Source organism: Cyprinus carpio, chromosome B5 (genome assembly GCF_018340385.1).
Source record: "Cyprinus carpio isolate SPL01 chromosome B5, ASM1834038v1, whole genome shotgun sequence".
Taxonomy (NCBI): Eukaryota; Metazoa; Chordata; class Actinopteri; order Cypriniformes; family Cyprinidae; genus Cyprinus; species Cyprinus carpio.
The window spans coordinates 31,501,969-31,615,897 of record NC_056601.1 but is presented as its reverse complement, the minus strand read 5'-3'; the positions used below and the strand labels follow the sequence as shown (position 1 = coordinate 31,615,897).

Sequence of the window (113,929 nt, the reverse complement as noted above, 5' to 3'; positions counted from 1 at the left end):
CAGTGTGAAACATGGAACAAGAAAAGTCAGGATCTGTTAAAAAAGACTCTTGCATAGTGGAAAAGCCATGCATATCTAAATGAATACATTGCAAATCCTTTGCTAGTGCAGTCAGAATTACTCATATTTCAAGACATTTTCTCTACCGTGGAAGGTATTGCACGTGGAAAGTGTGTGCATGTGTGGTGATTGCGTGACATTCACTTTTCGGCCGTGTCTCGAAGTGATTAAAAGTCAATCTTTTTATGTTCAGCATTCTTAGATAGAGGGCTGTAGGCAGGTATGGGCTTTGTAATTGGGATCCAAAATGATTTGTGGTGGTAACCAGGCTTCTGTCTCTCACACACATATACACACAAGGGTGAAATCAAGATCAACCTGCCAATCACAGCGGAGGAAACAAACCCAAACAACAAGCAAGCAAAAACAGCAGCACACACCACAAACACATGGCAGAGAAAGTTAATGCAGTTTTATATGCTTCAGTAAAACACAATTTAAATAGTTCCATGCTGAAACAAGCAGCCAGATTACTGTAAATATGATTTGATGGTCCTCTTCACAAATGCTTCTTCCTCAAGGCTATAAGTGAAGCATTACGGATAACATTCATTTTAAGAAAGTTATTTTGCAGTTTGTTGTCCTGTTTGTTTCATTTTGAAACTCAAAGTGATTCCTCTTTTAAAAAACTGCAAGTTAATGGCAATATTTTTGGGGTAATGCTGATTAGCAACAATAATAAATAATCTTCCTTCATCCCTCAAATGACAAATATCGCAAGACACTGAAAATGTCATTATAGCCAGAAATAACCATTAAAATCCACACTGGTTCAAAAATACAGGCACAATACTTAACAAAAGACTATGATATGATAGATTATTATAATAGAAACACATCTGACCTTGTCTGTGTGAAAGCACTGTATATACAATCTTTTATCTTCATTGTCATGGTGACATAAAGCTGCTAAATCATGTAACTTTTTATTCACAAGTTCACCAGAAATCAGTGTGACGTAAAACACTGTTTATATAGAGCAAACTCTCTGTAACGTGACCAGAAGTTCATCCTCTGAGAAAGTAGTGCCAAATCAAAAGCATCAACTGCATTATTATTATTGCATTGCATTATTAATTGTTGACCGTTCTCTGAATATCTGATCCTGAGGACCATCAGAATTATTTTCTATATTACAAAATATTGTCAGTATTTGTATTGAATTGATCCTTTACCTTTTTTTTTAGAAATGTTTTATAAAAAGACATGAATTATACATTATAAAATTGAATTAAACAAAATACAAAAAGCAATATTTTACACAATTTTTTAAGTGCCACAACAGCTAAACATACAGTAAATTTCACTGCCATGTAATGTTATTGCAATTTAAAATAATAAAAATTTAATTAATTCCTGTTATGCAAAGCTGTATTTTCAGCAGCCATTACTCCATTTGTCGTTGTTGTTAAATTTATTGTCATATCAGCTTCACGTCACATACCTGTATACTGTACATTAAAAATTCAACAATATAATAAATACAATATAATAAAAACAAACATTCAAAAAATTGCACTTAGACAAAAAAGACAAGATCTTGTACATATAATTCTTTAAAAGATTATTTAAATGTACTGGTGAAAAAAACAAGTTTGTCCATTACTTCAATCTTCAGTGTCATGTGATCCTTCAGAAATCATTGCTGCACTTTCTTATTATTATCAATGTGGAAAACAGTTCTGTTGATTAATATTTTGTGAAAAATGTGAAATTTATTTTCAGGACTCTTTGATGAATAGACAGCTCAAAAGAACAGCATTTATTTGAAATAGAACTATTTTGAAATATTATAAACATCTTCACTGTCACTTTTCATCAGTTTAGTGCATCCTTGCTGAATATGTCTTATTTCAGTGTAGTGTGACACTAAAATGTGATTCTGAGATGGCTGAATAATGAGAATAGTGCACATTTTCTGAAGCTCTCTTAAAGCAAGTTCACTTTTCCCACTACTTGTCTGCATCCAGTTTTTGCGTACTGTCTTCCAGCTGCTGTGTGATAGGCCAGTTCATCTGCCAGTCTCTCTACATGACTGAGCTCAGGGTAAAACCCTTCGAGGGTCATTTCCTCTAGAAAGCACTGTATGACATGTTCCCGCTCCAGCAGGGAAAGAGGGATGAGTTCGACCGCGGGCTCCATCCATAGAGGATGGATGAGAGACAGGGCCCGTCGGAGTGGTTTATGGGCCCCGGCGGTGGAGGCATTTTGAAGAACATGAGCTGTGATCTCTCTTTGCCCCAGACTGCTGAGAAAAACATAAACCACGTTCAGAAACTCATTGGTCTGATTGGACTGAAGAAACATCTGCAAGATGTCCAGCAGCGGAGGTGGCATCAGTTCCACCTCATCCAGGATGAAGAAGGGAATCTGCTCCTCTTCCTCGGCTCGAGTCACTACCTCTGATATACGCTGAGCTAGTTTGGAGGCGCAGTGCTGCGCCGCGTCCTGTAGGGGGCAGTGGTGTTTGGATAAATAATGCACCACTAGCTTGTCGTCGACCACAGAGCGGAAGTGGCGCGCCAGCAGGCGACCCAGGTGGCTCTTCCCGACGCCGGACGCCCCGTGCAAAGACAGGGCGAGGGGTTGCTGGTGGGCGTAAGTGGACAGGTAATCGTTCAGATGCTCCATCAGCTCCTCTAGCGCCTCCAGCTGGCCAAACACTTCCCTGTGCAGCGACCTTTCCAAACCTTCGAGATCATACTTCAACACATGGTCGTCCAGATTCTCAATAGCGTTGTAGACCTGGGAGAACAGAATATTTTTAATAAAAAGTATATATATATATGTATATATATATATATATATATATGGAATTACTTTTTTATGTTTTATATTTAAAATTTTAGCATATGTTTTAGAAATAGTTTTATGTAAAATATGTTTTTCTCATTTTTTATTAGTAATTATTAATTTTCTTTTCTTCCTATTTAACTTTAATTTATTTTTATTTTGGTTTTTATTTTAGTAATTTTAGTTATTATTTCTGTGAAATTTCTAAAGTTTCTAAAATTTGTAAGTTTAGGTTTTTATTATTCTAATATTTATGTTTTACTTAATTAACAAAAACAAACACTCATATATATATATATAATAGTAAAATAATATTCATATAATGAATTCATATATACAGTGTATATCAGCACACACACACACACACACACACACACACACACACACACACACACACATATATATATATATATATATATATATATATATATATATATATATATATATGATATATCTGGTAAAAAAAGGATGAACCAATAGTAGATGGGAGGAAACCTCTTTAAAAACAATCAGTTCTGGAACAGGAATGACAGGAAAGAAAAGATCAGGCAGAATTACCTGGAAGAAGACGATCACGCTGAAAAGCAGCAGGAAAGGTTTCGCCCCGCTGCGCTCTTTCTTTGGCTTGAATATCAAAGTGTCATTTGGGAACAGCACACGGGACTTCCTGCGCTTGGACTTCCTGGTCTGGGGACTCTTAGGGTGCAAACTCCCATCAGACTCAGCCGAGTTAGTGCTTGACCTGACTGAATTAGATCTCTTTAGGTACTTCTTCTTGATCCGGATCATGGCTTTTAGCTGTGGAGAGAGGATAGACTTGCTTTGCCCACCTTCCTTCTCCTCATCTCCTCTCTCCTTTTCCACCTGAGCATCCATTGGAACCTCTTCACAGTCCACCATCGGCCTGGGAAACTGAGAGAAGCAAACAAAAGTCTATGTATGTTATATAAGTGCTTTCACACTAGCACTTTTGGTGCGCACCCGGGTTTGATTGACGTCAGAGTTCGGTTCGGGTGCGCTTAAAAAGGGTGATCTGGGGTACGGTTCATGTGAACTCCGGTACGGTTCGCTGCTGATGTGAACGCAATCGTACCAAACTGTGGAAGGTGAACCGCTATTAATGACGTATTATTTGTAGGGCTGTCAAATTATTAATCACGATTAATCACATCCAAAATAAAAGTTTTGTTTACATAATATATGTATGTGTACAGGGTATATTTATTATGTATATATAAATACAGACACATAAATTATATATTTAGAAAATATTTACATGTACATACATTTATATATTTATATTCTTATATTTTATATTATATATAAATATATTTAATATATAAACATAACATATTCTTCTTAAATATATAAATGCATGTGTGTGTATTTATATATACATAATAAATATACACAGTATACACACATATATTATGTAAACAAAACTTTTATTTTGGATGTGATTAATCGTGATTAATCATTTGACAGCCCTAATTATTTGATAAAAATGTGTGTTTATGTGTGTGTTTCACTCACTTTCCTGACAAGCGTGACTGACGTGCTGCAAATAGAAAGCTGTATATCTCATTTCTGTTCGCCTTCAGTGTTCTTCAGATTATATTTCGGTTCAAAAACGTAAATATATAAAAGTGCAGAGAGCAATGTTATGCATTTGCCGCCTTCTCCTTCGCCGCCGTTACTAAGCAACAGGATAAAAAGCTGCTGGATTGATGTCGCGAACGAACCGCGGTTCGGAACCAAATAGCATAAGATGAACGCAGTCCAGCGGGGGTAGGGGGGAGCAATCGAACTTGGGTTCAGACCAGGCAAGTGAATCAAGTGTGAAAACATCCTAAAAGCGCACAGTTTTTCACATTAGGTGTGTTTTATAGCATACAGCTCCTCAAAGGTCATGCAGTTCTGCTAGAGGTCACGGTAGGTAGCGTGACTTGCTTTAAACATCTAGTGCAAGACATACAGTGTCTTGCATTTTGCTGTATCTTGGCAAATGCTTGATAATTAGAGGTAATTAAGAGCTGGATTTAGACGTGTGTGTATAGAGGGTGGATGTAGAGCATGATCCTGAGGCAAGAAAAGTATAAAGAAAAGAGCTAGCATTATGGTCCTAAATCAACCTAATTGCACTTTTAAAGTCTAAATAGTGGCTCATAAATGGTTTTCACCTTTCAAGGCATTTTAAGGTCATTGAGAAATTTCTAATATTAAATTATGCTCACATTAAAAGCAAATTTTTGATACAGGCTATAATTTGATACCGATTGCTGTAATTCCAGAGAGTCTATTGACAGAAATCGACAAAAAACAAAAAAAACAAACAAACAAATGTTTGGTTATAAATCGCCAAACTAAACATAAAATAATTATTTTATTTCTATGTTTTGATTAGTTGAAGTACTAAAACTATTCAATCTAAAACTGAAATAAGTCAACGAAAACTATGATAAATACAAAAAAAATTACAAAAACAACAAAATTACTAAATAAAAATGGAAAATCTAAAAATAAGTTACAAATATTACTACAGGAATAATAGTATACTAAACAACAATGTATCAATTATTAATTTGTTCATAATTATAATTTTTAAGCATCTGACATAAAAACATCTTGCCTGGCAGATGAAAAACTGGTGAAAATATATTATTACACTTTATTATTTTATGACATTATTAGACTTACATCAAAGAAGAGACCTAAGCCATAGCTACAGATTATATGGCGTCATGATGACCTAAAACACATCAGCATAATTGTGCCATCTTTTGCATGATCAAACACAACTCATATTTTCTTCAGAAAACATAGTAATCTAGGTACTATTTACTCAAGATCCACACGTACAGTATACATGTAGGGAAAGTCCAAACAAATTTCTCACTAAATGTTTCGACACGTTCTCTCTGTGTATTACTTCCTAGTCATATTATCTGAAGAGTATTTCCTCGTCTTCCACGAGTCTGGGCAGAAAGAGAGGGGGCTATGTTCTCATACAGTATGGGAGTGTGTGATGAGTTTACTGTTTTGCATTACTCACATTGCCGTTTTGCATCACAACAAATTCAAAGGAAGGAAACAACAGGAAGCTGATTTATAACATACTATGACATTGAAAATTACAATGTAAATTAGTGTGATTATTGTGAAATTTGCAGATTTTTGAGAAAATCTTTACTCTATTTTATTGTATTTTATCTTTTTGCATATGTAGAGTTAAATGATAAAATATATCTCAAAAGGCTGTTTTCTAAAATTATTATTTTTCTCCACTTCAGCAATACTTATACAAAAAACTTTACAGTTTTATTTACATCTATGTTCTGAAGGTTTTTACAGTGGTTTGTTCATATAACATTTGCCTGATTTCGTATGAACATGGTGAAAATGTTTTTTTTTTTTAGTGCCCATTGACTGTATTTTCTGAATAATGAAATAATAAACAACATTATCCAAAATTCCCTCTGTATTTGCATATTTTGAAACATAACATTTCATAAAACTTGTAATACAGAAAACTTAAGCAAAGTATGGCAATATCTAGATAATTTTATCTGTATTGACCAGTGGTGTCTTGCCTTAAATATAAATGCCTTGTTTATTTAATGCAATGACATTTAGACAGTTTTAAGTGCGCCTTAAGTGTAAAAAAGACACTGTAGATGCATATATGAAAACATGACTGTATATTTCATCTTTGGAGTGATGGTTGGAGGTGTTTGTTTGCACACAGCTCTGTGAGGTCAGTTATGCAAACTTTCCCATGCAAATGGTTCTGCTGCACAGCAGCAGCAATATAAAACACGAATATTCGCTCTTAAAAATAAAAGTTCTTTATTGGCATCTGGTTCAGTGAAGAACCTTTAACATCTATGCAATGTTAAATATATAGATTCCAAAACAGAATTTTGGCAGAGATGCCATTTTTGGTTCCCAAAGAACTTTTCAGTCAGTCTTAGTGTGTAGAACATTTTAAAAACCTAAAGAACCACTATAAAGAACCTTTTGTCCAATAGAAAGGTTCTAAGAATGTTAATGGTTCTTCATTGAATGACTAAAGAACCTTTCTTTTTTAAAAGTGTACATCCACCCAGGTTTCTAAATAGTGGAAATGATTTTTTAAATGTGCTTTACACTATAAGAAGAAATGGTTATTTTAGGAACTGTTCACTCAAAGGTTCTTTGGGCAACCAAAAATGGTTCTTATATAGCATAACCTTAATTTTTAAGAGTGTAAAGACAAAAAAAAAAAAAAAAAAAAAAAAAAGATTTGTTTTTGTCCACATCACTGACAGATGCCTGAACTTGTCTGATTATATGGATATGCAATATAACATGGACCTTTACCTTGGATGGATCAGTCCGGTATAAGATGTGATGATATCATGCGATGAAGAGAAATATGTGAGTCATCAAGATATCAACGAAAGCAAGAAGCAGAGTCTGTTACCTACAAAGCTGCACGAGGCGTCTACTTGCTTCCTCCTCCTTGAGTCTTGGTTCTGTTCTTTAAGGTGGTGATTTTGATAATTGATAGTTGATGAGATTCCCTCTTCCAAACGCACCAGTCCCGTCCACCTGTCGGATACCTGCTCACTCCTACTGCATTCACTCCATCTCTGTGTTTGAGCTCCACCCTTTCACTGCTTGTTGTCATTTCCTCTTCCTATGATATGGAATGAACCGCAAACAAGTAGCCTGTATTAGGGTTACTGTAAAACTGCAGCTGCATGTTCAGATGGAAAAAGTCCCAATGCAAATCATTTAGAAAACTTTGCATGCTTTAAAGAACCTTTTAGACTAATTTGGGATAGTATAAATCATCCTATTATCAATATTTATGGTTTTAGGTTAATTCTATTAGAGCATGGCCTGCTGTCTTAAGGTTTTATGATCAAAGCTCTGTAGTTTCAAATTATATAATGCAATGCAATAAATGATCAGTGAGTGATGAACAATTAAACAGAAGCCTGATGATCACATTTGATAATCACATTTTAACATGATTTTTCTAAAAAATGTATCAATTAAACTTAAGTTGCTTCAGTACAGTAATGTTTACCTTGAAATATTACTAACAAATATAAAAGTTATTCTTACATGTACTCTATAAAATCAATAAAGATTTCACAGCAAAAAGACACAGCAGGAGGACATTTGTACAATTATAAAGGCCTTTTATTTGTTAAAAAAGGATAAATTATCGCCATTGACAACGAGCTTGCCAGCCAATAGTGTTTTTCCATTCCTACAACTGTTTAGCATAATCTTATACAGTCATTTATTAATGCAACACAATATACTGAGTTTAATTTTTGAATGAATGAATGAATGAATCAGTCTGAATGACCCATCTTTGCATCACTGACATATCTCTACATTGTTCACAAATTGTCTAAATGACATTTACATAACCGCTCTGTGGGTGGAACAGAAAACACATTTATTTTGCGTTATTTACAGTCTATTTCACTTATTATTCAATTAGGGTAATTTTGCTGGAGGAACAGGATTTCTAACAGAATAATGAACAGTAGTAATTCTAAGTCCAAGTGTCCAGACAGAAACACACCATGAATTTATCCATGAAAGTTCATGTCCTTAAATTTCCACCTGACAGACATTTGTCACAAAGTTCGTCATCTGTATCTTTGTTTGTACACAAAACTGAACGACCGCTTGAGTCACGATCTTGAGTGGACATTGAGTTTATGTTTTCATGGCAACATAACATGGCAACACTTTTGTGATTTGCAAATTACATATATTTTATACAGTAGGGGAAACACACTTTGTAATTTAACCCAGAAATTTTTTTGTAAAACTACAACAATAAAAACATAACTTGCACTTTGAACGAATAAACAATATAACAACAATAAAAATAATAATAAAAAATTAAAGAATGTAATTATGTATTATATTATATTTTCTATTTAAAATTTATTATGTTTTTTTTTTATTTTTAATTATTATTATTTGTTTTTGGTATTTGTTATTTTTTATTTATTATTAGTGTTAATAATTATTATAATTAATAATATAAATAATTATAATAATATAATAATTAATAATAAAATAAATAAAATAAAATGTATGTGAATAATTTAATCAAAATAATACCATTGATTTTTTCTATTTTATTTGGATATGGTTAAATTATTATTTATTATAATAATATTTACTTTAATAATAATTAGCATTAAATGATTGTTACTAAATTATTATTATTGATTTATTATTGCTGTTAATAAATTAAAATGATCACTTTAAAATATCATTGGTATTAGTCTAACTGATTACATGTCATCTGGAGTACGTAATCAGTTTCCAAAAATTAATGACTTATTATTAAATAAAATTTTATTCAAGATTCTATTAAATAATAATTATTATTAAGATTATATTAAATTTTAAAATGCTCATAATCAGACTACAGTTACTTGTTTATTGATATAATGATTTATTGTTTATTGATTGACGTGATTACTTATTATTCACACAATAGCAATAAATTATTCATAATATATTTATTCTGCCTTTTACTTCTTTTTCATCTTTTACATTTTTTCTGTCTAAATTGATCTACTGCTTATATACATATATCTGTCACTGTGATGTCACTGAGACTGTGGCCACTCTTTTCATGAGATGTGTGATATGTATATAATAAAGAGAGGATATATACAGTATATAATATGTATAAAGGGAGAGTGTTTCCTGTTCTTCAGATAGAAAGGTGACTGATTACTCATCCACTGGGAGAAAGCCATCAGGAAAACCCACTGTATGTGGGAGTGATGTGAGTAACGCTGCTTGTTTGTTTGTGGTGAATTGTTTTGGCCTTTACCTCAGAGACACAAGAGCCACTCGCTCATCTGCCTGAAAGAGGGGAGAAATTTAGTGGGGTGGGAGGAAGCTTGTTTTGTTTGGCATTTTCATGCACTTCATAAGATTACTTTTTTTTTGTCCCTGTTGTTCTGTAAAGCGTAACAGTGACTATTTCAGCAGATTCTGGCATTTCATTTTCTCAATAGGGATGAATGTTTCAAAAGCCTTCAATAATACAATTTCAATTTCAAATCTTACATTTAAGTCTTACATTTTAGAAAATGTTGTGTCTGCTCAATTGTGCTCCTTCCTGCAAAAATTTATCCCTATGAAGAATTTCAGTCAGGTTTCCGGCCCCATTTTAGCACAGAAACTGCTTTTGTAAAAATTACAAATGACTTGCTTCTTGCGTCAGACCAAGGCTGCATCTCATTGCTAGTTTTACTTGATCTTAGTGCTGTGTTCGACACCATAGGTCACGACATACTCATTGATCGATTACAAAACTATACAGGTATTCAAGGGCAGGCAGGAAGATGGTTTAGATCCTACCTGTCCGATCGCTACCACTTTGTTTATTTAAATGGGGAGTCATCTCATTTATCACCTGAAAAACATGGTGTGCCACAAGGATCTGTCTTAGGTCCTCCACTATTTTCAACATACATGTTGCCCCTTGGTAATATTTTTAGAAAATATGGGATTAGTTTCCACTGTTATGCTGACGATACTCAACTATATATCTCAACGAGACCTGATGAAACTTCTAAATTATCTAAGCTAACAGTGTGTTAAAAATTTAAAAGATTGGATGACCAACAATTCTCTCCTATTAAATTTGGATAAGACAGAGATATTACTTATTGGACAAAAAAACAGTACACAGAATCTTGTAGATTATTATAGACTATTGTAATGCACTGGGTAAACCACTAGGTGGTTGACCTGCATCTTCGATAAACAAGCTGCAGGTAGTCCAAAATGCAGCGGCTAGAGTACTTACCAGGTCAAGAAAATATGATCATATTACCCCAATTTTACAGTCTCTGCACTGGCTAACTATTAAGTTCTGTATCAGTTACAAAATATTATTGCTAACCTATAAGGCCCTTAATGGTTTAGCTCCTGCGTACCTAACTAGTCTTCTACCACGCTACAATCCATCACGCTCCCTAAGGTCACAAAACGCTGGACTTTTGATAGTACCTAGGATAGCAAAGTCCACTTAAGGAGGTAGAGCTTTTTCACATTTGGCTCCCAAACTCTGGAATAGCCTTCCTGAAAATGTTCGGGGTTCAGACACTCTCTGTTTAAATCTAGATTAAAAACACATCTCTTTGGCCAAGCATTCAAATAATGCATCTCATAATCTTGGACTGCAGTTATATCTGATCAAATGCACATTATTATTCTTCAGCTTGGGTTAAACAAATCAATTTTACTTAGTTGGAACAGCAGCTACGCTAATTATGTCTCTATTTGTTTCTCTGTTTTGTAACTAGGATTTACACAAGCTTCAGTCTGGATCCAGAACACCTGAGAAGAGATGATGCCAACCCCTCAGAGGACCTCAGATGATGCTAACCCAGAGACAACATACAGAACTACCAAATTTTGCTGTAAGTTTGATTGCATCATATAAAAATTGCTTGATTATGTCTTTAATTGATTTCTGCCATATGTACATAAACTGACAGTCACCAGTGATAAGCTACTACTAAATATTGTAGAAACATAATTTTCTGTAAAGTTGCTTTGCAACGATTTGTATCGTAAAAAGCGCTATACAAATAAACTTGAATTGAATTGAAAACATTGTAAAAATTGACCAAACTTGACAGCTCTGAGGTTCATAGAAATTTTAAAATTTTAGAAAAAATGTTTTTTTTATGATTATTAAAGAGCAGAGAGAGAAAAAATTTTTTGTACAGTATAAAACTTTTGTTATTAGTTCTAGTTTTAATTGAAAATAAGTAAAAACTATTGCAGTAAAATCTTTGGAGTCAGTAAAATTTTAATTCAAAAAAAAATATATATTTTTTTTTCTAAAGTGACAGTAAAGACTAATTCATTGTTATAAAAATGTTACAATAAATGCTGTTCTTCTAAACTTTTAAAGAATCCTCATAAAAAAATAACACGGTTTTCACAAAAATATTAAGCAGCACAACTGTTTTCAACTCTGATAATAAAAAAAAAAAATTATTGAACATCAAATATGCATACTAGAATAATTTCTGAAGGATCATGTGACATCGAAGATTGGAGTAATGATGCTGAAGATTCCACTTTTCCATCACAAGAATATATTACATTTTAAAATATATTCAAATAAAAATTTTAAATTGTTGTTATTCGAATATTGCAGAGCACAAGAGATTTCTTTAAAAAACTTTCTCAAAAAATCTTACTGAATATATACTCCCTAGTACTCATAATCTGGATAGTAATCTTTTTTCTTTTCTTTTTTTTAATAAAGTTGAAATCACACTGACTTTATATTTTATATCATTATGTAATCTCAGGGTTTATTGCAGATCTGTCTTTTATATGTTAGCCTATCTGAGAGGTTTATACATTATCAGTACAAACCAGTTTCTCAACAGAGAAAATAAAGGGTTTTGTCTTACTTATGGAGACTGCGCTGTTGTAAGGAAAAAAACACTTGCAAACATTAAGACAGTAATAACTGTGGTAATAGGTAAATGGGTTATGTCCTCATAAGTCACCCTCTCCTTGTAATACCTGTGTCATACCCATGTCATTATACAAAGTTGTGCCCTGATATGTCACAAAAACACGCACGCACACACACACACATACATACACACACACACACACACACACACACACACAAACAAAGTTACACACACACACACACACACACACACACACACAAACAAACACACAGAGAGACTCATAATGCAAAACAAATCTGACCTCCGAATTATAAGAGAAAAGGAAAAGAGGAGAGTTTTGACATTTAATATGAATGTGACATATGAAAAGACAAAGATACTTACTGAAGTGGACAGACATTCATAAACACACACACACTTTACATTCTTTCAATGAAGTCTCTTTCTACATCAGTAACACATTCAAAGCAAAAGCACAATAATTGTGCACTGTAGTTCACATGCTGTGCACAAGCAGATTATTAACACAAACAGACTGCTGTAATCCGGTCTGCTCAGTCTTTGTGTTGGCTTAGACATCATCTGACGTACATTAGTATTAGCTGCGACAATACGAAGGCAGAAATGTATGATGCTTTATGACATCACCGGCTGGAAGAATCACTGGTGATCAGTCTAACCCAGTGTTTACCTCACTACTGTACATAAAAAAATCATCTCTACAGTACAATCAAACGGTCTGTCTGTGGATATCTGATCCAAATCCACACAGAAATAACCAGTGTACATTGGACATTTATTTTTGAGACCAGATGTTTCTGAAACACTTTGCAAAAAGGTCTCATTTTAAACATCAGTTAAAGGAATAGTTCATCCAAAATTAAAATATGCTAAACATTTACTCAGCTCAGACCATCCGAGATGAAGATGAGTTTGTTTCTTCTTTCATCGGAACAGATGTGGAGATGTTAGCATTAGCCTACATCACTTGCTCACAGTGAATGGGTGCCGTCAGATCCAAACAGCTGATTAAAACATCACAAAAATCCACAAATAATCCACATGACAGTCTATCAGTTAACATTGTGTGGAAAGCTGCTTGTTTGTAATGAACAAATCCACCATTAAGATGTTTTAACTTTAAACTAGCTATTAGAAATTTGAGTCCTCTATTCATAATATTGTTTTCTCCAGTCTCATCTAAATCAGGAGTGCAAATATGAACAGATCAAGCACTGCTTACATGCCAAAACAGTTCTAAACAAAGGATTTTGATGTGAGAGAACAACGAAGGATGGATTTTTTCAAAGAAGGAAGCATTGTTGTGGTTTATGGATTTGTATTTTAACAGCCAGTTCAGGGAAAATTACTACTTTACTTCCTTCATTTTTTCCACACATCCTCTTATCTGTAGTCACTTAAGTTACACAGAAAGTAGTTTCCCCATTTCTGAGGTTTCAGATGGCTCACATATTTTTACTGGTTTGTCTGGTTTTGTCAGCCATCCCGGGCAAGAGATCGGGAGGGGGCAGCTTCAGAGCTCTGGTACTTTTCCATTGCGAAGGCAGCAGCGCCTTACTGAAGCTCCGTGAACGAACTCCGGCGAGAGGACGCCATCTGGTGCACGCGAGGGGCAACGCATCTGCGCTCTTTCTGCCGTTTCTACACGGCTCTGACAAACTTTGTTAATGCTATCGCTATGTAATCGCTTTGTGCTGGTAATAAAAACAGAAATAATTCATCAACGTAGTGAAAATGCATGCATAATAAAACAAATCATTACCCTACTGTATATAATAGGCCTAATAAAAATTAGCCTATTTATATTTGTAAATGTTACCAATACTTTCCCTTAAGGAAGTTAACCATAGTTTTACTACAAAAAAACAAACAAAAAAAAAACAAACACCTGGTTACTTAGGCTACTATAAACTATGGTAACCACAAATATGGTTTTGCTACATCAACCTTATGGTTTAACCACAGCATTTGTAGTAAAACTGTGGTTATAAAAATGGTAGTTAGTACGTCAAAAAATCATGGTTACAACATTTTTACTATAATAAAACCATGATTAATTTTCGTAAGGGTTGGCAATAAAGCCTCAGTCTTTTACCATGCAAATAAAGCTAACTGAATAGGAATTTAATTCAGGATAGGAGTTTAGTTCAATGAAATGGAACTACAAAAAAATTTAATTCTATCTAATTCTATTAATAGACATGAATTTAACGTGGATGAAAACGAGGCTGTGAGGGAAAGAATTGCAGTGAGTTTAATGCATTGGACTGCAGTTTAACAATTTACCAGAGAGAAAAAAAAAAAACTCTTTCCAAAAAACAAAACAAAAACAAGCAAACAAACAAATAACCCTTTAGTATACAAAAACTTTTGAAAGTTGTGAGTTCATCTGTTAAAATTAAATATGGCATCTAACCTGATTTGCAGTGGTTCTCAACAATAATTGAACTTAGCTGAATTGCTAAAAACATACAATAAAGAGGTAAACTGAAATGATTTTTTAACAAATATTCTGGAATCACAAAAAGTATTGTGGTTAATTTTTAACACTAGTTTCTGTAGGGGGAGCTTTGTCATAGTTACAGCTGAAATACCTTATAGGGAGCCTTCGAATATCATGTTGGATAATGGTTTATAAAACAAAACAACACCTCTTTACTGTGCTAAAGACATTGTATTGCACAACCTACTGTATATCATTTTTATAATCTACAGCTGTATATAATCTATTTAATTAATATTTTGGAGATTTAGTACTACTGACTATTATCAGTGTACTATAGTCCTCTTACACTTTGTGAAGTTACTATACAGTTATGATTGCCCCCTGGAAGAATTTAGAGCCAGAACATACCAAAGAGTACCATAGTATGTTTAAAGTACCATAGAATCATCCCATACCACCAGATTATTGTCTGTAAGGAACACAAAACAAAGGTTTAGTACCACATAAACACCATGGTACCATTACAGTACTTTTTTTGTAACCACTATCCTCCTCAGTTGTTAAACATAGCAGTAGACTTCATGACAAGGGAAATTCTGATTTGTCTAGGATGGAAAAATTCAAAAATGTGTCATGTTTGTTTTTATGCTGTCATTTGACCTTTTGACACGGATGCAGTCAGTGCCAGTAATAATAAAGCCTGAAGTATACTCTGCACAATCGAACACTCAGCCTTTCAAAGCCATTAAGAGTGCAAGCACACATGCGTTCAACGCATGCGCGATATTGATCCCAGTGCCTGCATTTTTCCTCTCCAAACGTTCTGAGCGATAAAAATGTCTTTGTATTTGTTAGTCGCTGGTGTATTTTAATCCCCTCAGACAATCGCTTGTCAATGCAGAAGCCTATATTGTTTTTGTCGTCGTAGTTTGTTACTGTTCTCGTTCCATTTCTTTTCTGACTATGAAACAACGGTCCGAAACAGTGTCGCCACCTTGTGGACAACCTATTTAGTGCAAAAGAAAAAAATTCAAAGGGCATGTGCAAGCTGTGCATACATTGTACACTGCATTGGAAAAATCGAGCTGTGCGAGATGTTCGTGTTACGCCACTGTCACATGCTCTAGTGTACATGTAAAAACCAAAGTATTCGGGCTTACTTCCTGTAGATGATGATAACAATGGTTAGAATGACGATCAATATTGCCACCATGCTCATAATAAAAGCTTTGCACAGTGGTGTTCTTAGTATGGTCATCAGTAGGGACCTCTCTCTACCACCGTCTCTGGTCTGCTGACCCTCCAAGCCTGCTGGGTTCCCGACGTCCAGAGTCTGGCTGACGGTCTGCGTTAGGGCCGGGGCAGAGCTGGGCACTCTCTTCACCTGCAGTTTGCCTTTGTTGCGGTTGAAGCGGATGCTATAGACGTGCTGCATGGCAGCCGGAAGGTAAGACAGCACCGTGGAGTCATTTGCTAGCTTGGGAAGACCCAAGTCGGGTAACGGGGTGTATGCGCGGCACAGAGGGCACTGAACGGTGTCGGGTTGGGTGGACTTCACGTTCATCCGCGCAAGACACTCCAGGCAGAAGGTGTGCTTGCAGTGGAGTACCTTAGGGGTGTTGAAGACATTGTTGAACTGGGAGAAACAGATGGCGCACTCCAGATCGGGGGGCTCAATGTTGTCATCCACAGGTTTGTAGGGGTCACGGAGGGAGTTCGGGTCAGACTCCATGACAAAGGAAGGAGGTGAGTGAGAGGGAAGTCAACGGGCATCTTCCAGATCCATGGAGATGTGGCAAGTCTGAAGAAGTACAAGAACAGTTCAGTTTCATGAGTTTTTTTCTATCACCACCAATAGAAAAAAACTCTCATTACACAATGAATATTGTTGGCTTTGTGACAAATTTCTTATGCTCCTCTATTGTAAGTCATCCTTGGAATTGGATAAAATAAAATAAAATAATTTATTTATTTATAATAATAAATATAATATATAAACATAATAAATTATCTAAAAAATACTAAAACCTGGCTTAGTACACAATACATTGCTGATCTTTTTGCTTATGTTCCTTTATTGCTAGATGCTTTGGATTAAAAGTGTCTGCTAAATGTATTTAAAAAAATAAATAAATTAAAACACCTGACATTGATAAAATAAAATAAAATAAAATAAAATAAAATAAAATAAAATAAAATAAAATAAAATAAAACCTGGCTTTATACAAAATTAATATTGTTGTCTTTGGATAAAAGCATCAGCTAAATACATGAAAAATTAAATAAAATAAATCTGTAAACCTGTGATGGTCCGGCCATTCGTTGAGAGAGTTTCTCTACCTTCGACAAATTTCTTTTGGAGAATGGATGGATGGATGCATGGATGAAAAATAAAATCAAAAGAAAAAGAATTTCACATATCCTACTGTGGATAAAAGTATCTGCTAAATGCATGAATGGAAATGTCAAAACAATACAATAAAATAACATTTTGAGACTTATGTGCCCTGTATATGGTCATCATGTGTTTTGGATGTTGGTGTGCACCAATATTTGTAACTAGCTTGACTTGCAAGACTTGCTTGTTCTAGAAGCAAATTTCTCAACAAGATTCTCGACTTCAGGTTGCTCTGGATGGACTGTCCTTATCCCCTCACTAAAACTTAGCTATCAGTTGTAGAGAATGAAGTACGACTAGTGAACAGACTTGTTTGTCGTTCTGCCCACGCACTAGACCTGTTCGCAACAACAGATTTGCCTTGGAAATGCTTACAGGTTTCCATCAAAGAACGGCCCAAAACTATGCAAAGCAGCAGAAGGGTGTCCCATTACTGATGCCAATGATGCAGATAGAAATGATTCGGTTGCTTCATTAGAGATCCATCAGATGACCTTTGGCTTGGCCTCAACTGATCATAGTTTACTTTTATGATGGCAGTATAGTCAAATATGGCTGTATATGGCAGTATAGTCAAATATGGTTGTATATGGCTGTATAGTCAAATGCATGTAATGGCTTCAACATTTAACTGCAATGTTTCTTAGTCTACTAACATCTGTAATTGTATTGTTTCTTTTTTTTTTATGGATTTGAGTTGCTTCACAGTGTAAAATGCAAATGGGACGCTGAGAATTTATTACCTTACATGTACCAACATCCAATTTTTCAAGTGCTGAACATCTGATAACCTGAAGGTTTTGACTGAGAGATGCATAACACATTTACGTTTTTTCAAACCCATCTTGGTCTCTAAGCCTTTTTCTTTTAATGGCATTATCCCATTTAACCACATCGGTTTTCAACTGGAGATTAATAAACTATTGGATTTGTGCTGTATATTTTGCTCGAATATAATCAAGTCAAGCAAACTATCCCATTTAAGTCATTCTTGTTCTAATTCACTCTTCCACTTCTACTTGGTATAATGACAGCAGACATAAAAATAGAGTCATATAATGTATAGATCCACAGTTACTCACTCATCTCAAGACGTCTCTTCTCTTACCCCGTCAGATGAGGCAGGTGTCCTGGCCGTTGAGGCTGTTGCTTGCGCCTTTGTTGCCTTTTGAAGAGATTGAGATGTGTTAGTGTCTTTTCTCAGTGCTGTCTCTCTCTCTCTTTGTACATCTACCACGCTTTTCCTGACATGTTTTACATAGCAAAACAAAAACACCAAGAGTCACTCCACCACTTTCTTTCTTTTTAGTTTCTCTCTACCTCTGTGTTGTAAAGAATGGCAGCATTTGAATACTGGAGCAGCAGGCAGGAGGAAATGCACAGTGAGTAGTCAAATACAGCTGCCAGGCATATCAGCAGTGTAAACTCTACAGTCCTGACCTGAAAGAGAGAGAACCAAAGAGGGAATAGAGAATACATACCTGAGCAGAAGAGAAGACTGTGAGCCAAAAGCCTTTACTTCACCAAGTTACTGTGACAGTACCATGCTGATATTTACATATATAAACATTAAGTTTGCCATCTAGAAATTCTGCTTAAAATAAAGTTATAAATTTTGCAACATTGGAAGTTTTGGTACAGTTTTGTTAATATAAACAAGTTCTTATCATTTGAAGGTATTATTAAAAAAAGAAAAAGAAAAAAAAAGAAAACTTTTGGTTTTGTTCATGCAAACGTTCTTCATACTCTTATTCATAAACAGCAAAGATCAAGCTGCACATATTATTCCAGAGATGTTTCCATTTCCTGCTGTGACTGTATGCAAAAAGAGCCAAAAAAGGTGTTGACTTCACTGAACTGAAATAATTTATTCACGCAGCGTGCACATATAAACATTTCCTTCAAATTGATAACTCCACACCTCAGCATTTAAATAATAGTCAAATAAGCACATCATTGTAACCTTCACATCTTTCTGTACCATTAAAACAACATAACATAATACATGTATGTCCTTGCTGGGTTTGTTCATCAATATTCTGTTAATGTTAAATAGTGGCAGCAAAAAGTATTTCAACACTTTAATATGCATGTCTTGTCATTGCATTACAGAGCAAAATGTAGTATCAAAGCAAGCTGTTGACAAATGCTAAATACAGTATCATGTTGATAGTCAATCTGATTAACTAGACCTGTATAAATGTGAGGAGAACTGGCTTCAGACATTCAAATGACCAAAACAGCAGCTGATTCAAAGACACTAAGCAAAAATAATAAAATAAAATGATTCAATACAATATTATTTTAGAATACATTAAATTAAATGTAAACAAAATCAAATCCATACAATAAAAACATGAATAAATATAATAAAACATAAACAATTAAAATACATAATGCAAAAAAATTAAATGAAATGCAGTTTGTATTGAGAAAAAGCACTAGCAGCATTTGCTTGATATTTTGTAGTCTAATGCAATGACATTCAGGCAGTTTTAAGCATGACTTTTGAGTGTACAATTACTTTTTTGAAGATTTATGCAGAAATAAAAGACATAAAACAAACACTCTTTGGTTGGTATATTTGTGAAAGAAAACATTAAATGTTCTCATTACATGTCAAATCAACATTGCCATGTTGGCAAGACAGTATTTTCAGAAAAAAAGCTGTAATGTTCTTTTTTATTCTAATACTACAGTCCTAATAATAAAGAAAAAAAATATTAAAAACAACAATGACAGAAAACACATTGCATCACTGACTTCACATTCTCCATCGTCTGATCATCTGTTTGAGGGAAAATATTGAGACCTGCTATTTTTGTATTGAATTCTTGAAAGTGCCACATCATCTCATAAGCACCCTCTCCCTCTCCTCAGGGTCTCTCTGTGTGTGAAATACAAGACCAGGCTGTTTACAGAAATGTTTGAATGTGTTTGTGTGTGTCTGTAAACTCTAGCAGCTTTTGTGTGAAAAATGATTCAGCTTCCCATGTTGCCAAACCCTGAGTCTGTGTGAATGTAACTGTCAGTGTATGTGTGTGTGTACAGGGAGAGAAAGAGACTGAGATTTCACATCTATGCACTTTCTGCATGAATGATTTTGGCAGTGAATCATTTTGACCCATTAGCAATTACTTAATGAAGAGTGCAAATAAAAGGTCTCCAACAGGAGTGTAAAAAGTACAGGGAAATTATACTCAAGGTAGAGTACAATGTTTTTTTCCTCTAAATTTTACTCAGTTATAAGTCAAAGTCTCCAGCTGAAAAAATACTTATGGGAATGTATAAAAAAGGAGTCCACATTTAATTGTAATTAAGCATTAAATAGCAAAAATAAACAATATCCGTTAGCTAAAGAAATAGATGAGAGGAACAAGATCGTCCCTTTAAATTAACATTAATATTCGATGCACAAATTTGTTAAAAGTTTACTCACAGTTTTTCCATTGTAATTACTTAAGACAAATGCTCAAGACATATTAAAGTTAGCCCAAACTTTTTATCTAAAGTCATATATATATAAATAATACACACACATACGCACACACTATATTAAGATAATATATATATATATATACCAAGCAGAAGTTGAGTGGCATTTAGTTGTCTATATCAGCTTCCACAGTAACACACACACACACAGAAAAAAACAGCACCCATCTTATCTCTGATTGTTTTTGAACCCTGAATTAAGCTATATTTGGAAAATGCCATATTGTAAATATTTTCTGCAGGCAGGGAGTTTCATAGCCACTCAGTCTCACTGCTTTAGGTAAGTTAATTATGTTTTTACACCCTTTAATGGTTTGTGTATTCAGACGATCATACACTACATGGTCAAATATATGTGGACAATGTTGGAACATTTAGACACATTTAGACAATTTATGCTCCTATTAGTAATAGGCCAACCTGTTAAAGAAATAGTTCACCCAAAAATGAAAATCTGCTGAAACTTTACCCCCTCCTCAGGCCATCCAAGATGTAGATGAGTTTGTTTCTTCATCAGAACAGATTTAAAGAAATTCAGAATTATGTCTGGATTACAATGGATCCTCTGCAGTGAATGGGTGCCATCCAAACATCTGATAAAAACAAACACACAGCTTTTTACTTCCCAAGACATTAACGGATGGTCTGGAGTGGTTTTTATGAGCTGTTTGGATTCTCATTTTGACGGCACCCATTCACTGCAGAGGATCCATTGGTGAGAGTTCCCATGAAAAAAAAAATAATTTTTTACATCTTGGATGTCTTTGCAGAGGATCCATTGGTGAAAGGTCATTTCTGGATGACCTATCTCTTTAAAAGGTTTAAAAAGGTGTCCACATACAGTACTTTGGAAATGCAGTGTGCATTCCAGGAGTTCCAGTTATTAAATGTTAACTCATCAGTTTGATTTTCCAGGCGGTCCAGATGGACGTCAGAAGCGAGCCACTTCAGTGAGGCTGGGCACTGCTCCCTGATCTAGATGCAGCTGGTGCAGTCCTGTGTTAAAACTGGCACACAGGAGACTGCTGGAGTCACACGGAGCCAGAGACACCAAAGGCCCTGAACCGTCCAGCGTTAACGTGTACAAACATGCTGAAGAGAGAATATGGAGGAGACCAGAGTCAGTGAATACCATGAATATCTTAACCAGATCTGACTCTTTTTTCCATGATTATACTAGCTTGACATGTTTAGCAAAAGATGTTTGTTTCAGAAAGCATGTCACGCGTGAAAGAAAATGTGAAAGAGTGTCAAGTGTTGCTTATGACATTGTTATTTAAAGGAGAATTGTGTCATTTGCATTTAAATTCAACATATCATCAAAACCTGGCAAAAATTTATTTAGTTTCAAAGTAAATCACAGCTCTTAAATAATGGTTATCTAAATATGTTGGAATTTAAAAACACTTTTAATAATACTCACTGAAAAAAAAAAAAAACTTTGTGGGAAATTTATGTAGTCTTTATGCACATTGAATGAAATAAATTTAATTTCAAATATTTAATGAAAAATACTGTAGTAACAGTAATATTATTATTTTAAATAAGGTGTTTTCTGTTTTTTATATATTTTGAAATATAATTTATTCCTGTGATGCACAGCTGAATTTTTAGCCTCATTACTCCAGTCATCAGTGTCACGTGATCATTCTAATCTGCTGATTCGCTGCTCAACAATATCTCATTATCATCACTGTTGAAAACATTTATGCCACTTATATTTTTTGTGGAATTTTTCAGGATTCTTTTATTTGAAATCTAAATCTTTTGTAACATAAAAATGTCTATACTGTCATTTATGATCAATGCAATGTATCATTGCTTAAGAAAAGTATTAATTTCCTTCATAAATAACTTGCTTACTTGATCAGTTTAAATGTATATTCAATTAAAAATATGTCAGCTAGAGGAGTAAGCTTCCCCAGCTGACTTTGGTTCCTCACAAAGTTTCTTTTTCTCTTAGTTCCTAAACATCTTAGAGTTTTCTGACTTGACTTCCATAAACAGGAAGCTGGCCCATAAACCCATGAGCCAGCTGGCCAGTTCACTTGTTTACATTTGGAAACATAATACAAGTGTATGTGTGTGTGTGTTACCTGCAGTGTTCTGATCCCATATTTTTACTGAGCTGTCATACGACGATGACGCCACGAGGGCAGGACATCCAGGACGGGGGGGCACAAACACGCAGCATGCCGTGGTCTGCAGGTGTCCTCTGTATTCAGCCACCTTACAGCCGGGCTGCCTGAGGTCCCACAGCTACACCAAACATAAACACACACTTTAAACGTTTGAATTCATGCACATGGAGAACTGTGTCCTGGCAGTATCACACTCACCGTGGCTTCACAACCCTGACCACCAAAGCCATTGCTGGACGACAGCAGGTGGTAACAGTTGGAGCTGATGTCACAGTGTGTCTGAATATACTGCTTTGCCGGAAATGTGTTAGTGACCTGCCAGGTACGGCTATCCCACACTCTGAGACAGATATACACACCAACACACAAATCAAAAACATTCATATAGCACTTTTAATAAAATGAATCGTGATTAATCGCATCCAAAATAAAAGTTTTTGTTTACATAATATTTGAGTCCATACTGTGTAAATGTATTATGTATATATGAATACAAACACATGCATGTATATATTTAAGAAAAATATGTTATGTTTATATATTAAATATATTTATATATAATATAATAATATAAATATATATACACATGTAAACATTTTCAAAATATATACTGTATGTGTGTGTATTTATATATACATCATAAATAAACACAGTACACATACATATATTATGTAAACAAAAACTTTCATTTTGGATGCGATTAATCGTGATTAATCGTTTGACAGCACTAAATAAAATGCTCTGTTTCAAGGCAGCTTTACAGAAATAATAATGTAAACAATGCTTTCATTATCTTAACATTTTCATGCCTTACAGTCACATTTAGCAAATGGGCATCACTTGCTCACCAATGGATCCTCTGCAGTGAATGGGTGCCGTCAGAATGGGAGTACAAACAGCTGATAAAAACATCACAATAATCCACACCACTCCAGTCCATCAGTAAACATCTTGTGAAGTGAAAAACCGTATGTTTGTAAGAAACAAGATGTTTTTAACTTCATATCACTGTTTTCGTCTAAAATACGAGTCTCGACTGAATCAGGAGAGAAATATGCACTGATCAAGCACTATTTACAAGTGAAAACAGTCCAAAATAGATTTTGATGTGAGAGGAAAACAGAACAGGGGATGGACTTTTTTCTACTGGAGGAAGCATTATTATGGATTATGGAGTATTTTGGCTGGAAGCAGTGACATAAAGTAAAATTTCTTAATTTTCTTACGATTTTTTCTAATAAACATGCAGTTTTTTGTTTCACAAGATGTTAACTGATGGACTGGAGTGGTGTGGAATGGATTACTTGTTGATTATTGGTATTGTCATTCTGACGGTGACGGTGAAGGATCCATTGGTGAGCAAGTGATGTTACATTTTTCCAACTCTGTTCTAAGAAACAAACATGATGGATTGAGGGTGGGTACATTTTCAGCAAATTATAATTTTTGGGTTAACTATTCCTTTAAATATTATTTAATGGACCTAAGCTGGCATGAACTTACAATAAACAGTTATATTTGAATAACCAACCTTAACAAAGATTAAAAAAAGTACTGTAACAAATGAATTGCTTACTGGTTTATGCATTAACTAACATTAACTAATGGGACCTTATTGTGAAACAACAAAGAAATACTATATATGTAACTTTGTGGTGATATAGCTTACACAATCATGTAGCTTATTTGTTTAACAAATATTTCCTGAGAAAGGCATCTCTGCAAACAATAATTGTTCACCAACACAACAGACCATATGTCATATCAGAGATCTGACCTGATAGTTTTGTCTTCTGATGTTTGGACAATAGATGTGCATCCTGGTACCCAGCAGAGATGAGTTACCTGAAACAGGACAGCACATGTTCATATTCAGGGACTATTAACACATACACAAGAATCTCAGAAGTCAATTTCTGAAGATGGCCTTTCTAACCAGGTTACGTGAGATGGTGTTTTTCTGCAGACATTCTCCGGATTCAATGTCCCAGAGGCGCATGGAGTTATCACGAGAACCCGTGCACAGCTTTGAGCCATCTACAAAATGAATAAAACCACATGACAGGACGGCGTTTGAGATTTAGTGCTCATAGCATTTTATTGTTTGAGGGTTTGGTCACCTGGGCCTACCGCTACCCCGTTAACTACGAGCTCATGGCCACAAAACTCCTGGACGGGTTCTGTATCTCGACCCAAATCCCACATCAGCACCGTCTTATCACGGGACGCACTGAAGATCAAGGAACTTCCTTTAAAACAGCATAGCTAAAGAAAACCAGAGAGATTTATATGCATACAGTACATAAAACACACTTATTCATTGAGGCATCTCTATGTTTACAGAATAATTAAGCAGTACTTGTTCTATACATTTTTTCTCCATCAATAAAATTGTTTCAAAATAAATCCAAGCTTTGCCTTTACCTTTGTAATCTCTCTGCTGTGGCCCTGGAATGATTTACACCGTTTTCCAGCTCTCCAGTCATAGACAACAACAGCCTGTGACACAAATCATATTAAAATGCACTTAATGTCAATCAATGAAAAATATATTATAACTATCATTGCCTGTTGATTTAAAGCCTTAAATGTGGAATGTGTAATTTCTGTGCCAATAGTGGCAACAATCTGAAATACAAAATTAAACAGATTTTTACATGCTTTTTAATGTTACACAAGCATTGCTATGCAATTGCTAAGTGGTTTTAGCGTGTGCTGTTGCTATGGGTTTCTGGGTGGTTGCTACAGTCAAACAGTCATCAATATACAGGTGCTGGTCATATAATTAGAATATCATCAAAAAGTTGATTTATTTCACTAATTCCATTCAAAAAGTGAAACTTGTATATTATATTCATTCATTACACACAGACTGAAATATTTCCAATGTTTATTTCTTTTAATTTTGATGATTATAACTGACAACTAAGGAAAATCCAAATTAATACAAAATTTATATTTTGAATAAACACTGTTCTTTTGAACTTTTGATTTATCAAAAAATCCTGAAAAATGTATGACAGGTCCCAAAAAATATTAAGCAGCACAACAGTTTCAAGACTGATAATAAATCAGCATATTAGAATGAATTCTGAAGGATCACGTGACACTGAAGACTGGAGTACTGATGCTGAAAATTCAGCTTTGATCACCAGGAATAAAAGACATTCTAAAGTATTTTAAAATAGAAAATAAACTTAATGTTCACATTTCCAACAATTATTTTTTTTTTGTATTTTTGATCAGGGAAAATGCAGCCTGATGAGCAAATAAAAAAAAAACTACTTTCAAAAACATTAAAAATCTTTACTGATCCCACCCTTTGAACAGCCATGTAAAAACAAAACATTTTCTAAAAACATTTACAGTCCTTCTCACAAAAATTAGCATATTGTGAAAAAAAGTCATTATTTTTCAATGAATGATAAAAAATTAAACTTTGCATATATTTTAGATTCATTGCACACCAACTGAAATATTTTCAAGTCTTTTTTGTTTTAATAACAGAGATTTGGCATACAGCTCACTGAAAACCCAAATTCCTATCTGCAAAAAGTAGTCCAATCAGAAAGGTTCTCTGGATTGAACGTAAATTTAACCTAATCATTCTGAATCAACTAATTAACTCTAAACACCTGCAGGAAGAGGGAGGAGAGGCTTTTAAAAACTCCCAGCCTGTCATTACTCAAAACCGCAATCATGGGTAAGACTGCCGACCTGTCGTGCTGGCCAGCAGGCCATCATTGACACCCTCAAGCGGAGGGTAAGACACAGAAAGAAATTTCTGAACGACATAGGCTGTTCCCAGAGTGAAGTGTTCAAGGCACCTCATGTGGGAAGTCTGCTGACCCAAGGAAAAAGTGTGGCAAAAAACGCTGCCCAATAGAAGAGGTGCACCGGACCCTGAGCTACGATTGTGGAGAAGGACCGATTCCATGACCTAAATTGGCCCTGCTAAAACTCTCCTGGACTGAGTTCTGGAGTAGAAACATCTTATGAGCCACCGTGCAGAGGCGTGTGCTTTTTGAACCAGAAACAGCGCAGAAGCGCCTGACCTGGGCTACAGAGAAGCGCACTGGACTCTCATGTGCTCTGAGTGGTCCACAGACTGATTCGAATTCAGGTTTTTCGGATGAAAGCAAATATTGCATGTCCTTCGGAAATCATAGGTGCCAGAGTCTGGAGGAAGACTGGGGAGTTGAAATGCCAAAATGCCTGAAGTCCAGTGTCAAGTACCCACCAGTCAGTGATGGTCTGGGGTGCCATGTCAGATGCTGAATGTTGGTCCACTGTGTTTTTAGTCAAGGGCAGGTATCCATGCAGCAGCTATCAGGAGATTTTTGGAGCACTTCATGCTTCCATCTGCTGAAAAGAATTTATGGACGATACAAGATTTCGTTTTTGAATGGCACGACCTGGCACCTGCAACTGTGCCAGTGATACACTGGTAAATGGTTTACTGACCTGGTACTTCACTGTGCTCAATTAAAAGCCTGCCAATCTCCTGACCTGAAACCCATAGAGAAGTCTTGGGATATTGTGAAGATAAAGTTGATAGACGCAAGACCCAACACTCTGGATGAGCTTTAAGGCCGCTAAAATCGAAGCAAAATGGGCCTCCAAAAACACCTCAGCAGTGCCACAGGCTCAAGATTGCCTCCATGCCCACGCCGCACTGAAAGAATGTCATTTCTGCAAAAGGATCACCCGACACAAGGATTGAGTGCATAACTGAAAATTAGCTTTATTGAAGGTAAATGACTTTTTTTTGTATTAAAATACACTTTCTTTTTTTTGTTTCGGAGAAATATCTAATTTTTTGAGATAGGAATTTTGGGTTTTCATGATAGCTGTATGCCAAAATCGTTTTTATTAAAACATCAACTAAAGGAACCTGAAATATTTCATTGGTTAAGCAATGAATTTAAAATATGATGAAAGTTTTTACTGATCCCATTATGGAAATTTGAACATGAGACTTTTTCACAATATGCTAATTTTTTGAGAAGGACCTGTATATATTACTTACTGAATTAGTCTGTATTTCCATATTTTTACATTTTTCATTTTATAATTTTAGTTTAAATTTTAGTAATTTGATATGCTTTGTAATTTTCGTTACTTTGTTGATATACTGTATACACACACATTTTATTTCATTTTATTTTATTTTATTTTTTATCATTGTATATATTTATACACACACTATTTACAGTATATTGTTTTGGTTTAATTATAGTACTTCAGCTTCAATGTATTTGAGTTATTTCAGGAAACAATTTTCAATTTACATTGTTTTTCATCAAGTTTTTCAACTAATATTTATACTTTATTTTAACTAACAAAAGTGACTTTAGATAGTTTTAGTTAACAATGTATGGTTCACCTGAATGTTTCGCTGCACAGTTTTCTAACGTTACTGGTAACACCAATTTCTTTAAAGAAAAACAAATGATAAAATGCTGTGCAATGCCACAATTCAATCAGCTTTACCCACTTTATGAATTAGTTGTCATAACGTAGGTATGTTCATAAAACACTTTTTATGAAAAGTGCTCATAAAACACTTAATGAATTTATGAACACAGTAACCAGGGTGGGTAGAGCTTAGCAAAGGGACAATTATTTGTGCAATTCCATTAGATGCTGAAGCAATTTTACACTTAACCTTTGACATCCAACACCCCCAACACTAATTAATCTCCAAACCTCCCTCCTATGCAATGCTTCTCCAGCTCACCTGGTCATGCCCTCCTGACACACACAGGTCAGAGGTCAGGCTGACGACACAGTTGATGGCATCTGTGTGAGCGGGTTCATACTGCACTACCTGGTGCACAGGTGCGAGCTCCGCCCCCTCTTTGGCCCTGTCAAAAATACAGCCTCAATAATCATAAATCCACCACAACCAAAACATCACTACTCATTATATCTCACTTGTAAAGGTCCGAGCGCCGCCGAAACTTGCTCTGTAGTTTCCCCATGCCTGTATGGGCGTCTAATCACCCGATATCAGGAGGTCTCACTCATCTCTCCACAGCACAGGCCATCTTTAAACTCTTTTGGGATCTGTAAGAATTACACAGTTTTTTACACGGTGATGAAGACGTCAAGTCTCTGGCAACCTCACAAGGGAGCTATTACCTGCCAAGAACAGATGCTGATGTTGTGTCTCTAGCATAAGCTGGTAATCACTTATGTATTGGATTCAGTTATGTATGGACACAGCTTGCTTCTGAGAGCTACAGGAAGACAGGGAGGGCGACCTGAATCCTATTAAGTGCATTAGTGCCTCATCGCATTAGGTAACAAGTAAGATGCAATGTGGCAATATTTGGCCAAACCAATATCTCCATCTCCTGCAATAAACCTTCAGATATATAAAAAAACTATTCAGAGAGAGAGAGAGAGAACCTGTGCAAAATGCATTGCTCTGTTGAAAGTAAATCAGCAAGAACTGCATGACAAGCATGCAGCATCGCTTTTAATCCATGCATCTGCTATTAAACTACATGAGACACTTCTAGACGCGCATTAAATGCAGTAAAGTTCGCGACACCAAAACAAACCTTACCGTCCCAAGCCTTAAGACGCTTAGCCGGTTATCGCTGTCAGTGTGTCAGTGTTATTGTGAAGGGCTCGCATGTGTGCGTGTTATGTCGGAGCTTGTTGAAAGTAGGCGAACGAAGGATTTATCGCGCATCGTGATCCGTTTCGGCGTTAAATCTTCCGCAGCTCCTCCAGTTCATCATCTCCATGAGAGACGCTTTCGCTGTTACCAGGCGCACGGAGGTCACGTGAGCGCAGGAGGCGGGGCGTCAGGTCACGTGGATTTTCTGAACAACATACAAATAAATTTAGCAAAGCAACCAAAAAATAAACAGTAACGAAACTAAACTTAGCTAAACAAATTAAATTAAATTATATAATTTAAATCCAAATTATTTACATTTCAGTTTATGCATAGGTTAATAATAATCGAATAGGAATTAGGGCTGTCAAATGATTAATCACGATTAATCACATCCAAAATAAAAGTTTTGTTTACATAATATATGTATGTGTACAGGGTATATTTATTATGTATATATAAATACACACACATAAATTATATATTTAGAAAATATTTACATGTATATACATTTATATATTTATATTCTTATATTTTATATTATATATAAATATATTTAATATATAAACATAACATATTCTTCTTAAATATATACATGCATGTGTGTGTATTTATATATACATAATAAATATACACAGTATACACACATATATTATGTAAACAAAACTTTTATTTTGGATGTGATTAATCGTGATTAATCATTTGACAGCCCTAATAGGAATATCTTAATCTTACATCAAAAATAGTCAAATAATTTCTTTATAGAAATTAAAGAATAAAAATTATTTAAGGCCGTTGAAAATAGTGTGAAAGTTATTTCAAATTAAGCTAAAGAAATTATGCTTAGAATGGGAAAAATGTGTTTAGGGATAAAACATATGTAAATGTCGTGGTAAAAAGTAAGCACGTGCCCTCTATTCAGCAATAATTAATAATTTAAAAAAATAAACAAAAACTCCCATATCTGCACGGTGCAATATTGTTGTGCATTGTAATTAAAGTTTTTAAATATAGGCCATTTATGTCCATACTAGTACCAAGTAAAACTGCATTTAACAATGTCTTGAAAATTTACTTCAATCCTTAAAACAAAGTGGAGTTAAGCATTGAACTAACTACTTTAATTAACATAATTGTATAATTTGCTTGTTTTTATAGTTAGCAATAATTGTATATTATATTATATTATATTATGATTATTTGTATTAGTAGTTTTTTTCTGTCAATGCTGTTTGAAACTAATGTGGCTAATAGTTACTTTTTTTAAGTTGATACAAAAATTTTGTTTTCCAGACTAATTTCTATTTGAAGATCTGCCCTCTTGTGGTCAATGAAGGCATGGCTACTCTCACTGAACAGTTCATATCTAAACTAGGCCAGTGGTTTAGGCATTACAGAACATCTGAGTTTGGTGAAGCACCACAAGATGTCCTTCTGTCTCAAGCATTTGAGATAATCATAGATATAGCATGAGCCTACCGTTCACCATACTTTAGACTTTTTTATTTTTATTTATTTTTATATAAAATGATGATACTGGTGTGGTCAGACACTTCCAAACTGGTCGAGTTCCCTATGAATCAGAAAGAGGCTTATGGGCTCTGCAGGTCACTTGACTGAAACAGCAACAATGTGCTCTTTGTGATCAAAGGCCAACCAACACAACGTCTGATATAGTTGAATAAATATTTCTACTCACAAAGAACAGCCAATTAGCATTAAGTATTTCATTAGCCATCATTATAAATAACTGTTAGAGGACAATTCAACCGTAATCTTATATGCACAATTCTGAATTTGTGCCTAAAGTAATTGTAAAGTAGTGTTCAACTGGAGCTTATGATTACATTAATGACTGCACACAGACCTACCACCCTTCAAAGTTAATCTTTGTAGTGAGACCTAGAAAGCATGATGGAATAACTCAGTTCTTTATCCCTCTGAACTTTAAATGCTCTAAATGAATGAACTTAAAATGAATGGCCAAGAAGAGTCTCCGACTTTGAAAAGAAAGGTAAGCTTTCATTTGACTTTTGAATTTACAGTCCATAACAGAGGCTCTCCATAGCATTATCCACAGGACTGAACGTGGAAAAGCAATTGACATGCATGTGTTAAAAGACAAAAATATCCTAAAGACACCCTACAGAGCTTCTCAGTGGCTCTAAAGGGAATTGCATCATGAATTAACTCTTTGAACCCATGCAGTTTTCACTGCTCATGCTATGAACAACAGATTGTATTTCTGCTGGTATATCTGTTATGCACCTTATCTAGAGGACTAAGAGCAGTTCTGTCCTAGGATGAGTTCACATTTCAGAGACAGTCTGAATCCGTGATTAAGAGGTGTTTGGAATATTAAGTAAAATTGTTCAAATATTTTCAGCGGGTTATAAAAATGGGCAAAGACAGTGGAGAGCTTAAGGAATATCAACCTTTACTTAAAGACTTCAAAGAACCAGCTCAACAAATAAAGGTAGGATAAAATATATATATCTATTTTTAATTAAATATATTTTTAAAAATACTATTAATTATTATCACTGTTACCAAATTATTTAATTGTGTTTTATTATTATTTTTTAAATACATTATATTTATTACTAGTAGGTTATAATGTACTATTCAGCATAGCAATAATAATGAACAGTGATGGATAGGACATGAAGTTGACTGTAATATTCATGTTCTATTTTCGAAGTAATTTTTTTGGCAGATTTATTGTACTTTATGTTTGCATGTACTGTATATTACATATTTTCTCAACTCAAAGTGTTGTTACCCTCACTTTAATACTCCTCGCTTAGATCCTCTAAATATAAGCAGTTAACGATGAGCTGAAATCAGAATCTCTTTTGAACATGCCTCTTGTACTCTGTTAACTGCAGGTTCCCAGTAAGTCTCTTCTTCTGGCTGTCTGGGCAGCTGGGATCGGTGGAACGTTTCAATGTGGGTACAATACCTCTATCATAAACGCACCTACCAAGGTAAGAACTGTGTGCATTAATGAGTTTACATCTACAGGAACATGCATTAGTCACATGGAGTTCAGTACAGCATGCATGTGTGTGATGTATGAGTTGTTATTGCAGTAGCTCACCAGACTAAAAGTCACATGAAATTTGTAGTTAATATATCACATGGATTTGGATTTTGGTTCCTTGCACATTTTTGATTTTTGAATGTGACAAATAGTGCATTTTAACTACTGTAAGAGGTATCACTAATACATTAAGACAATTGTTTTGTATCACAATTTGTCTGAAATGTTAAGTTTAAATAACACTTTAAAGTCTGTCAACAGATGCAAATAGATAAGACAAATACTAAATGTGTATTTTGGATGTTTTCTTTCCAGTAGTCAACATTATGCATGCAAAACTGACCAGTGCATGAAAAAACACACTGGTTTTGGCTCTAGTGTCTGTTTTGCCTAAATTGTTAACCCAGGTATACCTTGTTTCTCAATCTTCAAGCTTTTTCTTAGATTAGTAGCTGACTGTGGGATATAATAGAAGATCATTTGTGTCTCAGTGTTCTATTTGTGTTATTATTCATCAAGTTAAAGCACCCTTTCCTTTAATGCCAGGCAGTATTTATTCTCTTTACTCACGTGTTCCTCTCAGGCTGCACAGAGCTTCATTAATCAGACATGGACTGAGCGCTACAACACTGAAATCTCCAGCCAGGTGCTCACACTCCTCTGGTCCACCATAGTGTCCATATTCACTCTCGGTGGACTTGTGGGAGCGTCTGTGGGGGGAACTCTGGCCATTAGATTTGGAAGGTGAATTCCAGCCAAAAATATTGTACAGAACATATTTGAATGAAGTGGGCAAATGTGCAAGACATATCAAATGTGAAGGTTTTAGGGATGTTACAGCCCTGTTTAAATGAATTTCTAATCCTTTTTTTTTTTCAGGAAAGGGACACTACTGTTCAACAACACCTTTGCTCTGTTGGCTGCTTTCTTCATGGGCTTGAGTTATCCCTCCAGCACTTTTGAGCTTTTAATTGTTGGACGCTTCCTGACGGGGGTAAATGCAGGTATCTCAAGTTTTGAAGCACATAAAGTAGTAATGGTTGATCAGTTTTGTATTAGTATTTAATAAACATTGCAGAAATATTCAAAAGTTTTTTTTGTAAGAAATTAGTTCATTTTATTCAGCAAGAATGCTTTAAAGTGATCAAAAAAACTTTCTACTCACTATTCTATTCAAAGAATCCTGAAGAAGAATCCACAGTTAAAAAAAAAACTATCTTGAACATTAATAATAATGTATAATAAGAAATGTTTCTTGAGCAGCAAGTTAGCATATTCAATATGATATATTAGAATGATTTCTGAAGGATCATGTGACTGAAGACTGGAGTAATTCAGCTTTGCATCACAGGAGAAATACATTAAAATAGAAGACAGCTATTTTAAATTGTAATACTATTTCACAATATTACTGTTTTACTGTATTTTAACCAAATAAAGGTTATAAAAGTTATAAAGAAATGACCAACCCCAAACTTTTGAATGGTGGTGATATTAAACATAATACAGCTAGGTATAAAACTACTTTTGAGGCATAAAAAGGAATAAAAATAAGGTCAATATATATAAACATCTAAAACAAAGGTACAAAAAGCACATATATTTAAACTAATAATTTACCATGCTCACAAATACAGATTTTGTTTAATTTGTTACATTTTTTCTTGCTTCACTCTGTTAAACCTTAAAATATTTTTTTAAAATATAATGTATTATTATTATTATTATTATTATTATTTGGATAATCAGTGAAGAAAATAAAAAATCCCACAAAAGTGAAAAAACCTGCACCTGAAACAAATAAATGTAAAGTAGTTTCATGGTAGTTACTGCATTTTTGAATTTCTGTAATGGATAGAATTAGTTGATGCCTTTATGATAAATGGCATGTGCTTTTCCTCAATTGTGTGTATCTGCTAAATCTGAGCAAACATAAATGAGAAGCCTTCTGAATTAAGTAACAAAACATTATGAGTGTATGTTTGTGGTCCCATAACTGACATCTTATTTAAAATAACAGGTATCGCAATATGTGTGCAGCCCATGTATATTGGTGAGATCGCACCTAGAGCTCTGCGTGGTGCCATGGCGATGGGAACTTCCATTTTCATCACCGGAGGGATCCTAACAGGACAAGTGATTGGCCTCAAGTAAGAAAAAAAGGCAGTTATTCTCCATATAAAGTATATGAGAAGGGACAAAACTTGTTCAAGCTCAACACAGTGAAAAGCATGTAGAATAAAATAAATTCCTCTTATGGCATGTCTGATGACATTTATAAAGATGTCAGTAAAGATGTTAAGACTTACTGTATGTTTTGTGTGTTTGTGTTTGTGTGTGTGTGTTAGTGAGTTGTTAGGTAAGGAGGAGTACTGGCCCATCCTCTTGTCCACCGTCTGTATTCCAGCCATAATGCAGCTGCTGACTCTTCCCTGGTTCCCCGAAAGTCCTCGCTACCTGCTCATCGACCGCGGAGATGACGTCGCCTGCAAAAAGGGTACAGGATGGTTTTATGACTATGTTGCACAATATTGTTTAAAAAAATTATTTTTTAATGTAAGGCTAGTGGGATGTGGTTGGATAATACACATTTTTAAAGGTAATGATAAAGCTTAGAGTTTGACTGTCCTGAATCATATTTGTCTCTCTGCTGTCCTTTAAATTTAATATTATTTTATTTATTTATTTATTAATTTAATTTAATTTAATTTAATTTAATTTAATTTAATTTAATTTAATTTAATTTAATTTAATTTATTTTGGATTGCTGAGGTCAGTTAAAATACACTATCGTTCAAACATTTGGGGTTAGCAAGAAATTTGAATGTTTTAGTCTCATATGCTCACCATGGCTCCATTTATTTGATCAAAATTACATTGTAAAATATTATGACAATTTAAAATAACTGTTTTGTACTTGAATTTATCTTAAAATGTAATGTATTCCCGTGACACAAAGCTGAATTTTCAGCATCATTACTCCAGTCTTCAGTATCACATGATCCTTCAGAAATCATTCTGATATGATGATTTGCAGCTCATTTCTTCTTATTATTAATGTTAAAGACAGTTTTGTGGAAACTGTAATACAATTTTTTTTTTTTTTCAGGATTTCCTGAATAGAAGAGTGAATACAAAGCTTAAAAAAAACAGCATTGATGTCTTACTACAATCTATGTTAAAAATACGTATATTTAATATTTTGTGAAACATGAAGTTCAAAAGAACAGCAGCATCTATAATAATTTTTTTGAAATTTATTTTTTTGTAATTATATTTATATAAGATATGCAATTTTTTGTAACAGTATATATGTCTTTCCTGTCTGTGTTTAATTTTTTAATTGTTTGTTTGTTCTGTTAAAAAAATATACATTTATTTGAAAGAAAATCTTACTAATTAATTACACAAACTAAATCAAGTTGGAAACATACAAATTTATGCATTAAGGCTATTTTAATTTTACTGTTAAAGTTAAGTGATGAATATATAATAGTCTACGGAAAACAGCAGATTGAAATATCAACTGTCCATGTGAAATTTCTGCACATTTTCTACAAACTTTTCCAATATGCCTTATGTGATAATTCAGAAATTGAAAAAAAAAGTTTTATATTTTAATAAATAAATCGATGAAGATAAAATAATCAACAACCCAACAAACCTCCATGAAAATTATAGGCACAAAAGTTCATTGTTTCCTGCTTGATTTTCTGGCAAGTATAAGGTCACGAGTCACATTTAAACTCATGATTCCATTGAAAGAAAGATGGTGTTGTCATCTCAGCTGTATATAACCACAAAATCAGAATGTTTAAAGCCTGAAGCTTAAAATCTCATTGAAATGATCACACCTGACTGATGTCATGATGTGAGCACCCTGTAGGGAGCTAAATCCAACACACTGAGCCGTAACTAGCAACAGAAGTGAGGAGAAGAGAATCTCGTGAGTAAAGGAATGTTATGCCCTTTGCCACTTTTTTCCAGCTCTAATGTGGTTCCATGGCCCGGATAAGTACCACGGAGAAAAGGAGGACATAGAGAGAGAGAGGGTCAGCGCGGGTGGTATTAAACCCAAAAAGCCCTGGGAGCTTTTTACAGACACTAGTCTTCGCTGGCAGCTCCTGACCCTCGTCGTGATCCACATGTCCCAGCAACTCAATGGCATTAATGCGGTGTGTATCTCACCCAGATAGCAGGAAACAACAACATCACATCAGTGGCTTGGATTAACCTTGACTGCTGATGAGTGCACTATTAAAACCAAAAAACACCCCCTCCCTTCAAAATGGCATGTGATCAGCGTGCTGTGGTTTAAATCCTGATCTTTTCACAGAGCAAATTATTATTAGAAAACAAAACAAAACAAAACATGTAATTGTTCAGATTTTAGCTTTGAGGCTGTGACATTTACTTGAGCTCCTATAAAGGGCATGAAAGTGATTTTGCACTCATGCTTAAAAGCTTTTATATAGTGCCATGTGAGATACAATAGTACATTAGAACTGCAAAGCTAGTGGTGAACCATGTTAAGTATAGGAGCAAACATTATTTAGATACTTTAGTAACAAACAGACAATGAATGTAATTGCATTAAATAAAACATCAAACCATTAGATAGGCCAAACGTACATTTCTGAAAAATGTTTGTTGTAATTTGTTGATTAAATTAAATTCAAACTTTAGTTTATATCAAAGATTAATTCTCACACAGTATGATTAACCTGTTCCCAACTTGGCTGATTTTCCATATATTTAAATATATTACGCATATTTTCTTCGTAGATATACTGGGAACGTTTAACTTTCTATTCGATGTAACTTTATCCTCCATATTGTTCACTACAAGGTTTACCAGTGTCAACTACATCGCCCATTCTTGCGTCATCAAAGTTACATACATTTTAGGTTCTAAACTGTAACTAAAGGCACAATATGTAATTTTTCACCACTAGAGGGCAGGTATTCAAAATAAACAAATACCAAGTAGCGTAGTTTGATGACTCCCTGACTGAGTGTGGAATTTTGGGAGTTGTCGTCTTCATCCCCACAGCTGATGCAATCCGACGGGACTCGGCCAGAAATCATGTTCATGGGTGAGCTAATGATTTATTAACGTAGTAGAATGAAGTAGGGTGAGGGTGAAAACTGTTGAAGCACAACGAGGCCGTTGAACGAGCATGACACACGGCTCGAAAGCAGCAGATCTTTTATTATGCCACAGTTGACCGCTTCCGCTCTATCTGCGGCTCACCCACGCCCGCCACCATCCGCAGCTTATCCACGATTGATATGGCAAGCCCAATGAACATTAATATGTCTAGTCCAACGAACATTAATGTGGCAAGCCTGCCAGCCCCAAAGCGCCCTCCAGTGCCTGCTACTCATAAATGCCTTTCAAAATTAGCTCCAGTTTCGACTGAGGCCCCACAGTTTGCTTCAGTGTTGGCCCAGACCACGCCTTTTCCTCCCAATCCAAAAGAGGAAACTAGGGGTGAGGAGAAGGGTGTCAGCCAAGGCCTCAGAGTTCGCTCCAGTGTTGGCACAGCCCCCGATCCCCAGTCAAGCCCAGGATGGCCTCCTGTTCCCAAGTTAAGCCCAGGATGGGCTCCTAATCCCCAGTTCAGACCAGGAGGGGCTCTTGTTCCCGAATATAGCCCACAGAGGGCTCCCGATCCCGAGTTCAGCCCAGGAGGGGCTCCTGTTCCCGAGTTAAGCCCCGGATGGGCTCCTGTTCCCGTGTATAGCCCACGGAGGGCTCCTGATTTCCCAGTTTAGCCCAGGGAGGGCCCCAGATCCCCAGTTCCACCCAGGAAGGGAAACTGATCTCCAGTTAGCTCCAGTGTCAGCCCCAGTGTTGGCCCCAGCTCCAGAGCTCGCTCATGTGCCCGCTCCTCCAGAGCGCCCTCAAGTGTCTGCTCCATCAAGATGCCACTGTTTTAGTGGTTTTTGGATATTTTAATAAAAACATCGTACATATTGTGCCTTTAAGGGTATTCATGCAATTTTTTTTTTTTTTGCCAAAGATATTACACCGAAATGTCACTAATGTGACTGCACCTAAGAAAAGGTTTTAAAACGTTGTGTTTGCAATTCTTTTTGCTAATAAGTGACTAATTCTGAAAACTTTTTTTTTTGTCACTGTTATTTGTTAGCCTACTATCTATAGCCAGTAGCTATTGAAATAAAGACAGAAATAAATATATATTTATTTATAAAAAATTTTGGTTTGACATGGTACCCTACAGTTTTGCAAAGAGAACCATTTGGTCCAATGATGGAAAAGAGTCTTTGTGTTAAGTTTTATTGACACTGTGCAAATTCTACACAAATTTCAGATCTAATGTACACCAATGCCAATATATGAACAATTCATTTGCAAAAACAGATAACTATTTATCATTTAACAATTTTCAAAAATCATGTTTTTTTTTTTTTCATTGTGCATTCCAATGAATCTCAATCCAACTGCAGTTGAGTTATTTTGATTAGGTAAAAAATAACAACAAAAAAATACAGCTAACTAACACAATAAAACACAAAAACATGATTTTTGAAAATTAAAAAAATCTGAGTTATCTGTTTTTGCAAATAAACTCTTCATATGTATGTCTCTTCCCCCCTTAGATTTATTTCTATGCAGACTATGTGTTCACCCAGGCTGGGATTCCAGCTGCCAAGATTCCGTACGCTACAGTGGGAACTGGAGCTTGTGAGTGCATCACCGCACTGACATGTGTAAGTCTGGAATTGTCAATAAACCTGCACAAAATCGTTTATCTCAGAATGCATGATACAGAGCATAGAAATAAAGCAAACATTATAACGTAGGTCAATGCAATAATTGGTGGGCTTTTGGTATTGTAGATCAGGCATGGGCAAACTCAGTCCTGGAGAGCAACATTATGTCAATGCCTGTTGATGATAAAGAATCATGTCCCACTTGGCTAAATCACACCCAGTTTTTGAAAGGTCAAAAAGTATCATTATTCAGCTTCAGTCAGTTCACAGTTGATTATTCAGCTTCAGTCAGTTCACAGTTGATTCAAACTGATGTCTGTGTGTTTCAGGGTCTTCTGATCGAATCTCTGGGAAGAAGAGCTCTGATTATAGGTGGATACTTTCTCATGAGCGTGTGCTGTGTCTGTTTCACCATCGCCCTCACTTTTCAGGTCTAGTGAAACATGGTCTACAGTTTGTGATATTAATTTTCAAACTTTTGAATGCATGCAGATTTATTGATGTTTGTTTGGTGTTTCTGCTCACAGGAGTCCAGTCCTTGGGTTCCTTACCTTAGTATGATGTGTGTTTTTGCCTTCATTCTCAGTTTTGGCCTTGGACCAGGTGAATGAATGAGTAAAAAAAAGAAGAAAGCAAAGAAGGAAGATTACAGTGCATGAATGTTTTAACATTAAAAGAATAGATCACTCAAAAATGAAAATAGGTTGAAAATGTGCTCACGCTCAAGCCAGCCAAGATGAGTTTGTTTCTTCATCAGAACAGATTTGGAGAAATTTAGCATTACATCACTTGCACACCAGTGGATCCTCTGCAGTGAATGGGTGCCATCAGAATGAGAGTCCAAACAGCTTATAAAAACATCACAATAATCCACACCACTCCAGTCCATCAATTAACATCTTGTGAAGCAAAAAGCTGCACATTTGTAATAAACAAAATAAAATAATAAAAACATTTTTAACTTGTAAAATGTAATAAGTCTTTATCCAAAATATTGCTTTTTCCAGTGAAAACGTCACATGAATCAGGAGAGAAATATTCACAGATCAAGCAGTTTAATCAATTAAAATTCCTTAATGATAGATTTGTTTCTTAAAAAACAAGCAGTTGTGGATTAGGTTTTTTTTTTCAGTTGTTTGGACTCTCATTCTGACGGCACCCATTCACTGCAGATGGTGCACTGGTGAGCAAGTGATGTAATGTTACATTTCTCCAAATCTGTTTTGATGAAGAAACACATTTTTGGGTGAACTATTCCTTTGATAAAAACTCATCTCTATCCACATTATTGTTATATTGGTACACACTGGTAAAGTTTGATCAGTAATATCAATGTGCTTTGTGCTGTAGGTGGTGTGACAAACATTTTAACAACAGAGCTGTTTACCCAAACCAATCGGCCTGCTGCATACATGATCGGTGGATCTATCAACTGGATCGCTTTCTTCTTCATTGGCATGATCTTTCCCTTTATTGTGGTATATGAGCCACTTCCTTCCCTTTTATTGAGATATGGTTACTCATTTTTTTATTATTTAGAATTTCACAAAGCAGTTGTATTTCTCCAAGATACAGGATTTTATTTACCATGCAGATTCTGTAAAAACATTCCAATGATGATATTTGTTAATTACTTTTTGATGAGAGTTATTAAAAACAAAGTGGAATTTAAATGTTTTGTTTTTAACAAACTTCTCTTTCTCAATTTCTCTCAGAATGGACTAAAGCAGTACTGCTTCCTTGTTTTCCTCGTTGTCTGTTGCTTGGTGGCCACTTACATCTTCTTTGTGGTCCCTGAGACCAAGAACAAGACCTTTCTGGAGATTCAGAGTGAGTTTCAGTCTAGAAAGAAGCTCATTGCTGCCAATGGTACCGAGGGCCCTCTACTGTCCACACCGATGTAAAACACACGGTACATTTACAAAAGGGCTTTATTATGTCTGTGTACTTATGTATGAATGTGCTAAAAATACCTGGAAATGTAAATCCAGAAAATATCTATAATGTCTCATTTATGACACAGACACTGAACTACATCATGTGCCTTCAAAATGAATACTGCCTTTTACATCAAGGAAAGTCACATGATGGCAGGGACTTTCAATAGCCTAGTATTACATCTTGGATGTGTTTATACAAATGAATATGGCTAAAACTACTATGCAGAAATACTACAAAGTACTATTTTGTATCAGTGTACTTAGGCTATATGAAACTGGTTTCTGTAATTACTTTTTTTTATCTTTAATTCTGTAAAATGGATCCATATTATAATCTTAAGCAAGAAAGATCTCATGAAATCATACAATTAATCATACTTGAATTTATTTTAATGTCAGTAACAGTTCTGGCAATAAAGGAAATGTTTGCAGAACACAATTGTTTGTATCTTTCACACACAGTCAGGTATTTTTTTATTCTTAACATTCTCAAAGTTTGCAGATACTTTACAAGTACTAATCCAGTGCGTGAATCAAGCTTGAATTCACTTCGTTTTAAAGTCAACAAACATTTTGAGAAAATTATGACAATAAACATTTTTTTTCACAGTGTATAATGTTAGTTTTTCACAGTTCTTTTCACAGCATCTTTATTCTTAATATCCTTAACATATCTGAAAAGTTTCTCTCTCTCTCTCTCTCTATATATATATAATAACGATTCATTTACGTTCCACAGTGTCATTATTCAGACGTAAATTATTACGCAGTACTATCATTCAAGGGGCAGCTGAAGTCACGTGCAACACGTTTTCACATGGTATGTGTTGTTTTTCTCAACGCTGATACGTATCGACCAATCACTGATGTTTTTTTTTTTTCAAATATATCGTCTAATAGAGATTACAGAAACGCAATACCTATTGTTTTCCAGTTATAAATCATTGAAAATCATATATTTAAAGTAACATTTTATCTAGTGTTCACGTGCCTCAGGACAAACATTTTTTTTTCGTGTTTCGCGCTTGTGAGCCACTATCCGCCCGCTGCAGGAAGAAACCTTTGTGACAGCTTGTGATTGGACTGTCACTGTCCACCAGTGACACTTGTCAAAGCAGAAATACAAGTAGTTTCTGTCTACTGTTACCGTTGACTATGGCTGGCAGACAGGCGGTGAAAGCGTACTTGGATCTCTTGTCGCAGCCATGCAGGGCTGTACTAATATTCCTTAAACACAACAAAATACCACATACGGTGGAGCTCGTTGCGTTACGAAAAGGTGAGCAACGTTGTTGTGAGTGTGTTGTTCAGATGAGGCAGTGCAGTGTGTACATGTAAAGTCCAAAGACTGTACAAAGGTTACATAGCCCTAGCTGTCTGTATTTATTTCAGAACGTTGTATGCTTTTAATTATTTTAACATCTTACTTGCATTAACCTTCACAACTTGAATGCCCTTGAACATGAAACTGTAGGGCAGCATAAAACACCTGAGTTCTCCAAACTCAACCCCATGCAAAAAGTGCCAGTGCTGGACGACAATGGATTCGTGCTTACTGAGAGGTATGGAAAGATTGTAGCTGTAAAAAAAAAGAGGAAACCTTTGGTTAAAAGAGCATTTGGAAGACTGTCATTTTAAAAACTAAAATTATTATTGCTATTAGTAGTATTTTAATATGTGTTATTTGAATTGTTCTTTCTATTTTTTACCATCCTCTGTGACAGTGATGCCATATTGAAGTATCTGGCGACAACCTACAACGTCCCTGATCACTGGTACCCCAAACTGTCAGAGAAGAGAGCCCGAGTGGATGAGTACACGGCCTGGCATCATGTGAACACACGTATGCATGCTGCCACAGTCTTCCTGCAAGAGGTAGGGATTGATATGTGGCTAGTTGACATGACATTTCAAGCAGTGACATTATTCTTCATCGATTACCATTTTTAAAAATGTTTTCCTGTACAGGTTATATTTCCAAATATGGGACAGCCAACAAATCCTGCAAAGTTTAAAAAAGCGCTGACAGACCTGGATGGCACACTAGACATGCTGGAAAACATGTTTTTGAAGAGAAAGCCCTTCCTGTGTGGTGATGACATCTCATTGGCTGACCTTTTAGCAGTATGTGAGCTCATGCAGGTAAGAACTTAGAGCTGCTAAACATGCTGTGAAGTTTATTGCATTTAGAGGCCATTATGCATCATTTATTAGGACGAAACTGAATATTTATGCACAATTCTGCATGTAAAAATATAAATAGAACTCATTTGATTGTCTCTTTCAGCCCATGTGCAGCGGGAGGGACGTTCTGAAGGACAGACCCAAACTGCAGAGCTGGAGGAGTCGAGTCCAGTCAGCGCTCTCTGACTCCTTTGATGAAGCTCACTCTGTTGTCTATCAAATAAGGCAGAAGTTCACAGCTAAACTGTGAAAAATCAACTCTCTATACAGAGCAGTTAATTGTAGAAGATTATATCACTAATCACACATTTAATATGATTAACACGGCATTTGTCTAACATGTTTGATTAATATATGGTTTCAAAAGAGGCATATATCCATATATGCATATTAATAAGAGGCATACGTTTAATGAACTTTTTGTGCACATAGTTTGTGCCTTTTCAAATATCTACATAACATGGTAGTGTGGTTTCTAAATGAAGAAAACTGTGATTATTCAAATATAACTAAAAATATAAAAACATTTTATTGTTGACAGGAACTGGTAAAAGAATACTACAAGTGTGTGAACGTCGAGACCCAGGTTTGCTCTTGAATGATGCTTTTCCTTCTCACTCTTGTGCCTTACCTTTCTGTGATGGAAGTGTCCAATTAAAGTGGTCTCAGTTAATAATATGCGGTTTAATGTTGCATGTCACATTCACACAACACAAACATACTTCTTTTTTTTTTAAATTTAGACAATGGGTCTTATTCACTAATAATTAAGTAAATTATTCGTATTTATATGCACGTTCGAACTTCTAACAAACATTTTACTCCTAATTTACAACAGGTCTGTATGCACATTTGTTCTTAACTCGTGCTAATGTTAGTGAATTTGGAGTATTCTAAACGAGCGGAGGCATGCAGTCATTTGCATAAAACACGCCCAGACCATCTCCATATAAGGACATTTTGCACATTTACTTTAAAGATTTTAATATGGGGGTAGAATTGTTGCCTGATTCCAAAGAAATAGATTGTGATCCACAAATAAATGTAAAGAGATTAACAAAAAATAAACATATTGACAAATACATAATTCTTCACAAACATGAATTAAATTCACAAAAAAATTAAGAGATTAAAAAAAAAAAAAAACTAACAAATATCTCACTAAATATCGTTTTATGTCACAAACAACTTTGACTGGCATTAATTTGTGAATCGCGTGCTGCACATTTGTAGATCGGTCACTGTGTATTTCATTTATATCGTTCTGTGTGCATTTGTGGATTTCTGTGTGCAGTTACCAGATTGTGCTACCAAAAATAGTGTTTTAAGGGTAAGTTTAGGATAAGGGTAGGTATGGACGGGAAGGTTTGGTGAAGGGGTAGGGATGGACATTAAAAATGCCTCAAACCACATGAATAAGATGCTGGTAGCACAGTCTTGTAGGTAGAATTTTCGCTATAGATTTGTGCTACCTATATTTTTAACGAGAGGTAGCACAATCTGAGCAGGTAGCAAAAATCGTCAGAACACCAGCCCATCCAACAGGCGGTCGCTTAGGGAGGAGGGCCCCGCGGCTGCGAGGTTGTCTATTAAATTTCAAGGTGTGTTTAACTTGAAGGTGCAGACAGATCAGTGTTTGACATCGAAGTCCCGCGAGAGCTATATACTAATGGACAGCTCTGCATGCTTTCCTATCCTATTGCAGTACTTTGATGTCAAACACTTCTAGATCTGCAGCTCCCCTTGTCGATTAGCATTGCATTCTAACCTTTCCTGCTCACACAGTAAAATCTCCAGTGTTAAAATCCTAGTGTTAAGGACTTTTGCATTTACATTTTTCAGACGATTTTATCTAAAGCGACCTACAAATGAGGACAATGGAAGCAATCAAAATAGAGTAAAGCTCTTTTAAAGTAAAAAGTAAAAGTTGTGGTGTTGAATTTTAAAGGATTAGTTCACCCAAAAATTAAAATTAGCCCATTGTAATAACATAGGTGTATTTGACTTTCCTCTTTCAGACGAATCCTGTTGGAGTTGCATTAAAAATTTTCCTTGCTCCTCCAAGCTTTACATTGGCACTGGGGTGGTGTTTCTTTTCAACAATCCAAAAGTAGTCAAAGCCCATCCCATTCATAATAAAACGTGCCTCACACGGCTCTGGGAGGTGAATAAAGGCCTCCTGCAGCGAATCAATGCATTTTTATAAGAAAAAAAACAAAACAAAAAACATTATAAACACTTTTTTCTCACTTCCCCAAACTGTCGTATGCGGAAGACACTGACACAAAACCAGAGCTTAGAAGAATATTTCAGCCAAAAATAATGTTTAATCTGTTTTTCTAGCTACACACAAATCCATTGTCGTTCAACATGGGCACTTTTTGCATGGGGTTGAGTTTGGTGAACTCAGGTGTTTTCTGCTGCTCTACATTCAATTTCAAGAGCATTAAAGTTGTAAAGTTTAAAAAATGAAATGAAGTTTGAATTCATAAAGATTTCTGACAGTAAATATTAACACACTGTATAGAGTGTAACTTTTGTAAAGGTTTGGATTCAAATCATCTGGACTTTTCATAACTCTTATAAGTGTGTAACAGACTCAAAAAAACTAGACATTCTAAAATACTTAACGTGAAAAATGCATTTTTTCTTGAAAACAAATATTCTTAATTTGTCTGTCTACTGCTAAGATAACGCACCATGATCAGGGTTCTTACACCTTTTCCAAAGTTGAATTCAAGCATTTTCAAGGTTTTCCAGCTCTTTACAACTGAGGTAAATTGCAAGTTTACATACACATTCATGATAAATCGGATATTGTGCTATTAAAAGTGTGATAGCATTGTACAGAAGGGTGACAAATTAAAGGAAAACATTTTTCATGTTTTAAACTGTAAAATTCAGTAATATTTATTATGAAAGCAATGCAATTACAATTTAAAGAAGTTTTAAGCACTGTATCCAAAATTCAAGCACTTTTCAAACCTCGAAAACGCCACATTAAAATTGAAGTACTTAAAAGGATTTTCAACACCCATACGATCCCTGCCTAATCCAAGTGGAAAGAAAATATTTTTGCATTTTGCTAGAATTGTCTGCTAAACGAATAAACAAGATTTTTGATAAGTTAAAAGTAATAAACATAGAGGAGTAGAAAATTTAAGATTTTATTTTGGACACAGGAAATGGTAGAAATACATATTTACAAAGCCAGTACAGTGTTAGAGGTTCAGGATGAATTGGTCGCAGAAAAGAGTTTTTAAAAGGCCACCAGGAAACAAGTAAGTGTGTGCAAGTCAAGGCCCAGGTTTCCTCTTGGATGGCGGCTCACCCGCTGCCGCTTCTGCCTCTTCTGCCTTACGTTTCTGTGATGAATATTAAAACCACATTTAGTTTTTAATGACAAATGTATCAATGTGCATCTAGTCAATGTTGTAATACATTTTGAAAGCGAATATTTGAATTCCTAGGCTTAAGCTCTGTAATAGAAAACAATTATAACTATTGTAAAAAATTCTGAAAATTCCTGAATAAAGAATAAACGTTTTTTGTTGTTGTACCTTGGATATTTCACACTGCATCAGTTGGTCTGCAGTGTTTCTCATCTTGTCATCCTGTTACACAAACATAATATTTTAAATTTGCAGAATGCTGTTTTTTATTTTACTTAAAGCGATCCAATTTCAAACACTATTAAAAGGTTGACAACTATCAACACTGGCTGAATAATGCTCAATCATATTTGTTTAGTTAGGGTTTTTCAGCACACACGTCCAACCACGGATGTGTCAGCGCCTCTTCCACGCTCAGACGCTTTTCAGGATCCACAACCAGGAGCTTCCTGATCAAATCTTTGGCTGAAAGACAAAGTGAATATATAACTTACACTGTATGCTTTTAAGTTGAAATATCTCTGACAATAAAAAAACGATATTATGTACATGCTATTAAACTATCCAACTGTCAATGGAGAGCAAAGACATTACCTTCATTTGAGACCTTCTTCCACTGAGATTGGATGAAGCGGTAGTGGCCACCAATGATCTGTTCACGCACTGACATGGTGGGGCACTCCGAGTTAAATGGAGGATAACCACCCAAACTATGACAATACAGATACACACACAGCTTTAGGAAAAAATGTCATACATTCATTAAAGCTCAGTTTGCATGAGTTTCGATTACGGGCTCAAAATGTACCCAGGGTATATACAGGAATCATGGAGTTAAATTTAATACCTTTTAAGACCTTTTTTAAGACTCTTTTCATACATTTTAAGACCTCATCGCCACTCCAAGTTTTAACCGGTTACATCGGCGACACTTTACCTTACATTTACTATAAAAGATGTATTTGTAACATCAGCTCTTATTACTCTCTGCAAACCATAGATATTTTGTGGAACACTTCTCATGACAAACATCTGACTGATCAGACAGTTTACCTGTGATTATGGAGTGCTTGATTTGATAGTGTCAGTACTGCACCTGATCAAGTCTGAATGATCATGGAAGGTAAAATAATAATCACAACTATTACATCCTTTTAATTGTGCATCCCAAGCCCATGTCAGTATAATAAAAATAAATAAATAAATAAATAAAATAAAAAAAACACCCCAAAGTAGCGCATTTATAATGTCCCAAATATAAAAATGTCATTTCCATCCCTAAAATACATATTTTACAGTCACTGTTATGCACATTTATCATAAACACAGCTCAAATGCTTTCTACTAGTGTGGCCCAAAACATTTAGCACAGTTTTATTACAGGTACAATGCAAAATGTTTCAGTGCAAGCATTTCAACCAAATGTAATTAATGCAATCTTTCAAACCTTTAACCCACTGGGGAAAATCAACCCATTGCAACAGTTTAAAAGCAGCCCAATTTCGTGAAAAAAACAAATGAACAAAAAAACCCTGCATCCAACACGAGTTGCAGAAGTCAGATTGGCTGATCACGGGTCAAAAGTAAGGAGAAATGACTGACAAGATGTTGGAGGATTTGCTCCTCAACAGATAGCGAGTTCATTGACAAATATAGATGTACTCACTTACAGTGCGCGCGCGATCGCCAAATCGAAAGTGAGCTTGCAGCGCTTATTTTAAAGGGATTTAAATACCCCAAAGATTGATAGCAGCGCCCTGATCCTCGAAAATTAAATACAATGTTAGAATGTTGGCGGGAGCAGATTCAAATATCACGGGAGCGGATGGGAGCATGCGGTAATGATAGCGCGGGGCTTGTTGATACCGCTCTCGCTGAATTTCTGACCACGCAGCAGCAGCGCAGTCAGTCAGTGATGACGTCAAATCTTGCGGGAGTCCATAAATAAACTACACAGAACCCCACTATTCGGGACAAATATACATAGTGAAAAGATTATACAAAATTGAATACCTTGGAAAATGGCATTTAAGACTTTTTAATACTTTTTAAGGGCCTTAATTTTCTCTAAATTGATTTATCAACTTTTAATACTTTTTAAGACCCCGCGGACACCCTGGTACCCATCTTTCAGAGTTTCGACATGTTTTGACCAATGAATTGACTTTTCACTTTTCCAGTCATTTATGAATACTATAAATGTATTTTCAGTAGCACTCTACAATAAGGTCTCATTTGTGAATATTAATTAATGCAGAATTAACAATGACCAATATATTAATACCAATATATTTTGCAAGAATTTGCAAATGCTAAAGTAATGCTGGATCCCACCGATTCATATTTACTCATTCCACTTTAATCTCCACTAACCAGATGAAGAGCAGGACCCCCAGGCTCCAATAATCGACTGCTTTTGTATATCCTACAGTCGCAGCGTGTGTGAACACCTCCGGGGCGAGATATGTGGGCGTCCCGCAGAGCGTCTTCATCAGGGAGGATTCCTCCAAAATCTTGGACTGATTAAAATCCGTAATCTACAAAGCATTGAGAATTTGCATGTGTGGGGAAAGCAGGTTATCTCAGGTTCAGGATTATTTCTGTGCATCCTGTTTCAACTACAAAGATAGAGGCTTGGCTGGATCTCTGAACTTTGGAACTGTGACAATTAAAGGAGAACGATGTCAGAATCTGAAGCTAAAGCTTTGTCAGTTTCAAAACTCTCAGGCAAACACACCTTAATCAAACAGATGTCGTCATGTGAAGCTAGCAGCACATTCTCAGGCTTGAGATCTCGATGAATAATCCCGTTATTGTGGAGATACTGGAGAGAATAAAACAGAACATTTTTGAAAATCTTTCTTTGCATTTCACCTCTGCTATACTGTAGCTTGTCTTCTAGTCTAGCTTTCTAATAAACCTGGCATTATACACTGTAGGAATATTGTTGGCTCTATGACAAATTACTTCTGCACTTCTATTGTAAGTTGTTTTGAATAGAAGCATCTGCTAAATGCATTCTGTCTTGAAGAGTGCTTTTCCTTTAAGAGCACACTTGCGTGAGATTCTACACACAATTAATGGGCATAAAAATGAGTTGATTGTTTTTTGAAAAAAGTACAACAACCTTCATTAAAGGGATACTCCACCCCAAAATGAAAATGTAGTCATTAATCACTTACCCCCATGTCGTTCCAAACCCGTAAAAGCTTCGTTCATCTTCGGAACACAATTTAAGATATTTTGGATGAAAACCAGGAGGCCTGTGACTGTCCCATAGACTGCCAAATAAATAACAGTGTCAAGGTCCATAAAAGGTATGAAAGTGGTCAGAATACTCCATCTGCCATCAGACGTGCAATCTGGGTTATATGAAGTGATGGGAACACTTTGTAAGCGAAGAAAACAAAAATAAAGACTTTATTCAATTCCTTTGTCAACAGTTTTCTCTCTGTCTCTCCACAAGGATGCGCTGTTTCTAACTGTATTTAGCTTTGATTTGAAAGAAAACAGCGCATCCTTGTGGCACGGATGATACAGAAGCACATACACAGCATACGGTGATATGGAGAGACACAGAGGAAACTGCTGAAAGAGGAATTGTTGAATAAAGTCGTTATTTTTGTTTTCTACACTTACAAAAAGTGTTCCCGTCACTTCATATAACCCAGATTGCACGTCTGATGGCAGATGGAGTATTCTGACGATGACTTTCATACCTTTTCTGGACCTTGACACTGCTATTTACTTGGCAGTCTATGGGACAGTCACAGGCCTCCCGGTTTTCATCCAAAATATCTTAAATTTTGTTCCGAAGACAAACAAATCTTTTATGGGTTTGGAACGACATGGGGGTAAGTGATTAATGACAAAAAAATTCATTTTGGGGTGGAGTATCCCTTAAATGTAGTTTTGAAATGGGACATTTTTAGTAGTGGCTTTTAAAATGATTAATCATTATCATTTATCATATTGTGATATTACCATTACCAACTACAATTTTTTGTTTTTAGAGCATTCCCTTTCTAAACCAAATAGTATCGTTTTATAATAATGATATTTATAGGTTATCAGCCACAACATAAAATAAAATAAAAATCAACAACAACAAAAAATTAAAAATAAATAAATAATCAACTTTCTAGTAACCATTAAACATACTCAATAAAAAGTTCAAAAGTTTGGGGTCAGTAATGTTTTTTATATTATATCTATATATCTAAATTTATATATTTTTTAATCAGTAAGGATGCATTAAATTGATCAGAAGTCACAGTAAAGATATTTTCATTCAACTTTTTCCAACATTGATAATAATCAGAAATGTTTCCTGACCCTTAAATCAGCATATTAGAATGATTTCTAAAGGATCATATGACACTGAAGACTGGAGCTTTGCTGAATTTATTCAAGGAATAAATAACATTTTAAAATGTTTTCAAACAGAAAACATTTCTTTTAAATTGTAATATTTCACAATATTCCTATTTTTTATTGTATTTACTCAAATAAATGCAGAATACGAGACTTAAACTTTTGAACGGTAGTTGCCATTTCAACATGGCACTACAAAGCTGTCTTTCTCCATTCTAAATGGTCAGTTGACTGATTTGAAGGGTTTGACACTCTATGGGTAAGCAGTGCAGGTTCATGCTTGTACTCATTTAAAAAAACACATTAAGAGGAAGACGTCATCTGAAGCATCTCTCATAAAGACGTACCTCCACAGCCCTGAGCATTTGATAAAAGTAGAGTTTGCCGATATTTTCCTCCAGCTGTTTCTTGGCCTTGATCCTGCCAAACAGCTCTCCTCCTTCAACACTATTAACAGCACAGAGAAAATGAAATAATTCATCAAAAAACATGTTTAAAACATTTGTAAAAAAAAAAAAAAAAAAAAAAAAAAAAAAAAAAAATGAAAATTGTGTAGAACAGGTAAGAATATGCGATGTGTTTCCTTGTCTAGCAACTCATGCCAACTTTTCTTTAAAGGATCTAAACATACGAATACAGATAGAAATGAACTGTCCGCTAGTAAATTCGGCCTGCAAGTTCATGTTGCTAACTACAGTATTCTCCAACAAAACACTACAGGAACTTACTACTCCAAAACAATGTAGTAAGAATCTTCCGTCTGGTAGAAATCTTCTGTCTTGATCAGGCAGGGCTGCAGGGAAGAGAAAAACGATGAGATGTTTTATCTATAGCTCTATAGTATTTAAAGACTCATTCATGACTTACATGATCAATTTTCTTTAAAATTTCAATTTCTCGTTCTGCATTTCGTGTGGCCGTCTGTGGAACACAAACACAAAATGAATCAGGTAGGTATGAGAAATTTTAAACATTAGCGTGTACGAACAAAACCCTAAAGCATCATACGTCTTTTTTTTTAATGGATACACATCACCTAATAGTAATTCCCATGAAACAGGTTTCTCACAACACCAACATTTTCTAAATTGAAAACAACCATTTAGATCTTTAGTATCACAGCAAAAATAAATGATTACCTTCAAATTAGGGTTGTGCTTATAGATGATAGTATCGCTTATCGACAATACTCAAGAGATTAGTCAGATTATTATCAGGCTAGTAAAACTATCTAATTAATATTAGTGTTTATTTATTCCATTATATTTCTTTTTCCACTTTTTTTTTTTTTTTTACAGTGTTGGTGTAAAAACCAATCACACGTGATTATGTTGAGCTTATGAATGCAACAGCCAATCAGAGGCGTTCAGATGAGTCATCGCTGAAACAGTGGAGTTTTGTTGTTCAGTGTGCGGACTTAATTCAGCCTTTGCAAATTCTCTCATCATAATAACAAAGGGCAGATGTATAAGAGATATATTCATCATACAGTGCAGATAGCTTCAATGATTGTAATGAGAATGTTTTTTTAAGAGCATATACTCGCGCTAGAAAGTTAATGTTCTTTGGAAATGTAAATGTTCTTTGCTCATGTTCTGTAGCAGCTTTTTGAATAACTGATGAAATGTAAGCATTATGATTAGTAACTTACAATGTTTCTATTTAATTTTTATCATGTTAAATACAAATTCAGTCATATTAAAAACATAAGGTTGCTTTTAGCTAGGGCTGGGACGATAAATCGATACAGAATTGATTCGTGGATCGATTCTGAGATTTTGGAATCGATTCTGAGCTTAGTTTTTAACAGCAGATGGCGCTCTAATCTAGATTTTTTCCGCACACTCAAATGCTTATGAAGAAAAGTGCTAAAGAGCGCTAGTGCATTCGGCTGAGTCATGTAATGTTAATTTCACCTCAGCTCAGAATGCTTTTATGACGCAGGATTGATGTAAACACAGCCCACTGTGAACACCCTTGTAATTCGCTTCAACCTTTTCGAATTTTACGAATGATTATTTTAGGTTCAATTGTGTGTAAGGATTTGGAAACAAGCAGAGTACGGTTGTTTCTAAAGCATGCAGTGCCTTCTGCTGTTCAAAACTAAGCTCAGAATCGACTCAAGAAAAAAATCGCAATGCATTCGGAAAATCTCAGAATCGACGTTGATTCATTTCTCGATTTGCGATGCATCGATTTGTTTCCCCAGCCCTACTTTTAGCTTTACGCTGGAGTTTGTTCACTTTCCAGCAATGAAACTAAATAAACAAATTAGCACAATAATATCGTGTATCGGCGATCTCACAGGCTGATGATAGGATGATATGAAAATTGAGCATATAGCCCAACAATGCTTCAAATAACTAGTATATGTATATATAACTTTTAATGTTTTCATGTGAAGCGATGTATACTACTTTTCAAAAGTTTGGTGTAAAATTGTATTCATCAGTGAGGACTGATTAAATTGATAAAAAAAAAAAATGTATCACAGTTTCCACAAAAGTATTAAAAAACTGTTTTCAAGAGCAGCATATCAGCATATTAGACTGATTTCTGAAGGCTCATGTGACACTGAAGACTGGAGTAACGATGCTGAAAATTCAGCTTTGATCAAAGGAATAAATTACATTTTAACATATCAAAATAGAAAGCAGTCATTTTAAATTGTAATACTATATTTCACAATATTACTGTTTATACTGTACTTTTGATCAAATAAATTGAGGCTTGGTGAGCATAGGGGACTTTTTGAATCTCAACTGGCTGATCTTTAATATCATTGCTAAATATCTTTTTGCACTGCTCAATATGGACTATAAGGCATTAAAGTATTATAAACAGTATGAAACGATGTGTATCATAAGCAGCACTATGCATATTTTATAATAATCTATACATACACCCAGTTCTTACCCCTATTGATGGGAAGTCGTGTTTGTTTATAGTTTTCAGAGCAACTTTTTTACAGGTTTTCTTTTCAATGGCAAGCTTAACATCACCACAGACGCCTCTGTCAGAAAACACAAACAGAGGTTTTTGGGCTAAGTACAATAAACTGCAAAAACAAATGTACACGATAATCAAATATAACAATATTGTGCAGGAAGCAGCTGATATTTGTCACTGTGGTCTGCTAGGACCATAAACGCATAATGAAGCTTAGAGTAACTCAGCAATGATATATTTTGAAGGTGTCTGAAAATGAGAAGTTCACTTACGTTCCAATCTTTCGTGCTATGTGATATTTTTTGCTGAACTCTAAAGGAAGGTTTGGCTGATCGTCCCCCATCTTATCGATGAACATAAAAACTGTGAAAAAAAAGAACCAATCAAATTTGATAATTATTGTCCTTTTAGACCTTGAAGCTTCTAGATACTAAAATATTCTTTCATTTGTATGCAAAAATAAGGTCACAGTGATCATTTTCAGGTGATTTATTGTATGAACTGTAGTTTATATTTAATAAACTCCTGAAAAAATGTCACCTAAATGACTAACCTTGATGTTTTTGTTCTGCAAGGGCAATAACAGAATTATTGCTAAGAAGTCTTTGATTCCCGTTTCCTATTTTCTCCTCGTCGTCGTCCACCCATGTGCCGTTACCACTGAGGTCCTCAACATAGACGAGATTCTCATCCTGAAACAGAAGTAAAAGTAAAATAGGCCATGTGTTGAGCTAGACCTGATGTAGAAATGTGCTTTTCACACTCAGCCATGATTAATGTGTTCAGAGATTGAAATTGTCTCATAACAGGGAGGTTATGGAGTTACTGTTCAATTATTTCTGTTTAAAATGAAATTAAAAGAAAATTTGTAAAAAGAAAACATTTGATGTTTTATTTGATAAAAACTAGTTTTACGAAGAGCTACTCAATGTTGGTCTTACCCTAAAAATCCTGAAGTGCTTCTTGCTATACGACTTGAAATGTGTTGACTGTTGTACAATGGGTTTTTTTAAAGAGTAATCGCATGCTTGGTCCCTTCCAAAGACATACTGGTTTTCAACGCAATCTGGAAAACATAAAAAAGCCATATTGTGTTCTGTTATTGTTAAATACACCTGTTAAATACTCTGTTTGTTGGTTGAAATAAAAATATTAGATGAAACCCTAAACTTACAAAACCTACATAAAAATGTTGACTACTTGTTGACTACTAACTGAAATAAAAGAAGTTTAAGCTGAAGAACTAAAAAAAAAAAAAAAATTAAAGCTAAATAGATTTAAAACAAAACTAATAAAAATGACAAAAGCACATAATATTATTTTATTCAGTGCATATCACACATTTTAATTGCATCTTTTTGCACTTAAATTTTTTATGTATATTACACACAACAATTTAAGTAAGAACTTACTTTTGGTCAAAAACCTCGTTGTTGCTCCAGTTTCTCTCATTAAGCATCTATTCTGACTAGCTTTCCATGTTTAAAACACTGCAATTATATTCGGTGGTATCAACTGACTATACATATTGTAAGAGGTCAGAAATGCGACCCATTTGGTTTGTTATTGATACCACTCCTGTTCAAAAACCCTTGGGAACTAGTTATAATGCTCTCACACTACTCACTTTCTTAAATCAAGGAAGTTAATACACTTAACTGAGCACACTCAATCCATGCACCAAGGGGATGACGCGGCCCCACACCTGAGGCTGGACTTCCTCCTCGTCTTCAGGGATAGACTGCAGTTCCTGGACCGGTACTGTATCTACAGAACTTAGAGTCCCTGAGCCTGAGGACGAGCCCTGGCTTGATGATGTTGGGGCGGACGAGGAGCTGGATCCAGGCTGTGATTGTGTTTGGGACTGGGTCTGGGATTGACTGTGGGATTGGGACTGACCACTGGGTCCAGGTTCCTCAGACATGACTTACACTGAAAAATTAACAAAATATCAACAATCAATAGTCAATAGCTGTATAAAGCCCGAAACTTAAGCTTCTTACAGCTCACATAATTTTGCACAGTATACACTATAATGATAAATGTTTCAAACAACAGTATGCATGTTACATTGTCAACATGTTGCATATGATTTCTTATAATTTTTGCATGGAAAAATGTATTTTAATTTTTGCCAATTAAATAGTTTCAAACCTGCTCACTACAGAAATCGTCACGATTTTTTTTTAAAGACTAGAATTATGCTTTTAAAATATTCCTGATTATTAAATATTCCTGATGACTGCATACAGTACATACTATGCTATTTTTAAAACTGTATGCAAGGATTTTTGCAGTGCTTCATGGCTTTGAAAGTATCATGTCATATTTTTTGTTTTATATTTATATTATATTTTACCTACGCTAATTCCATTTACCAGAGGACTTTTAATGCATCATCATAAGTTTTAATCGCATCTTTTTGCATGTCACATTGTTTTTTTTTTTTTTTTTTGTTGTATAATGTCTAGCATCTCATAGCTCCTATAATTTTGACCCTACTATTAAAAAAATAATGTAAATGGATCAAATGAATTAAATGGAAGACTAAATAAGAGAATATGAGTAAAACAAATTCACTCGTTTAAAAAACTATTTTTCATGGGCTTATTAAGAGCAAGAGATTAACCTTGGCATTCTTTATAAATCCACTTGAAAAACTTCTATTCATATTTAAAGTATAGTAAACAATTCTTAAATGATCTCATTAGATTCCAGGAGAAATGCCTGACACATAATTGACATATGTGCATAAATCATGTGCTTTGAAAGAAAATTAATTGCTTTTACATCATGTAACCTTTCCAAGTTCAGTTTCTGTTGGCATTTATGTCGGACTAATTTCATGCACCACCGACACCAATGCAATCAAATGAAACTTGATAAGAAAACAGACCGAATAACCAAATAGATTAGATAAGGCATGCATATTTTCTGCAGATAAAGGCACTTTGGTTACTTCTGCTGGATCAAATGTGCATTAATGTGTGAGAGCGCGTGCATACAGTAAAGCACAGCTTCACTTTTAACCATCGAGGAAACGGGTTGTTGCTTTTTTATCATCAGATATAATCATTGATAGAAATCCACATGTCCATCGGATCATCTAATGGTGCTTTTCAATATCATATCCTATTGCATACCTTAACCAAATGCTGTTTTTAAAAGTAGCAAACTTGCAGAAGTGGGTTATCAGGCCGCGTGAGCTGCTCGTCAAATCTGCCGGGAAAAACCGCTCGTTTCCAGCAATGAACTTCCCGTTACATATTCAGCCAATCAGAAGCCTAAGTAGGGGCTCATGGGAAATGTAGTTTATAAAACATTCCATCTTAATGAATTATATATGTAGATATGAACTATGTTTTTTTATGTTTTTAGTTATTTTAAGCATTATTATCATTATTATTACACTACAAACAGCATTTCTCAATATAGCAATTATTATTAAATGCTGTTAAAATTAAGAACATATACAAGTGTAGAAAATAGATAAAATTCAGGAAAATAAATGCAATAACTTCCGTTGTAAAAAAAAACAGGGTACAAAAGGTTTCGTTTTTTTTTATACTATATTTTAATGTGTGAGGGAAATTAACTGTTTAGTAAAAATGTAGTTTTGAGTTAACGTTGGGTTAATGTTGTGTTTTACTTATTTAGAGCATATTTTTGTTATAAAGTTCCTCGAGAGCAAACAATAAAACAATAATAGACGCTGTCTCACTCTAGTAATTGCAGCCATAATTCACAGATAACCACAAACCAATAAAAAGTCATTCAATTAGGTCAAATATATACCTTGAAGTGTTTTAAAAATACAACTTTTATTTTGACAAGATTTCTGGTTGACAGGAAGTAGCGCGCTAACATTGTATAAGTCAGATTTAGTTCAGTGGGTGACCATGATAACGCTTTACAAACTCCGATTTTTGTTAGCATCCCACGGATTTAAACATGCAAACAAATTAATATCACACGGACAAGTTCTTAAGCTCGTCTTACTTCCGTGTTTGGCTTCAGGAAGAGCTGTCCGCTCTTACAGGAAAGACATTAATGTTGTTTCTCGCTGTAAAGCAGTTAAAGGACACTTGTCTCTGAACTCTTTCAGCACTGTCACAGTCAGCAGACTCTGCTGGAAATGCGGCTCTTCTGCTGAATTATTTTTTTGTTCATCCTGTAATGTGATCCAACCTGCTGATGACAGGGCGAATTATTTTGACATCTTGAACTGGTGAGTTTTTATTTTATTTTATTTTTTAAAGTATTTTCTGGATTCTTGGCCCTGAGCTTCCAAAAAGTTGTATTCCTTCTTTACTTTCTTTACTTAAAAGCCAGAACATTATTCATATATACAGTATATATGATACAGTAGTTGTTACATGATGTTGTTACATCAAAGAGAGATACAGTTTTACTACTTACCTTTCAGCTTTCAACTTAAAGAAGTTCATAATCATATTATAACATATACTGTATGTAACTGAATATGTTGATCTTTCCTCAGTGAACAAAAATTTTCTTTGAACACCCAGAAACTTCAGAAAAGATATGTGGAGCTGCAAAGATCTCTCCATCCTGACAACTTCAGCCAGAAGTCATCGGTAATGGACTCTATTATACAAAATTTATTATATTCCATACTTCACACAGCATTATTAATAGTGTGATGTTGAGTGGACGAGCATTTATTTTGAGATACAGTTTATTGGTTTGTTTTTATATCTCATAACAGTGCTGAAAGATACTATAGGAATGCAAAGCATATGGTGGCCATATCAGTTATGAGCAAATATTAGTGATTTACTGGGTGGACTTTTGTTTTCAAATATAATATGAGTTAAAAATGTAAATTAAATGGATAGCAAAAGATTATGGCAAAATTGTAAATCTTTAAGAGCACTAGTTCTTGTTTTATATTTCTTTTTGAACATTTTTCTAAGAATATATTTTGAATAGTTTGTATTACAAACTTCATTGTTAATTACCAACAATATACAGAAGAATAAAAATAGAAATTATGTAAGTTTGTTACCCAAGGTTTTGTCTTCCAGGGTGAATTTCATGAAAGCATGTTTAGGTAAATACACACACACACACATACACATATACACAGACATTTTACTGCTTTGAAAGTTTGGGACCAGTAAGGTTTTTTTAAAATGAATATTTATTTATTTAACGCAAGGACACATTCAGTTGATTAGAAGTTTCAGTAAAGATATTTATGACGCTACAAAAGATTTCTATTACAAATTAATTACAAAACTTTGAACCCTGATTAAAAAAATTTATCACAATTCACACAGAAATATTAAACAGCACAACTGATTTCACCATTGATATTGATAATAGTTAAATATTTATTGAAAATTCTACCAAAAGCAAAACTTTGCAGTCACAGAAATAAATTACATTTTAAAATATATAATGAAATAGAAAACGGCTATTTTGAATTGTTATAAAATTTCACAGTATTGATGTTTAACTTCTTTTTACTGCATTGTACACGCACAAACACACATGCTTTTTTCTAATTTCCATTATGTTTTAGATACATTTTTAATTATTTAAATTGCCATACAATTAATAATGACCACAATGATGAAACTATTTAACTATTTATATTATTTTTTAAATAATAGTTATATTTATTTATTTTTAAATTTTTTGTTGTAACGTGACCGTTTTGCTCTTTCAGATTCACCTTTTAAACCTTTTCCTTTGCATTATATTTGAAACTTTGTAGCAGCACACTCTCAGTATCCCTTGTCCATATCTATTTAGATGCTCAGGTTGAAGGTATGCAGCTTATCATCGTTCCTATAAGGCAGCAGACAGTTCTTTGGTGATTGGTTCATGCTTTGCGAGGCCAGTTGGGTTTCCTGACAGCAACAGCAAGCCAGATGTTGATTCTCTAGGCTTTGGCAACTCTGACAGCTGAAAATGTTTCTCCTCTGCATGTCATTTCTGTGCTTTCTCACCTCTTATTCCACCTGACGAATCCCATCACAGCTCAGACCCTCTGCGTCCACCCACACAGCCAGATCCTTCAGGGAAAAAACCCGGCGCAATTATCAGCATTGCTGGGGTTTCGTTTTTTTTTTGACAATACTGCTCATTCCCAAGAGGAAATCCTTACCACAAACAAAGAACATGTCATGATATCTTAAAATAAATGTGACGACAGTATGTAATTATATAATGTTTGGAAAAGTTAGGAAACTTGGGCAGAGTATGACTCTTTTTGTATAACACTTCTTTTGTTACTTCATAAAACCACAATCACAGTATTCTTCAGGTTGCTTTATACTTTGGAGCTTTGTGCGATTTGTGCCTTTAGGGGCTGTTGAAATTGTTTTTGTAGCCCGTAAGAAGAATGACTTTAATTTGGATGACTTTGTGGTCTGATCCTATTTACAGAAAGAGCAGGAATATTCAGAAGAACAATCAGCACTGGTGAACAAAGCCTACAGAACGCTGCAGAAACCTCTGAGTCGGGCTGTTTACATGGTAATTATTTGTTTAGTAAATATTTGTTTTGCATATGGCAGCTGTAGGTTGTATACAGTGACCCCAGAAAACTTTGGACGCATGAGCCACACTAAAGACAGAATATCAAATGAAGTATCATGTACTTTTAAAGAAAGAAGCACCAACACATTCAAGTAGGACATTTCACAAAAAGATGTTTTTAAATAATAAAACAAGACTCAAAATGTCAGGGGGAAAAAATCTGAAAAACATTTTTTAACGGAAAATGAAGTAAGAACCTTTTAACTACACTCCACATTAACACTACATGGGTTAAAACTTTTACAAATCAAATTTTAACTGTACATGGTAATTTTAATTTAAGTTGCAGTATAAAATGTTGTGTTTTAAAAATGCATGACAGAGCCATTCTTTGTTGGTTTTTTTTCATTAATGGATGTATTTATTTGTTTATTAAAATGAACCCATAGGTTGGAAAATGAACAAAATATTAATGTTGAATAAATTATAAATTCAATAATATAATTGTTTGACATTGCTTATTAATAAATGTTCATCTTTTGATTATTGCTGATGCTGATGATTTTTCAATTAACAACATATTTGGGTTAATTTTAAGGGATCCTTATGGTAATTTTTTTGAACAATAGAGTTGAATAAACTACCCAAAAGGCTGGGTTGTTGTTACATCAAAGAGAGATACAGTTTTACTTATTACCTTTTAGCTGTCAACCTTAAAGTGTTAATTCAATAAAAAATTATATACATATACTGTATGTAAACGAATGTTTTTGATCTTTCCTCAGTGAACAAAAATTTTCTTTGAACACCCAGAAACTCAGAAAAGATATGTGGAGCTGCAAAGATCTCTCCATTCCTGACAACTTCAGCCAGAAGTCATCGGTAATGGACTCTATTATACAAAATTTCTTCCACTTCAGCACACCTATTAATAATGTGATGTTGAGTGGACGAGCATTTATTTTGAGATACAGTTTATTGGTTTGTTTAATATCTCATAACAGCGGCTGAAAGATTACTATAGGAATGCAAAGCATATGGTGGGCCATATCAGTTAATGAGGCAAATATTAGTGATTTTACTAGGTGGGAGTTTGTTTTCAAATATAATATGAGTTAAAAATGTAAATTAAATGGATAGCAAAAGATTATGGCAAAATTGTAAATCTTTAAGAGCACTAGTTCTTGTTTTATATTTCTTTTTGAACATTTTTCTAAGAATATATTTTGAATAGTTTGTATTACAAACTTCATTGTTAATTACCAACAATATACAGAAGAAAAAAAATAGAAATTATGTAAGTTTGTTACCCAAGGTTTTGTCTTCCAGGGTGAATTTCATGAAAGCATGTTTAGGTAAATACACACACACACACACACATACACATATACACAGACATTTTACTGCTTGAAAGTTTGGGACCAGTAAGGTTTTTTAAAATGAATATTATTTATTTAACGCAAGGACACATTCAGTTGATTAGAAGTTTCAGTAAAGATATTTATGACGCTACAAAAGATTTCTATTACAAATTAATTACAAAACTTTGAACCCTGATTAAAAAAATTTATCACAATTCACACAGAAATATTAAACAGCACAACTGATTTCACCATTGATATTGATAATAGTTTGAATTTATTTCATTGAAAATTCTACCAAAAGCAAAACTTTTGCAGTCACAGAAAATAAATTACATTTTAAAATATATAATGAAAATAGAAAACGGCTATTTTGAATTGTTATAAAATTTCACAGTATTGATGTTTAACTTCTTTTTACTGCAGTGTACACGCACAAACACACATGCTTTTTTCTAATTTCCATTATGTTTTAGATACATTTTTAATTATTTAAATTGCCATACAATTAATAATGACCACAATGATGAAACTATTTAACTATTTATATTATTTTTTAAATAATAGTTATATTTATTTATTTTTAAATTTTGTTGTAACGTGACCGTTTTGCTCTTTCAGATTCACCTTTTAAACCTTTTCCTTTGCATTATATTTGAAACTTTGTAGCAGCACACTCTCAGTATCCCTTGTCCATATCTATTTAGATGCTCAGGTTGAAGGTATGCAGCTTATCATCGTTCCTATAAGCAGCAGACAGCATGGACAGTTCTTTGGTGATTGGTTCATGCTTTGCGAGGCCAGTTGGGTTTCCTGACAGCAACAGCAAGCCAGATGTTGATTCTCTAGGCTTTGGCAACTCTGACAGCTGAAAATGTTTCTTTTCTCCTCTGCATGTCATTTCTGTGCTTTCTCACCTCTTATTCCACCTGACGAATCCCATCACAGCTCAGACCCTCTGCGTCCACCCACACAGCCAGATCCTTCAGGGAAAAAACCCGGCGCAATTATCAGCATTGCTGGGGTTTCGTTTTTTTTTTTTTGACAATGCTGCTCATTCCCAAGAGGAATCCTTACCACAAACAAAGAACATGTCATGATATCTTAAAATAAATGTGACGACAGTATGTAATAATATAAATGTTTGGAAAAGTTAGGAAACTTGGGCAGAGTAATGACTCTTTTTGTATAACACTTCTTTTGTTACTTCATAAAACCACAATCACAGTATTCTTCAGGTTGCTTTATACGTGTGGAGCTTTGTGCGATTTGTGCCTTCAGGGGCTGTTGAAATTGTTTTGTAGCCCGTAAGAAGAATGACTTAATTTGGATGACTTTGTGGTCTGATCCTATTTACAGAAAGAGCAGGAATATTCAGAAGAACAATCAGCACTGGTGAACAAAGCCTACAGAACGCTGCAGAAACCTCTGAGTCGGGCTGTTTACATGGTAATTATTTGTTTAGTAAAATATTTGTTGTGCATATGGCAGCTGTGTAGGTTGTATACAGTACCCCAGAAAAACTTTGGCACGTATGAGGCCACACTAGGCTGTAGGTTGTATACAGTATACAGTTGTATATCAGACAGAATATCAAATGAAGTATCATGTACTTTTAAAGAAAGAAGAGATGTTTTTAAATAATAAAACAAGACTCAAAATGTCAGGGGGAAACAATCTGAAAAACATTTTTTAACGGAAAATGAAGTAAGAACCTTTTAACTACACTCCACATTAACACTACATGGGTTAAAACTTTTACAAATCAAATTTTAACTGTACATGGTAAGTTAACTTGCAGTCTAAAAAATGCTGGGTTAAAAACATGCCAGTGCTTAAAACTTTTACAAATCAAATTTTAACTGTACATGGCCAGCCTTCTGGGTAGTTTTGCTTAAAAATGGCTATATTTCTTGCTTAAAATGAACCCAATTTAGGTTGGAAATGAACAATTATTAATAAGTTGAATAAATTATAATTCAATAATATAATTTTTTGAATTGCTTATTAATAAATGTTCATCTTTTGATTATTGCTGATGCTGATGATTTTTAATTAACAACATATTTTGGGTTAATTTTAAGAGAGCCATATGGTAATTTTTTGAACAATAGAGTTGAATAAAACTACCCAAAAGGCTGGGTAAAAACATTTAACCCAAGCGCTGGGTCGTTTTTAACCCAGCATTTTTTTGGATTGTAAGTTAACATACAGTTAAAATTTGATTTGCAGAAGGCTTAACATGCATTAAATGTAATTGTACTATTTTACTATGAAATTTTGTCAAAATTATGGTTTTAGCAAATACAATCTGTGAATTACCATATACTTTACATTACAAAACAGTAAAAAGACATTCCACAAAGAAGTACATTTATTTAAAACAGAAATCTTTTGTAACATTATGAAGGTGTTTACTGTCACTTTTAATCAATTTAATGCGTCCTAAATTAAAGTTTTTTTTTAAATTAATTATTATTATTTTTTTAAATCTTACTTCAGAATTTTGAATGGTAGTGTATCAACAAAAATATTCCACAAAATATTAGCAGGAAAACTGTTTTCAACTTTGGAAGCAAAAAAAATAATAATTGTAATGAGGACCAAATGAGCATATTATAATGATTTCTGCAAGATCACGTGACATGGAAAACTGGAGTAATGATGCTGAAAATTCAGCTTTGTATCACACAAATGAATAACATTTTAAATATATTAAAATAAAAAAACAGTTAAAAAAAATCACATTCACACTAGATTATTAAAATACATTCAGCTAAAATTATGAAGAAAAATGAAGTGAGCTCTTGCAGTTCAAATGATTTAGCAATCTAGAATCAAATAAAGTAAAATTCAGAAATGTTTAAGTGCCAAAATAGATTTTGCAACATCTTTACGGTATATATCAGCTCTTGCCATGTTCTATATTTTTTATACTCTGACATGTATAGAAAAATAGGTTTATCTGTGGGTGCTAACTTAAAACCAAGCATTTTACCCAAACTATGACTACTGAAATTTACAGTGTAGTCGGCCCAGAGGCCGTAGTTCTGTTGCAGTAGCTGTTTACCCTGTGTAACCTGCATGTTCTGCTGCAGCTGGAGCTGCGAGGGGTTTTGCTGGAGGAAGGTACGGATGCCACCGCGGACCCCGCATTTCTCCTAGAGCTCCTGGAGATCAACGAGAGCCTCGCAGAGACGCAGAGCCAAGACAAGGTCAGCGCTATCGGGCGGTCTGTGCGAGGTGTGTAGGCCTGAAAGAAAAGCTCCAACCAGAAGTGATTGTTGAAATATTGCTCTGCGCCCACTCATGTCACTCGCAGCTTATTTATGTGACCGTTTGCGGCCCCAGATTCATTCCATCAGGAAGTTCAAGGCCCTGTGGTTTTATGTTTCCGCTGCTAAGTCTTATTCGTGCTGTTGATATACTGTATTTTACTTCCTTTCACCAGAAAAACTGAAAGACTTGACTGAACGGATGAATTCATCTCTGAATAAAGGTATTTTTCTCTCTTTCTCCTCCTCATGACCTCCCAAATTTGACAGAAATTCAGAGCCAAGGCCGGTTGCACACACTTTTCCATGGTATGCGAGTGGAAAACAGCTGTTTTTGTGTTTGCCTCACGAGTCTCTTTTCACAGGGGATCTGCTGACTGCCAAAGAGCTCCTGGCCCAAATGAAGTACTTCACAAATATAGAGGAGAAGGTAAAAGACAGAATTACAGAGGACTGCTGAGGGAAAATTGTGAACAATTTGCAATTGTAATCCAGCTCAGTGAGAAATTTACGCTTGTGTTTTTATAGTAGTATATTTATTGTTACTGGTGTGTATTTGTTGGATTATTGTTGGTATCTAAATAAAGTACATTATTTTAATCTTTTGTCAAAAGCAATGCTTACATGTGCAAAACTCTCACCTTTGTGATGCTACAGTGTTGTCATTGGTTGCTATGGCATTGTTAGGGTTTTTGGGTCATTTCTTACTGGACTAATTCAAAAGAGAACAAAGTATTATGGTCTGCTGATACTGTATGACTCTGGTGTATCCTGCAATCTAACTTAAAGTATTATTATTTTTTTTTTTTGCATGTTTTGTCGTGTTCAAGTCAAAAAGTGTTCTTACATGAGTAACACAGCACACCTTTTGACCAAGATGCATGATTAAATTTTTATATAATATGTATTTAATATTTAGAAGTAATTTTAATATTTTCTTTTTGTTATTTTTAATTAATTAATTTTAATTATTTATTTTACTGTTTAGTTTTTTTTTTTCTCGGTTATAGTTTTAGTTCAGTTTTATTTGATTTTCAGTTATTAATTATGGTGATTCAGCTTAAGGATTTTTATATAATATTTTAGTTTAGTGTATTTCAGCTTTATTTCAATTAACAAAACTATAATATCTAATATAGTTAAGTTTGTTTAGTTCAATTTTGCATTTGTAATATTTATAATCCTTTATTTTATTACTATTTATTTTACTTTGTTATAGTTCAGTTTAGGTTTATTTATTTCCATTTTAGTCATTTTGATGATTCAACTTAAACTTAAGTTTATAAGTTTATAATTATAAGTATATAATTATTAAGTTAAACTTAAACCCAGAGTTGCAGCATAGCTAAAAAAACATTTTTTTTTTATTTCAGCTTTTTCAAATTTGTTTCAAAGTTAAAATACAAAAAAATGTAAAGTTTTGTGTAGTTTAATTTTTTCATGTAATATTTACATTTCATTATTTCAGTTTTAGTTTTAGTTCAGTTTTAGTTTAGTTCCAGTTTGTAATTTTGATTAATTTTTTAATTTTTAGTAATCAACTTAAGTTAAACTTAGAAGTACAGTTAAGTACTTAATTTATTTTTATATAATACTGATATTTTATTTCAGCTATATTTCAATTAACAAAAGTGTTTTAATACTGTAAATTGTTTAGTTAAACTTTTTGCATCTAATATTTAGATTTTATTTGTTTTATTTTATTTCAGTTAACACACACACATACACACACACACACACACACACACACACACACACATATATATATAAACTATATATGTTGACTTTATATACATACATACACACACACACACACACACACACATATATAGTTAACAATGATAATCCTATGCAGTTGCACGAATGGTGCTCGTACACAAATTTTAAATGGGTCATATGATGCTGCTAAAAAGAACACTATTTTGTGTATTTGGTGTAATGAAATGTGTTTATGTGGTTTAAGGTTAAAAAACATTATTTTCCCCATACAGTACATTATTGTTCTCCTTTATGCCCCGCCTTCTGAACCGCATCGATTTTCACAAGGCTCGTCACTCTGAAAAGCGAGGTGTGCTGTGATTGGCCAGCTATCCAGCGCATTGTGATTGGCCGAATGCCTCAAGCGTGAGACGGAAATATTACGCCTCTTAACGTATTGTGATGCCTTATCCAGCCGGAGTGACGAGACAAAAACATAATACCCTTTATAAATGTGATATAAACATGATTTCTAGTCGTGTTTTCATTGGGCAAAAACAAAGTAGTTTCACTTTCTCAACAAAACAACATCATACACCGTGGCCTTGAGTGAGCAGAGGCCGGAGGCCTAGAGTGAGCCACTGTCTAGAGTGAGCTGGTGCCGGCTTGAGAACAGTGCGGCAGGTGGATTCTACGTAGATACGTAGGATGAAGATATGTGGGGACATGTTAGAACGAGCCGTTTCAGGGGGGCGTGGATGAGTCTTATATAACTTATATACTTATTATAAAGAATATCTCTTTGAATTTGAGACTTTAGTCTTTGCAATTTCACAGATCGTCTTTATGCACCAAGAGCTTGGAACACTCCAAAGAGAAAGGAAAATTTTAAATCGCATCATATGACCCCTTTAATTCTTTAATTTGAATAATTGTAATAAATTATTAGGTTTAGAAGTTAGTTCAAAACTCAGTCCCACGTGTGAGGAATAATAATTTTGATGCTTGGATTAGCAAATGCTGCTGATAACACATGCAAACAATCTTTTAGATGTCGTTTCATAAACTATGTGTGACTTTCCCAAGACAATACTTATGCGTTCAGTGTCAAACTGTGATTAGTTGATTCCACGTTTATTAAGGTCTGGCCTTTTGGGAGAACAGAGAAAACAGGAAACCTGCAAAATGATGAAACTCTACAGTTATAAAACAAAACTGCAACACAACAAGATTCATTTAGCCCGATCCCCGTTTGAATCTTTAATGCTACTACTAGACTTGCAATCTCTGCGGTGTGCTTTGTGATAAATGCATCTTATTCTGTGGGTTGATTCATTAAATTGTAATTGGAGCTAGATTTGTGCTAGATGATGGCATTACTTTAGACACACAGTCTCTTATTAGACAGCGCTTCGACAAAATGTCTTTATTGCGCCAGTTTGTACAGTCGCTTATGGTATGGTATGAATTAAATTACATCATAACCCACTTATCGATCCTGGATTTATGAATGTGTGTGTTTGTGTGAAAGGCAGCGTCAGGGAGACAGAATCAAGGTGTGTGCATCCTGGAGCTGAAAATGCCTCTGCTGAGCTGTAGGAGGAAGCATATCACCTCACTATGGAGACTGTAGAAAACCCCTCAACGGCTGTAAGAGAATCATTTGGGTAGATCTTAAATTACTTTGATTTAAATCAATATAGAAATGTTTGGTTTTTAGTTCTCTTATGATGGAAAATCAGTTACAAATCTTCAGTTTTGTGCTTTTTCTTTCAATTCACAGTCAGTGATCGCACACAGTTGATTAGCTGTGTTCACTAAGTCACATATCACTGTTGCTCACACTTACGGTTTTGTGGGTTGTACATGAATGATGCCTCAAATCACTGAAGCTTGTTGAGAAATAATGTTCAAATTGATCGTAATTCTTAGCTTCACTTGGCAGATGACGGACTTGAGAAAGGACTGAAACCATTCACTGGAAAAATGTTTGTAATTTTTACTGAAAAAAAGATATAAACAATGAAAACTATAAATAGTTTAACATTGCATTACACAAAACAATGAAAACTATAAATAGTTTAATGTTGTTTTTTTCTTTCTTTCTTTCTTTCTTTCTTTCTTTCTTTCTTTCTTTCACAAATAAAAACTATGAATATATGATTAATCTATTGTATATATTATTTCAAGGTTGTTCAGTTGCCAGATCTTGTATGAAATGCATCTTACTCACACAATCGACACATCATACAAATTTCAACCCATTTGTGACCTCAACCTGGCAACTTTTATCCCAGCAGCAGATGCAGGAAGCTGAATCAAGCATTACTGGTAGAAATGGGAGGAGAAGACTCAGGTGAGAAAAGGAGATAACAGAGGCTATTTACACTAACTCCGCCCCCCACCAATGTGTGGTTGGGTTACACAAGATTACAAAAGACACCTTTCATATAATGACTCCAGTGGCATAGGTAATAAAGGGCATAATTTTAGCATTTATTTTTTGACATGATCCACCCAAGTTCAAATCCACCTTTTGCTGAACTCATTCGTCTCCCTTTTCATAACACATATCACATTGGAAAGGAATTTATTTTCAATAAAAAATTAAGGAAAAATTTGAAAAGTGGATAATAAGGTGCCTCACAGATGTTTATTGATAAAGGTAAGGGTTAAGTGTAGGGATGGCTTTATAGTCCCAAAGTGGCATGCATTTGATAATTTTAATAAAAATTACAATTTACACTCAATACGTTATTATTGCATACTGTTTTATAATGTGCTACAATAGTAAGGTATCTGCAGATATCTGGCACTATTTGCACCAAGTAGTATAAACAGTATTTAACTACAATTATTGCAAAGAAAATACTCATATTTTTACAGTGAAATTATTTGCACTTAGTCAAAATAGCTTATCGCTATTGCTATTTTCACTTATAGTAGTGTGAATAGCATCTAATTGCTTAGTTTCCACTCCGCAGTGTTTCTGTTGCTTCAAGAAAACATCTCTGAAACGTCTGTATTTGACAAATATTGCATTTTATTCACTTAATCTTGATAAAGTATGCAAGTACCTTGCAAGCATCTCTACGGGAAGCAGAAATTGTCCAACTTCACATCTACGCTTTCAATTGATCTATCGGTAAGCACTGCCCTCCTTAGTTGCTGTTGCTAACTTGGACAAACAAACGGAGTTGCTAACTGTCTTACTATGACAGCTGTCAGTGTGAAAACCTTGTCCCAAGATGTTTTTGATCAGTTTTGGACACAGAAGGAGCACCATTTAAGTGGGACTTAAATATGCCTTGGAGGGATATCCACAATATTTTAGAATAAACATGGTGGGTAACAAGATTAATTTGGAAGCGAGGGTTTACAGATCACAAAGCAAGCAGGAGAAGCTTCATGTTATGGTCGTCACAATCGCAGATGACAACATTCAGGATTCATGTACAGCAGGTTGAGATTCAATTAATTTACATTTAACCAGTTGAATATGGAAAGGCACTGAAATGTAGATCTTGTTTATGTACACCAGGGATCTCCAACCCTGCTCCTGGAGAGCTACCGGCCTGCAGACTTCAGTTCCAAACCTGCTCCAACACACCTGTCTGGAATTATCAAGTAGCCCTGAACACCTTGATTAGCTGGATCAGGTGTGTTTGATCGGGGTTGGAGCTGAAATCTGTAGGACGGTAGTGGACTGTAGGACTGTAATGAACGGTTTCGTCTTTATTGGGATTGGGGTTGAATGCTTAGGGATATTTTGCTCTGTTTTGTTTGGGTTTAGGAAACTGAATGAAATAAATTCCATTGCCCATCCTCTCCGGATACATGGAATCAGTGTTTCTAGTACCCCAGGCACATCGTTATTCCATTTTTGTAGTATAAACACCATCAAACCAATGAAAGCTTCGGATCTTCCAGTGTTTCTTTATGGCGCTGAAACCTATTGATGGCAGATGGACTATTCTGATGATGGACATTGACAGTGTAATTTACTTGGAAGTCTATGGGATAGTCACAAGCCTCCCGGTTTTCATCCAAAATATCTTAAATTGTGTTCCGAAGGCGAACAAAGCTTTTACGGGTTTAGGAACGTGATTAATGACAAAATTTTGATTTTGGGGTGGAGTAACCCTTTAAGGTAGCCTAATTACGAGAGGATTGTGCATTTATATGGCGACGCTATCAACTGCAGAATTAATCTGCAGTGGTCAGGTGTTACAGTGATCATGTTGTGGTACCAATACAGTAGGTGTGTTCGATTCATGCAGCGCTGCGCAGACCAAAGCAGTGTGTGCCGGTTCTCTTTTTTAATTAACCAGAACAAAATATACAACAGTAATGTACAAGAGTTTGCAATCCATTTATTCAGTAATCAACAACTGTATATTTGTGGAAAATATTACAAGTCTTGTTTGCTTTTTTGATTAACAATGTTCTCCAAACTGGTGCAGTAGTCCTTAAGTCTCCTTAAGGAAAAGGATGAAATTTGGCTTGGACCCTGACCTTCTTCTAATGTATGTAAAATTTTCCTAAAATAATAAAAAGATGTACAAGAAAAGTAAAGTTATTATTATTGCGTTCATTGGAATAATACATACATATCAAAATTATTTAACCTGAATGTAATATTTGTTGTCCTTCTAATTATATTTTCCATATCCACCCCCAAAAATAAATGAATACATAAATAAAATAAATAATTAAAAAATAAATAAAATTAAAATAAATAAAATCCTTGTGTAGACACAAGTACAAAATAGATGGATAATATAGATTCCTTTTCCACTGAGCAAACAAATCACAGGAATAATCAATATCCAGAATAAATCTCTCTTTAAAACACACTTTTAGCTGCATATACCATGAAACATTTTAAATATAGCCTCTTTTACTTTATTATTTAAATAGTATATTTCACAAACACATCAAGCTTTATTCCAATTCTAAATACACTGGTCCACAATAAGCTTTTGCCCTGTATCACCTGTTATAATATTCCTATATTTATTACAAACCTGATTCCAAAAATGTTGGGGAAAACTGTACTAATAGATGACATATCAAACGTTTAAACTGAGAAAATGTATCATTTTAGGGGAAAATAAGTTGATTTTAAATTTCATGGCATCAACACATCTCAAAAAAGCTGGGACAAGGTTTTACCACTGTGTGGCATCCCCTCTTCTTTTTTATAACAGTCTGCAAACGTCTGGGGACGGAGGAGACAAGTTGCTCAAGTTTAGGAATAGGAATGTTGTCCCATTCTTGTCTAATACAGGCTTCTAGTTGCTCAACTGTCTTAGGTCTTCTTTGTCGCATCTTTCTCTTTATGATGCTCCATGTTTTCTATGAGTGAAAGATCTGGACTGCAGGCTGGCCATTTCAGTACCCGGATCCTTCTTCTACGCAGCCATGATGGTTGTAATTGATGCAGTATGTGGTCTGGCATTGTCATGTTGGAAAATGCAAGGTCTTCCCTGAAAGAGACGACGTCTGGATGGGAGCATATGTTGTTCTAGAACTCCAGATGTGTAAGCTGCCCATGCCACATGCAACCCCATACCATCAGAACTGAGCGCTGATAACAACTTGGGTTGTCCTTGTCCTCTTTAGTCCGGATGACATGGCGTCCCATTTTTCCAAAAAGAACTTCAAATTTTGATTCGTCTGACCACAGAACAGTTTTCCACTTTGCCACAGTCCATTTTAAATGAGCCTTGGCCCAGAGAAAAACCCTGCGCTTCTGGATCATGTTTAGATATGGCTTCTTTTTTGACCTATAGAGTTTTAGCCAGCAACAGCGAATGGCACGGTGGATTGTGTTCACCGACAATGTTTTCTGGAAGTATTCCTGAGTGCATGTTGTGATTTCCATTACAGTATCATTCCTGTATGTGATGCAGTGCCGTCTAAGGGCCCGAAGATCATGGGCATCCAGTATGGTTTTCCGGCCTTGACCCTTACGCACAGAGATTGTTCCAGATTCTCTGAATCTTTGGATGATATTATGCACTGTAGATGATGATAACTTCAAACTCTTTGCAATTTTTCTCTGAGAAACTCCTTTCTGATATTGCTCCACTATTTTCAGCGCAGCATTGGGGGAATTGGTGATCCTCTGCCCATCTTGACTTCTGAGAGTTTTCTATTTATACCCAATCAATTGACCTAATAAGTTGCAAATTGGTCCTCCAGCTGTTCCTTAAATGTACATTTAACTTTTCTGGCCTCTTATTGCTACCTGTCCCAACTTTTTTGGAATGTGTAGCTCTCATGAAATCCAAAATGAGCCAATATTTGGCATGACATTTCAAAATGTCTCACTTTCAACATTTGATATGTTATCTATATTCTATTGTGAATAAAATATATGTTTATGAGATTTGTAAATTATTCCATTCCTTTTTTACTCACAATTTGTACAGTGTCCCAACTTTTTGGAATCGGGTTTGTAGTACATCTGTGTTTAAGAATATCAACTTCTCCTAGGAACATGCTGTCTTTTTTTAACATATATTGCCAGCGGGAATCACTTCCATAAGCTCTTACAAATCGTATTACTTGCTGGGGTATGGCGTCAAATACGACAGCATACACTTTAGGCGTAACTGCACTCTAAAAATGCTTAAAAACAACCCAATTTGGGTTATTTTGCCAACTAGCGATACTGTAGGTCAAATATGGACAAACCCAGCTGGTTTGCCTTAGATGTTTGACCCAACATGCTGGGTTGTTTGAAAATGACTATTGCTGGCTTAAAATGAACCAAAAATAAATACACATTTGAAGCTGCACTGAAACTGTAATTTTGACCTTCAACCGTTTGGTAGCCGTTGAAGTCCACTATAAGGAGACTTTTCCTGGAATGTTTTCATCAAAAACCTTAATTTCTTTTCGACTGAAGAAAGAAAGACGTAAACATCTTGGATGACATGGGGGTGAGTAAATTATAATGGAGGTTTTTTTTTTTTGGTGGTGTAATAATTTTTTTATTAGCAAAAACCCATGTACAAAAATATAAGACAAACTGAATACAGCATACTTATCAATACTACATGCATTTAAATTTATTTATCAGGCATTTTAGAAATATGTAATTTTACAGTGAAATACTGACAATTTTTTTGCAAGTAAAACTATATGAATGACTATATAATTCCATACAATACCATATCATGTCCCTATGTGACACATCGGATATAATTATTATTCGCATATGAAATAATTTTGCTTCTTCTCATTTTTGTTATCAGTAATGTGCATTAGGGTGCTTTTTAAGGTATAATTTTAAGGTATAATACAGATTTTGGCAGTACAAGATTATATTACTAATATATCACTTAATAAAATATTTTTATAATATTATATTTTTCTAAAATTATATTTAACAATATTTTTTACAGTGTATAGACAAAAGCTCAGGAATAAGTTGTTATGACTAAGAACAATACTAGCTAGTCACAACTTCTTAGGAACTGCATAGAAATTCCCTAGCAACCACTTTAGCAAAGCGGTGGCATAATTAGCAAATTCAAGAACCACTGACTTTTTGGTGTCCAATCAAAGTCCATTTAGATAATGGTGACTTTGCAGTTTTGAACCCAGCTTTGTCTAAGCTGCCACTGTAGAAATGACCATTATAAAGTGAAACTTCAGCTGCATCATCTCATCTCAAAGGCAAAGAAACAAGGACAGAAAATTAATTGGAGGCTAGAAAAACAGCTTAGACATGCCAGTTTGCATTTAATCTTCAGTTTAAATCCATGTAACGCCGCACTGGAGCATTGCCCTGTGAACGTCCCGCTGAAAGCAGGACTTGACTCGCTTGTTTATTAAGTAAAGAATGACAGCGTCACGTTTCTACTTCTTCCTCGCAGGAGACGATATTTCTTTAATACATGTGAATTAAACCACAGACGAGAGACAGAGAGAGGAAGGGAGGAAAAATGTGGCAATCTGATTATTTTTCATCCTGTAATCGGAAGGCACCTCCAGCTCTGCCAAATTAATGGGAAAACATGATCGACCAGTTCTGAAGCCACTGCTGTCTCCACACACTCTCTAAAATTGGGTTTGAAAGAAAAAAAGGATGTGTGAAAAATGGAGTGCATCTGGGAAGAGAAAAATAGGATAAACCTTCACTGGTGGGGAAACTAGTGTTAAGGAAAATGGGCAAGAACGCATGTTCTTAAATGTGGGTGAGTTTAAAAGGTTTAAAGGTGAAGTGTTTTTGCTCAACTACATTCTTAAAAATAAAGATTCCAGAAGCATTTTTTTTCAAAGCAATGCCGAAGAAGAACTAATTATTGGTTTCCCAAAGAACCGTTAAGTTAACAGTTCCCTATCTGTCGGTCACTATGAGTTACGTTGTGACGATATATTCACTTCAATTCAAGTTTATTTGTATGGCGCTTTTTATGATACAAATCATAGCAAAGTTTAAAACTTTGCAGAAACTTAAGTTTCTACAATATTTAGTAGTAGCTTATCAGTGGTGACTGTCAGTTTATGTACATATGGCAGAAATGTACTGAAAAATCAAATAAAGATGTAATCAAACAGACGAGGAACACTATTAACAGCAATTATTATATAATGCAATCAAACTTATAGCGAAATTTGGTAGTTCTGTATGTTGTTTCAGGGTCAGCATAATCTGAGGTCCTCTGAGGGGTTGGCATCATCTCTTCTCGGGTGTTCTGGATTCAGACTGGAACTTTTGTAAATCCTTGTTACATCCCGTGGCAAAAACAGAGAAACAAATTATTTACATAATTATAAACATAATTAGCGTAGCTGCTGTTCCAACCAAGTAAAATTAATTTGTTTAACCCAAGCTAAAGAATAATAATGCACATTTTATCAGATATACAGTGGGTACGGAAAGTATTCAGACCCCCTTAAATTTTTCACTCTTTGTTATATTGCAGACATTTGCTAAAATCATTTAAGTTCATTTTTTTTCCCTCATTAATGTACACACAGCACCCCATACTGAAAGACAAACACAGAATTGTTGACATTTTTGCACATTTATTAAAAAAGAAAAACTGAAATATCATATGGTCCTAAGTATTCAGACCCTTTGCTCAGTATTTAGTAGAAGCACCCTTTTGATCTAATACAGCCATGAGTCTTTTTGGGAAAGAAGCAACAAGTTTTTCACACCTGGATTTGGTGATCCTCTGCCATTCCTCCTTGCAGATCCTCTCCAGTTCTGTCAGGTCAGATGGTAAATGTTGGTGGACAGCCATTTTCAGGTCTCTCCAGAGAAGCTCAACTGGGTTTAAGTCAGGTCTCTGGCTGGATCATTCAAGAACAGTCACGGAAGAAGCCACTCCTTTGTTATTTTAGCTGTGTGCTTAGGGTCATTGTCTTGTTGGAAGGCGAACCTTCGGCCCAGCCTGAGGTCCTGAGCACTCTGGAGAAGGTTTTCGTCCAGGACATTCCTGTACTTGGCCGCATTCATCTTTCCCTCGATTGCAACCAGTCATCCTGTCCCTGCAGCTGAAAAACACCCCCCACAGCATGATGCTGCCACCACCATGCTTCACTGTTGGGACTGTATTGGACAGGTGATGAGCAGTGCCTGGTTTTCTCCACACATACCGCTTAGAATTAAGGCCAAACTATTCTATCTTTGTCTCATCAGACCAGAGAATCTTATTTCTCACCATCTTGGAGTCCTTCAGGTGCTTTTTAGTGTTTTTTGCACTGAGGAGAGGCTTCCGTCGGGCCACTCTGCCATAAAGCCCCGACTGGTGGAGGGCTGCAGTGCTGGTTGACTTTCTACAACTTTCTCCCATCTCCCGACTGCATCTCTGGAGCTCAGCCACAGTGATCTTTGGGTTCTTCTTTACCTCTCTCAGCAAGGCTCTTCTCCCCCGATAGCTCAGTTTGGCCAGTTGGCCAGCTCTAGGAAGGGTTCTAGTTGTCCCAAACGTCTTCCATTTAAGGATTATGGAGGCCACTGTGCTCTTAGGAACCTTAAGTGCAGCAGAATTTTTTTTGTAACCTTGGCCAGATCTGTGCCTTGCCACAATTCTGTCTCTGAGCTCTTCAGGCAGTTCTTTTGACCTCATGATTCTCATTTGCACTGCACTGTGAGCTGTAAGGTCTTATATAGACAGGTGTGTGGCTTTCCTAATCAAGTCCAATCAGTATAATCAAACACAGCTGGTCTCAAATGAAGGTGTAAAACCATCTCAAGGATGATCAGAAGAAATGGACAGCACCTGAGTTAAATATATGAGTGTCACAGCAAAGGGTCTGAATACTTAGGACCATGTGATATTTCAGTTTTACTTTTTTAATAAATCTGCAAAAATGTCAACAATTCTGTGTTTTTCTTTCAGTATGGGGTGCTGTGTGTACATTAATGAGGGGAAAAAAATGAACTTAAATGATTTTAGCAAATGGCTGCAATATAACAAAGAGTGAAAAATTTAAGGGGGTCTGAATACTTTCCGTACCCACTGTAACTGCAGTCCAAGATTATGAGATGCATTATTTGAATGCTCGGCCAAAGAGATGTGTCTTTAATCTAGATTTAAACAGAGAGAGTGTGTCTGAACCCCGATCGTTATCAGGAAGAGCGAAAAAGCTCTATCTCATTTAGTGGACTTTACTATCATAGGTACTACCAAAAGTCCAGAGTTTTGTGATGGATTGTAGCATGGTAGAAGACTAGTTAGGTACGCAGGAGCTAAACCATTAAAGGGGTTAGTTCAGCCAAAAATTAAAATTATGTCATTAATGACTCACCCTCATGTCGTTCCAAACCCGTAAGACCTCCGTTCATCTTCGGAACACAGTTTAAGATATTTTTAGATTTAGTCCGAGAGCTTTCTGTCCCTCCATTAAAAATGTATGTACGGTATACTGTCCATGTCCAGAAAGGTAATAAAAACATCATCAAAGTAGTCCATGTGACATCAGAGGGTCCGTTGGAATTTATAGAAGCATCGAAAATACATTTCGGTCCAAAAATGACAAAAATTACGACTTTATTCCTCTTTTTCTTCTCTTCCGGGTCTGTTATGAGCGCGTTCACAACACTGTAGTGACGCCGCTGACGTACGACGATGCTGACGTGTTTTCTTTGTTATTGGGCGCAACAGAGAACACGTCAGCAGCGTCGTACGTCAACAGTCACAGCAGTCGCGTTCACAACAGACCCGGAAGAGAAGAAAAAGTGGAATGAAGTTGTAATTTTTGTTATTTTTGGAACAAAATGTATTTTCGATGCTTCAATAAATTCTAACTTATTATACACCGCACAGCCCTGAGCGCTTGCTGCTGGATGATTGGTTTCTCAGTGTGGAGCACGGCTCATAACAGCATTCTGCTCTGGTTTCTTTTCTTCCCGGAGGTGCATGAGGAAGTGTCATAGTCGTGGATGGCCCCTTTTACAGCCAGAAGCCGCTCATCTCCTTCCTCCGTCCTCACAACCCTCGATGGTGGAGCGACTAGGGGGTGCATCGACATTCCCCAGGTGGAGAGAGCGATTGCACTGCACCTGTGCCCGCAAAACACCACCACTTGGTGGAATAGTCTGCATCTTCCATCTAAAGCCTGTAAGCTGTCGCCAGCTTTCGCTTCCAAAGCTTACAGTGCTGTGGGCCAAGCTGCTTCTGCCCTGCATGCCATGGCGATCCTGCAAGTTCACCAAGCCAAGGCCTTAACAAATGCACAAGGGTAGTACCGACCCAAGGTTGATGCAGGAGCTGTGCATGGTGACTGACTTGCCCTAAGGGTGAGGAAAGTCACGATGCAGTCCCTCGGGAATGCAATGTCCACTTTGGTGGTCCAGAAGCATCATCTCTGGCTCAGCCTGGTCAAGATGAGAGACGCTTACAAAGTGTGCTTTCTTGATGCTCCCATCTCCTAGGCTGGCCTGTGTGGTGATACTGTCGAGGGATGTGCCCAGCAGTTCTCTGCAGTACAACAGCAGACTGAGGCCATACAGCAAATCTTGCCCCGATGTGATCCTCCAGCTGCCACCGTTCCGTCATGGGCCATGTCTCAGCCTGCTCGCCGCCCTCCTGCATCCTCCACTCTGGCTCCACCCCATGCTGAGACCTCTGGAGTAGGGCCAGGCGGAGAATCTTTTTTTTTTTTTTTTTTTCTGTTCGGCTCAATGGCCAGCGCAGTGCTTCCCACACATAGACTTTACTTGGGCGGGCCGCCCAGGAATATTAACGGCCGCCCATGTATATGGAGAAACATTTTTGCTCTTATTATTTTTATCCTCATACTTTTTTATCTCCCCAAAATAATAAAACCATCCGTGATAGATTAACTAGTGGAAAATCTCCCCTCGCCCTACACGATTCATATCTGCTCGTTCTGTATGCACGAGAAGAACTGTTTACTTCTGCTGACATTCCCATGTGTGTTGCAGAGACGTGGCGGATATTTCACAGACAAAGACAGGGCTCGACAGTGCAGGCGCTTCAGTCGCAAATAAAAATAGATTTGTGCAACTGTAAAATGTATTTAAGGAGCATGTGTGTGAATAAAGCAAAATCCCTCTGGGTTGGTTTTCTTATATTTAATATCATAAAAAGTCTTCAATACATGAAATGATAAAAACAAATGCCTTAATGATCATTTTAAGTCATATTATATTTTGGGGATGGAAAAACATAAATCGCGATACAGCCTATCGATTATTAAACTTCAAAATGATTTCATAAAAAAGAACGCTGCACGTTGCAGTATTTAGACTGCTTCAAAGTGATTCTCAATCAATGAATAGTGCACATCTATGCCAAGAGTTCATTGCTTATGAACTCGAGTTAATGAATTATGACAGTCTACTTTATGACCTTTATATAATATGTTTTAGATGGTTGTAAGAACATATTTTCTCTCTCATCTGAAGGGTCACCCCACAAAAGTATATACATTTCAAAATAGGAGTCCTAGTGTATTTTGGGCTTGTTTATAATTAAAATCACACATCAACTTTTTTTTTTTTCTGGGGATTATTGGTATTTTGGTTACACAATTGATTGTATTTTATTTAATTTCCTTTTCATTCATAGTAAACTATTGTAGTTTCTGGCTGGGATGCTTCCCCGCAGGAAGAAAAGACTTAGAACATTATTTGACATATATTATTCAATATATAGATTTTACTAGTATCTGTAAAATCTGTGTCCCATTCACTGAGAGAGACACTACATGAAAAAGCAAGGAGAACTCTACCATTTAAATGCTGTACTTTTGCATAATTTAAAATGCATATAATAATGCATAACATTAGTATGTAAATAAATGTAATAGTAGCCTATGTAATTAAAATGAAATTCAATAAATTAAAAAACAATCACACATTATTTGCAATTTGTCACATGTAGTAGACCATTTAGACCATTTTAGACCATCTAGAATGCGATGCTCTGCTTGTCTTTCAATCACTCACTGAAAAGAGCAGATGCTCAGAGGGGTGTGACGGCAGCAGGGAAGCAAGACCTCGAGCTTGCGCAGGTCAGTACTGGTGAAATTTAAAGAGTCGCTAAGGTTTGTCCAAAAAGTCCCAAGATTTGTCGCTATAGTTGCTTTTAAAAAAAAAAAAAGCCGCTAAAGGGTGTCTCCAAGTTGCGGAGGGCACCCTTACCCCACTATGGGAAGTTGGCATCAGGATCCTCTCGATGACTGGAACTCGATGACTGGCTCCTACAGTATATGTGTATTCTTCCACGGTAAGGTTTCCCTCCCGGTAAACCTGTGTCTTCCCTTGACAGACCCGCTCTGTCAGTCTTTTCTGGCAGTTGTTTCATCCCTACTCTAAGGTACTTAGAGGTCCCTACTCCCCATCGTTCTGCCAGGCCGAAAGGAACAAACAGGAAAGAGTGGAAGCAATCTTTCTCTGAAGGTTGAAGTCCCTTCCAAAAATCTTTTTGTGGATGGAACAGCAGCATGGCCTTCTCCAGCAGCGATGTACTCACCGTTGGTCCCCTGTGGTACTAAGGTCAGTGAATTTGTGCTGGGGCTTTGGGAAGGTTACGACCTTAGCGTGGCTTTTGTCTTGACACGCAACGGCTTGTCAACAGTTGCAGCGCCACAGGGTTGTGACGGGGTTCAGGTTGTGGCACTTTCCAAAGCGATCCATCCATCCATCTGTCTCTCTGTCCATCTGTCCATCATCTATCAGAAATTCTACACATCCCTATACTTCTTTTTAAAATTATTTTCATTTATTTATTTCATTTACCAAAAAAAAAAAAAAAACTCAAACTTACTGTATTTAAGTACATGAAGGCACATACATAAAGCTATGCAGACTTCCATGCTTTCCCAAAAGTGTCAGACCAAATTTCTGAGTGCAATTCCAAGGGATAGTTCACGCAAAAATGAAAGTTCTGTCATTATTTGCTTTTTATTTATCATCAATTCTGTCATATTTAACATCATTTACCATCATACTCAAACCTACGGAAGAGGATTAGGGCCAAGCAGTGTTATGTGATACGTGTGTGATAAGTGATATGTGATGAGAAAAGGCAGAAAAAACGAGTTCAGCAAAAGACAGTTTTGAACCCTAGTCGATCACACGCTACGTCCCTGCACATTACTCTCCAACCTATGCCACTGCTGACATGATTTGACTCTGTCCAACGAGATGAAATGAATGACATGAGTGTGTTTATTCTCAACTTTTTTTTTCTATAAATTTAAAGAGTTTTTTCCTGAAACACAACAACTTTTTTCTGAGTTTATTCTAACATTTTATTTTGACTTTTTCTTAGAAATTTAACAAGTTTTTTCTCTCTAAATTTAATGACTTTTTTTTTTGTAATTTAATGACTTTGTTCTTAACATTTTATCTCAACTTTTTTTCTCGGAATTTAACAACTTTTTTCTTGAAATGTAATGATTTTATTCATTAAACATTTTATTTCTACATTTTTCTTGAAATTTAATGAGTTTAATCTCGTATTATAATGACTTTAATCTCGAGATGGTTTTATTTATTTTTTATTATTGCTTGGCCCTAATCATCTTCCGTACAAACCTGTATAAGTGTCTTTTTCTGTTATTTTGAAGCATGTCAGTATCCAAACAGCTGAGCCATTGACTTCCATTGTATAGTAGATGAGAAAACTATCCCATCCTATCCAAAACTACTAGGTGAACGGGGAAGTCGTGGCCTAATGGTTAGAGAATTTGACTCCTAACCCTAAGGTTGTGGGTTTGAGCCTCGGGCAGGCAATACCACGACTGAGGTGCCCTTGAGCAAGGCACCGAACCCCCAAGTGCTCCCCGGGTGCCGCAGCATAAATGGCTGCCCACTGCTCCGGGTGTGTGTTCACTGCTGTGTGTGTGCACTTTGGATGGGTTAAATGCGTCACCATACTTGGCTGTGTGTCACATCACTTTAAAAAAAAAAATATCCGTTTAAGCGCTCTCTCTTTTGCATAAACTCTTTTTTTCTTTCTGGTATTCTATGATCATGGTGATGCGATAATTAAAGTTAGTCATCAGATGACATGACATACCAGAAATGCATCCGGTTTAATGGCACAGACATTTGCAGGTAATATCTTGTTAAAAATGTATCACAGTTGGTCCAGTGCGTTAACCAAGTATCCACAGATGCATTAATGTTTCTGAAATCAGAGGGGATTACTCTCAGGAGCGTTTAACACATTTTACCACATCTAAATCCATTCCCCAGGTTTTCTTCCTCAATCAGTGCAGCAAATGCAGAATATTGTGTGGATTCCCTCTGGACCTGCTCACATATCATTGTTTGCTTGCAGTGTCACTTTTGATAATATTCTTTTTTTGTGATTGTGCTGCGTGTGGCTCCAGCGTCACTATGTTCACTAAAGTGCTTAACCCAAATATACCAGTATTCAGACAAGCAGATATGAGTTTAGATCATAAAGCATGATCAGCATGGATTGTTTGTATGCTGTGTTCAGATGTGTTCAGTGCTGCATGTTTACTCATCTATGAAGGATCCTCCTTGTGTAACCTTACAAATGCTAATGAGATATTTACCCTCAGCGGTGTTTAACTCGTACTGTCTGATGCTTTTCATTTAGTCAATAATACTGCATGCAGATCTGCTATTTTAGTCCTTCCTAGAATGGTTTGAATCAAGATGAATGTATAAAAAACAACAACATATTCTGCTTCACATGTTAGGTTAAATCCCACAAAACCTGTTGAAAACATGTCCAGCTCACACTGTGCTCCTAAAATTACACTTTATTAAAAAAATGAAGCCTATTGTTAATAACACATTTACAGTTTTAATGCATATCAGTTATGCATATTTTCATATTCATGAAATGTGAAAAAAGGTAAAGTGGTTATATTTGTTGTTTTGCCTTTGTTGATTTAAAGTGAGAAAAAAAAAAAAAACAAAAACTAAAAAATAAAAATAAAATAAAACTGTATTATAGTAATGGAAATCTAATGACAGCCTGACAGTAGTGAGAATCTAATGACAATCCCTATTGAAAAAAGTGAAAATCACAAAAACAAAATAAAAATAAAATAGTTTTACATTTTAAAATGTATACATTTAAAGACTTCAATGACAATCCCTATTGAGTAAAAAATGAAAATCACAAAAAAAAGTTTTTACACTAAAAACACTAATTACATTAATGAGGATCTAATGACAATCCCATATGAAAAAATATGTAAATTACAAAAAACAACAAAACAACAATAACGAAAATTACGAAAAGAAAAAACTGTTAAACTAAATACTGTTTTATGAGAATTCAATGATAATCCCCATTTAAAAAATATAGGGGAAAAAACAGAAATATGTAGAATTTATTTTCATTTATTTTATACATTATAAATTTTCTTTAATTACAATGTGTGTGTGTGTGTTTTATTTGATTTTATTTATTTATTTTTATAATATTGGGGTTAATTGTGACCTGAACATATTCATGACAGTTTTTGTGAGACTGACTCATGAACAGTTGAAAAAACAAATGTTGAAACATAGAATAGAACAGAATAGAATACTAATAATGCAGTTTTAAATAATCTGAATACTGTTGCACTCATTAACTCCAAAAGACTGTAACCCTGTGTTCAGAGTCAGCTCATGAGAAGCGATTTCTTTCTTTTTTTTTTTTTTTTTTAAATTGAAGTATAATTACACCCAGAATTGCTCAAGCTGAGAATTAAGAAGCTCGGAGCTGCTCAATCTTTGTGAATAATATTCCTGCTGCTCCCTCACATCACTGCGGCACATCTCTGAGCTTTTGATAGAAGAATCGCAGCGAGGATTTCAGGGGAAATGCTGCTAAAGCAACGTCTGGCGAGGGTTAGAGAGCCGGTGGGTGGGTAGGTTAGTTGCTACGGCGTGACTCAGGAAGCATCGTTTCCTATTTGACATTCCAGTTCAGTTCTCCAACTGTGTGTAATCTCTTCAAGATGCTACGGCGTGACTTAACGAAGCCAGCCAGCCATTCATTTGTAAACACAGTTTAATCATAGCGGACCTGGACGCAACATGTCTCATTTGTAAACACTTAATCATAGCGGATTACTGATTTTCTTATGAAAAAGAGCACCACCAGGAAGGAGAAAGAGACTTTTAAAGGCAAGACTCATTGCTTGCCACTTATGACTGAGCTGCCGCTAACTTTTATTTTATTCTAGTGTCTTTTTTGCCTTTTTTTTTTTTTTTTTTTTTTTTTATTCATTCCCTTATTTCTTGCTTATTAATGAGCGCGTCTATGAGATTTTATATAGTTTATAGATCCCTTTCATTTTACTGATGCCTTACTGGCTACGTTTGCATAGTCATTGTTAGGGATTGACTTACTTGTTATTTTTTTATTTTGATTGTTAGGGATTCTTTCCAAAACTGTGTGATCAAAGAATTGGATATTTTAATTTTACATTATGAAGTCATTCCCTTATGGTGACAAATTATGACAGCAATTATGATCATGATTTGAGCCATTAATTTTAGTTATGTGGTTCTGACTCTGAACCGAATCTTATTTATTGAAGTTCTCCATACAGGACTGGCATTTATCTTTTGCTGCTATGTGAATGTCATCAAAGTCATAGGAAATTCTATTCTGGCAGACCTGGGGCTTCATTTATAAAATGCACATTACCAGTTATTTAATTAATCCAATATTGTTTATGAAAATATAGGCAATCACAATTAATAATTCTTCGGGAAATTTTACAATATACACTAGAGTTCAAACGTTTGGGGGCAGTCTGAAAGAAATGAATACTTTTATTCAGCAAGGATGTGTTAAACTGATCAAAAGTGACATTTAAAGCGACGTTTAACATTTATAATGTTAAAAAAGATTTCTATTTCAGATAAATGCTGTTCTTCTGAACTTTGTATTCATCAAAGAAACCTGAAAAGAAATTATACTTAGCTGTTTTCAACATAATAATAATAATAATAGATGTTTTTTTTTTTTTTTTTTTTTTTTTTTGAGCAGCATGGATCCAGCATTGGATCATGTGACAATGAAGACTGCAGTAATGATGCTAAAAATCAGCTTTGAAATCCAGGAATAAATTACATTTTAAAATATATTCCAATAGAAAACATTTATGAAAAATATTTCAAAATTTTACTGTTGTACTTTGGATCAAATAAATTCAAGCTTGGTGAGCAGAAAAAAAAAACCTTATTTAAAAAAAACATAACAAATCTGCCTGTTCAAAGTTAACTTTTGACTGGTAATGTATATTCTTACAAAATATTTATATATTGAATAAATAACCTTTTATTCATCAAAGAATCCAAAGAAAATTTCACTGGTTCCAAAAAAAATAAAAATAAAAAAAATTAAGGGGTCATATGACGTTGCTAAAAAGAACATTATTTTGTGTATTTGGTGTAATGCAAAGTGTTTATGCAGTTTAATGTTAAAAAAATAATCTTCCACATACTGTAAATTATTTTTGCTCCTCTGCAATTTGAATCATCAGTGGCAAATTCTTTAAATATGAACGTACTTACAGGCTGTGAGTCAGAAGCGCCAGACTGTCCTTGCAAAGTTGGAATTGCTCCACTTTACAGAAACAACTTTTGTGCATAACCAGGTTTAGGAAACTGTAAAATGTGCTGCGAACATCTGAATATTTAGGTTGAACTGTTCAGTGTTGTAAATACAACTTAACCAAAGAAGACCAAACAAAGTAGTTTTCATTTCACAATTAAACACAGCATCTCCATGACATGGCCGTGGCTGTTTCAGAGCAACACATTTGCTTGTCCACCAAATCAATCTCCAAAACGAGGTTTCCGTTATCTGTAATATCTGTAATATTTCAGGCGAAGAATCAGATAGCTGGAAGTGCGACAGAAAAGCTCTTCCTCTCAGCGGGGACCGTGGCCCGAGGGACGCTGCTCTAGATTTTAATTAAAGGTTGGCAGGGCATCAACCCTCAAGGAGTATTTGAAGGATCAGAGAGAATAGAGATGATTAGTTATTCTTTTGAAAATATAGGAGATATTGTACACCGATCTCAGAGTGCAGGTTTTGAGGGGGAATCTTTGAAAATCTTTTAAAATGAACTCTTCTGTTCTGTTGCACTAGGGCTGGATTGTTGTTTCTGAATATTTTAGATTTTCCAATTGAAAACCGTCATGTTTTTAGTCTTGAGGCCATTCTAACCAAGGACGATAACTATAATGATAAAGATATCGTTTTAAATATTGTTTGTTTGTTTAGCCAACAACGATGTAATAAAAACAGTTTTTTTTTCTTTGTGATTTTGAAAAATACCATGTAAAGATGACAAACCTGTCAATCCCCGTTCACACAGATCTATGAAAATGACAAAAAAAAAAAAAAAAATTATGCATACCAGGCCAGAAACTGGGAATGTCACTTTGTAAAGAAACTTGTGCATGCCTATAGACTCATCAAACACATGCACATGTGTTTACAGGAAGACAATAATGGTACTCACACTCGCACTGTTTTCAAAAGTTTGTGCTCCCAAAATGGTTTTGTTGTGTAAATGAGTGCATTAAAAAATTGCAGGTTTTAGTAACCCCCCCCCCAAATATAAAAGATTATCAGAATTTAGTACCATAACAGTAACAGCACAGAGGAACAATATTGTTGAAATCACTTTCAGAATGATTTTTTTTCCATCTGATGAATAAAAAAACAGAATTCAGAGCTCAAGCATTTGAAGCAGCAGACAACAAAACTGCAGTGCACTTATAATAAATAGAATGTTACTGAGCATTGGTGTGGATGTAAATATAGTTATTGTTATAGTTATCAGTCTTGGTGTGAACAGGCCTTTATTCTCTCTACTTGTAACATAATTTGTTAAATGATTATCATTTTTTGTTTCCTGGAACAACATCATATGTCTGTGTTGACAGTCACTTTGTAGGATTACCTTTAAAGTTTTGCTCCAAAAAGAAGACATTGTCAATGCATTGCATTATGAATTGTATTTCATCAGATTTGTAAACACAGTGCTGCGTAACGTACATATATGTGTTGAGTTGTTTTTTTTTTTGCCCTAAAATCTGATTGGTTGATTGACAAACAAGGATGTTGAGTAATCACACCAAGCCTAACACTGCTTTGGTAAATCTATAGCCCCTTTCACACAGTAAACTGCCGTTAAATTACCAGAATGTCTTTACTGTTAAATACAAAAATGTGCTGTTTACACAGGCAATGATGTTCCATCCACAGTCAAACGTTCACATTCATGCAGCTGCTTTTGGCCCAGAGACATTGTATTAGACGACTTCAAACTGAACTACACAGCGCAGTGTAAATGCATCATCTGTCACACAATGTTATGATTGGCCAGTCCATCTTACGTCTTAACTGTCCTGTCTTTGGCTGTAGTTTCTTTCCCAGATGTTAACATTCACAGACATAACCGACAGTTTTTGTAACTCATGTGTTTTTAACATAAACTCGTGTATATTTGACCATTTAAATACAATAAGACATGAAAGAGAACTTGGTTTAGTTTTCACATGCTTCGCTCAGATGGTTTAGTTTTCACATGCTTCGCTCAGAAAACCGTATAGGTTTTGTTTTGATTTTTTAAGTTTAAATTGTTTAGTTTTGCTTGATTTTAGTGTTAGATTTGTTTAAAATTGTTGTTTTTTTTTTTTTTTTTTTTTTTCTGTTCTTTTGTATTTTGTGTGTGTTTGTTTGTATCTTTTCTGGTTTTTGGGGCTGGGAGCAGCATCTAATTTCCATTTAAAGAGACATGCATGGAAACGCGTTTCTGCTTCCACTCAAAATAGGCATTTTCAAAATGATATAATTAATGATCTGTGGGGTATTTTGAGCTGAAACTTCACAGACACATTCTGGGGACACCTGATCAACTGCAAAGGTTTCCAAACAGGCTGCTGACTAAATCAGATTTTTAAATAAAATTTGGAATTCCTTTAACTAAAAACTAAATTTGGAAATGAGATTTCTCATTATTTAATATGAAGTTTTACGTTGTTGCACAAGTCAGTGACATCTAGAGATTTTTAGTGTGCCGCTGTGCCTGTAATGACATACAGATGCTTATGCCAAACTACCTGTGCCCCGGCCGCCCCCTGCATCTCATCTCCGAGCATCTTTTCAAATCCCGAAATCAGCCAAATGACTCTGGGGGGTCCAGACTTCAACTGTGAATGTTAGCCTTTGAATAAATAATTACCGAAGCATGGCCTCCATGCATTTCTGGACAATGATGGCGCGATAATGACGCCCCAAGCTTTTGTGCCATTTAATTCAACAGCACCACAACCTCTCCGGCAATCCCTGTTTCCATGCCAACCGCATCCTCCATCCGCCTGCCTGCAACTCCATAGAACAATAAACACAAAAAAGGCTGATTATGGATTTCATAGTCATCACTTCTATATTGATCCGGTTTGTCTTTTTGAAGTGATGGAAGATGATAATGTACGGCGAATCGGACAGCGTGTCCTCCGCCTGTGCCTGTGTGTCGGTGAAGGAGGTGTCCTATTGAAGCTTTGATACAAGATCTTGACAGCCATAGTGACCGGCGCATTGATCGAGTCATTAACAGGAGGTAATACATTTACTTTCCTTTGTGAAGTCCTCTTTCTTTATGTCTCTGCACTCTCAATTTTCCCTTGTTCACACACACATACAGACACACAGACCTAAAGAATATGATCATATCAGAACTGCCTATTGTGTCAGAGCCTTTGGTTAGTATTGAGTGGAAGCATTACACGGTTGAGAGGTGAAGGCATGATACGTAAAAAAATAAAACCTTCAGCTTTCCTTCAGCCTTATTGCAGTTATTGCGTTTGACAGGACAGTGACCACATAACTCAATCTTGTCAACACTCAAATTGAAGTCCCCGAAGGGGTATGTGTTTGCTATTGACCTGTGCTTTCTGTGGCTTCTGACTTATGAAATGGTACAAGTCCAGCCTGAAGGCAGGGATTGCATGCTTCAGAAGTTTATTTCTTCTTTGGTGCTCGATCGAATCTGTAGATATATGCAGACCTTTATGCCATGTGATCCTAGGTATTATAGAGTATCGTTAATTGTTACTTATGTTCAAATTTGATGTCTCACTATGTGCTTGTCAGAAAAGGCTAAAAAAAATTTCTTTTTTTTTTTGCTTCATATCAAAGTCTATACAATTTTGGTTTGTAACTCTCTAACAAAGACTTTAACAATCTCTATGGAAAAATGAATTGGAAAAATAATACTAAACTGAAAAGTGGATGGGCACTGTTGCAATTTATATTGTTAGTGTTTTCTGAGCTTTTAAGTTTCAGTTTATTTAGTCCTTATATTAGTTTTAGGGCTGCCAAAGTTAATGTGCTGCCAGAATCATTTAAAAATGTTTAGCAGTGTTAAATTTCTCAGCACAGTCTGTTGTTATTGCTGTCTAGTGACATTTTAATGTCTAATGGAGGCACAGCTTTATTTTATTTCAGTTAATGAAAAGTTTTTTTTATTTAGCATTAACTGTAATAACACTGCTTGTAAGTACGAATCATCATCATACAGTTGTGCTTTTAAAACAGCTGCTTCCTAGCAATTCATTTTGTGTTTCATAGAGGAGAGAAAATAACATTAGGACGAATAAATGCTGACAAAATGTTAATTTTCCGGTGAACTATTCCTTTATTTCTTTTAACTTTGCAATAATTGGATTGCTAGGAATGACCTCAAACATTGTTCGCTGAATGTTGTGTTAAAGGGATGTTAAGAGTTTTTCAAACCAGGCTTCATATGCTGCTTCAACATTCTGTCAGAACACCTGGCAACCGCAGCTGCTAAACGAAATAGATGTGGCCCAGTAACCCCTCAGAGAGAGAGAGCTGCTTCACAGAACACCGTGTCCCTGCTGAACACCTTCCTTTCTGCGCTTCTGTGACTCTTGAGAATGAAATTAGCCTTCGGGGACAAAGGCTCTCCCAGATTAGTATTTTCAAGTTCTTTGACAATGTCTTCAACGATGTATCAGAGCAACCCAGTCAAAAATATTTTTTTTTCTTTACAGCTCTATTCAGAGATGAAGGGAAGGTTCAGTGAATTGTAGGACCACAAACCCATTTATTACTTTCACTTTTAGTTGTGTACAAATAATTCTACTTTTTAAATTAGTAGCTACTGTGATTTAATGCATCTGGCTGGCTTACTCAACACAGCTTGGCATACTAATATCTCATATACTAAGTTTTAAAGTTGCTTTACATCAAACATCTGCAAAATGAATAAAGTGTAAATTTCCTTGTTTAATCTACTGTTACAAATTGCTTGTGTGCTTTGTAAGCATATTTGGGTGATTTACTAAGATTTATTGTGCGGAAAGAAAAGGTGCATTTAAATTGATCAAAAGTGACAGTAAAAACATTTATAATAACAAGCTATATTTAATAAATGCTGTTTTTTTTTAACTTTCTATTTATCAAATAATTCAGATTTTTTTTAATCATGGTTTCCACAAAAATATGAAACAGCACGATTGCTTTAAACTTTGATAACAATAATAAATGTTTCTTGAGCAGCAGATTGGCATGATTTCTGGAAGATCATGTGACACTGAAGACTGGATTAATGATGCTAAAATTCAGCTTTGCATCACAAGAATAACCTACATTTTAAAATATATTCAAATAGAAAACTTCAAATTTTTAATTTTTATTAAAATTTTAAAATTATTAATTTTTTTTTTTTAAAATATTTTTAATATATTAATTTGCTGTTTTTTTGTGTATTTTTAACTTATTTTCAAGAGATTTTTTTATCATTTGTAAATTATTTTGAAAGTCCTGTCCTATCTCACAGCATCATTGCTTGTGTTTAATTGCACCCCTATAATGTGATTAAGCAGTAGGCCTACTGTATTTAAGTTGGAACTTGCATAAACAGAATACTGTGATTATGTTTGTTTGTTTACAATTTTAATGTATTTTGATTAATTTTTTTTTTAATATAATATCTGTGAAATGTATAAAGTGTAAATTTCCTTGTTGCCAAAGCCTTTATGGCAGAATTTTCTTTGGGGGGCCCTTGGTGCTGCCAATACAACTGATTATGGTGAATGCTTGATTATTTAGACACTATACCAAATCTTCTACAATTTTTTCACACCACTTTTATCAAATTTTACTTTCAATTTTAGTTTTTTTTATTTGTAAATTTTATTTGTTTTAGCTTTGTTGGTTGTGTTGCTTACAACATACAATTGATTTAATTTTTAATTGCGATAGTAGCAAACCCACATTAACAGTGGTCAGGTGTTAATTCGCACTTTAACATTCAAAGTCCGTACTAAGTGCCATACTTAATGTGGTGTACTGAAAAGAAGCTATAAACCAGCAGACAATGCATTTACAGAACATAATGTTATTTTAACAACATAGGCTAAATTATTATACACAGCAGCAAGTCATCTAACAACAACTCTTTACCTATAACTACATTTAAGCTGTTATCAGTACCAATTTTATGAAACAGAATTGTTTTATTACAAAAATATATAACCAGGAAAGTTATTTTTACACAGAAGACAAAAATTTAATCTAAAACTAGCTAAGTAAAATGTTATAATATTTTAGGGTTACCAGTTTTGGTTGCCTGGCTGGGGTGAGACATATGAATATATATATATATATATATATATATATATAATATATATATATATATATATATATATATATATATATATATATATATATATATATCTATCTATCTATATCTATCTATATAATACACACTGCCCTTTACCTACTGTTTGTCTAAAGTGTACATTTTTTTAAACACTTTTTAAAACTATTTTAAAGCCTATATTATTTTTTAACTCTACAGTTGTGCAGTAAAATTCACTTTATAGATTCAATTTTCATTCATGAAGATGAAAAAATTGGCCAAAAATGTGTCTCCTGGTAGAAATCAAAGACTTTTAAGATGAAAACGACATGAAATTAGCGCTGTTAACAGTAGATGGCAGCACAGGAGCACTCATCAGCTCAGTTGCCATTTCCACTCCCTAGTTTTTGTGAGGTCTTGCTTTTGGATTTATTATAAAATTACTATTGTAACATTATTATTATTATTATTATTATTATTATTATTATTATTATTATTATTTTACTTTTACTGTACTAAAGTATGGATAAATAAGTTAATTAATAATGGTATAATAATTAAATGGATAGTTCATCGAAAAATGAAAATTTGATGTTTATCTGCTTACCCCCAGGGCATTCAAGATGTAGGTGACTTTGTTTCTTCAGCAGAACACAAACCAAGATTTTTAACTCAAACTGTAGCAGTCTGTCAGTCATATAGTGGAAGTGAATAGGAATCACGGCTTTGAGAGACAAAAAACCATACACAAACAAAACCAAATTAAACCCTGCGGCTTGTGACGATACATTGATGTGTAAAGACACAAAACAATCAGTCTGTGCAAGAAACTGAACAGTATTTACCTCTGATTTTCACCAATCTCTCAAGTGGACCATTGACACTCCTAATTGAGATTGTAGATAGAGTGTCAGTGGTTTTTTGCATCATTTGAATCACAAGAATCTCAGCTTTCCAAAGATATATGACATGTTTACCTTTATTTATTTTTTTTGCGTTTTTGTATGTCCTGAAGTTAACCCTCAAAGCATGCAGTGTCCCACAGATGGTACACTGCAATGGTCTGAGGTTAATTATTTCAAATAAAAAATATAAAATTGCCTAAATTATTCTTGAACTGACCAAAGAGAGAAGGTTACACTACGTTTCAACATTAGATATTAAATTGTTTTGTACAGAATTGTTCTATTAGAGTATGAAACTGTCTTGAGAATTTTGCACCAAGAAGATGCTAGCTTTGAGGGTAATACCACATCTAAATGCTCTCAAAGCTTAAGTTTCATTTGCTTAGTAGGGTTTCATGGTGAATATTACTTGTTGAGACAGATATGATTTCAGATATTTGAGAGGAAAGGCTTTTTGATAAATGCATACGAACCCTGTAAAGCCTGGCATATGAAATAATAATCAGATTTGTACAATTTTTTTAAATTTAATTTTATTATTATTATTATTATTATTATTTTTATAAAAGAGTTTATTGAAACTTCAGACACAATCTACAAAGAAGTCAACAAAACAGTTTGCATTTGTGTTTTTTGTTGAGTGTCTTGATTCATCAAGCTTTTACGGCTCATATGATAGAATATGGAGCTCATACTCAAGGAGTTAAAACACCCAAACTGAGCAAAAATATGCAATTTGGTGCAGTTGCTGATATTTCTATGGACAAAAAGTAAAATGCTGATAGCTTAATTAGTGACATCAAAGTTCTCACTCTTTATCTCCCATTAATATTTCTTAGTGGGATGATATTTAAATGCTTAGTTTTATAAAGCTCTGCAGTTTTTATTCTGGGGTAAAAAGTTTAATGCAATGCAATAAAATGATGATCGAGAGATATAAATGTAAACATTCCTCAAATACCTGTCTGATCATATTTGATATATTTTAACATGATTTTCCTAAAAAAAAAAGAAAAGAAAAGTTGTGCTCTATCGCTTTCAGCGAGTTGGTCTCAAGAAATTGATTCCTGGGATCAAACACTCGTGTTAAAGTTGCATTATTAGTTCTGTGTTGGCCATATGAAAAGTTGGCCCACCAAACAAATGAATGGAATCGTTCATTTTGCGGACTCAGCTCTCCAGGGTGAATTGGTCTGTGAGGTTTGTCCCGTGCGAGTATGTGAGCAGAATCTCAAGGAAGAGGTGTTCTGGGAATGTAATTTTCTCTACCAGATGGTCCAGTTTGCTGAGAGGATCCTCTGTGTTGTTTACTCCCATTAGTCTTTCTGGCGACACATCAGTCTGAGGAATACCTTTATTTTTTTTTACAAAAATGTGATTGCACAAGTGTACATATCTATTACAAGAGGATGACACATGCACTGGGTTAAAATCTGGACATAGGCCATGATTTCTAAGATTAAGATTAAGTACAGTATTGAGTTCTGTAATTTGAGGATTTTTAATGATGTTTTAAAGAAGGTATTAAGATTTTTTCCAGGTTCAATACAAATGCTGTCAATAGCAGTCTTACCACAAAAAGTATATGGGGCAAAAAATATGAGCTTTGCTGCTGCTTTTAAACTTTAAAATGGAAATCCTTGTTCCTTAGACTTCAGTCAATGTGTGAATAATACAGTGATTTTCAGGGCTGGTCTGCTTTTTGGGCTAATTTTTTAGGATGCAATCTGTTGAGGTTTGTCTCATACAATTCAAATTGACCACCACTTATCTCGCTTATATACTTGGTCAACTCATAATCAGAATAGACCACAAAAATTATTCCATTTCATCCATTCATTTGTAAAAGCATGCATATTTGTGCAGTCTATGGGGTAAGGCATCAAACTATTAAAATACACAGTTTTAAATGTACACAATAAACAAGACTTAATTAAACAGGGCTCACATTAACATGATGCTAGTGTGACAGTCAGTTACTACATCTTTCTATAGGAAATTAAAATTAATATTTACTACTGTAATGACCATTTAAAGCCAGGGAACACAATGATGTTTACAGAATGTCTACTCACTTTATGTGTGTAATGCATAACCAATGGTTCATTCGTCTAGAAAGTATACACCTAAAATACATTTTTGTACTAAAGAATTAAAATAAGCACTTTAGCAAACAAACATGAGCTTTGCATGTCTGCTTTTAAACCACTTGAAAATCCTTGTCCCATAAACTTCCATTAGCATGTAAATTGTACAGTGATTTTCAGGGCTGGTCTACTTTTTGAATAGATTTTGTGTCATTTTCAGGATGTAATCTGTTGAGGTGTGTCTCATGCAATTCAAATCGTCTTTTGGCACCATTTTAGCCAAACATTAACTCACTTAAATACTTAGTCAACATATAATCCAAACAGACCACAGAAATGATTCCAACTCATCCATCAGTTTGTAAAAACATGCACATTTGTGCACGTACAATGGAAGAGTATTAAGAGATCAGACTGGGATACATGTTAAAATGCACAAGTTTTGGACATATAGCCATAATACTTAAAAATGATTTCTCTTAACCTGATACTATAACATGATATTCAATTCAAATCATATTTATAGCATTTTTCACAATACATAGTATTTCAAATCAACTTTACAGGAGATGCATATTTCTACATTACAATCAGTGGTTACTGTCAAAGTAATGTCCATATGGCATGTACAGTTCTTTATGAAACATCATGCAGTTAGTAAATGACTTATTCAAGCAGAAACAATGTTAATGATTAAGTGTTTACAAATTGTCTGCTGTATTTTTCTGTGTAAAGTTGAATCCAGTTTTTACTTCATGTAAAGCCGGCAAACCTGATGATTTTCACATGATGGGCACAAGACTACCAGAAAAGGTCTTTTTAAAAGATAAAACTCCACTCACAAGAATTATATCTGTGTCTGTAATGCATAACCATCTGTCTAAAATAACATACATATATTTTTATGAAACAATCAAAATAAGCACCAGATCCTTATTGTGTGTGTGTTTTTTAAATGATTTCACAAAATTCCCTTTTCATACTTTTCCATTTTGGTATGTAACACCCCACTTCTCACTAATCCAGTCAGTTCCTTAATTCAAGTTCATTGATCATTTTTCACTTTGAATATCCATTTTCTCTCAGAAATACATCAGATTACAGAAGTAAAATAGCAGTAATTTTCTTCACAGCTGTTTTAAGACCCTAAACACTTTATTTTGAATTGCTTTTGGGGGTTTTAAGCCTTCCAAATTGAGGGTCAAGTCATTATTATTTTCAACAGGAACAGAAATGCTTGTTTGTTAGATCTGACATTAATAATTAGGGCTGCATTTCCCAAAAGCTGCGTAAGCCCAAGAAGTTCGTAAAAATGATCATACGACTGATCTTAATATTATGATCTGTTTCCCAAAAGCATCGTAACTTAAGTAGCACTTGAAAATCATCGTAGATCTGCGAGTGCTCTGGAGTAATTGTAAAGCCCTAAGTGCATCGTAAGACAGATTTATGCGGTCACCTGCAGGACAATTGCTAGATTACACCTTTAACTTTATTCAGCTGCTTTATTCATGTGATTATAGTTAAATTTTAATTTATAAATTAAATAATTAAAAAGGGTAGAAAAAATACAAATACACATCTAAATTAAATGACTGAACAAAGAAGTGTAGGAAACATGCTTCAAAGACTGGGAGAAATAGTGATAGACTAAAAACAACAACAACAACAAAAACTGTCAATGACTTACTGACGTGCAGCCTTCAAAGACTGGGGAAAATAGGGATGAACTAAAAATAATAATAATAATAATAATAATAATAAATAAAAACTGTTTATATTATATTATATTATATTATATTATATTATATTATATTATATTATATTATATTATATTATATTCAAGCTGTCTGGAACGCAGCATTAGGTTAACATTTCAATAAACGAGCATGTAGCCTACTACAATTACGAGCCATTCTATAAGGTGACATTTAAGCATTTGACAAATGGATAGCGACTCCGAAGCAGCACTTAAAGCACGGCTACGTGCAACTGTGTTAAGTGCATTTTTGGGAAACGCACGTGAAACAACAACGAACGTTCAGAAAATTACTCATAGAAAATGCTCTTAAGTGCTAAGATCAATCGTTATCGGGAAACCCAGCCCAGGGCCTGTCACTAGAACTTTACACCACTTGGTCTAATTTTCCAGTGGTAAAGCTTACTGATATTTTTGTGGAAATCAAAGTTGGGCTCCAGTGATTTATAACTTATAGTTTGTACTGGAAACTTGGGAAATTACGGCAAAAGGAATCCGGGAACTCATTGGATTGACAAAGCGCCATGTCTGAAAGAGAACATTTTGTGCTGTGAAAGGACCAGTTGAACACAATATGGAATGACAGCATGTCTGTGTCGCTCGGAGCCCAAAAGAGGGTAATGTTGTGGAAAATATCCCCTGGTTTCTCTTTTATCCAGCATTACAAACATTTGGGGGATTTAAAAAAAAACGTCCATACCTTTTCCCCCCATGTTTGTCAGCATAATTCTGAACACCTTCCATCAATATCTGCCAGAATAGCAGAGTGTTGGTGGAGTTGAGCTCTACCTGCGGGCAGCTGCCGGAATAATTAGAACATGTCCTCTCCTCTTCATTTCTCTCTCCACTTCCTGTGTGAGCCAGGTATTTGCAAAATGCTAGCAGAAGCAGCTGTGGAGCACAGACGCTGACAACATGGCAGTCTGATAGAGGTGGAATAATTTTACTTGGTTAACGGGAGGCTTGAAGTTGTCAAGGGCCTCATTAGAGGACGGCTATGCCTTCTTGGCCAAGCGCATTTTCTGCACGCTGCACTTCTGAGCGGGAGTGGAAATACGAGGTTGAAGATGCAGCTGGTTTTGTTCTGTTTTTGCTATGAACGTGACCAGGAATCTGAATTTTGGTTTACTCGGACTTCATGCTTGGATTAGACCAAGGGTGACCAAACTCGGTCCTGGAGGGCTGGTGTCCTGCAGAGTTTAGCTCCAAACCCCAATTAAACACACCTGAAGCAGCTACTCACGCTCTTACAGGCATACTAAAAACTTACCAGCAGGTGTGTTGAGGCAAGTTGGAGCTAAACTCTGCAGGACACTGGACCTCCAGGACCGAGTTTGGGCACCCCTGGGTTAGACCATATTATATGTGTTATGTAGATAGTAGTGTGACAAAAATCTCAGAAGAGTGTGTTTTAATATATATTTACACTGTAATTGATCTACCAATTCAGAGTTAATATTAATTGCCTTTATCAATATTTGCTGAGAAAAGCCTAAGACATTGTATTATTTTGACAGTGTTATTATTATTACTAACACTAAATCATAAATAAAGAAATAAAAGAGAAATATAATAAAAAAAACTGCAAAGAAATATTAAAAAACTAAAAATGAAAAAGCACATAACAAAACAAATTAAATTAAAATTAAAATGGAAACTTTATAATAATAATAATAATAATAATAATAATAATAATAATATATAAAACAAATAATACTAAAATAACATTGTAAATGAAAACATTGACTATTTTTTAAGCATTGGTCTGTGTACATATGCAGACTGTTTTTTTTTTCTTTTTTCTGTTGCTTAAATATAGCATTGCAGAAATCCAATTGTAAATATGTATTAACTATGTATGAAGCTTGTTTTTTTTTAATGTAATGCATACTGGCAATTCCTACAAGATCATTCACTAAATGTAAAGTAGTGATGCAGTTATTTTTGATGAGAAGAAACATCCTGATTTTTCATGAATGTATAGTTTGTCATATATGTCAGTTTTGAGCTAGACTGAAATCATATGTGGTAATGCATAGCTCAGTTTTGTACAGAACGTGTTCCTGTTACAAATATTCTTTGGATTTAGAATAATTTCTGTGTGTATCTCAGACCTCAGCTCACAGTGACAAATTGAATTATTTCATCAGCTTGAAATTGCCTAGTGAAATATTAATCAAGGTGAATCTTGAATCTCTTGTTTCTTAAGGAGGCAGAACTATGGCTTGGCGAGATTTTCTACATCCTGGTGAGTTAAACATCATTTGGGTTTAAAAAGTTCAAAGGAATTAAAATTCTGAGATCATTTACTAACACTTCATGTCATTACAAACTTGCATGACTATGTATTTCACAGAAGTACATGTGACTTCAGAAGACTTGGAATGCAGCGCACAAGTCATATGAGCTACTTTTATGGTACTTTTTTATTTGTCATTATCTATAATTAATGGCAAAATTCATATTTTTCCTTTCCAGGTGAATTAATCGTTTTAAATATTCACTAGTGAGCTACAATAAGGACATTTTGGGGTAGTTGCTTACTGAAATATTAACAAATACACTTAATTAGTTTCAAAATACTCAAAGACACCAATACACTAATTATTTTAGAATAATTAGTTTTACATGAAATAACCTTCAAAAATATTAAACTTACAAGTAGTTAATTTATTTATGATTTAACTTGAGTTTTTTTTTCCTCATCAAGAGATCCTGAATTAAATTTTCATTTCATTTTAATTTTTGATATCAAATCATAATTATCTCTGGAGGGTCTAATGACTTAAATTGTAACCTTTCTCCAAACTCACAAACATTTTGTATTGTCTTGAAACTTTTGTGTACTTCTGTATTAATTATAATTACTGTTTTGACAGGAAATGATAAAGTAAACTAAACTTTTACCAATGTAGTGTGAAAGCACACAGGATCATACACGTTTGTGCAAGAAATATCACTTGGAATGGTCAGAATTTCTCTTTAAAGCAACTGTATGTAGTTTTGTGTATTTTTGTGACTTGGAGCCCCCCACAGTTAAAGGGAAGCTTGGATAAGAAACAGAAGCAGTTTGCCTTATTAGAAGTCAGTGTACCATCAAAATTACTTTGAAACTGATATTTCAAGGTAAAAAATATCGCACACACAACCCATCTATCTCCAAATATCTTGTGCACTCCGTTCACGTAAATCTTTCATTAGCCAGATAAGAAAACGAAAAGGGAGCGGTGAGAAAATCCAACTCTAATATTAATTCCCACCTTCTGTTGTTAGCGGCTGTGCATGATTACAGCTGAGTGTGCCGTGCCCTCTTGACCTTCCGTGTTGTTAGACGAATTAATGGCGACACGCCTCTGTGCCTGCTTTACTCGTCATCTCCATCCAAACTGAATTAACAGCAGCCGCTGCTTGCCACTCTCCCAGCCAGCGTAATAATGATTTACATGAGTGAGTTATCAGGATGTGAGGATTAAATGACACATAGAGAGTTTTATTGGCAAGGAGATAAAATCAGTGAGGATAATGTAGTTTGGACATGAAATGTGCCAGAATTAGCCATAAAAATTAGATACGACAGAGTGGATTGTCAAAATGCCATGAAATGACTGATATTTTCACACTCGGGGGTTGAGGATTTTCTCAAAGATAAACTCTGCTAATTAGCAGCTGGGAAAGTTTTGTAAATGCTTTTAAAAGGAAATGCTGGTAACACTTTACAATACGGCCATAATGCATGCTTAACTAATGCACATTTAATTACGAGTTAATGTATAACTCATGAAGAACTAAACCACTTATTAATGATTACTACATCAGCAACTAATGAACATTCTATGATTCATAGATTAAATAATAAATACATTTGTCATAATGTGTTAGTTACCTAATAACATATTATATTAACTAATGATGTAAATTCAAATGTTAATTACCACAGTGGTCATAGCATTGTACTTCAACTTCCAGTTGTCTGCTTTAATTAATCATCAGCTAATGATTTGCTAAGGTATCATTATGTTATGACTTTTCTTGCTGAGGCACAGAACTATTAACTAATTAAGTAATATGTCATTGTGGTTATGGATTTTGAATTAGTTAGTCATGTGCCTCAACAAGTAAAGTTGTAACATGATATCTTTGCAAATCTTTAGCTAATGATTAATTAAAGCAGACAACTGGAAGTTGAAATGCATGGCTTCAACCATTGTGGTAATTAACTCACTCATTTACATATTAGTTAATATATGTTATTAGGTACATTATGACACATTTAACTAATAAAAATGTGTTGATTACTTAATCTATGAATCATATAAAATATTCATTTGTTGCTGATGCAGTAATTATTAATAACTGGTTTAGTTCTTCATGAGTTATATATTATCTCATGATTATCTGTGCATTAGTTAAGCATAAATTAATGCATATTAGTTTCACCGTACTGTGAAGTGTTACTGAAATGTTTATGCTCACTAAGGCTGCATTGATCTGATAAAAATACAGAAAAAAAAGGTAATATTGTGAAATTTGTCAGCATTTGTTGGAAACAGAAATCTTTTGCAACAATGTAATAGTCTTTAGTTGTCACAGCTACAGTGAGACAAACGCACGAAGAAGATGAAGATGAATGCAAATAGTCTTTAATAAATCCACACAAGGATAAATCCAGGACAGAACAGGCAGGAGATACACATATATAGGGATGTCATAGACTGGAACCAAAACAATGAACTAAACACAGCTTAAACAGGGTTGCTAACGAGGGACAGAGAGGTGAGGAGGATCAACTAATGAGGACACAGGTGAACTGACTAACATAATCAAACACAGGGAAAAACTGGGTCACACTGAGCACACGGGGAATGAAAACACAACAAAATAGTCCAAGATTGTGACATTAGTGTCTATTTTGATCAGTTCAATGAATTGCTGAACAAAACTATTCATTTCTATAAAAAATGACAGTTGTGTTTGTGTATAGTACTGTCTCATGTCTTTTGATGTGTTGTGTGTATACTGTTTCTGTCTTGTGGCTGTACTTTGTATTTATCTGAGTCGTGTGTATTTTAACTAAATGTGATGTCCCATTTATATGACCAGAATATCACAGTTACTCTTATAACATTTTGGCCAGTAAGCCACTGACCAACTACTGACTAACAGCTTACAGTAGCAGCTGCTAAAAACATACATTAGCATTATATGCTAGCAAGACGGTGAGTTTTGTACAGACAAGCACCCCTCAGATTTTGCAGAAATCTAGTTCAGTCTGTTTGCTTGCAATAGCACACAATCAAAACAAGACAGACATACATTTTCTCCTGGTTTCCACTGGTCTCGAGAGCATAACAGATTTCCTTGTTCTTGTTTTCTCAGCCAATGTGATTTTTAGTGGGCTAGTCACTCTTTTTACTGAGACTCATAAAGACGGGTTCATTTCACTTAATATTTCAATGTCACAGATGGCTAGTTTTACCATCAGAAGCCCTAATGGCTCATGTAGCGTTTTACAGCTGTACAGCTGTAACACTCCAGCATTTGAAACACTAAGCGACCTATAACGCTGTGAACTCTCCTCAAACGTTCTGCGCGCTTGTACAATTGAACACATGAGAGGTTCTTTTTGAACTGGGAGTGTTGTAACCATTGTAAGCTGTTCTGTTTCTCTGTGCTTTCTCATTTATTGTTTTATGGCCCTTCTAACTTCTACTTGCTGCTGCATCACAGAGCTGCTGATTTATTCAGATCTAAACTTAAAAAAAGAACTTTGGAGAAACCACGGCCTGATCTGCTGGGTTGCAAATTATACGAACGAATAACTGTTTCTTCTGGGATATGAAGTGGTTGTGCTCCTTTGCTCACAAATCCAGACTTTTGACTATCGACATGAAGTCTGGTTTACACACACACAAGGAATTTATCTTGGTGACAGGAGCTTCCAGTGGAGAAAGTACAGACACTATATGTAATATTTAATCTTTTTTTTAATACACTTTTTTATTGTTTTTATTTAAATTTTTATGACTGAATTAAATAATCAATGCACAAATCCCCTGCAGATTCCTCATGAACCCTGCTGTAGGCAAAAGTATACAGACTGATGTTTTCTGGGTGGTTGCCTTAGGGTTGCTATACAGTTGCTAAGGGGTTATTAGTGCATTGATACGGTTGCTAGGGCGTTCTGAAATTATTCTTTAGAGCCTGACTAATTAGAGGAAATGTTTGGGATTCAAAGCCCCTCCCATTTGGAAGTACAAATGTATCATGCTAATTGCCATTCTGCTCGCTTATTCCATTCCAGTGGCTACTTCACAGAAATCTAAAATTAAATGAAAGTAAAAAAAAAAAAAAAAAAAAGCTCTATCTCGGCTCCTGAGACTATGAAGTGGCAAAGTAAAGACAAAGGTGAAAGACACAGAAAACGTTTTCAAATAATGTAATATGTAGTAGGCATCAGAGCCATGACCCTTTCACCCAAAGAGTGGGTCGACATGCCAGAAAGTCTCATTTGAATTTAATGCGTTTGGTTGACTTTAAGTTGTGTCTCGCTCACTTTCCCAGCACTGAAATCTCATAAATGCACACAGAGAAACTAGACTGATGGATTCATTCGCTGTCTCTCCCACACACTGTGTTTCAGTGTTTGCTGAATTAAGGGTTCAAATAAGAGCGAGACAGAGAGACAGACGGTGAGAAGCATCAAGACTGAATGTCTTATCTGAAAAGGAAGCTCAAGCAACAGCTTGTTTTAGAAAGAGAATGAGTGTGTCTGATTTGATCAGTCTGGACCTCTCACGTCTGAATTATTACATAAGCAGCACTGTAATCTAAGAAATGACAAAAAAAAAAGTTGAGTCAGACAGCAAAAAGTAAATAAAATATATTTTATATTATATAAACATATTTAGTTGTCAAATTACATGGCAGTTCATTTCACAAGTTTATATCATGGCTTGCTGACTTGTTTCTTGGTTCTTCAGGAAGCCTGGGCATGAAATCAAAGTAGTTTTCTTCTAGAGGTGAATGTTTTTGCTGTGGTACAGTATGTCATGGGGGCTGTTAAATATAAGGTGGGTGTTTTTCTAATGTCTTGGTGAATTGCCTAACGATAACTATTAACACAGCCTACAGCAATATAATTTTGTAAGATGACATTAGAGACGCTCAAGGCTCATATTTAGGTGGATTTTAAAGTCCTAATCCTAAAAAAGTATTAAACTTCAGTACATAACTCTTCTTGCAATGTTTGTGTTGCTGACAGTTATTGAATTGCCATTGCTATACTATTATAATTTTTTGTTAACATTTTGAATAAGAATTTATTTTTATATATTTTTTTTTATTTTTGCATTTTTGTCATTATTTTTATTATTATTATAAGTATTATTATAATTTATGTCTATATAGTTCTTTTATCTTTGTAAACAAGTCAGAATGCCTTAACAACCACTCATTACACCCTAGCAACTGTATTCATTTGCCTACAACCACTCAGAATGTCTTAGCAACACCCTAGCTAGTGTAATACCTGCCAAAAGCCACTTGGAATATCTTGGCAACATCCTAACAACTGTATTAATTTGCCTACAGCCACTCAGAATGACTTAGCAACATTTTAGCAACTACAGTAATGTGCCTACAGCCACTTGCCATTCCTTAACAACATCCTAGCAACTGTATTAATTTGCCTACAGACACTAAGAATTTCTTAGCAACACCCTAGCAACTGTATTTGTTTGCCTACAACCACTTGAAATGTCTCAGCAACTGTATTAATTTACCTACAGCCACTCTGAATGTCATAGCAACATCCTAGCAACTGTATCAATTTGTCTACAGCCATTCAGACTGTCTTAGCAACATCCTAGCAACTGTATCAATTTGCCTACAGCCACTCTGAATGTCTAAGCATCATCCTAGCAACTGTATTAATTTACCAATAGCCATTCTGATTATTTTAGCAACAGCTTAGCAACTGTAGTTATGTGCCTACAGCCACTTGGAATGACTTAGCAACACCTTAGCAACTGTATTTGTTTGCCTACAACCACTCAGAATGTCTTGGCAACTGTATTAATTTACCTACAGCCACTCTGAATGTCAAAGCAACTTCCTAGCAACTGTATTAATTTGCCTACAGCCACTCTGAATGCCTTAGTAACACCATAGGAACTGTATTAATTTGCCTACAGCAACTTATAATGCCTTAGCAACTGTATTAATGTGCTAACAACTACTTAGCATCTGGATAGCAACACCCTGACAACTTCTCACTGTAACTGTGTAAGGGAGTTTTGCACTCACATTCTCTTGAAAATTTAAAATTATAACTAAATTAGCTTTTTTTTGTGGCCCAAATGGGTGAATAAATGGGTGTATAAATGTAAATGAGCAAATTGATTTCTGGCAAAACAAAGTTAAGCAGATTTTCATACAAAGGAGCAGTAATGCAGAGTTGTGACTACCAATGGACAATGCAGGCAATGATTCGCCTACTATAGTCAAATGTAAACACATTCTAAAAAGTCATCAGCATCATATATACACACACAAAAAAGCAGCAAAACAAGTTTCAGAACATTAGCTCGTTCGGTTCGTTTGTACATAACAATAGGAGGCAAATGTAGACAAGGCTCTCTTATATTGGTGATAAATAAAACTCACCAATTAGCAATTCAGCTCAGGCATCTGACTCATTCTTTAAGTGATTACGTGTGAGCATGTGGATCAGACTGAGTGAAATGTGTGTAGTCGTGTGTGTGCTAATGTTTCAGACTGCCACACATGGAACAGGAAAGGCGTGAGCAGTCAATCATGCTGCAGATGTGTTGAAAAGAGGGAATAAAAAAATCAATCGTCACAGCCATCCGAACTGCAGCGGGATAAAGACTCTGCCCATGTCAACAAGCTGATAAAATGGCATGCCTGACTTCACACGACGACCAGCCTGCAAAGCTGCATAGTCCAACATGTCTTATTATTATTCTGGGAACCATCTGGTCCCCCCACAGCTGCCAATGTGCGGGGCCAACGGCGGCCCGAGGGCAATGCCACCATCATCACGCTCCAGCGTGGCTCAGCCTGCTCTTCCCTGCCACTCTGACATGGAAATTCTGTTAGGCTTCAGCCCATCAGAGCCATCAAAACTGCATTCCCATAATCTGCAGCCATCAAAAGTGACACAATTCCGTCCTCCACCTTAAGATGGCAGTAGAGTCTCAGCTATATCACGTAGGGGGCGTGCTAGAGAATTATTTAAGTCTTTCCAGGGCTATTTATTTTATTATTTTTTTGTTTATCCTTTATATTTGGTGACACACAGAGTTTTAGTGTAATAGAAAGTTCCGTGGGTGAGGGGTTAGTCATAATTGTGTTTTGAGTCTGAAGAAATAGTGAGAACTTGATGACAAATTAATTTGTGTCTCTTCCTCCAGTGCAGATGCTGCTGATATAGGAGCAGACTGCCTTATTTTGCCATTAATTAGTTTTTCCCAGGTGCAAACATACAGCCGCGGATTGGCCGGCCGTGTGTGTGTGTTCTGTGATGAGTCATAGTCCATATGGATAGTTTAGTATTTTCATTTCACCAGTACTGATGAGGTCTGCTGTGTGTAAATGGGGTGTTTGGGTTAGTTTATTACCATGGCCACACTTGACTTCCTGGACAGGATTTATTCATGTCCTAGTAACATTTCACCCCAAAACTCACTGCACTTTTTCTTAATCAGTATTTTTGTCTTGTTTTACAGTAACAACGTCTACACTTCACTGAAGTTAAGTTTATTGACTTTCTCTTGGGAAAGTTGTTTTCCTGTTTTAAATGAACTGTAACTTTTCAACAATAGTGCTGAACAACACAAATTGAATGAGATTTATGCTTAAAGGAATCTAAAAGCATTTGTTGTGTTGTGCTTAGGTATATATATATATATATATATATATATATATATATATATATATATATATATATATATATATATATATTCAATTTTCTGGTTATCTTATACTATTTTATTAATTATATTTTTATTTAAAAATAACTATACATATTGTTCAAATGTTTTTTGTAATTTTTTTATTTTATTTTATTTTTTTAATTTTGTTTCTTATGCTCATCAAGGCTGAATGTATTTGATTAATAATACAGTAAAACAGTAATATTGTGAGATATTATATAAATGTTTACTGTTTGAATATATTATTAAATATTCCTGTGATGCAAAGCTGATTTTTTTTGCATCATTACTCCAGTCTTCCATCATTCTAATATACTGCTCAAGAAACATTTCTTACTATAAAAAATGTTGAAAACAGTTGTACTGCATAATATTTTTGTGGAAACATTTGTTTTTCAGGGTTTTTGATTAACAGAAAGTTTATCAGAAATGGCAGCATTTATTTGAAAAAGAAATCTGTTTTAATGTTGTTTTTTTTTTTTTTTTTTTTTTTTGCTATTATATACAGTTTTAGGAAATATTCCTAATTGGCAATGAAAATGTCACAATGCAAAATATATGCACCATTGTATGCAAATTATAATTTATTGCATTTTTTTTTTCAGTTTTCACCAGGTTTTATTATATTCTCTCATTAATATACTCTATGATTAATATACAACTACCAGTGTTGTTCTTGCGGTTGTGTGAACAACACAAAAATGAAACATTAAGGATGATCACAAGTGGCCATTTCCAAAAAACTGTGATAAACAACCACATCATTATATCAGTTATGCGGAATGCTTTAAGTAGTTAATGCACATAGAAAAGAACTTAATATCTCAGTTGTTTCTTCCGAACATCAATGACTTCAAATGCAGAGAAAATTAAGGGTTTTGCTTTAACTTGATGTCATTACTAGCAGTGAGGATCAGCAGTATTTTTTTTTTCTAAGATATTTCTCTTTTCAGATGTTTGTCTTGAGTGAAAAGACCCCATTCATCTCAATATGAGTCTTTTACAGAAGAGATCATAACAAATGTCTCAAACTGTGCTCAGATTTGTCTAGATACATCAAACATCTCAAGATGACCAAACAAGGTTATAGCTATGTTGCTGAAGCTTGCTTCCACCACGGAATAAAAAATAAAAAAAAGGTAATTTTATTTCACAGTTCTGACTTTTTCCTAACAGGTAAGTTTTAAACTTGTAATTACTCGTTTACTGTATGTTTCACAATTCCGCCTTTTCTCAGAATTCTGAGAAAATTGCAAAATATAAATTCAGAACTGTAATAAAAGAATAAAAAAGATGCTTGCTACTTTTTATCCCACAAACAATTTTTTTTTTTTTATCTCACAATTCAGAACTTCAAGATATAAACTCACAAATCTACAATTCTCAGAATTGCAAGAAAAACTAAAGAATTGTGATATAAAAAGTGACAACTACCTTTATTTTCCACTCCCAGGCAGAAACAGGCTTTCATAGTATGTCAGCGATTGTCTTATTTATGTTATTTTAGGAGAAACACCCAGTGAATTATGACTGAGATCTCCTTTAAACCTTCAAAGCTATAAAAAAGCAGCATCTGATCAATAGCATAAGCAGAAATGCACTCTCTCCATCCATTTCTAACCCATTGTGGGATCACAGATAACAGAAGAGCCACAGTAAGAGCAGAAGCAGAAGAAAGATGATGTGGGCTCAAAAGAGTGAGCGAGGCCAGAGGCGGCAGTTTAAACTAAAGATCACAGGACAGGGAGGAGCCACATCACAACAACAATGCACTACTTCTCTCGGTTTTCCCCAGTCTCGCTCTCAATCTCTTGCTCTCCCACACACAGATCTACCTACAGGGCACCTCCGAGCACAACATGATTATCAGGGGAAACAAGTCAGGGTTAAGTGAAAGTTTTACTTTGTAAGAGTGTACAGATAGGACAAATGCTGAGTAATATGACACATTTTCTTATTCTGAATTCTGAGCTGTCAGTTTAACCTCAGTAATATCCAAATATTTATGCAGTCTACAAATGATTCACCTTTCTTGTGTGTTTTAGCTGTTTAAAAACATATAAGGAGGAATCCATGTGTGATTGTGGTGGCTAATTTAAGTAAATTTCAGTTTATGTCTGTGGTCTTGGACTTTGTGCCGTTGCAACATTATGACTGATAACAGCATAGCAACAAAGCCTAAACATCTGACAAATGTCTGTAATCTTGTAGAATGCATGCTTTTAGTCAGAATTTCACAAGATGATAAGTTAAAACAATTTAAAATGCACCTGCAGTAATTTTTTTTTTTCAGTCATAGATTTAATACTGTGTAAAAATCTCATCTAGTTCTCATTTTGAAATCTTGTGTCATGCTGTGTCTCGTCTCGTGGTGAGTGCATCCAAACAATTTATCTCGATGCATCTGAAAATCACACATTTGCAGCTACAGAGAATTTAAATACAAACAAACTTAGATATACAGTAGCAATGAGTCGTCAGTTTTTTTGCTTTTAAATGCATACAGTATATCTGTTGATTTTTGTTGAAGTTAATTTTGTCACTACACGGACGTCCTATTTTAATCTCATGGAATCTTTACAGTGCTGTTGGCCCAGTGATGCGGATATGGTAATTTGAAATGAATATGTATGTCATGTTAATTTGCCTTCCAGTTCCATTACCCTTCTCTCTATTGAACAAATCAAATGAAAGCAGCACTGTCAGCAGTGGTTTGCTTTGTTGATGAAGACACAACCCCAGCAAAGAACTTGGTGTGAATTCTCGAGAGGGTGTGTGAACTGTAAAGACATGAAGGAGCTGCTGCCTTATATGATGATGTATGCAAAAACTGTTCAAAGCCAGGCATCTGCTCTGAGTTTCGTGTGGCAACGTCTGAAAGTCACTGCCATGCAATAGACCTATATGAATGTTATTAACCTTTCCATACCTCTTCATCATCATAATGCAATTCTTCAAAATATTACGCTTATACCAATAAAGCTGTTTTGAATTTAAGAGATGGAGAGATATGGAAATAGAGTGAGAGGTGGAACTAAGGCGCATTAAATCTTCAAGAAATTCAATGTAGAATCTGATAAAAAGTGACTGATCCTGTCTCACTGAGCTAATATCTTGGCCGTTAGACCAAATGTATGGATTTAGACTTTCATCATGTGACGGGTACCTTGGATTTAGGTGATTACATCCTAACAAGGTTTAAGTTTTAAAGTTTGTCACATGCTCAAAATAGATTGTAGTGACATTTATTCCCCTCCAAGTCACTATGTTGAATGAATCAATAAGGTACCTTAAAATAGACTTGCAACATCTATCTATCTATCTATCTATCTATCTATCTATCTCTATCTATCTATCTATCTATATATATATATAGATATATATATATATATATATATATATACACAATCTACACTACACTACACACACACACACACACACACACACACACACATATATATGTCTTGTGAAAAAAGTTTTTGCCCCCTTTCTGTTTTTTGAATTTTTTGGCATATTTGTCACACTTGAATGATTCAGATCATCAAACAAAGTGTAATATTACACAAAGATAACCCAAGTAGATACAAAATGCAGTTTAAAAATAATGATTTCATTTATTAAGGGGAAAAAGTTGTTCAAACCTGCCTGGCACAACGTGAAAAAAGTAATTCCCTCCTAAATCTTATACCTGGTTGTACCACCCTTTGCTGCAACAACTGCGATAAGTGTTTGCGATAACTGGCAATGAGTCTTTCACATCGCTGTGGAGTAAGTTTGGTCCACTCTTCTTTGCAGAATTGTTTTAATTCAGCAACACTGGAGGGTTCCTTTATTTGCTTTTATTGTCTTAAGTATCTATTCAAAAGAACACTTTAATATTTAGCATCCTATATTTCCCTCCTGAGATTCAAATTGAAATTATTTAAGTGTCATGCTGTATGCCTGAGACCTGTTTTATCCAAAATGGCATTTGAGGAACATCACATTTCCTGTCATTAAATGTCAAGCATGTGCTTAGTGTAGAGGAGGCATGAGAATGAGTTTTCTTTTGTCTCACGTGTGTATTGAAGTATGGGAGTGGATTTCAGACATGGCAGACCAATGAGGATGGTCTAACGTGTGTATTGAAGTATGGGAGTGGATTTCAGACATGGCAGACCAATGAGGATGAAGCAATTAGTAAGATTCACTTTTTTAATTATTAGTCTATTTTTGTTAAAGATTGTATATCTGTTGTTAATGATTGATTTATGTGTTTATTTAATTATGCATGACTGCTGCCACTATGTAGTTTTGAATTGCTTGTGATGCATGACTGAATGTAAAATCCATCACCCTGAATCCATGTTAAAGTAATGACTTTCTGTGATTCAGATGCATCATTACGGAGTGATGACAAAATGGCTTAGCTTCTTACTGCTGTGGGTGTTTTTGTTTCACAGTCCAAAAGTTGAAATAAAGCTTAGCCCATCCATAATACTCACGAGTGAACACATCCTGGGGTCGTATAGCTGACTTCTGGCTTCTGGCTGCTCAGATGAATCCAATCTGAGGAGTTTGGGGTGTTAAAAGCTGGTAGCCAAGCTTTCTGGATGGTTGTGAGGTGTTCTGGGTGTTTTTGTTCTGAATTCTGTGGTGTTTCGGGTGGCAAATGAAGTGTTTTGCGGATCCATAATAAAACGCTGGTTTTTTGTGTTTTTTGTGTTGTTTGTTGTTTTGTTGTGGTTTCTGGTTTTGGGTGGTTTCTGAGGTGTTCTGGGGTGTTTTGGGTGTTTTTTTGGTTGCTGTTGGGTTTTTCTGTTGTTTTTTGGGGGGTGCTGGTGAGTTGTGTTGGTTGGTTGTTTTTAATAAGTATCATAAATTCAATAACCAATTCAATAGTTACTTAGCAGAAAAGAGGAAAAATTTTTTTTTAACTGAACAGAGCTGCTCACGCCTTCATGGTTTGTTAAACTAAAGAGAAAAAGACATGATTGGTAGGAAACAGACACAATTTGAAATTTTAAATGGATACACATTTTATGAAAGCAATTTACCTGTCCAGAGTGTGTTGAGTTATTAGAAAATCAGAAATGAGGTGGCTTTGGCAGTTACGGATTTGAAAAACAAAAAGGTGGGAAACTTTAACATTTCCGAACAGAACCATTACCATCAACATAAGAGGGTTCTTCAGGCTGATACAGTTCTAAATACAATTGTAAAGAACCCTTAAACCTTTTTTTTTTTTTTTTTAATTTTTTTATTTGTTTGTTTGAGTGTAGATATTATTCGCCAAGTGCAATCACTTAAAAGTAATAGCACACTTCCTCTCAACAAGCCACATGATTTGACGACTCATTCATGTCTATAATAGAAAAACTTTGCAAGTTATGCACTGAAGTTTAATACTTAAGGTTGAGGTTTGGAGGATAACGGGAACTATGCTTTTTTGCCTATTGAATACAAAATGATTGAACTAATCTCAATAGAGCTGTGGTCCGGTTTGAGTCTGGCATGCAATATATTTAATTGTCTCTATCACTTTCAAATAATTTCCTGTCACTCTCTGTTTAAGTCACGTAAAAGCCTGAAGCAAAATAACATAAGAGAAGAAAAGTTCTCAAATGCTTATGTATTCATGAAGCAAGCTGTCCTTTAACGGATACACCGCAACAGCAATTTAACCCAAAGACCAGAAACGTGTTCTGACCAGAGCTTTATCTTTACTGCATGGATAGCTGGAAATCAAATGGCACGCTGCCCTGTTATTTGTCAGTGGATTTGTTAACACTGACAAGCACAACCTTTTATTGATACAGCCACGAGGACAACTGCTGAGCAAGACTTGTTATAACCTTTGGAAATATCAGACAGACCATCATATTTTCTGCTAACAGTGTTTTCGGGTAGTGCCGAAATCCTCCTGTTCGGGCTCACAAAGGGTACTGCTTTCTTCAGCAAATTACCATTTCAAGGAGATAAGTGTGTTAATAATTGATTACAGCATTTTAAAACAATTTAAGGATTCTTTTTCCTTCAAGTTAGTTCTGTTCTATCTATAGGCTCTCGATCTGGGTTTGCTTTAACCCCGTTCAGCAGCACGCTGATGATAAAGCTGAACAAAGCTGTCTTCAGTTTGTGTTTCAGGATTCTGCATATTTTATTCAAAAACAAAATGAGCACGATTGCTTTGTTTACCTGCATAGCTTACTCAACATTGTACTAAAGCATTCTTTTGAAAACAGCCGTGCCGTATATAGACAAGGGATGAGGAGCTTGCTGGTTATTGCATCATATCCACAGCTGACATGGAGATTGTTCTCCAAAAGTTCTTGATTTACAGTAGCCACCATAACATGTCAGTCTCCTCTCAGGAGGATCAGTGACAATGCTTCAGGCATTATGTAGGCCATCACACTGAAGGCCTATGAAAAATGGTAAATGCTATACCCACAAATTTCCGTAAAGATTTTCATAATTTATCCAGTCATCCAAATTACTGGATTACTGGACAAGTTCAATATTCTGATTGAGCATAACTAGATATATGTATATTCACTATAAAAATGTACAAGATTTTAACGATTTTTTTTAAAAAAATTCCTTGTCCGGTAAATGACATCAATGAAATTTCTGGTTATCTCCAGGTTTTCAGTGTGACTGTGAACATTTTCCATTCTTGCTGTTTATTTAATTTATTACTTTACTAAATTAAAGTATCTCTGTATATTTTGCTTCTAAAACACTAAAATAAATCCTGCTATCAATAGCTAAAATATAAACAAATTATTAAATACAAATGTATGTATAATAATGTATGTAGAGTATATGTATGCCGACATAAGTTTGAATCCCATTCGGTCATTTTCATGTTGAAATTGTAATTACTGCCAATGTATGTCCTTTTTGTGAAAGTCTTAATTTTACTGCATGAAAATGTTTTTCATATGTGTAAATGATGACAGATTTTCTCTTTTTTTTTTTTTTTTTTTTAATTAAGCTCATTGTGTTTCTTTATTGAGTGAAAGAGGTAGATAGGGATTTTTCTTTAAAACCACACAAGCACATGCTTGACTGATACACAACTGAGTAAATGAGATGCAAATACTACGCTGATGCATTTGCATGTGTTTTGTTTACAGAAAAGCTTTTTCCATCTGATCTTCACACATAAGACGTCTTTGTTTTTAAAATGGTGGGTT

General features: G+C 35.0%; 7 protein-coding genes across 10 annotated transcripts; 3 read left to right on the top strand and 4 right to left on the bottom strand.

The window, feature by feature from the left end:
* Nucleotides 1–1,795: 1,795 nt before the first annotated feature.
* Nucleotides 1,796–7,495, bottom strand: LOC109068203 (torsin-4A-like). The gene is made up of 3 exons (XM_019085056.2): nucleotides 7,316–7,495; nucleotides 3,412–3,765; nucleotides 1,796–2,805 (listed from the first exon to the last, which is right to left on the bottom strand). The coding sequence occupies exons 2-3, from the start codon at nucleotides 3,751–3,753 to the stop codon at nucleotides 1,990–1,992; spliced, it is 1,158 nt and encodes a 385-aa protein (XP_018940601.1). The 5' UTR covers nucleotides 3,754–3,765; nucleotides 7,316–7,495; the 3' UTR covers nucleotides 1,796–1,989.
* A 7,214-nt stretch (nucleotides 7,496–14,709) lies between these two features.
* Nucleotides 14,710–21,429, bottom strand: LOC109068202 (E3 ubiquitin-protein ligase RNF183-like). Of its 2 annotated transcripts, XM_042723127.1 has the most exons (3): nucleotides 18,283–21,429; nucleotides 17,104–17,155; nucleotides 14,710–16,603 (listed from the first exon to the last, which is right to left on the bottom strand). In XM_042723127.1, exon 3 carries the CDS (start codon nucleotides 16,532–16,534, stop codon nucleotides 15,959–15,961), a length of 576 nt encoding a protein of 191 aa, XP_042579061.1. In that variant the 5' UTR covers nucleotides 16,535–16,603; nucleotides 17,104–17,155; nucleotides 18,283–21,429; the 3' UTR covers nucleotides 14,710–15,958. The 2 variants fall into 2 exon arrangements, with proteins under 2 accessions (XP_042579061.1, XP_042579062.1); XM_042723128.1 differs by lacking the exon at nucleotides 17,104–17,155.
* Nucleotides 21,430–21,489: 60 nt separating this feature from the next.
* wdr31 (WD repeat domain 31) lies at nucleotides 21,490–29,655 on the bottom strand. Of its 3 annotated transcripts, none has more exons than XM_042723124.1 (11): nucleotides 29,411–29,655; nucleotides 28,981–29,206; nucleotides 28,774–28,905; nucleotides 28,577–28,703; nucleotides 25,261–25,335; nucleotides 24,957–25,101; nucleotides 24,773–24,873; nucleotides 24,614–24,681; nucleotides 23,035–23,176; nucleotides 22,792–22,954; nucleotides 21,490–21,787 (listed from the first exon to the last, which is right to left on the bottom strand). In XM_042723124.1, exons 3-11 carry the CDS (start codon nucleotides 28,818–28,820, stop codon nucleotides 21,627–21,629), a joined length of 1,029 nt encoding a protein of 342 aa, XP_042579058.1. In that variant the 5' UTR covers nucleotides 28,821–28,905; nucleotides 28,981–29,206; nucleotides 29,411–29,655; the 3' UTR covers nucleotides 21,490–21,626. The 3 variants fall into 3 exon arrangements, with proteins under 3 accessions (XP_042579058.1, XP_042579060.1, XP_042579059.1); XM_042723126.1 differs by having other exon boundaries at nucleotides 28,981–29,078; XM_042723125.1 differs by lacking the exon at nucleotides 28,981–29,206.
* A 2,019-nt stretch (nucleotides 29,656–31,674) lies between these two features.
* slc2a11b (solute carrier family 2 member 11b) lies at nucleotides 31,675–41,679 on the top strand. Its single transcript, XM_042723123.1, has 12 exons — nucleotides 31,675–31,943; nucleotides 32,356–32,454; nucleotides 33,094–33,254; nucleotides 33,390–33,514; nucleotides 34,531–34,660; nucleotides 34,859–35,007; nucleotides 36,498–36,685; nucleotides 39,138–39,248; nucleotides 39,581–39,682; nucleotides 39,779–39,854; nucleotides 40,602–40,729; nucleotides 40,967–41,679. Exons 1-12 carry the CDS (start codon nucleotides 31,866–31,868, stop codon nucleotides 41,153–41,155), a joined length of 1,536 nt encoding a protein of 511 aa, XP_042579057.1. The 5' UTR covers nucleotides 31,675–31,865; the 3' UTR covers nucleotides 41,156–41,679.
* A 441-nt stretch (nucleotides 41,680–42,120) lies between these two features.
* Nucleotides 42,121–44,053, top strand: gstt2 (glutathione S-transferase theta 2). The gene is made up of 5 exons (XM_019067359.2): nucleotides 42,121–42,470; nucleotides 42,666–42,753; nucleotides 42,916–43,066; nucleotides 43,160–43,333; nucleotides 43,479–44,053. The coding sequence occupies exons 1-5, from the start codon at nucleotides 42,347–42,349 to the stop codon at nucleotides 43,623–43,625; spliced, it is 684 nt and encodes a 227-aa protein (XP_018922904.1). The 5' UTR covers nucleotides 42,121–42,346; the 3' UTR covers nucleotides 43,626–44,053.
* Nucleotides 44,054–46,528: 2,475 nt separating this feature from the next.
* On the bottom strand, nucleotides 46,529–57,368 carry chek2 (checkpoint kinase 2). The gene is made up of 15 exons (XM_042723122.1): nucleotides 57,234–57,368; nucleotides 55,750–56,022; nucleotides 55,032–55,156; nucleotides 54,644–54,782; nucleotides 54,363–54,453; nucleotides 54,058–54,154; nucleotides 52,009–52,062; nucleotides 51,870–51,934; nucleotides 51,489–51,588; nucleotides 49,505–49,591; nucleotides 49,141–49,304; nucleotides 47,362–47,477; nucleotides 47,147–47,232; nucleotides 46,936–46,989; nucleotides 46,529–46,740 (listed from the first exon to the last, which is right to left on the bottom strand). The coding sequence occupies exons 2-15, from the start codon at nucleotides 56,012–56,014 to the stop codon at nucleotides 46,672–46,674; spliced, it is 1,512 nt and encodes a 503-aa protein (XP_042579056.1). The 5' UTR covers nucleotides 56,015–56,022; nucleotides 57,234–57,368; the 3' UTR covers nucleotides 46,529–46,671.
* A 553-nt stretch (nucleotides 57,369–57,921) lies between these two features.
* hscb (HscB mitochondrial iron-sulfur cluster cochaperone) lies at nucleotides 57,922–65,836 on the top strand. The gene is made up of 6 exons (XM_019065019.2): nucleotides 57,922–58,318; nucleotides 58,592–58,688; nucleotides 60,508–60,597; nucleotides 65,060–65,204; nucleotides 65,413–65,460; nucleotides 65,602–65,836. Exons 1-6 carry the CDS (start codon nucleotides 57,990–57,992, stop codon nucleotides 65,694–65,696), a joined length of 804 nt encoding a protein of 267 aa, XP_018920564.1. The 5' UTR covers nucleotides 57,922–57,989; the 3' UTR covers nucleotides 65,697–65,836.
* The last annotated feature ends 48,093 nt before the right edge of the window (nucleotides 65,837–113,929 follow it).

Bases quoted from the DNA above. Each gene is read 5' to 3' on its own strand.
- LOC109068203 (XM_019085056.2), bottom strand. From the start codon at position 3,753: ATGGTGGACTGTGAAGAGGTTCCAATGGATGCTCAGGTGGAAAAGGAG. The intron at 2,806-3,411 runs GTAATTCTGCCT...CTGTTCTCCCAG, and splicing joins GCGTGATCGTCTTCTTCCAG to GTCTACAACGCTATTGAGAA.
- LOC109068202 (XM_042723127.1), bottom strand. From the start codon at position 16,534: ATGGAGTCTGACCCGAACTCCCTCCGTGACCCCTACAAACCTGTGGAT.
- wdr31 (XM_042723124.1), bottom strand. From the start codon at position 28,820: ATGGGGAAACTACAGAGCAAGTTTCGGCGGCGCTCGGACCTTTACAA. The intron at 24,874-24,956 runs GTGACCAAACCC...TTCATTTTGTAG, and splicing joins CGGGGTAGCGGTAGGCCCAG to ATGGCTCAAAGCTGTGCACG. The intron at 21,788-22,791 runs GTAACACACACA...TTCTCTCTTCAG, and splicing joins ATGGGATCAGAACACTGCAG to CATGTTTGTACACGTTAACG.
- slc2a11b (XM_042723123.1), top strand. From the start codon at position 31,866: ATGGGCAAAGACAGTGGAGAGCTTAAGGAATATCAACCTTTACTTAAA. The intron at 33,255-33,389 runs GTGAATTCCAGC...TTTTTTTTTCAG, and splicing joins CTGGCCATTAGATTTGGAAG to GAAAGGGACACTACTGTTCA. The intron at 39,855-40,601 runs GTGAATGAATGA...TTTGTGCTGTAG, and splicing joins CAGTTTTGGCCTTGGACCAG to GTGGTGTGACAAACATTTTA.
- gstt2 (XM_019067359.2), top strand. From the start codon at position 42,347: ATGGCTGGCAGACAGGCGGTGAAAGCGTACTTGGATCTCTTGTCGCAG. The intron at 42,754-42,915 runs GTATGGAAAGAT...CCTCTGTGACAG, and splicing joins GGATTCGTGCTTACTGAGAG to TGATGCCATATTGAAGTATC. The intron at 43,067-43,159 runs GTAGGGATTGAT...TTTCCTGTACAG, and splicing joins CCACAGTCTTCCTGCAAGAG to GTTATATTTCCAAATATGGG.
- chek2 (XM_042723122.1), bottom strand. From the start codon at position 56,014: ATGTCTGAGGAACCTGGACCCAGTGGTCAGTCCCAATCCCACAGTCAA. The intron at 52,063-54,057 runs GTAAGAACTGGG...TGTGTTCCACAG, and splicing joins ACGACTTCCCATCAATAGGG to ACGGCCACACGAAATGCAGA. The intron at 46,990-47,146 runs GTGTGTGCTGAA...TTTGTGTAACAG, and splicing joins TGACACATCCGTGGTTGGAC to GATGACAAGATGAGAAACAC.
- hscb (XM_019065019.2), top strand. From the start codon at position 57,990: ATGATAACGCTTTACAAACTCCGATTTTTGTTAGCATCCCACGGATTT. The intron at 58,319-58,591 runs GTGAGTTTTTAT...ATCTTTCCTCAG, and splicing joins TATTTTGACATCTTGAACTG to TGAACAAAAATTTTCTTTGA. The intron at 60,598-65,059 runs GTAATTATTTGT...GTTCTGCTGCAG, and splicing joins TGAGTCGGGCTGTTTACATG to CTGGAGCTGCGAGGGGTTTT.